This window comes from Myripristis murdjan, chromosome 17 (assembly GCF_902150065.1).
Source record: "Myripristis murdjan chromosome 17, fMyrMur1.1, whole genome shotgun sequence".
NCBI classification, from domain to species: Eukaryota; Metazoa; Chordata; class Actinopteri; order Holocentriformes; family Holocentridae; genus Myripristis; species Myripristis murdjan.
Genome location: NC_043996.1, coordinates 4920747 through 5035254, shown reverse-complemented (window position 1 = coordinate 5035254; position 114508 = coordinate 4920747). Strand labels below are relative to the sequence as shown.

General features: G+C 41.0%; 9 protein-coding genes and 1 long non-coding RNA gene across 14 annotated transcripts in view; 7 read left to right on the top strand and 3 right to left on the bottom strand.

Annotated features, from left to right (window-relative positions):
* ccl25a (chemokine (C-C motif) ligand 25a) overlaps positions 1-2328 on the top strand; it is a 2403-nt gene extending 75 nt beyond the window's left edge. Inside the window, exons 2-5 of the mRNA XM_030074232.1 lie at positions 517-602; positions 934-1051; positions 1213-1309; positions 1404-2328. Coding sequence (XP_029930092.1) covers positions 539-602; positions 934-1051; positions 1213-1309; positions 1404-1436 — 312 coding nt within the window. The 5' untranslated portion in view covers positions 517-538 and the 3' untranslated portion in view covers positions 1437-2328. The remainder of the gene's footprint in view (positions 1-516; positions 603-933; positions 1052-1212; positions 1310-1403) is intronic.
* Positions 2329-2476: 148 nt separating this feature from the next.
* On the top strand, positions 2477-2857 carry LOC115375003 (uncharacterized). The gene is made up of 2 exons (XR_003929690.1): positions 2477-2674; positions 2715-2857. It is a non-coding gene; the product is annotated as an uncharacterized LOC115375003 (long non-coding RNA).
* A 6840-nt stretch (positions 2858-9697) lies between these two features.
* On the bottom strand, positions 9698-14417 carry LOC115375196 (serine/threonine-protein kinase NIM1-like). Its single transcript, XM_030074576.1, has 4 exons — positions 14071-14417; positions 13591-13944; positions 11892-12160; positions 9698-11343 (listed from the first exon to the last, which is right to left on the bottom strand). The coding sequence occupies exons 1-4, from the start codon at positions 14135-14137 to the stop codon at positions 10588-10590; spliced, it is 1446 nt and encodes a 481-aa protein (XP_029930436.1). The 5' UTR covers positions 14138-14417; the 3' UTR covers positions 9698-10587.
* A 3980-nt stretch (positions 14418-18397) lies between these two features.
* pnhd (pinhead) lies at positions 18398-22032 on the top strand. The gene is made up of 5 exons (XM_030073933.1): positions 18398-18559; positions 18883-19159; positions 19867-20048; positions 20996-21054; positions 21870-22032. The coding sequence occupies exons 1-5, from the start codon at positions 18398-18400 to the stop codon at positions 22018-22020; spliced, it is 831 nt and encodes a 276-aa protein (XP_029929793.1). The 3' UTR covers positions 22021-22032.
* Positions 22033-24227: 2195 nt separating this feature from the next.
* Positions 24228-26391, top strand: admp (anti-dorsalizing morphogenic protein). The gene is made up of 5 exons (XM_030073932.1): positions 24228-24531; positions 24636-24772; positions 24890-25012; positions 25129-25318; positions 25967-26391. Exons 1-5 carry the CDS (start codon positions 24228-24230, stop codon positions 26389-26391), a joined length of 1179 nt encoding a protein of 392 aa, XP_029929792.1.
* A 5795-nt stretch (positions 26392-32186) lies between these two features.
* Positions 32187-39783, top strand: cib3 (calcium and integrin binding family member 3). Of its 2 annotated transcripts, XM_030074873.1 has the most exons (6): positions 32187-32237; positions 32803-32837; positions 33337-33448; positions 33940-34087; positions 39383-39578; positions 39762-39783. In XM_030074873.1, the coding sequence occupies exons 1-6, from the start codon at positions 32187-32189 to the stop codon at positions 39781-39783; spliced, it is 564 nt and encodes a 187-aa protein (XP_029930733.1). The 2 variants fall into 2 exon arrangements, with proteins under 2 accessions (XP_029930733.1, XP_029930734.1); XM_030074874.1 differs by lacking the exons at positions 32803-32837; positions 33337-33448.
* Positions 39784-40573: 790 nt separating this feature from the next.
* On the bottom strand, positions 40574-45542 carry LOC115374685 (ras-related protein Rab-8A). Its single transcript, XM_030073735.1, has 8 exons — positions 45372-45542; positions 44719-44779; positions 44511-44571; positions 44317-44394; positions 44118-44207; positions 43609-43674; positions 43465-43515; positions 40574-43190 (listed from the first exon to the last, which is right to left on the bottom strand). The coding sequence occupies exons 1-8, from the start codon at positions 45493-45495 to the stop codon at positions 43101-43103; spliced, it is 621 nt and encodes a 206-aa protein (XP_029929595.1). The 5' UTR covers positions 45496-45542; the 3' UTR covers positions 40574-43100.
* Positions 45543-46679: 1137 nt separating this feature from the next.
* tpm4b (tropomyosin 4b) lies at positions 46680-55994 on the bottom strand. Of its 4 annotated transcripts, none has more exons than XM_030073731.1 (9): positions 55630-55992; positions 53880-54005; positions 49983-50116; positions 49324-49441; positions 49154-49224; positions 48326-48401; positions 48025-48087; positions 47636-47705; positions 46680-46983 (listed from the first exon to the last, which is right to left on the bottom strand). In XM_030073731.1, the coding sequence occupies exons 1-9, from the start codon at positions 55741-55743 to the stop codon at positions 46901-46903; spliced, it is 855 nt and encodes a 284-aa protein (XP_029929591.1). In that variant the 5' UTR covers positions 55744-55992; the 3' UTR covers positions 46680-46900. The 4 variants fall into 4 exon arrangements, with proteins under 4 accessions (XP_029929591.1, XP_029929593.1, XP_029929594.1 ...); XM_030073732.1 differs by lacking the exon at positions 46680-46983 and adding an exon at positions 47242-47417 and having other exon boundaries at positions 55630-55994; XM_030073733.1 differs by lacking the exons at positions 53880-54005; positions 55630-55992 and adding an exon at positions 51618-51926.
* Positions 55995-63279: 7285 nt separating this feature from the next.
* LOC115375695 (lipoprotein lipase) lies at positions 63280-69513 on the top strand. Its single transcript, XM_030075184.1, has 10 exons — positions 63280-63466; positions 63709-63884; positions 64671-64850; positions 65098-65209; positions 65380-65613; positions 66487-66729; positions 66875-66995; positions 67218-67391; positions 67498-67605; positions 67714-69513. The coding sequence occupies exons 1-10, from the start codon at positions 63370-63372 to the stop codon at positions 67778-67780; spliced, it is 1512 nt and encodes a 503-aa protein (XP_029931044.1). The 5' UTR covers positions 63280-63369; the 3' UTR covers positions 67781-69513.
* An 8001-nt stretch (positions 69514-77514) lies between these two features.
* ap1m1 (adaptor related protein complex 1 subunit mu 1) lies at positions 77515-90331 on the top strand. Its single transcript, XM_030074651.1, has 12 exons — positions 77515-77710; positions 79279-79435; positions 79547-79614; positions 79725-79855; positions 80644-80791; positions 81050-81176; positions 81488-81630; positions 82182-82253; positions 82633-82791; positions 83577-83702; positions 88975-89050; positions 89439-90331. Exons 1-12 carry the CDS (start codon positions 77669-77671, stop codon positions 89459-89461), a joined length of 1272 nt encoding a protein of 423 aa, XP_029930511.1. The 5' UTR covers positions 77515-77668; the 3' UTR covers positions 89462-90331.
* Positions 90332-114508: the final 24177 nt, after the last annotated feature.

Below are 114508 nucleotides of genomic sequence, written 5' to 3'. Positions count from 1 at the left end.
TATAAACACTTAAAGACTGCTATTGCCTGACATTTTATTAACAAGTTGTATATTTGGGCTGTAATTTCCGTTATTAAATAAAATCATAGTCTTGCGTCGAATCAAATCAAATCAATTGCATCAGTATCACTGAGCTCAAACTTAAGGCGAAAGCACAAAAATGGAATTTTGCTGATTCTTTGATCAATGAATCTAAAAATCATTCAAAAAGTCATCCACATCAGAAATAATTTCTTTAAAATGTTTTTAACTTACAATCAAATTATTTGACAAGTGCACAATAATTTGTGGATTTTCATTTTTCAAAAAGTGTGCATAATTTAAAAAAGTTTACAGCTTTTACATACAGAGAGTAAACCATCCTCACAAAAAGGCAGACCTTGTAGAATGTCTATCCAAGGTTCAAGGTCTGAGGCATGAAGGCAGGTGGTGTGGGAGTACTGGTTGCAAAGTAATCTCAGACTGATAAGGTTTATGGCCACAGTAAATAACACAGATCCTTACATCCTCTTGCAGAGCTACTTCTACAGACGGAGCCATGAGGTGCAACTTGCTGTTCTTCCTGCTCCTCCTTGCCTGCCTCTGTCTCACACTGGCACAAGGTGAGTGAAAAACTAGAGTGACTTGGTGTGAGTGCCATGTAGTCGGTGGCATGCAGAGCCGAGCTGCAGACACAAGGCGCAGCTAAAAAATGAGGTCAGCGTGGCTGCTAAATTGCCCAAGAACCTGTGTGGGAAGGTGTTTGAGGAATTTGTATTTGACTCATTGTTTGCACTTGTCAGCATTCGCTCAGTTGCTTTTTAAAGAGCTGATTTTGACTGAAGAGGCCTGTGGCTACATATTCTTTTTTCATAAAAGTCAGATTATTTCCACATAAGTCTGATAATATCTCTTGGATGCTGTAGACACCTGTGCATGATTTCTGGTCCTCAGGTTCCTATGAGGACTGCTGTCTCAAGTATGTCAAGGGGCTGAGCAAAGGTGTATCCAGAATGGCGGTGAAGTACAGATGGCAGGAGACGGACGGCGGCTGCAACATCGCTGCTGTAGTGTACGTGCACATGCAAAAAGACAATGAGAAACATCCTGATAGAAAAGTCCCTGGACTCTTAATGTTACTCTCAGTACCTAACTATAGATAGATAGATACATACATACATAGACCATTATTTCATTAAAATCAAATGTCTTTTCTTTTTAATTGTCCTCTAGGTTCACCATGAGGAGGGGCCGTGTGTTCTGTGGTGACCCCGCACAACAGTGGGTCAGAGACCTGATGAAAAATATTGACAAAAAACACACCAGAAAGGTGATTACTGAAGAGAGTCCATTCCCTGAAGGCTTGAAAGTGAATGAAAAGGTGTAACATGATGTTAAACCAAATGCTCTTTTCTTTTCCATAGACAATTCACCGACGAAGGCCCAAGAAAGTCTGATCCAGGCCGTCTGCTGCAGAAGCCCCACTCTCCTCCACCCTTCGCAGAGCCTTATTGTAAATGAGTAACATGTTTTATGGTGCCTCGCTGGTTGGTGATAGAGGAAGCTGGCCAAGAAGACCTCTTTGGCATTGCTTTTGCTTTCACTTCTGCATTGGGTGTAAAGGTGAAAGCCTGGCCTATTCTGTCAGGACTCCCCGTAGCTTGAGCCCCACTTTCTGGTGCAGGGTGCGACTGCCGTAACTAATGATGCTGTCAGGTTAGCACTCACTGTAGGTGCATTCAATAACACGCCTGCTCCCATGATGATGTGTGTGATGAACTTTCATTTTGAAGACAGTAGAAATACAATACAACTCAACCCCGTGTGCAGATTTGCCTAATTTAATCAGTGGTGATGGAGTGTAAGTGGAGTGTAAGTATGTGTATAAAGAAAGGTACAGGAATGTTTTTTTTTTTTTTTTTTTTTTACATTGCTTGTCACTAAACAAATATTGTTGGATATAAAATGACCTTCTGAATTCATAAGCCAAACTGTATGTCTCTCTTGTTATATATTTTGTGCATAGGTTTCATATGTTTCCCCCACTGGGATAAACTTCCTTTACCTTTCTCTCAGTGTCATTTAAAATTTGGTCTTTACTTGTGTAGGATTATGTTGTGTCTTTTTTTTTCTTGGCCATTTAGAAGTGTATGTGTATGTCATTTTATTCTTCATCTTTACTGAAAATTTCATGAGCAAAGAGAAAAAGAGGACACCCCATTCCACTCTTAAATTTGTTTAGCTTCTATATAAGAAAGTCCTTTTTTCTATAAGGATACAATCAGGAATTCATTTGAGCAATCACTTTGTGAGTTTAACCATATAAGCTATTAAAAGGTTTGACTTGTATATGTGAAGCTGTCTTTCTGGAATTTGCCTAGCCTGTCATAAAAAAAAAAAAAAAAAAAAAAAAAAATATATATATATATATATATATATATATATATATATATATATATATATATATATATATATATATATATATGCAATAGTTTTTTTTTGTTGTTGTTGTTGTTTTTAACTGTATTGTTTAGCAATACAGTTTAGACAGAGGACATAGAATTTTTTTTACAGGAAACATGTATAACTCATATTTAGATTTCATGTTTGCCCTCTTACCCAACACTTGGACAATAAATTTTAGAATAAAAAAAATAATAAAGCACAATGTCAACAAAGCCAGACGAGTGATGATGTCGCATCGAGAGAAAGCAACAAATTAACTTACAACCAAGATCTTTACTTTGTACCACAGCCATAAAATGTCGGAGTGCGGTTTTGTCTCTTGTTTTGTCTTCTTTATGATGCTGCTATAGCTCTGTTTTCTCCTTCAGATTTTGATGCAATCACTATCAAATAAACATCTTGTATGCTGTGACCATTTTGTCCTCCTTTACAAGTTCAAAGACAGCACAATGCTATGCAACACATTGCTTCATTTTACAACCCTTTTGAATTCATTACCAGTTTTTACAACAGTTCAGTGCAATAATAAACCAACACAACCACTCATGATATGACCACAGCAAAAACAATGTTACACCGGCATGTGCAGCAAAAGTGTTAAAGAACAACATTTCATTTTAGGGATTATATCAGTTGTCAGAATCATATTACAGTGCTGGGAAAGTACAAAATGACATGATTTTTAGTAATAATCAGATGCAGTTACACAAACAGTGCCATGAAAATATGCTGCTGGTAGAGGTGCAAAGGTAGGTCAAACCTGGTCTTATCTCCGATAACGCATCACTTTTGAAAGAAACTGGAAACGAATATGAATGAAAATGTGAATATTTAAATGCACATTCCCTTATTTTCATGAAGAGCCCCCCTATTTTGAGGCAAACAATACAACACATTACTACTTTGGTTTTGGACTCAAGAACAGAGTTTAGGTTATGAAATGAAAATGAAAAGAAACAAACTAACAACTAAAAACAGCAAACAACAGGCATAAATGAAAGTAAAAATTGTAAAGGAAAGTCTTATATATAGATATAAAAGTATGTTTTGAGAGGAGATTCAACACATGGCAGGGACTCGGCAAGCATAATATTGGGAAGGTCATTCTAAATTCTTGGAGCCTGAACAGTAAATCTGATTACCAATCATCCAATCGCCCAACCATCCTTAGTCTTAATTCAAAACTTTGAAATAGTTGATAAAATCAGTTGACCCAGATACCCCTAATACTCAAATTGGGGTCAAACAGACACCCAGATTTTCTGCTGCCATTGTGAAGCTGAAGTTTAAAAGAGCTGGGAGAGCACTGAGCTGGGGTGGGAAATTGCTGAGAGAGAAAAACACTAGAGTTGAGCTTCTGCTGACATCCAATTTGTAATGTCAAAAAGGCAGTTGATGTTTGAGGATAACTTATTCAATTCATTGATGCCAAAGATATGATCTGGTATCAACGGCCGACCCGGTGTCACATCAAAACGTGTCAGAGCTATGTTGGTCCTCAGTGCAAAACATTCAGTCATTCATTCATTTTCAAACCGCTAATCCTCATAAGGGTCGTGGGGGGTGCTGGAGCCTATCCCAGCGCTCACTGGGTGGAAGGCAGGGGAAACACCCTGGACAGGATGCCAGTCCATCACAGGGCAGACAGACAAACAAGCACATTCACACACACATTCACAACTAGGGGGAATTTAGTATCTCCAATTCACCTGAGCTGCCTTTGGACTGTGGAAGGAAACCGGAGCTCTGAGCAGAAACCCACACAGAAACGAACCCAGGACCTTCTTGGTGTGAGGTGACAGTGCTAACCACTGCACTACCATGCTGCCCTTGTGCAAAACATATCAGTGTCAAAATAACAGCTCTAAAATTGTGGCATGTCTATGTGTTTTTTTGGCCTATTCTTGGGCTGCGTATACATCACATCACATGGTTAAGGTAAGGGAAAGGTCATGGCTGACACTAGCAAGCTCACGATAGCTTCTACAAGGGAAACAAAGAAGTTGTAATTAGGTTTAGGCAGCAAAACTACTTGTTTAAGGTTACAGAAACGTCACGGCTGACATGAACACGCTAACACTGGCAATGTCAAACAGCAGTAAACGAACACTGGTGCTGCTTCTCCCTGGACTCAACCTTGTGAAGAAGAGAGAGAAAGTCCTGTTGATGGAGCCTGCCTGGTGCAGACTTTGTCGGTGTTAATACTACACCACAGTACTTCATTCTCCTGTGAACATGTGATTTTCACATCTAGACAAGGCAAAACATGACACCTTTTGATATGGGACTGGACTGCAGCGGCAAAGCAATGGTAGCAGACACCATGCTGACAAATAATGTGGCCAGGTGAGAGAACAGGGAGAGTAAAATTAACTAACGTAGGGCCTTGCCACAACTAAATGGAGACAGAGAAGAGACAAAATCATCTGTAGACGTGATCGGGGGAACAACATGAGTGTTGCGCTCACCACTGTTCATCAATATGTTATTTGTTAAAAGTTGAAGGGGCGTCTCTGTAAGGTGTTAGTGCAAACCTTTGGAAGCCGGAAGTCCTTTTGAAGCCAGTTCTCTTGAATTGGTGGAAACACGTTTGAAATTACTAAGGAAGGATGGGTCTGAGCACGTTTTTTGGGGGGGTAGAGAAACATGCAAATTTGCACACAGACAGTGATTTAAAGACTTATTCCCTGTGATGTCATGCTAATAAGAAAACCTGTGGTTCATTCGAATTATAGACTTGTAAGGTTAGGCCGTAAAACTGTAAAATTTAAAGCTATAGAGCTAAACAAAATGATCTGAAAAACCTTGGGATGAGATTATGAAGGGATTATTTTATGTTTCTGCACTGCTTAGCCAGCATCTTTGATAAGCAAAACTCTCAACAGCAGCGCCATCTAGTGCTGGGTGGACTAACTGCTACGTTTGCATCGATAGTTCAAGGAGCACGTTTGCTCTCATCCGATGAGGTTGGAAAAATCCAATACATACAGTATATGTACGGGACGCAGAGGTTTTCTACCTGGAAGTGATTGGAAACAAACATTGTGATTTGGTCTATAATTGTGAGTTGACTAGGGTTAACAACATCACACACCTCTAGAAGATATTTAGTTGGGATAATATCAAGCAGGCCTGAGGACAGCTTCATGCGGGAAATAATGCTGAAAACTGACATGGTATCAAGGGCAGGACAGAACACATCAGTGAGGAGGCTTTGTTCTTTCTTCCTGAACTTAAAAATCATCTCATGGTCCACTGCAGAAGAGGACGAGGCCCAAGAAGTGTCTGGATTCACAAGGTGATCCATGGCAGAAAATAAAGGTTGGGCGCTATGTTTATCAGAGTAGATGAGATCCGAGAAATAACTTGTCCTGGCAGTGGGACCTGAGTTTGCGAGGGGCCCTGGTGTCCACACAGCCTCCATCTGAATCCAGACCATTTAGTACATATATACTGTGTTCTACTGACCTATTCATTTAATTATGGGCACATTTTTGCACGTAGTATATAATGTATACGGTATGTTTTTCTTCAAATTCTCATTTTTGCCATCATATTTACTGCAGATCAGTTTAAGTGTTGGTGAAATATTTCATTTCGTATTTAATGTTTTATTTAATGGAGTTTTGTCTTGAATAGATTTTTCATTCATGGTTTCTTAATCTCAGCACTGTTACTGCTGATCATATTCTGAAATTGTCAGATGGGTATGTTTTTGCTGTATTCTCATTTATTTTATTTATCTCAGTTTTTTGCTGGTAAATATTTTTACTTAATTGTGAAGACAAGCTTGCACGCTCATCCAACCTAGGTTGGGTGTAGATGCAGGACAAAAATTTCTGGCCACGCCCACTGCCACGCCTCCTCTTTGGCACTTAGAAAAAGTGAATCAGAAATGCCTTCTCACATGGCTGACCTTTGCAGAAGGTTTTGTACAAACAAACTCATTCATAATTTGACAAACCTGCTGATAGACACTGGAAATGGGATGAGACATAAACCCTTGTTGAACTCCCTGGTGGAGGGTAATGCAGAACTAAACAAATGAGATTTGTTTTTGACAAAGGTAACACCTACAGGATTTCAGATGGGATATTTTGATTAAAATTAAAACAGAAATCACCACCATCTGTATAAAAGACACACCTGGAAATTTCAGGAATCTATGAAGGTGATGTGTTGATTTACATCCTAAAGTTCAGCAATACCTGATCTGACGTTATCTGACGTTATCCTGGATTTTCTCATAAGCCTATTGTGCGCTTTGTTTTTTGTTACTCTTTCATCTTCCTGGGATTTTGCACTACCTGCTAGTACATGCAGGAGATAAAATCTCACTGTGAGTCATACGGTATGTTTGACCAAAGCTGCCAGTGGAGATTGATGACTTGCACACATCGGTGCAGTCTTCATCTTGCATGAACACGAAGCCTCACGGTTTGGAGAGAGAGGGTGAGTGCAGTTAGTCTTGAGGGAAATGCATTTCATGTTGGTGCATTGCATTCACGAGTCGTAATCTGTTATTTCTTGATGTGGTGATGTTGTTGTGGTTAAATAGCAATTACATGGGAAAATCAGACATTGTGGGTACATTAGCTATATCATGTTACATTAGTTGGTCTTTTTTTGCGTAATTCTTAATGGAAACATCTCAACATGGATCTGATTCCAGTGTTTCGCATATATCCTGATGAATTGCAGGGAAATGTGTGCAAAATGATGCACAAGACATTTAAATATTTTCTTTTTGATATAATTGTGCAGTCAAAAAATGGCATCTTGGGTATGAATATTTCACTCAATTTAAGCATGATTTAGCTTCATGGAAGTGCTGTGACCAGCAGATATAGAATATGCATGTGACATTGCACAATATTTGAATGTAACTTTTATAAATTTCAAAAAAGTGTGTTTTCTAACATTTAAGATACTTAATGAAAATTTTAAGTCCCTTCTTTCATTGATTAAACTCCTAAAAAAATCATCTCTGTTCATCAATATTACATCCAGTACCAGTCAAAATTTTGGACACACCCTCTCATTCAGTGGTTTTTCTTTATTTTTATTATTAAAACATGTTCTGGTTTGTTTAACGTTGTTTTCTACATAATTCCACGTGTTCTTTCATAGTTTTGTTGTCTTTGGTATTAATCTACAGTACAGTGTAAAAAATACATGTATTTATAAGTTTCTCTATGAAAAAACAGCCCTTTGTGCCTTAAAGGGCTTAGATATAATTCTACACCTCGCTCTCATTAAGTATGTGTGGCTCTATGAATAAGCAAATAGTCGCTGCCCACCACCCTGCCAGTGGCTCGTAACTTGTATTGTATTTGATAATCTATCCATGTAAAACGATGCTTTTCTCAGCGACTCTCTTAGTTACACTAATATTATTCATGTGAAAGAGCCATTTCAAATTGGTCTTGCTGAAAATAAAACATCATTATCAGGGCTGAGTCCTTACCACAGGGGGCCTGGGTTTGAATCTGAGCCCAGGCCCTTTATATATGGCCAGTATCAAATAGAACAGAAATGCCAAGCAAATAATATTAAAACCAGGAAATCCCTAAGCGACACTCTGAAATCTGTATCATAGTTGATAATCTAAACATGTAAAAAAAAAAAAAAAAAAAAAAAAAATATATATATATATATATATATATATATATATATATATTTAGCAAATATATATATATATATATATACATATATATTTAGCAAATATATATTTAGCAAATCTCTTTACACTAATATTGTTCATGTGATGCAGCCACTTTGAGGCGGTCTAGCACCAACCAGGTTTTTTTTTTTTTTTTAATAAATAAAACCTAGCTGGTACTAATGAGCTCCATCAGTTGATGTGATTGGCTGTTAGCTGGCCCAGGGTTTGTTTGAATCTCAGATGTTAGGGGTGTACACAGACACCTCTAGGTCTAGTCAGTGTAGTCAAGGTTAGACATTTAGGAGACATAATCGTAAGAAAAACACATTTCAGAGTGGCGCCTGTAAAGGAAAATCAGACAGCAAGGAGTTCAAGTTGTTTTATGTAACCACTAATTGTTGCTGCTAATAAAAAAAAGACACTTAAAAGTAGGTCAATCAGCAGTGAAAAGTAGAGCAAATTCTGCTCACGTGGTGAAACTAATTGTTAAATGCTAAATTAGCCAGAAGCAATGATGACTGATGACACATCAGCTACATAATCACTATTAAGAAGTTAATGGAATCATAATACTGATGGACATCCCAAACTGCTGTTGGCTGTGAAAGACAGGAATGCACTGCCTTCAGACAACAAAACATCGGGTTACAGCCCGACTGTTTGGAGGCTTCATTTATTTGTGTTATCACAGCAACACTGACAAGAGTGCTATGCTCCTTGCTCTTGCATGCTGGGACAGAAATAACGGCTGGCAAAGCGGCAATCATACCTTTCTCTTTCAAGGGGAATGCCATGCAAAGACAGTATGACACCACACTGCCGAAATATAATGAATTACAGGAAAAGGGGATGTGTTAGAGCGCACGTCTAGATAGTGAGATAGTTTAACAAATGAGTTTATGACAGCCGATGGGAAGCATTTCAAAACAGCAAAGGCAGAGGGCACTCTTTGTTTGATGTGATGAATTGTAACTTTCAGAACTGAAAGTGACATTGGAACTCTTGCTTGCAGCTATCTCGTGCAGAGCAGGAGCCAAATATTGACAGGAATCCTGGAATTGCACATCATGCCTCCCAGTCTGACTGTGTGATGCCAGAACTGTAGGGCACATGAGGAAAAAGACAGAGGAGGCAGTCGTTAAACGGCTGTAACTGCAATCATTTAAAATCAAATAATGAAGTTTTCTAACTTCTAAGTTGGAGAAAACAAAAGGAAAAAGTTGATACCTATACCTATGCTCTTCATTTTTATAACTGGAAAATTAACCTGTGGTTCCAGGACCAAAGATTCATCAATTCATAGTAGTTGATAAAAAAAAAGATTCATCAATTCATTTCTGACTAAATACATTATGAAGATGTGAGAGACACAGTTAAATGTTGCGATTACTTGTTTGTCATGATTTTTTTTTTTTCATTAAAAGCCAATGTTGTATTGACTTATAATGATAAATGCTACATTTTATTAATGTTATTTTACATGAAATACATGTTATTTTTTCATGGGTAAAAATTTCCTTTTTTCTCCATATTTTTTGCAATAAATATGAGAAGACTTGATTTTAGTTTTGATTTTAGTGTTTTTAATGAAACATGAATAAGACATTTCTGGTACATGTATACTTCACCTGAATTGTACACTGCTGAATTTTCTTTAGCAAAAGCAGTGAGGAAAACATTGTCTGCATTGGAATTACACTGAATAACTCAATAACATAACAGAACATATGGCCAAACAATGTAAAAATCCCTTAATAACACTTTTATTTACATGTTTCTAAGCTAAGAGTGCTTGGTAGTCCACATTTATTGAAATGTATCACAGTGATATGTGTTTATAAAAACAAGATCTAGAGAGGGGAAAAAAAAGGATAAAAGAAAAACCAGAGAAATACTAGAATATTTTTTGTAATGCCATGTGCTTAATTTCCAATAAATCCGGGTATTGTCAATGTTGGAAACAGCAAATATTGTGACATTAACTTCCTGTGCGCTGTGCTGAGAAGGAGGACAAGCTCTACTGTCTCTTATTTTCATGTGATTGACTGATATTTCACTGTTAGCGAGCGACTAAATCCCTGATGTGGTTTTGTTGAAGGATATCAGGCCTTCTCCACCTCTGTGTCCTTCACCTTCCTTTGTGTTGCTTTACTAAAAGAAAAAATGTTGGCTCATTGTCATCCCTCATAAAAATGTCTGTTGCGGCAAGATGATTTAAATGTGACTCACACTGTAAATTTAAAATTCAACAATAAAGACGTTATATTGGTGAGGAGAATCGCCCCAAGCCTAGTCATAGGTCTACTTTCATCCCACGCATCTTGCAGTACCACGAGTGCAGCCCTGCAGTCTGAGCTGCTCCACTGGAACTCAAACACCTGGCCATGTTCTATTTATCAAGCTGTGCAGGAACATAGCACCACAATCCACAAAGTCAGCTTACAACCTTAATGAACTGCTAATGAGTGCTTCACCATCTACATGATGATACACACCACAGACTGATTCTGGTGTTTCAGGCTGACTGACCCTGTTCTTGGTCTCCATCTGCTCTGGGACCGTTTGGGGCTCATGCTGCTGTAGCTCACAGCTTCCACCCACTTCCTCTTTTGGATGCGGTGTAAGAGTATCCTGTAGGCGCCTGTGATGGGGCTTTTCAGGTCAGGGCAGTGGTTGAGCAGATGGATCTTGGTGATGCCCAGGTCCTCCAATGCTGCTTTGACATCCAGCTCGTCCGAGCTGAGGACACAGGTGGGCTCGGCCAGGTGGCCCGGTGTGAGGCTAAAAGCGGGGTAGGGCTGTGGGCACTCGATGCCCCTCATCCAGTCGCTTGCAATGATCTGGGCCACACTGAGGCGATCGGCCGGCAGCTGCCTCAGGATGCCTTTAATGATCTGCTGACATGTCATGGGCACATAGGAGGGGATGACATAGGAGCCCCGCAGGATGCAGCCCTTAAGCTTGCTCGTGTTAGTGCCGTTGAACGGCATGGTGGCAGTCACCATGAAGAAAAGCAAGACACCCAGTGCCCAGACATCAGCACAGTGGCCAACGTAGCCCTTCTCACTGAACAGCTCAGGGGCTGCATAAGGGGGAGAGCCACAGAATGTGTTGAGGAAGTCGCTGGGACGGCACGTTGTGCTGAACCCAAAGTCACCCACTTTAATGCAGTAGGTGTTAGTGTAGAAGATGTTCTCGGCCTTCAGGTCCCTGTGGACAATATGCTTATCATGCTGGGAAGAGAGAGATGACATACAGGGTTTAGCCAGGTTAACTTTCATTTGTTTCACTTGGAAATAAATTCAGAATAAAGCACTTTAATCAGCTCTCCTGCTGATGTTCTACTCCAAAGTGCAGTGTACAATATCACTAAGATGCCAAGGATTTAACCACCTTTTTCAGGGTACCATGTCCTTTTAAAAAATAAATAAATCAATTAATAAATAAAAATCTTTATTATTTATATATTTATTTTCTCCTTTTATCTATTCATGTAGTTATTTATCTGATGGCCATGGTTTGTAATTGTTTTGCAGAATAAGCTTTTACATGCAAAACAAAGAATAAGCTCATACAATATAGTTCCTTAATAGAGGTTAGATAGCTACTAGCCAACAGTAAATGATGAATTTGGAATAATTAGACCTTCACAAATACTTTTACTATTTACATTTAGGTACATTTTGCTGTTACTACACTTCTACTATTTTAAAAGGAGCATTAATGCAACTGCCACTTCTGCTGCAGTAAATGATCTGAGGACTTTTCAATGCTTTATTACCATATATTGGACAGCAGACAGGACCTGGGCAAAAATGAGCTTGCTCTCTAGGTCTGACAGGCGCCCCCTGGTGGTGATACGGGAGAACAGCTCTCCTCCACTGGCATACTCCATCACCAGGTAGAGCCGCTTGAAGGTCTCCACCACCTCATACAGCCGCACTATGTTGGGGTGGGCCATCTTCTCCATGCATGCGATCTCCGAGGCAAAGAGCACATGCGAGTGCTTGTCCGCACGCATCTTATCCAGGATTTTCACTGCCACTCTCTCTGCCGGTTGCAATATATGAGAGAGAGGAAGGTGGACATGGGCAAAGACAGTGAGGTGAGATTGTAGACATATGAAATGTGCTCTGAGCCTTTTCTTCATTTTTCTTTATTCCTGGGGTCTTTAGTTATTTTAATTCCTGTCATCTTGCTCTGTCTCCATCTTATATTAATCCCTCTTCCTATATAGAAGCTCCGCTTATCAGCACTGTCTCAAGGCAAACTGGATGGATTAGACTACAGTTGGCTGATGAGATTAGCTGCTGTCTTCTGACATCTGGAACGACCTACATTGGTCTCCACTGGACTTACATTGGATACATGGCAAGGAAGGATCTGGCCAGTGAGCTGCTTCCAGTGTCCGTCAAATGAGGCTGAGTGTCTCGATAATCATAAACTACTAATAAATCAGTTAGTCCATGTTATTGAATAATCCCCACTCAGGAACACACCCCTGAGTCAGCTGCAATATGGGTTATAAAGAGGGCATGATAAAAGGCCTTTAGTATAAATCAGTTAGATAAAATTGTAAATGTATCACCACCGTCATGCATTATGTAAACACATTCGAGAAACAGAAACAGAAATTGCATAAGATTAAACATCTATCTAAATATTCTGATTAAATACAAAAGGCCTTTGTTCGCACACAGCTGTAAAACAGAAGTTCCTGTAACAGTGTGGTTTACGGTCGCAGTTATCCTGGAACATTGTTATAGCCTTAAAACAATCCTAGCTGTAAGATCATATGCACTACAAATGCATCCTTTGTTTTAGGAATTTCACAATTTCATTTAGACAGATAGATAGATAGATAGATAGATAGATTTACTTTATTGATCCCAAACTGGGAAATTCTTATGAATGTGTCTATATCTATATCTATATCTATATATATCTATATATAGATATAGATATATATAGATATCTATATCTATATAGATATAGATATAGATATATATATGTGTGTGTGTGTGTGTGTGTAATACACACACGTATTATATACATATACAGTAAAAAAAAACATCTAACAAACATCTAACAATATGAAATGTACAGATGGTATATGAAATATGCAGATGGTTCAGTTTCACAATTATTACATTTTTATAAAGCATATTGACACAGCATCATCATAATAAATCTGATAACAATTCATTGATAACAATACAATTTCATGTTTTGCACTACATAGTTGCATAGTTTGCATAGTTTAACATATGTGGAAAAAACTAGGGGAAAAAAAGTAGTTGTTGCATGGGTAAAAATTAATGGGGCTCCTAATAAAGTTTTTCTTAAAATTTTTTAGTTTTTTTGTATTTTCCACCCCTTATTTGAAGCAAAACTAGCCAGTCCTTGAATTCAGCCAAACACATGACACCTTCTTGCCTTTCATACTCACACTCAAAGGGATAAATGATCAAATATCTCACCTTTGGTCAGGTCATGGATGCCCAGCCGGACCTGGGAGAAGTTGCCCGAGCCAATCTCCCCCCTAAGCTCGTACAGCGCCACCCTGCGTCCAAATGTCAGATCATCCATCACCCTCTCTGAATGTGTCAGGTCGTACAGGGCCTTCTCCAGGGCAGTCCACTGCTTCACCTCCTCCTCCTCCATGTTCCTGTTCATGTTGGTGTTTGTGTTCATGTTCATGTTCATGTTCATGTCTGGCTGGTTCTCCTTTTTCTCCTCTCTTGTCTTCTTCATATCACTGCCCCCCACCTTTGGCAACATCAGGGTCAAGATCTCTCCTTGACATGGTGCTATCTTCTGCTGAGCCTCTTTCCCTGGGAAGCAGACAGAGAAACAGAAAGAGCTAGATTATTAGAAGGAAAAAGTTGGTTTCTGCAACACAAAAGAAATTTCTACGCAAGTGCTTGCAAAAAAACAGCATAAAACTGTGCTCTACTCACCTAACACCTTTCCTTTTGTGCTCTTCTTATTCCTCTCTGTGTCGATATTTCTGTTGCTAAAATACATGATGGCTGCCTTTGAAATAGAGAAGAAAATGCTCTGCTTTCCTTTGTAATCTGAAAGGTTTTAGAAGACACTATCGCCAGGAAAAACAACGTCCACAGATCAAAGATTTGAAAAAGTATGGAGCGACTTGATGTGAATTCAAAAACATCTGCATGCATTAGCAAATGCTCTTAAAACAATGCCACCAAACAAGGAACCTCTGTCAACACTTTCCTTTAAGTTCTTCTGTCTGCGTTACAGCTGGACTTGTTGGCTTCTCCTGCAGGTTAGCCGGTCACAGTGCAACTGTCCCTTTTCTGTATCCCGCCGTCTTGTCCCAGTCTTGCTTGTGGTGTATAATCCAGCACGTGTGCCGCTGAATCAAGTCCTGTAATCCCTGTGTGCTGGACTCCTCCCATGCAGACAGACAATAGACCGGCTTTACAGAGGCCTGTTTAACCCCTAGACATTAACCTATCACCCGCCACAGGCACCTGAAACAGACACTGATGGGATTACCTCTGCAGTCTAGTGTAATGTAACCATCGTTTATGGTATGGGGTCAATCGCAGGGGATGAGACAAGGTCACTAAACTGGCTTGTCTGAACTTGGTCACCTATGGCCAAATCTTTTAGATCTTTTAGATATGTTTTGATATACTTCTAATTGCTGTCTCCAGTTTATGTACCAAATCACCAAACACTTTAAAAAGAGGCAGAGATATTACACCAGTGAAAGCTGCATTAATACTACAAATTCCCTTCATTTTCTATCAGTGTGCAAAGTGAAACATCAAATGGTATTTCACCCTCACTAAAGCGACCAAAGGCTACAGAAAAGAAACTCTGAAGCCCCCGCAGGGAGGTAGGAGACCATGCAGCTGCAGAGTGGCTTCTTGACCCAGACGCTGACCATCACACGAGACAGACTCCAGGCCAGACTGTCCAAATGGACATCCTGTCCATCGGTCTGTCACGGCATGTTCATGCCGCATGTGACTCATGCTAATCCTATCAGCACCTGAGTGATTACTGCACGTGCTGTGCTAGTAGTGGGATGGCAGGGGAGCAGCTTTTGAATGGGATAAGAGGATGCACAGTTTCAAACAGGTAAGTTTGCACAAGGGAAATGATTGTTTGAAAAAGTACTTTTTTATATAATTGAGGGGAAAAAAAGAGTTTGTGCTATAAAATTAGCTCCCGGCTATGAAAAGCCTGATCTGTGATCCAAACAGGGAAAGGGGAAGGCCCGTCTCTGAAAATCATAACATTGCATTTGGAGACATAAAAAATCATTCTCCATTTAGTTGCCTATGCTTTTGATAAGAGACCTAACAGTGAAGAAAATGTTTAATCTATTAGGGGTAAAATGTCTGTGGTTTTGTAAGAGCTGCAGTAAAACAATCCTATTTTCTGAGTTAAGAGGGTCATGAAATTTCCAAGAAGCTTATTATAAAAGTTTTCCAGCAAAAACCTTTCCATGTGTGTGACTATACACACTGTTATAACCCAGAAAATGGATTGCGACTTTAAAGTCTTTCCTTCACCAGTAATTTACTGATGCTGACAGAAGACGCTCTATTTCGAAACATATTCCAGGAGAATTATCGCAGGAGAGTGTTATCGCAGAAAGGATTATTGATTATGATCATTACATATTTAACAGTAAAACTGTTGGTGTTAATTTAGCTCTGAGAGTGTTTAAGTCAACATCGCCAGTGTTTGTTTGACTCAATTAGACAAGCATTTCAAAATGCTATGCAGGTGGTGAAATAGTGGGTAAAATATTATGCCTATCAATTTATATCTGTTAATGTGAGTAATCTATCAATCTAATAAAACCTGCTTGGTGATTCTCAAACTCTATAATGTCAATAATTTAAAATATTATCTACTATAATCTGTAATTTATCTAAAATCTAAAATATTATCAATGTTTTAAGTATCTTGGAGTACCGAGACAACAAATAAATATACAAATAAAATGTATTATCACTGTCATTATTATTATTATTATAACATGCAGTACCTTATCTAACTGGGTGACAAGCTACAATTATTTACTGTGGGTGCAGATGCACAGAATGATAAAGACTGGTTCGTTTTAAGATAAAGAAAACGTTGTAATATATATGACATGTAAGATTCTTGTTTTCATTTTGTCAGGGTGTTTATGGCTGGATACATCTTGATAATTAAATCAAGTATTTGTTAACACTGAATCTGGGCTGTAACCCGGATTATGATAGAATTTCAATAGGATTCGCTGTAACACGATGAAAGGGGGCAACAATTGAAACTGCGGTAAGGTGTCAGCTTAATCAAGGTGTCTGAGAGCTGATGGTTATCTGGATGATGATCCGTTGATCCCGGTGCAAATGAGAGGATCACATCAGCACATCAAAGGAGAGCTAATGCCAAATGAAGATATGACTGGTACAATTTTACTACACAAAATTGCAAAAACCTCTCTCCAGTGAATCAAATAGCAGTTTTGAAAAGAGTAACCAAAACTCAAGTTAAGGAAATGCAGTTGCCCTGTTTTGGTGTAGATTTCATTCACTGAAAACACAGGCACAGACAGCCTTTCTGTCAGTGGATGCTATTTTGTTTACAGTCTCAAATTAACCTCAGAAATTAAATGTTAGGTTCCTGGCAAACATTTTAATGTACGGTATTCTAATTCTTGCTCCTTTTCCTCTCCTTCAAGAGAGGGAGGAAACTTTGTGAGATTTGAGGAGCAGCTCTGAGAGGCCTCGCCATTTGGTGTCATGTTGAATAAACACAAAGGTGCTGCTGTCTCCTCGACAGGAGACTCAGGGCCCCACGCTGATCCTGTTTATGTGTTTAGGCCAGGTTTTGTTTCAAGTCGGAGGTGCTAAACACCTTCCCCCTGAGATAAAAGATGATTAATGCCTTTGAATGAGCGTGGCTTAATGGCTCAAGGCTACTTAAGCACTTCATTAAGGGTGAGCTTGGGCCCGGTCGACACACTCGAGCCACTGGGTCCCCTCACAGCCGAAACAGACAAGAGGTGAAAACTCAATACTTTGGAGGCTGCCTTTGAAGTGGTCCCTGCCCGCAAGAACACCATCCCACAAGGCATTCAGCATGGAAATTTGATTAGTTCTCACTTTTTAGATCCCACACCACTTTGAGACCTTGTTCTGTGGTGACATTTGGGGCTGAAGCTCGATCCCGTATAAATATCAGAGGCATCGGTGAGCAGAAGGACACTCAGGATCTGGCAGCTGAGCAGCAAATATCTATAGCCATGGATGTACCCCGGCCAGGCCTACTCCTCCTTCTGTGTGCCCTCCATCTAACTTGTAAGTACCGCTTGCTTGGCTCTTTGCCTTCCTCTACACTCTATGTAATTATGTATGTCAGTGGTTTTTAATATAACTAGACCTTTCTGCAATCAGCTCAAGTGTACTACTTAAGTCCTTGTGAAATGTCTGGTAAACACGGGTATTAGCACAGGGTGTGTTTTTTATTTCTCTTCCAGAGCAAAAAAGAATCCACTTTGTTATATTCACAGTGTTCACAGTTTTTATACGGGCTGTTAAGATTGTCTTGAATGAAATAATCATTATTCTTTTCTTTCTGTCTGTAAATATTCCCTAAGAATAAATTTTAATAATTACCGTAGACTGAAAGTAAACTATGCACAATTCGGAATCTTTGCTTAAGACATTGTAATAATGTGATCTGATGCATCTTTCAGTGGTTTTATGAGAATAATCAGCATCTAATTTTTATTAACCTTGGGGGAAAAAAAACATTAAAACACCTGTTCATTCTCTACCAGACTAGTAAAAAGACTAATATTATATGATTTTGATCAGCACTACTGTCAGTTTGAAAGTCAGCGGAGGTACTGATGTGTTTGCTCTGTTTTCTAGTGCCTGGAGTGTTGAGCAAACATGTCGACCACAGAAACCTGTTTGCACAGAGAGCCTGCTGCAGAAGACAGAGCCACTTTGTTTACATTGGCCAAGGTAAAGCATCGTGGAAGGGCTGTAGCCCTCATAATACACTGAAATTAAATCGCTTTAGTAAGCAGTTCATTCCCTTGCATGATCAGGATAACCAGTCTTACATCTTTACATGTGTGAGGTGGTTATTTACTATCATACAGATAGATAGATAGATAGATAGACAGATAGGTGTGTGTGTGTGTGTGTGTGTGTGATGATAAGAAACAAAGCATGAATTTTCTTCTGTAGAATCATCAGTAGTATTATTATTATTTGGGTTGGAAAGCTCGGTGTAATAGAGATGCATATTTTGCTGTCCTCAGATATCTCTGGCAGTCCTGTCAGTGTGGATGTGGGAATGTGCAGGTCGCACTGTGGGGGGGCACCCAGGACATCTAATGAAGCGGGACAGCAGGAATACTCCAAACATGCATCCATGCTGGAATTTCTCAGGAGCAAAAAAGTAGGTGGCTGCGGGAGTTTCCTACATCACCACAAGGGCGCACTGTAACTTTATTATTGTCTGACAAGGCCTAAAAAAAACATGCCAGTTTAATTATCGTAGCGTCATTACTCAGTGTGGCAATGTTATACTTATGTTTCATGTTTATTATTGTTTTATATTGAGAGATATTAGGCCTCCGAGATGCAGTCTACATACTTTACCTGAATCAAAGCAATAAAACTCGGATTAACGCAATATCTAGGTCTTAATCTACCCATTTGCGACAGAAACATGTTGTGACATGTCTAACTCCAACAACTGAATTCCTCTCTTTATAAAAGATGAGGATGCGCAGACCCGCCGCCTCAGAGGGCTCGGACACGCTGGGCCAGCTCCCCTCCTGCGGCCTCAACCAGGTGTGCGAGCCGACCGGGATGCGGGTGGAGCGGGTGCTGCTGTTCGAGGGGCCCCGGGAGGTGGAGGTCATCCAGGAGTGCCACTGCGACACCAAGCTGACCCAGTGCATCCGCGTCCCGGCGCTCAGGACCTACTTCTTCGACACGCCGTACGAGACGGTCATCGACGTGGGAGGATGCTCCAGGTCCAAGGGCTCCCCAGGTGTGTGGCAGACCTGCCCCCAAATTCCCACCTCCGACCCCCCAGACACAACAACAGGAAGTGGTTTAGTCACTCCAACAGAGAGTAGTAACACGCTAACTAATAGCACATGGGGAAATAAAATACTGAGTTCATGTTTTACAGAAAACAGGAGAAAAGACAAGAAAAACTGACAAAAACAAGCTTTTCAGTTGACCGGTTTTCTTATAGAACTTTATTGCAACCAGTGAAAAATATTGAAAACTGCGTGTCTTTCCTGATTCATAACATTCAGATAAATAAATAACTTGATATAGCTAGCAAGCTAGATAGATAAGTAAGTTAGTAAAATGGTTGCATTGGAAAGTAGTGAAATTATGTGACTTGATTTTGCCCCTGTTTTAAACCTCAACACTAGACAGAATGACTTATATTCTTTTAATTTTTTCAGTGCATATTCACATGGCCTTTCCCCTTCATTTATTGAAAAAATATCTCCTTGATAACTTTGCAGCACCATACAGATTCATGAAGATGGAGATCTTATTGTGGCTTTACAAAAAGTTAAAACGCCTGTTGTCATTTACTGTAGGCCTACTATATAGTCTGTATTCCATCCATATTCACAATAGATGTAATTCAGGCTACATAATCTAAGGGCTTTTTGTTTATGTGAGTGTGCTAGATGGAGAATGGCTCTAACATTTTGATTCATCCATCACTCCCAGAGGGATTCTCCTGTGTGCCCACGAAGTTTGACTCGGCTCTGGTGGAAACTCCTAACAAAGTGGACCTGATCCAGACTGTGGCGACATGTGAGCTGAAGGAAAGCTGCTACAGGGTCCCATATGTGGAGTATTACTACGAAATAGTCAACCATGCTGACGGAATTAAAGAGGAGAAACTCAAAGTAGGTGGATACTCTAAAGAAACATGATGCACAAACATGGATTCTTGTTTTTTTGTTTTTTTTAATTACTGAGAAAGAAGAAAAAATATTTTATCGTCCCACATTTTTCCAGGACTGAGCCCAGTCCCTGAACATGAATTCCACATTATATTTAAAACTGAGGTTATCTCTTCTTTTGATTAGCGCAGAATAATTAGGGCTAGAGGACTAATCATTTGTGATGCTGGTTTCACACTCTCTTTTGTGATTAAGGAGGAAGCTGGGGAGTCTGGCTAGGCGTCAGACACAGTAATTAAGTATCATTATTCATCACACTGTGGAAGACGCCACTTAATCAACTTAATCCACCAGCCAGTGGCTGGCACCGCACACCCTGGTGTTAAAGACTTTAGGATATGTCACCATTTACACCAATACGCATGATAGGCTGGGACATTTTTAGCAAGAGTTCAAGTTATTTTTTCCCAGGAAAATAACACCAAATATAAGAATGAAATAGTCTTCTGGGCTCTTTGCACCACAGCAAATGAAGTGAAAATGATGCCTTTGTATCCACAACAGAAAAGACCATTCAGCACCCTCTGCACACATACGCACACACACATACACACACAGTTTGAAGCACTTTACAAAGATTTGCAGCCTTCTCAATACTATAAAGATAGTCATAATGTATGACTTTATGTAGCATTAGTAACATTTGTAATTATAAATGACTAGACTGAGCAGGTTTCAGCTGAATTCCTTGAGTCTGTTGTCTGCCACACTCACACTAAAGGCGTGAGGAGCGAGCAAACACAAATGGCCCTTGCAGGTGTCGAATCAAAGCAGTTAGCATGCTGAATAGCTGATGCCCTCCTCCTCCTCCCCCGACTCCTAAACTGGGACAATATTTGTGGCCAGCCGTGAGCTGATTGCCCTCTCTCTGTGTTGCTAATTTTCCACAGGAAATAGATGTGGGCAGATGTTTGGGAGGGTGCACTACAGGAAACCGATGCCTTCTCAGGTAAGCACGAACACAGCTGCTAGCCCCCCCGCACACCCACTTTCACATACACACACACGCCTCCCCTCTCATAACAACAGCCTGTGAGCTCTAACACCTCCTGCACCCAGCATGTTGGCCTCACAGGTCTGACTCCTGCACCAAATGTCTCTTTCATGCATTTTAGTTTGGGACCTGAATTCAGATCAGCCATTCATTTATCTGAATCACACTGCATGCATGAAAAAGTACAACAAATGAAAACATGGTTGTGGTGGTGGTGGTTGTGTGGTTGTGGGCAGTTAATGCATGTGCTGTGGTTTATTTACCTTCAGTAATTATTATACCTGGTATAAAGCACATTTGTACATCAGCAGCTTGGCAATCAGGGTCAAAGGGCAACTAATTATAACTATACAGTGATTTGTCCTTTTTGACATGTAGAATAGCAACTTCCAAACAGACACAATATGGTATAAAGAGAAAAAAGATCTCATGACATAGTCTGAAGTAACAAAGACACAGGTTGGTTTCACATTATGTAGCTCAGCCATTATGCAGCCTAATGGTGTTGGACTTACAGGAGAACCATCATGATTTAGATTCCTCTCCCAATTGGGAATGTTGAAGAAGTAACAGTAAAGGTTTTATTTGAAACCTGCAAATAATTGCACAAAGGTTGTCCTCTGTAAAACCATCCTTAGTCCTATGAGTACATGTGTGTTATGTGGGAAACACAGCAAGGGATTGTTTCCCGTCGTACTGCACACAACCATGAATTCATTTTAAACTTTTTTTTTTTTTTTTTTTTTGTCATTTTTAATTTTCTACTCCAGGAGTCCCTCTGATCCTGACATTTGTCATCTGTGGGCCGAAGGACCCTCCACCTCCTGTGTTCCTCAGGGCTATGAGAGCCACACATTCCTCAACCAGCACGGCCAGATACGCACTGTTCTCTCCATCACCTCCTGTGCTTGCCAAAACTGAACATTGCGCCCCCCACTGGACAACACACAAACGTTCAGTTCCCCAGAACTACATTTGAAGCTCAAAATCTTTGATCCACAGTGGTGGCAGCCCCACCACACATTATCAAGTATTGTGCAACTGTTTGCTCCCTTAATGTATTGTATTATATGTAATATATGTAAAAAAATATATAATTTTGTAAATAAAATTTATCCCACAACAATTAATGAGGACTTGTCATTTACACATTTGATAAAACGGTAAAACAACGGATTTAGTAAAGATATCCTGGGATGAGCACAGTCACTTAAAAAAATACCCTTTACAGAAATAAATGTAAAATAAAAATAATCTACGCTTGCTCTCTGTGGATTTACTCTCAGACATTGACAAGAAAGTAGGAAAAGGAAAGGAAAGTATAAAATCTATTAAATCTAAAATCAATTTTCAATCAATATCAAGGTCTAAAAATTAAGGCTGACCAATTAGTCAAAATATTGTTGAGACTGCAATTTGGCCTAGTAAATGTGACAAAATATTGCTGTAAATAAAGTATTATGGTGCTACAGAGACACCCTGGCCAGCAAATTGTATTTTGCAGATGTGAGAGAATATGTTTGGTACAGACCCCAATTAAATTTTCAATGAAAATTAAACATATGATACAAAAATGACCATTCCTCACAAAATCCTCTCACAAGCACAATCTGTAAAGTTAATCTTGGTATGATTTTTTTTTTTTTTTTTTTTTTTTTTTTAAACCATATCGTTCATATCTACTGACAGTTTACAAGTCCAGGGCTGAGCTGCCATTTGAAGAGAGGCTGTAATAGAGCTACATGAATAGTCTACCGATTTTGCAATTGTCCCTTTGAAAAAACACACGTGCAAGCGCTGGTAGTTAATAGCTCCTTATTTTGATATCAGCGTGTGAAACAACAATTTGTGTTCTTTCATGCTTCAGGAGAAGAGAATTTATGACTTGCTTCCAAGGTGTAATGTGTGGGGAAAAGCCGTTTGATGTCTTGACTTAGATGTTGACTGTTCTGGGGAGGGGAATCAGTTCTTTAATTCTTACCAGAGGCCTGCTCTGTCATTTGGCCGCGCGTAATTGTGCGTAAAGATGAAAGGCACCAAATGGCGCGCGACGGCGGTTCTCCACTTCAGTGCAAAGACCACTTGGACTTTGATTCATTCATGCAAATACTGAGGTTTTAAAGCGTTTATAACGCTTTGAAACCAGATTATATGTTCAAAATTTGGCAGAAAACGATAAAACTATTTTATGTATACTGTACCATTGATATTTTGCATGGAGAGATACAGTGAACACACATGTGCAGATTTCCATTATTCAAATACTTTACGCCCCCCTTTTTTTTTTTTTTTTTTTTTTGGCCTTTAATAAATCTTTATCTTATAAAATTCACAGTGTACTTATGTATCAAACTGTGTCAAGAGCTGATCATAGGGTCATTTTACAGCATTTTAATTCAAGCTTTCCTCAGCAGGTATAGAGAATTTTTGTTTATATTTGAAGATATTTGCCTCTGGCATAGTTACCCTTTTAGCTGCTTTATCTTTCAACTTTTTAAAATCTAAAATGACCCAGTCAGTGATTACCCAGCTGTACGTGGATAAGCGGCTATGTAAATCTTAAGAAGTGTAACCAGCGGCACCCTCCTGTTTATTGAAGTAATTGGTTCCCCCGTAAGATACTATCCCCATTATTCTAAATTGATGGATTCATTGAGAAGCAGTTAACCTCCTATGGTGAGTGCACTTCCTCAACAGATCAGCTCACAGTTGATTCTGTCCACTGTCTCCACGTTTAGCTGACGCATAAATTACAGATAGGACAAAAAATAAGATTCATAATCATGCAATCGTTGGACAATAAACAGCGAGCTGCTTCAGGTGGATAATTCAGTTTATTTGAGCCTTTTATTGCCAGACAGGACCAGAATGGGTTTGAATTAAATCTACAATCGGGGTTCACACCTTGTTAACGACGCCATTAGCCTCCCTTTACATTCGCTGATGGGTGATTTACATTTGCGACCAAATAGCATCTTTATTGCTGTTTACCAAGGCCTTGGAGACATTGTAAACTGAACGGGAGCATTTGATATAAAAAGCGGAGCTTCCAGGCGTCTGCAGTCACTTCAACTCCAAGTTGCTGGCTGTGAGGTTTGGGAACCAGGGGACTACAAGCTGCGCGCATCATGTCTGAGATTTGGCTTTTTGTCATCAGCTTTGCCACTTTGCTGTGCGCCACCGCCGCTCGGCCTCCACATAACTATCTGGAGAACCACTTCACCGCAGAGAACGAGTCGGAGGAGGTTCGTTCCGCAGCTATCAAAAGACTTCTGGAGGTTTTTGGGATGGAGGACCCCCCTCTCACCCGGGGCCACAAGCAGCCGCCTCAGTACATGCTCGATCTGTACAACACGGTGGCTGATGTAAACGGCGTGACCAAGGACCCCTATCTGCTGGAGGGGAACACTGTCCGCAGCTTCTTTGACAAATGTAAGATCAGTTTGTGCGTAAAACTTCTCTCGCTGTTGGATGTTCAATACGGTAAAAAATAGACGCGTTTGTTCTGGTTTCTAATAATGCAATTTCCTTTTCAGTGCGCAGTGAGCAGGTTGAGTTCAGGTTCAATCTGTCCACGGTCGCCAGGAGTGAGAAGGTGCTCACTGCAGAGCTGCATCTCTTCAAGCTGAGGCCTCAAGCATCAGTGTCATTCAACAGACATCACTTCTGCCAGGTATATAAATATTAATTACATTCAAGTCTAATGTCATTCATCATCTCTGCAGGACAAGTATTCAAATAAAATGATCCTTGAGATGTGAGCATGTTACTAATTTTGTATTCACTTCAGGTCAGTGTTTATCAGCTGCTAGACAGCAGCAAGCTCAACATCACCCAGGAGAAGAAGCTGCTGTCTTCTCGGCTCATCCCCATCCACTCCACTGGCTGGGAGGTGTTCACCATCACACAAGCAGTAAGTATCCATTGCTCTTTCAGGTCTGCATTAACCACTGTAGGAAAAAAACTTAATGCTTACTGAATGCAATGTGTGTTTGAACTGACAAATGTGAACTTTTGTTTTTCGTAAAGGTCCGCGCCTGGATGGCAGATGAAGGAAGTAACCTGGGGCTTCAGGTGGTGGTTCGGACCCTGGGGGGAAGCCAGATGGATATGAAGCTGGTCCGCTTTGCTTCAGGACGCAGTCATCATCAGAGCAAGCAGCCCATGCTGGTGCTCTTCACTGATGACGGACGCCGCTCTGCCACTCTTGAGAGCAAAGGTAGGACTAACTGTGTTGCTGTTTTGCCACTGTAGCCATTGGCATAAAGCCACATCATGAGGGGCCCAAGTGGAGGGCTTTTTATTGTGCTGCTGCCTATAACAAGGGACAGGGATTTGCCAGCCTTTGCACAGGAATTGACACAGCACCATCACTCCATCCATGACATGGAGAATATCTACCTGTACCCCTGAGTTATTGACTGATCAGTTATTGGACACCTTCTTTGTTGAAATTCTGGATTTGAGAAAGATATTAGAGGGGAACTTGTGTTCACAATCTGTCAAAGGGGGGCAATCTTATACAGTTGCAGAATCATATTTTTGAAAAAAGTTTTTTATTTCTTCAGTTCTGTATATTCCAGGCAAATCCTGTTTCAGTACTGAAAGATTATATACACATAGATATAGATAGATAGATAGGAAAATAAATAAATAAATAAATAAATGTTCACTTCATTTAGAAAAAGGCATACCTATTTGCCTTGCTGTGTCAGCCTTATAGTCTTATAAACTGTATACAGTGCTAATTACTGTAGGAACTTTACATTAAGGGAGGTTTCTCTAAGTCCAGATGTAGCTGTATTTATGCTCCCAGCTCTATTAAAATAGAGTATGTTTGCTAAAAACTTCTTCTGTCCTCCACCAGATCCAAATGATACCCCGGCCTCTCCCAGCCTGCCTCAGGTCCCCATGGCAGGTGGTGCCTCCCGCAGCGCCCGTTCCCTGGACTACAGCGATGAAGATGGTGTGTCATTGCCCTGCCAGCGCCTGCCCCTCTATGTGGACTTTGAGGAGATCGGCTGGTCGGGCTGGATCGTGTCTCCACGGGGTTACAACGCCTACCACTGTAAGGGCTCCTGCCCCTTCCCCCTCGGTCAGAACATGAGGCCAACCAACCACGCCACTGTCCAGTCCATCATCAACGCCCTGAAGCTGACCAAAGGCATCGAAACGCCATGCTGTGTGCCCGACAAGCTCTTCTCCATCAATCTGCTCTACTTTGACGACGATGAAAACGTGGTGTTGAAGCAGTACGACGACATGGTTGCAGGAAGCTGCGGCTGCCAATGAGAACAGCGAGCCACCGGTGTCTATGTGTGCAACCTAAATATCATCAGCCTCGTTCTCGTGCATAGATACCAAGCAGCCTTATGCTATGAGAGTCTCACGCATGGCATTGTAATATATGTAAATAGCATAAATTATATAATATATGGCAGTGAAGGAAGTGATATCCTGTGTAAATGTGTATATGTTTTCTGCAGTGAACTATTATAAAATTACAATAAATTTTGGAAGAAATATTGGAGTGAATTTATTAAGAGTTGTAACATTGTTGCAAAGTTTTTGGAATATTGAGTCATCAAAACAATACATTAGGCATAAAAAGCTTATAATAAACAAGTGAATGAATGAGTATCATAAGGAATTATCTCAACAAGTCCTATAAATAAGATTTGATATTTCATGCCGAGTCTGCAGTGCTATTCCATTTTAAGCTCTACCTGAAGTTGACTGGGTCTAATGTTTTTAAATGCTTTCTCACTTTTACAGCCACATGCGTGTTGTAGGCAGCTTTACTGAATTGTGTGAGGTAACCTTACTAAGAAAGGCTTTTATTAGCTTTGCGTGTAATTTTAGTGCGTCAACTGACTCTCTTCTTTAAAAATAGCCTCACTCTTTGTCCTTGTATAGCATGTATAATGTAGAATTTGTTGCTGTCATCCTCTGTACCAGCGCCACCAAGACAAATTCCTGAACCTTTATCCTACTTGTCAAATAAACTGATTCTGACCATGATTTGGATCCTGGTAGAGTAAATGGCAAGCATGCACCTTTGTACCACGAGCTTCAAGGTCTCAGGTCATTTTCCTCACCCAGGCGATTCTGTGCTGCAGCTCACATCTGGAGAGATGCTGCTCCACGGCCACACCAATAAGGTCGTCAAACACAGATGCTGGTCCTGGAACGATCCCTATTAACAAACAGACAAGAGGTCTTGGGAGCATGCCAGCATGACTGACCAAAGTCCACACAAATTTCAAGTTTTCTGTAAATTCAAGCTTCCGGAAGTTTGAATTTACAGTTACAATGACATAGCCTTGCTGCCTAATGCCCGCACCTCCTGCATCGTATTTGAACAGACATGTACTTTGCGGTGAGATGAAACCAGCTTGCTGCTTTGAGGACAAAGAGAATTCTGTATATTCAGTCAGTTTTGAGACATATTCATTTTCAGAATGATATATGCCCAACAATGGATAATCATTTTATAAATTGGCTATGCTTTCCATGTGCATTCAAGAACAAAGAGCATAAGCCTATGTTTTAGGACAAGCCAGCGTGCATAAAAATGGTACTGCTAAGACGATTAGAATGCATCATCTACTGTGTGGCAAACCTGCACTTTACTAACCCAAACTAAACTAAACTTAAAATGATTATTTATGATTTATGATTATTATTATAATTATTTTTTGGAACATACTGACTTATAAGTCAAACCACTGCAAACACTGATTTTTTTAATGAAGTGTAACGGCTTACACTCTGTGATGAAGAAAAACGTCAACTGAGAGACAAATAGATTTTGCACTTAGTGTCTTCGGGCTGTCTCGTCGTTGTGTGTGATCAGCAGTGTCATCAGCAGATTTGACAGTGCTGCTGGAGGTGTGAACAGTCATGTGTTCAGTGGAAAGTGATGTGTAGCCAAAAGGATAAATCGTAAAACCTGTGCAGCTCAGGACATGCAGAGAACAGAGGCGTTTTGTGCTCTTGATTGCTCCACCTCATTCTGAAGACGTGACGCTATGCGGCACAGTTGTGATTATGTGGCTGTTTGTTCTTGCACAAGTATTTGTAGGCTGAACTATTAAATCTAAAGGTTATGTGGTGTCACTGCACTGATAAATGCAATTCAAATTGTCGATTCTTATAAATACCTTGGCAGTACATTTGACTCACAGCTCAAATTCAACACTGAGCTTACAGTCAAACGGGGTCAACAGAGAATTCATTTAATGAGGAAGCTACATTCTTTTAATGTCTGTGAGACCATTTTGTGTAATTTTTTTATCATTCTTTTATTGAAAGCCTTTTAAGTTAAACACAATTGCTAAAGTGTGTTGGCACCAAGCAGATGAATTTGGGCACAGTCTGGGAGGAACAAGCCACTTCAGAGGGCAAAAACGATAATCAGCCAACCAGACCACATTCTGTCGACTGAGTTTTTACTGCTGCCTTCCGGTCGTCGCTATAATGTGCCCAACAGTAGGACAAATCGCTACGCAAAGTCTTTTATCCCTTCTGCTATCAAGCTTTTAAACACAGACCCTACTCATTTTAGATGAAACTGTTATATCGTAGAGGATTATCTATTTATCGGTCATATTTATTCATGGGATTTTATTTATTGGATTTTACTACTGATTCTATTGATTTTTTCTGAGCACTGATTTTATTATGTAAATGATTATTATGTGCCCATGTGCTTTATTGTTTCCTTGACTCTGATGGTTGTATGGGATGCATGTGGAAAAGCTGCAAATGAATTGCCCTGTTGGGATAAATAAAGTTTTCTGAGCTGAAATGAACTGAACTGAATTTATCAACTCCATGCAATTCGGCTAGCTATCTTAACTTAGCTTAGCTTAGTTTAGCTTATAGTGTTGTTTAGTTTCGCTCAGTTTAACTTAGCGTAGCTTAGTGAAGTTTAGTTTGGTTTAGTAAATAGACATGGCCGCCCCCAAATCATTTCTGATTCCTAGAGAGATGATAACAGCTAAAATTAAATAATGTGGTTTCATTCAATTGATAAATGATGTGCTTTAGTGTTTGGTTAGTGTAGTTTAGCTGAGCTGAGCTGAGCTTAGTGTTGTTTAGTTTAGCTTAGGTTAGCTTTTGCTTTGTGTATTTTAGTTTAGCTTAGCTTAGTTTAACTTACCTTAGCTTAGTTTAACTTAGCTTACCTTAGTATTGTTGAGTTTAGCTTTGGTTTGGTTTAGTAAATAGACATGGCTTCCCCCAGATTTCTAATTTGAAGAGAGATGAAAACAACCATGGCCTAACATTAAATAATGTGGTTTCATTTAACTGATAAAGCGCTTTAGTGTTTTGTAGTGTAGCTTAGCTTTGCACATGTTAAAAGGCATGTTTTTGTGAGGCAGATGCCCCACTGGGCCTGTGGGGGGCAGCAGAGGGAGGGTGATCGATGTTGTCACAAAACTGAAACTGGTACAGCGTTCTGGCCTGCTGGTGGCGCTAGAGAGAGGGTCATGGAGTTGTCATCATTTTATGGCAATACTGAAGTAGTTTTTGAGACATTAAAATACATGTTGAAAATGGCAGTTGAACCAGCACATGAGCAGTAATAATCAGTTGATCCTGTTCACTTTACATTAGCTTCCTGCTCTGAGCAGATGAAAACACTCTGAGCCCATGAGAAGGGCCTGCCCTCAGCACCAGACCATGTCTGGGTGTCCCACTGACGCCACCAGGAGGGGGCAGGCTGTGCTGATGAATTTCTCTTGAGAGAAACTGTTTTGTACTGGATAGAAGGTAGGGGCAAATGTTAATAATGAAGCCATCTGACCATAACACTGTGTAAAGATAAAAAGAAAACATAGCAAATGAAGATCTTACCTGCTGGAAAGAAGCTTCAACCAAATTTGAGAGCAACATGTTTCTAAAATTAAAATAAATAAATAAATAAAAATTAAAACAGATGAGGTGTTTGTCTTTTCCTCAGACTGATAATTGTTTTCTTGAACATACTATTGAAAAAGTTAACTAATCAACACTGTGCAAGGTCTTTGAAAGCAATGGATAAGCAGCTGATCAGATCCAGGCATCCACAGTCTGTGCAGCACCCACATTACCACCAGAGGACACTGAGGCACCCCTGCTGTTTTTACTGGCTGGGTAAGGGCAACCACTGTGATGCCAGTGAAGACAGCGATATAGGAGGTTACCATATAATAACTTATGGCCTGGAGTTTGTAATGCATAAATGTAACCCTATTTGAATGTAATTTGTAAATCATTTAAAACTGGCATTTGTGATCATTTGAATAGTGTCTGTACTGGAGAGATATCCTCACTTACTCTGTAGGCTAATATTGTATGATATATTATAGATAGATAGATAGATAGATAGATAGATAGATAGATAGATAGATATTATCTATACATGTTTAGCAAATGAAATCTAAATTGAAACTGAAATAAAGTTTGAAAACTACATAATTTAAAAACTATTTAAAAACTCCAAACTATAATAACCCCAGGTCCTATAAAACACACTGGGTAGAGGATAGCGCTAACACTGCAGGCCCTAACTTCTACAGGCACCGTAGAAAAAAAAAGAAAGACAGAAAGAAAAAGTGCCGCATTGATACTGTGCATTTCCAGATGGGTCTAACATGTAACCAGACTGGAGATAATGAGAGGAAGCACCCCACATCTGCAGTACGCTGATCAGTATTTCTCCAGGAAAGTGAAAGTATTTAATGTCCCTGGCTGCCATAGATTGAAGTGCAGAGCAAAGCCCAGGGTAGCCCCTTGGAAAAATATAAAAACAAACCCACATATCTGTGTTTATGAAAATATATAGCCAGTTTGTCCAGAGTAACTACTGAATTCAGTATATCAATACAAAGTACTGCTCAAGAACATATGAAAGGAAAAGTAACATTAAATAAATACTGCTACTTTACAAAAGAGGGACTTTCAACAGATTGAGATAGACATACCGTATATGTAAATACAGAGATGAAAATACACAGACATAGTAAAGATGTAGAAATTCACATATATTTAGTTATGAGCATATGCATAGAAAAGCACATAGATGTAAACAAATACAAATCTTATTCATATATAGAAATTAACACATAAAGACAAATTCATGGTGTTCAAAATAGTGTTTTGACCTCATAATGAGGTCATTCATGCTCCCCAGAGGATGAAACCCATAATCTTTGGTGACCTCTTGACCTTTCCTGTGGTGCTACTCTCAAACCAAATTTCTATTGTTTTTATTTCCATTGTTCTTCTAGGCTACACATTGATGCAAAATTCTGCAAATAATTCTCTTTTACTGTGAAAGACAGTAACATAGTAGATTATTGCAGCCACTTCTTCACTGTTAGAAAAAGTATGAAATAGTTCCTGTGTGGCAGGTTAATAGAGAGGATTTTTTTCCCTTCTCAGGAAATGAATACATTGTTGATCTTTAAAGATGCTAGGAAAAAATGTTTTGCTGTGGCGACTTCATCATTTGTCTGTAAGCCATTGTGGATGCTCATTCTAAGCACAATTATGTGGGTAAAAGAGTAGGAATGCATGAATTTCAGTTTTGAATGCCATCAAAATCTATATGGTTGCTTGGAAGTCATGATTGTCAATACTGGTTGTTGTGCATGTGCTGGTGTTGACGCCATTTACACATAACAGAATTACATACTGACCATTCTACCAATCAAGTTCTTTGCTAAAACAAAGCCTGTTTCCCATCAAAAAGTCTATTTGCCCACTACAAAACCCTGGCTCTGAAGAGTGTAACCTGAGACGCGAGCGAGGCGTTGGCCATAGAGTGGCACTAAGGGGGTTGATACCACTTGGCATGATGCTGGACGACAGCCCTTGTTCATTGTCAAGGGACCTGCTATTCACATTGGAGAAAACGATGAAATGCTGCCATTATAATGGGAACCAAAGGGCTCTGTGGCAGCCCGACACCTGATCTCCTCTTTGGCTCTGGCCTCCTTTTGTCCCAGCATTTCATATCTGACATATCCACAGGCCTTCAAAAGCACTTGATGCTGGAGCAGCTATGGACTTGAGGCTTGGTGTTGGCGCGCTCAGACATGGGGAATAAACAAACCGTATTTACGGCACAGCAGCTAGATGCCTATCAGGTCGGTGTAACTCCCTTTTAACTTTCACTTTAATTCAAAATTGGCATGCTGGCTGAGACAAACTGCTTCACTCGTTTTATGGTGTGCCACATAAGACAACCTAAATAGTGAATGTGGAAGAGGTAAACTACACAATAGAGGTACTGTACACTTGTCAAACTTATCCTCTTGACTAATCTGTTTGCCAAGAAAATAGAGTACATCCAGGTGCTTGTGATGAAAGAGATCTCTGCTTCAGGGTCGAATCAAACAACTCACAGCCTGGTGGTGTTTATTGATTTATTATCTTTATCTGGCACTCTCTCATATGAAGATTAGTGCGTCATTGAAAGTTGCTTCTCTAGAGGTTTTCCAATGAACAGCTCAGGCAAGTGCAATTGCAAGAGCACTTACACAAAAGGACTATGCATTTATTTTCATTTAATCTGTAAAAAAGGGTAGGATAGTGTGTTTACTTATAAACTAATAATCTCATAACTTGCACAGTCCGAACAACTATCTTGTTTTATGTTATGTATTGTTTTATGTCACATTGTTTCCATGATCTGACTTTCTGTATTTGCAGGACTGTACATATTTTACAAGAAAAGAAATTCTGAGGTGAGCTTATTTTTGCAGTAAAATCAGAGTAAATCATTATCATTTATCAGTACTTGTATTATCCCTTAATTGTTTTTTCTCCTCAATTATTGATATAATCTAACACCCTGACCTGAATCTTCTTTTGTTCTTCACTGTACCATACCATATGTAATTCTAAACTAGAGTACCGAGGGGAACAAACAGACTGTGGGGTCGGCTACCGTTGACATCAAATGCTAGTTAGATCAATGGCTTGCTTTTCGACGTATACTTTTTTCTTTCTTTCTTTCTTTTTTCTTTTTTCTTTTTTTTTTTAGAAAATTCCTGGCTGCAGTTCGCCTAATTTTCCCCATCTATAAAGAAGATTTCCTGCAATTTGACCCGAGCTGGAAAAGCAGCTATATTCTAATGGAGGGTTTAGGGGTCATTTAACCACTGACTGTCATTAGATAATATTATAGAAGACGTCTTGTAATTCAATACTGAAAGTAAATTTTTTAAACCTTTCCTAACATAGGCTGTTCTACCGCTATCGGGATTTGGCTCCGCAGCTTGTTCCTCTTGACTACACCAACCAGCCAGATGTGAAGTTACCATATGAGCTGATTGGCAGCATGCCAGAGCTGAAGGTAGACCCACTGGCCCACACAAGCCCTGCAGACTCACTCTCCCCGTGTTGCCAATCCATAATTAATGGCCAACTAATCGACAGAAGTCTTTGAAAGGTTATATGTTACCCGACTCCTTCAAAATTGAAGAAAGCTGATGGGTTCCATAGGGCCCACTTGGTAGGATTGGGTCAATTATGTGCCTCTTTGCACAGTGACAGCAAGGTAAACACATTCTGACATCCAGTGAGACGGGGAGAGTTATGCCTGCTTCATCTAATTGTTCATTATTACAAATTACTACACTTTGATGCTTTATTTGGAACTCTATAAAGTGATGATTTGAATAATAATAAGTCCTCACACAGAAAAAAGTACAGCAGCGTAAAGCACTCAGTCTCTAGGTATACCACTGCCCGTTTATAGATCCTTATGATTAACTGCAGGCAGTTGTTTACTGAGGTCACATTTTAGCAGATTATCACAGGGGTGGTGGTTTCCCTGCTGTCCAGGACAACCCATTTCGCCAGAGGATTGCTGAGGTTTTCTCTGAGGATGGAGAGGGAAACATGACACTGGACGACTTCCTGGACATGTTTTCAGTCCTGAGTGAGATGGCTCCACGTGACCTAAAGGCCTACTACGCTTTTAAAATCTATGGTAAATCATCTTCACATCAGAGCGTACCTTGAGTGGTATAACCATAGTAAATATCAAAGATTAACAACTCACATTATCATGTAAATAATAGGCCGGTGCCAAAATGGGACCTCAGGCTGTAATGTGCACCAAGACCATGTAACCTCTCATACAAACGAGTTGACAAATGCCACCAGTAAATGATTATTAGGTTCCCAAATAAAAATACAATGAGTCACCCATATTAATTTATACTACTGCATCGTGGAAATCTTGTATTTTACAAAATGCAGTACAAATTAGACAAGCAAAGCTATATAAAAATATAGATAGATAGATAGATAGATAGATAGATAGATATGCCACTCCATGTGTCACCATTCCATGCTGCCTCCTTTATCCCAGAGCTTCCCTTCCCCTGCCACATGGCCCACTTCCACCATCTCTGATCTGACCCATCTTACCACAGAGAGTTGGCCTCAACTACTCATGAAACCTCAGTTCTCTATAGCTGATTAAACACGGTAAACAGATTAGGTATGCTCCCTTCCAGACAGTTTTTTTCCCCCAGAAACCCTCGCCAAGAAAGCTTTTACCTCAAGGTATTCCCAAAGCTTTTGCATGAATGAACATATCAAAGTTGGATCTCATAAAGTACATAGCAGTGATAGGGTTATGTTGATCATTTTGTTTAAGCTTCATTCAATGTCAGTGATCCTTCTACCATGTCAAGCTACACTGCCAACAATCCTCTGACAGCAGGTCAGTCCATGTAACCACAGGGGGCACGGTGAGGGGTTATAGAGCTTTAAGCATGAAGGACAATGCATGGACTCTCATAAATCATTAACCAGCCCATTATGGTGAAGAACTGCTTATCAAAGCCTAGTTTGTGCTCAGCACCAGTGCCCCCCTAATTAAATCATGCTGACAGATGAAGATGTTGTATACCAATAGCCATGGTCATGGACCATGGAAGGTTTCCATACATTATTCAGACCTACAGTATAGGAAAGGAAAGAGCAAGGAAGGTGACTTTCAAGGTAAGTAAAGAACGTAGCAGTTATGCAAGTAGATATGTTGTTAAGGCTTTACATTCCAAACTTTGTTGCCATAGAGACCTCATTCAATGTGTAATTGTTAAGAGGCACATAAGTGGGGGACACGTGTGTGAGAGGGCAAGATGAAGTGTTCATATATTGTGTCATATTAGGTACTTTTTCAGGTGTACAGTACAAGGAAATCTCAGCTTACTCTATGGCACAAGGCCCAAACGCCCATATACATTGAGAGGTACAAGTCCCCCCCAATGTTCAGGCACTCCAAAAATGCCCCCCCCCCCCAAAAAAAAAAAATATTGCTGGACTATATTAGCAATTCAATGTTCAGGCATTCCCAAAATGTCTGCCCCCCCCCCCCCCCAATGCTGAAATGGTGGTTTTGGCTCTGCTATGGCAGATACCATATTGATACAAGTTTAAGCTGTGACCAAAGTTTATGCATGGGGAATTATTGGATATTATGTTCACTTATATTTCATTTTCATTTCTGGAGTTATCTGCTCATGACACAGAGAGAATATTTGCAAAAGACCGAGGACAGTTTTGCGCTACCTGACTCTATTATCAGTCTCTTACATACCTGAAGGTGTGTTTGTCTTGGATTTGAATGTGCCCTATCCTTAGTTCCTCTCAGTTCAGAGGGACTGAGTACTGATGGCTTGTAATGGCTCATATACAAAAGGGAAGTGCGCCGGCTTAGACAGAGCACTTTTTGTATGTGTGCTCTCTTCATGCATGAATGAAGACATCTAGTGAATCTGACACTGAACCAGAGTGAAGACTGGATTTGCTCTCCCACACTGTGTAATTGAGAGTAATAAAGGATAAGATGTAGCAAAGATGGGTTATTTTTTCCCCAGGGCTCTGACATGTCCAAATCAAACTGACACAACGTACTGTTAGTCTCTCTTGACACTGATGGGGTCTGTAAATACAGCCAAAGTCAAAGATTTGTCACTCATTATTAAACTTTAGAAGGAAGAAATACTCTTCCAAGACATGGAAGAGTATTCCAGAGGTCATTTCCCAGCACAGAAAGCTTTTTATGTTCACACTCAGGAACAAACCCAAAGGTTTCAGATGGCTTGTGAAAGCAAAGCTATATAAAAAAGCAGATGGACTCTTCCCCAAATAGGAAAAGAGGGAATAATGCTCTTACTGGTTGTGAGGATTGTTGGCTTGAAATAACCCACAATGTGGGGAGATGAGATGAGGGCTTAAATTTTCAAGGGCATGATGTAACTCCAGGGTGAGATAAAAGTAACAAAAGTTCCTATTTTTAATAAGAATTTTAATATTTAAGAGGCAGTACATTACTTTGGAGATCCTGCTGCTATCCTTGAGTGAAAGTGGAGAGGACAAGGTTTGAGGAAAGTTTGGAAGTTCTTGTGGGAAGTGAAGGGAAAAAGCCCAGTCCCCAGTCCCCATGCTGTCAAAATAGATCCCAAGAGTGTAATTGTAAAGGATCATCTTCATCATGGTGGAATTAGATTCCATATTCTCCTTTTTCCTCTTCTCCTCCCTCTGGGTCAGGGTTTTGATCACTTCCTAGCGTGTGACACTTCTGGACTTCTCCACTTCTGGACTTCTGGACTCTCTGGACTTCTGGACCTCTCCAAAATCCAAAGACACCCCCCTCTGCACTCTTGGCCATGATGTCACCAGGTCACCTAGCCCAGCCACCTAAATATCTTCTTTTTCTCCTCCTAGGTCCTTGTGCTCCTTGTGGTTTGCCTTGAATCATTTGCATCTGCTTTGCTTTGAAAAGTGATGTCGTTCTCCAAAAGCTGAACCTGCAGGTCCAGTATGGTTGCCTCACTTTTGGTTGCAGCCTGGCTGCTCAGGGCCTCCTCTCTGTGGAGTATTTTGCACAGTTCCTCCATTTTATGGCAAAGGGCTTGATTCACCTCAAAGGCCTTGGGCTTGATGGCCTGGAATTCTTTGCAGCTGAAATTAGAGCTCTGAAAAAATTTTCTCCATTACCTGGGTCTGCAAACAGAGAACCTCCTCACCCTTAACCCTATAAAGCCTCAACTATGAAAGAATTGGCAGAAAATTCAATTTTTTTGAAAATGAACCCTTTATTTAGTCCTATAACAAAATATATTTTTTTAAAAAATTCGTTATTAAAAAATATGTTATTACACGACCTTTCTGGTGTATAATATATGATATGTACTTGAAGTGCCAATGGTATAGTCCAGGGTGAACAGGGGAAGTGTTCAATGGTATACAACAGTATTTTGGTCAAGTATTGATTAAACTGAAAGCGAAAAACGGAATTGAAAATATGTATCATATATGATACAAATGGCTTTATAGGGTTAAAGGACTTGACACCCTGCTCTAGATCATGATGCACTCTTTTCAGCAGGAGCTCTGGGATAGTTTTCTCTGCAGCCTGGGCAGACCAGGAGTACTTGCACAAGCCCTTCTCCACCTGAGGCACTGAGATTGCTGGCCAGGAGTGTCACCTTGACCTGCAGCTGGAGATCATGTTCTTTGATGGTCCTCTCTGGAGCCTGTGGAGACCTTTTCTGGTGGCAGAAAGTCTTCTCCTGCCTTTCACAGGCATTCATCAGGAGATTCAGGAGATTCAGAACATTTTGAGCAGCCTGACACCCAGGCCTTGCTGCACAGGCCTTGATCTTGAACCTGCTGCTCTACATCATTCTGGATTGTGTGCAACTTGAGCTGCAACACTGATGACTAAATTGTGCCGTGAGAAAACTCTGGTTTCTTAGGTTATCCTTAGGGCCACAACAGAAAAATACGTACTCAATTACTAGTTTATGTAGGAGACAGACTGCTGCGACACAAAGCTGCGTCCTCATGGACACAGTGACATTGAAGTAAATGTAGAAGCACTCGCCCCTGTGGAAAACAGGTCCCATTCTTGTGGCTTTGCAATGAATGTCAGCTTTGTCCTCGAGGTAATGGGACTTGACGATAATCATGCATGGTGAATCATCCTTTTTAAGCTTTAGCTGCAGGCTTCTGTAAACTAGGTCTGATGTGGGAGTATGTCACAGAGACATAAAAACATTTAGGAGAGCCTGCAATAAAATTCTGCGTTTACAACTTCATTTGTTCAAGTGTTACAAACCTGGTGTGCAGCACAGTCCAGATGGCATTTTTGTTTAGTCTGGGTTTCAGACTAAATAAAAATGTTTCACTGTCACTTGATGGTGCTTTTTCAGAGGCTTTGCCATCCTTAGAAGAATAAAGTCCTAGGGGAAACAAAGAATCCCTTTAATGTTTTGGCATGAATTTGGTTATTTATATTTAGAACTTGCACAGTGTAACTGTCAGCAGCTTCAATCAGCTAAACCTTTCACTGATTCTTGGGAATTTGGATAAATCATGTCCCACTATGAAAAATGCTATTTCTGTTGGAAATTTACAACATTTTAATGAATAAAAAGAATCAAGAGTATAATCAGGGGGTCCTTTGCACATTTGTAAGGTTCTTTTATAGGTTTGTTTTTAATTTTTATTAATTTATGGATTATATGCTGGCCCATGGGTTACAAAACCAGTTGTCCTCGGATAGGAGATAATCATTTCAACTTGATTAAAACAACAAAAAGTAAGCATTTTTCAGACTGATGTACAGTCTGAAAAATCCTTATAACAGTGCTCAGGATTGTTATTTTTTGTACCAAATAGTTAAATAAAGTTGTTAAGCAAGAAGCCATTGACTTGAGTGGTATAAATTTTGGAAATGTATGTTGTAATGAGGCCACTGTCACCACCGTCAGATTAGTGTCACCACCGTCAGAGGCAGTTATATTTGTTTTAAATGAATATGCTTACAATATGTTTCTTTGGTGCTGTTGAGTTATTAAAGTAATAGTCTTTTTTAATACAAAAATCTGTTTTTCAAATAAAAAAAAAAAAAACATTACGGTGACGGTGTTGACAAAAACAAAGTAGCCTAATAACTGGAAAAACGCCTATTTCATGAAAAAAATGCAAAATGAGGAGGTTGCACCGGTACATTGCTGAACAGCCAAGATCTTAGCCTATAATGATATACCTTCAGATTTTGTAATTTAACTCACTTTTTTTTTTTTTTTTTCAAAATTAAAACCTGTTTTATCCAAATTCCCAAGAATCAGCGCTTTATCAGCTGAAACCTAATAGATAAATTGTTCATTGTATCCCAAAATAATGGCCTTCACTGAGCCTCATTTACTCAACAACTTTACAAAACTTCCAACAGCTCACCTACTTCCTTTTCACTTCTTTTAAGATTTCAACAACGATGACTTTATCTGCAAGTCGGACTTGGAGAAGACGCTGAACAAACTGACCCGTAACGAGCTGACCGAGGACGAGGTGAGGATGGTGTGTGAGAAGGTGATGGACGAGGCTGACCTGGACAACGATGGCCGCCTGTCACTGGAGGATTTCCAGCACATGATTGTTCGAGCTCCAGACTTCCTCAGGTGGGCATGATTCAACATCTGTCATGGGACATAATGGAGGGTAAACCCAGCTATATACTGTACATACTACATATTTTGTTTCCTAAAATATTTGAGTCATATATTTGTGGTTGCCGCTCAGTGATCATTTACCTATATAACTGCACAAAAAAATCAATCATTTATGCTGTTTTCTGTCCACAGCACCTTCCACATAAGGATATAACAATGTGAAGCAATGCTGCACATTTCATTTCAGTGGCACTCAAGAAAGGACTGTTACCACTTAGGAGTGACCAGAAAGTGAGGGGACATTGATGTCATCATTGAAACCCACTGAAATCATGGCCCTTGTCATGGAAACACCAACATCTGCTTATTTAGATGTTACTCTATTCTGTAAAAACTGTTATCAAAAACATTTCAACTTCATTTTTATATTTTGCATACAACCGAGTATTACAGTAAACTACCAGTTTAACACAAAGAACAATGTAATTACATTGTGAGGGGTGTTGGACCAAGCATTGTGGCACAATCAGCTTAACATGAGATTTTCCCCCATTTTATTATGCAGCACTTAAAATAATTCTAATCCTTGTTTGGCAACAGGTCTGTCATCAGATGAAAGCATCAACCAATCTATCAGGACAAGGCTCATTAGCTGTGACCGTCAACAGTAGATCTGTGTTTGTGTCCAAGAGATTCAGTTACACCAGGCTATAAAAGAAACATCTGCCAGAATATTCCAGTGGGTCATAGTGGGCCAATGGAGGGAGAGGCAGTTGTGTCATGACAGCAGTCATGCCCCATTGTGGCCGCATGGCATCAGCTGACAGTGAAGTCTCCTCTATCACCCTGGCCATATTCACAATCAGTCACCAAAGACAGCGAAATGAAATATTACAACACAAATTGTTTTTTTAAGAACCTTATTTTATTAAATCAAAAGTACACATATCTACAAACTGTAGATCCATTTTCATATAGGTTTAGAAAGTACAGTACAATTAAAGTAGATCTCTTTTGTAATGTGATATTTACAACATTTTTTCTTTTTCAATTTTTTTTTTTTTTTCAAATTTTCTCCCGGTGTACTTCACAATCAATGGAATGAAACTGATTGTAAAAAAAAGTAATGTAAATGATGTGAAAGGTGACCTTAAAAAATGAAATGTAATAAAAAAAAAAGGGGGGTGTGCATTCCCACCGAAGTCTGGTTCCTATGTTTCTATTTGATTTAAAGCTATCACTGGAATAAAAAAAAAAAAAAAAGCAGTACATCTGAATGTCTCAATTACTCTTACTAAACAGTCTTCATCAACCAAAATTTAACCTGCACTGGTGTACCAATGCACAAATTTACTACAAATGGAGCATGTCCTGTTTTTGGCTCAGCAAACAAAAATAACACCCACACATTCAGTTGTATGGGTCCATACAGATGTCTGGAAGTGACATTACACAAAAAACAGGTCCAAGTTTCACAATGCATAGCTCAATTATGAGAAAGAACTGAGTATTCGCCATTAAGACAAATGGTTGTGATGATCATGAGGTCCCAACAGACATCAAAAGGTGCAGGCAGGCAAAAACAGGATCCCCATTTGATCTAATCTTTCAGAATAGCAACACATGAAGGAAAGAAAAATGAAGAAGAATGCAAACAGATTAAGACTCGGCATCCATGTTAAATATCAGCAGAGGGTAGTTATGTCACACAGGTCTAAGTACCTTGTATGCATTTTTTAAAAATACTGTTTAAAATTTGAGTTTGGGTGGCAACATACATTTTAAACAGTGCCACAGGTGCCACCTAGCTGTCAAACAAGTGACTGACCACATTGAAACCTGCATTAATAGAATGTAAAATAACACCAGTGAAACCTTTTGGAAACACTGGTCAAACCCGTCTTGACTTTATAAGCCAAGAAAATTCCACATTTTATGTAAACTACAATTTGGCAGGGATGTAGCACAGAACCAAAAGCTTGAAAATTCTTGTTTTAGTGGCTAATCAAATTGCAGGCATTTTTCTCAGTGAACTAACAGCAGGACAGTGGAACCCCAGCAGTGAAACAGCAAGAGAGAGCAAGTCATTTCTAAAGAGGTGAAGTAAAATTTAGGGATTATCTAGATACGCCCATTATATCTACCATTACCTTGATCGCACAGATCAGAAATATTTTTTTTTTTCTTCCAAAAGTAAAATGTTTGTATTGTGGTATTGCGAAACTAGCACTTGGCACAGACTACACACAAAACACAAGTTATTGGTAAAGTGCAAGGAGAATTGCATGGATACGAGGGGAGGCTTGCTCACACAGCGACATGTCAGCAAGAAGCCTCGGAGTGAACAAAATTTCAATTGCTGCTAATGTTACCAGAAACGTCATATAGCTTAAACATGCAACAGAGCTGCTACAAGGATGCAACTTGTATCTCCATTCAGGTTAGCTTAAGGGCAAGGCAACACTTGACATTGAGTATATTAATGTAAGGAAAATAATTTGTATTATACCGTGAGTACTTCTCAAAATGTCCTAATAATGCTCTTACAAAGGGCTGACCAATCAATGTGAGCACAAACAATTATGCTGGCACATGTATGTACAAATATTATTGTGCACTTACAATACTGTCACTTAGTCTTATGAAATTAAGAATGTTCTGCAGAATGACCGTCTTTAGGCTGCAGAAATAATCTAAATAGACAAATGAATCATAGTCCCACATTGTATGCTGCCAATCTGCCTCTAAGCACTTGAAAATTATTACAAAAAGTTTAAGTGTCAATTAGACTAGTGGTCAGGGGAAGATGAAAGAGGCATTTTAATCACATTAAATGATTGTCAAGGACTACAAGCAAACCAAAGAGCAGCACCCAAACAGATGCATGTTCAAACCGACTCTTTGATCCTGACTGCCTTACTCCTTCTATGATCCTGAACTGCCATTTCCTGAAATAAAAATCCAAGTGTGCCCATACTTCACACATGCAGCAGCTCTGTTTCACTGAATATCAAGCCAGTCAATCTCTGGTTAACAGTTACCACAATGTTGGGCAAGAGCACTAACAAAAATAGATCTAAATATCACATCTGTAGTCCAATCCCAAAATCTTGAGATTAATTCAACGACTTCTCCATGTAAATGAGGCTCCACTTTTGACAGTTGTGCTACCGTGTTGAGTGAAGAATGGACGTGTGGTGTAAAGAGACCAAAACTGGAAGGAAGAGGCTGTCTTTGCATGATATGTAATGTTTGGACAATGACCATGGTAGAGTCCTCCTCCGGTCAAGTAGTCTCACCCATGGAGATGCTACATCTCCTTAAGCTGGAAGAGATGCACCACCGGAAGCCTTCAGGAGAGGAAGGGAGGAGGGGAAGCCCTCCGCTTGCTGGGAGTATGATGGTTTGTGTGAACTGGGAGAATGGGCCCAGAACAGGGAGAGAGGGGGAGGGAAGGGAAAGGAAGTGCTAGGAGCGAGCACAGTCCAGTTATGTCCAGCCTGCTGGCAGCCAGGGGTCGAAGGCCTTTCCTCAGAGTAGGCTACAGCGGAAGAAGCTGCTCTTTTTCTGTGGCTCTGAGATCTTAACTCCATGACTACTCCCCTGCGGCGTGTTGCCCTCCTGGAGCAAAAAGACACCAAAAAACATTTTCAACTGTTTGCTCAATTACTACTTTCAGCTGGTTTAGCTGCTTTCTTTACATTAAATCTTCATCTTATTGTCCACAAGCGGTGAGCCACCGACTGTTTCTTGTCAAAAGTTAAGAATTCAGTAACTGAGTGTTTCACGCTATGACATGTAAACATGAAAAATATCAGGAAACATCATTATAATTCACAACAAGTAAAACACTGGTAGAACACCTATATTAACAAAGAAATAAAGTTATGCTCACCAATTTTGTATCCATTTTCGATTTGATGTCTCTAGCAAGTGTCAAAAACGCCTATGAACAAAAACACACATATGATACACATTGTTACATTTTTGTTACATATTCTCAGCATTTCATATCTCTCAGAAAAAGAACTGCTCTTACATTTTCCACGTTGATGTTTGCTTTTGCGCTGGTCTCCATGAACTTGATTCCATACTCTAATGCGAGCTGAAAGCAAATGGCAAAATTATGATTACATTTCTGCAAATATTTTGTCACCTTTTCACCATGCTGGTGTCCTACTAGGCCTTTCAAACATATTTTACACCAACAAGCCCATCAACTCTCCCATCAAAACCAACAAACATATACTTTTGAGATAATGGATTATGATTACTAAAGACTTTCGCAGTTTCTGTATGCTATATCTTAGTGATGACTGAAAAAAGGTTTGTAAAATCCTCTGGAGAAGAATGTAATCTTTAGACTAGACACGTTATGATAATGATGCTAATGAACAAAGATTCAACTAATGTGAAGTATCTTCAATACATACCCTACTAAATAAATACAGTGGATTACATATTTTTCTGCTCTTTATCTGTTGGAGCCTATTACATGGGCTATAATTTTGACAGCTAATTCAGCTTCAACTAGAACAGTCTCGTCACCTTCTCTCCCCTCTCTTTGGACACCTGCCGCTTGTCATTGATGTCACACTTGTTCCCGAGGACCATCTTCTCCACATCAGCTGACGCGTGCTAGAATCAGAGAAAACAGGAGACAAAGAAGGCTGGCTGAGGCTCTCTCCCAAGGATTTGATGCAGTACCAAGCATGTTACCAGATTAATTGGGGGAAAACTGCTATACCTCCTCTATATTCCTTATCCAGTTCTTGATATTGTCAAATGACTTCTCGTTGGTGATGTCGTAGACAAGCATGATGCCCTGTACACAAGAGCAAATTAAACTCGAGTTTAGTTATTGAGGCTGTGAACGAGCCGGAGCTATCCTCAAAAGCACATTTATGCAATACTTGACCCCTGAGAGATGGAGACACCCACCATGGCTCCTCTGTAGTAGGCTGTTGTGATTGTTCGGAAGCGCTCCTGGCCAGCTGTGTCCCTAAAAAACCATTCAAAGCTGACATCAGTGAGCAGCTCCACTCAACACTGTAACATTACAGTATCCACACTAAGCTGGGCAATTACTGACATTGTAGTATCATCATCACGGTGCTGAGGTGCACCGGGGAAATCCAAATAAACGTACCATATTTGTAGCTTTATCTTCTTGCCGTCTAGCTCTATTGTCCTTATCTTGAAATCAATGCCTGGAGGGGATAAAGCAGGATCATCATACATGTTAATCACGGCTAACGTTAGCTTGCTAATTTGGGATAGCTGACACCCAGTGGCTGACAGTGCTGTCAAACAGAACGGGAAACTCCAGAGGGTGGGGATGAGCACTTAGCCAGCAACTTATCAAGGCAGATTACAACCCAGCGAATTCAGGCACACAGCTCATTAAAATGGATATCACTATCCGGCTATAACACTAATGACTTTGCGGTTCCATACCAGAATGTAGACTGCACCTCACGAGCTAGCGTTATCTGGCTAACCGCTAGCGCCAAGGAACCGGTAGATTAGCTGCTTGTGACACCAAATGTATTTATTAACCACCACCTTCATGCAATTCACGTCACATGACAGCTTCTACTCGATCCTCTCACACATAAGCGCCAAATATACCGGCGAATAAAATGCGCAACCTACACTTATACATAAAAGGAAATACTAGCAGCTGTTAAGACAGCGTAACGTTAGCTCCGATTCCAGCACATAGACGGGGCCGAAGAGGCAGTCGATCGACGTTTTGTAAACACAGACACAAAGACACGGCGTACAACAAGAAAGCCATACCTATTGTTGAAATAAACGTCGAGTTGAACGCATCTTCTGAAAACCTGAACAGCACACAGGTCTTCCCGACACCCGAGTCCCCGATTAGCAGTAATTTAAACAAATAATCGTACGTCTTCGCCATACTTGATATTACTGCGGAAATCCCGCCCGGCGAAGCGGCGAACTGAAAGTACAGTAATGGCGACCTCTATTGGCCACGACTCGCACTTGCTAGCCGTGTGTCCCGGCGTTTTGCGTGGAATTAAAAAAGGCAAACCGTTATTCAGTATGTTACAAGGGAGTCTTTTTTTTCCAAAATAATGTACTTATTTTACTCATTCGCTACTCTAATGTGACAATAAGTCGTCAGTGTTCTCATTACGTTACCGTTACGTTTCCGGATGTATCTCCTGCGGGTTTCCTTGCAAAAATTAAAGTAGCGTGCTTGTGCTTACTTCCACCCAGTTTTTAAGAGTGCAGCCATAAAAGTTATGATTGAAACTAAAATAGTAATTTGCCATCAAACTCATTTGAAAAGTGTCATAAAACTCCTGTATTCACTAACACTTTACTATCAAGGGGTTAGCAGAGTACCACACGTTTCTATTATGTGGTTGGAGTTCATTTTCTAAACACACTGATAGGCCCCAGTGCAATGTATGGAATGTGTGACGTTAAAGGGGAATGACACCTACTTTTTTTTTTTTTTTTTTTTTAAATCACGTCACTGCCGTGCTCTAGGATAGTTCTGTCACTTGCTGTGCTACTTTCCTAGAGTTAGAAAGTGGGGAAAATGATGATTGAATTAGTTACAACACTGGGATGTAGAATGTGGCACTTCTCCATGATGGGGCACCCCCTGTGTTGACCCATACGATTTTTACACCACACTGACATTTCAAGGTTTTTCCATACCTGTTAGAGGTACTAGAATAGTGTTTTGACATAACTCATATCTAGCACTCCAAAGTCAAGTCTCCAGTCGTTGTTGCTCACTGAAGCAGCAATTTTATATCACAGTGACATGACAGTTTCTTTCTTTTTGTCTCTGAACTTCATCAGCACTGACTGATCTGTAGAGCCCTCCACATTTACCTAAGGCCTGTCGGGCAAGAGTAGGCTGACATCACATGAGCTTGAACACATATACAAATATATAGTTATCTATATCTATATATCTCTAGCTCTATATAGATAGATAGATAGATAGATAGATAGATAGATAGATAGATACACATTCATGCTTGTGCGCACACACAAATAATGTTATCATCATCAACATCATCATCACCATCATCGTCATCATCAGCTTTATTTGTGCTCAGATTTTTTTTTTTCGTCTACAACACATTTTACAGCACCAAAACTGATTACCACTCATTTGGACCCAAATACCACCAAAACATAAATATAAAAAAGGGAATGCATGTTTCCACAACCAGGAATAAGACTGAAATCTTGGTTACAGAAAATGGATGGAATGTAGAAAATACGGTTAAAAAAAAAAAAAAAAAGTTTTTTGTCGGTTTCTCATTCCTCTCGACATTTTACAAGCTACTCAGCTCCTGCAGTGTTTGGTCCAGGACTTGATGCATGCCCATGTTTTCCTCTTTTGCAGATGATAGGTTTTCTGTAATTTAAAAAAGGGCAGATATAAAGTGCAACAGCAGCCAAGTCAAAGGACACATCCATCGACTCATAAAGTCATTGTTTATTGCAAAGAGATACATACTACATGTACAGTATTGTGCGTTTATTGCTACCATACCTTCATCAATCATATTAATATGTTCCTTAAATGTGAATGATAGAAGTAAATGAAAGTCACAGAAGACAGGGTGAAATAGAAATGCCTTTATTGAGCTTAAGTTTAATGGAAAAGGAGTGGGGAGAAGCAGGAGAACAGGGAGAAAAAAAGAAGCAAAGGGTTTCCAAACATGAGGGGAGAGAAAGTCATAACACTGTCAGCTAAATGCAAAGTTTACAAGGAGGTCATATCATTGAGGGCGTGATCCAGCTCCTCGCTGATAGCCTTGTATTTCAGCTTCTGAGTGTACAGTTCATCTGCAGGTCAGAGGTCAGGCAGGGCAGAGAGGGGCCAGTGGAGCAGGTGCAAAGGAAAATGCAGCGTGGAACAGGAAAAGCAGAGGGAAACCAGGGAGAGAGAGAGGAAGAACATTAAGAGAAGTAAAAAAAAAAAAATTTAGTAAGGAAACAAAGTGCAGTAGATCTCTGCAGGGTGGAAAAGAAAGGTGAAATGCTGAAAACCAGTGAAAACGTACCTTCTAAGTCGTCTATGGTCTTTTCCAGCTTAGCCACTGTCCTCTCGGCGAATTCAGCACGGGTTTCCGCCTTTGGAAAAACAATACCCATGTAAGTGAACATCAACCTTGTCTCCTAAAAAATATGTTCTCATATAACTAAACTCCATTCTCAATTACACTTTGTATTTTTCCCTAATCTTAACCAAGTGATCTTTGTGCCTAAACCTAACCCTAACCTTTCCCTGACCTTAACCAAGAGGTTTTAGCTCTTAAAACTAACCCGTAAACATAATTAATTCAGTTTAGTGGTGTGCCAACATCATTTTCAGGAGACAGGGTTGGTGATCATTCGTTTAGATGCAGCTTGCATTCCTTTGCGCAGAGAACTTGAGCAGACATGCACACACCTCTTTGAGTCTGTCATTCAGCCCCTTGATCTCCTCCTCGTATTTGTCTTCTTTTTCAGAGTACTGCAGGGACAGAGGAATAGACGAAGGAAATCATTTGATGAACTATCAAACTGTGCCATAATGTTCTACAGAAAAAAAGAGTATAGGAACGCAGTGCTTATATTGTGCTTATAATGATGGTGTAAATCACTGGTATACAGTTAAAATGTAGACTCATCTATCAGAAGAATGGAGAATAAGCACTGAATCTAATGATTAAGTCTTCAGCCAGACTCACTGATGTACATTTTCAACTTGCCTTATCATTTTGAGCCTCTAGAGACTTGAGATTGTTGGTGACATTCTTCAGCTCCTCCTCCAGGTCACCACACTTACTGTAAGAACGGAGAGATACAGGTATTCAGTGATTATTACCTGATGTTATATAGGTTATGAGCTATTAGAATAAGAAATAATGTTGGTTACAGTTAATTTACTAGCCCATTATTCATAGGGACCTGCACCTTAAAGTTTTTAGATAGTGTGTATTAAAAGCACTGGGAGTACTTTCGGTTAGGAATAAAAATCTTCCTGTTTGTAGTCAAAAAGTAAAAGTTTTGACATTAACAGAAGGAATTTATAATTTTAAAGGTTTGTGTATCTTTCAAACATGTAAAGTGGGCACCAATGTAAAATACAGATGTGTTTCACAATTACAATGTAAAATTATGAAATGTAAAATATTTAAGGATTACAATTTAGAGTAACATTTCTTTTTTCTTTCTTTTGTAATGGTGATATTCTGGGTTATTTTATGGATATGGAAAAATAAGCCTTGCCCCCAGCCTAGTCCTTCTTGTGTGAAATCTACTGTGTGAAATGGACTGGTGTAAACATGTGACAATGTTTTATGAGTCGCATATTTGCACAAATTGTTCAGTTTTGTTCCTTATAATGTATGACCGAAATAAACCACATTCATTCATTCATTCATTCAGGTTTAAAATATCTATAGCAAATGAGATAATGACAGATTGAGAGCCATAAAGTCATTTGTCACTGTGGCAACAAGTTACTGACGCCCTCGCACAGATACAATCATACTCACGTCACACACAGACACACTATTCAATGTATTTTTGCTCACAGTTCGGAAATTTCTGCCCTCTCCTCCGCTCTCTCCAGCTCACCCTCGAGGATCACCAGCTTACGGGCCACCTGACGAAGGAGAAACACCACATCACAGGTCAAGAGACGGCTGACGCACAAAAGCGACAACAGATCATGACTTCTTCATTCATCATCTGGAAGCGGCACCTCTTCATATTTGCGGTCAGCGTCCTCAGCGATGTTTTTGGCCTCTTTGAGCTGCATCTCCTGGATCTCCATCTTCTCCTCATCCTTCATCGCTCTGTTCTCGATCACCTTCATGCCTCTGAAGGAGATGCACAGCATTAGCTTTTAGCCGTTAGCTCAACACTACAACCTGAGGAAGATGCCGCATCGAAGAAATGAATCCAGGAACTGACAATACAAGACGCAATGAGATCATGATATACAAGTCTAAGGCGTAAATTGCGGCATTTCTATAGCTATCACAACTGGGTAGCATTCACATTTAACTCGATCCAGTCATATTACAAATTGAAACTATATTTCACTTACTAATCATAGATCCTTCTTTGTAGATAATTAATTTACAGACTGGTCATAACAATCTATTTGGAGGAAAATCCACTTCTTCAGCTGACTGACAAGAATTGAAGCCTTTCATGCTGCTTTTATTGGTAATATAACTCAAAGCAAACTCTTCCACTGCATGTTTCCCAGTGTTAATGACCGCTCAGCTTTCTTTCAAGTGTCGACTGGAGCTGCCTCCCTCCTCACAGGGCTCACGAGACACTGGGGCACTTGGTTAAAAGTATCTCAGAGTGTGAAATTGACTGTGACGGGGCGTGCGAGGCCTTAACTCTCACCTCTCGCTCTCATCTGCAGCCTTCTCGGCCTCCTCCAGCTTCTGCAGGGCCGTGGCCAGTCTCTCCTGGGCTCTGTCCAACTCCTCCTCCACCAGCTGGATCCTGCGGTTCAAAGACGCCACATCGCCTTCAGCCTATAGGAGCACAGGCAGAGGTCAGAGGTCAGAGGTCAGTCAGGAAATGTGCTGTTGCCCCCAAAAGACAAAGAAGCCCAAAGCTGCAAGTTCAAAACTGGCTGCATTTCAGCAAAATCGAACGGCGATTTTTGGATCTATTTAAAGTTAGGATGTCTTCAGTAAGGTGTCGCTCTCGTTGACAGCGAAGACCTTTTGACCGAGAGCAGATGGCCGTGTAAAACTCGCCGATGTAAAAGTACTCGATGACTGACAAAAGCTTCAACACTGATATGTCCTAAGTACTACAGCTGTTCTGAGCATGGAAGATAAACAGCCTGTCTGTTTGGGGGATAACAGAGTGCCACCTCTCTGTCTGTTTCCTGTGACTGTGATAGCACACACAGCCATGCCTGCTCTCTCTTCCTGTGCAGGCCCAAGAACAGGGACGAGAGCTCCATGTTTCACAAATGTGTTTAATGCTATTCATTCAAGCCCTTTTTTTTTTTTTTTTGACAAAAGCCTATTTAGTGACTGATCAAAGAGGAATGCGTTAAGTCTAAAACAGCCATGCAAGTTAGAAAAAAAAAAAAAACTAATTTGAAGGTCTGGTTAATGCCAGGGTAACGACAAGCAGGCCTGATACACAGACCAAGCCTTAATTGGGATTCTCCTAAGGGCGTTACACACCCTTAAGAAAAACATCCACAGTAATCCTTTAACAAAAGTGCCAGTCTGGATAGGAATATTGCTGGCATACACACACCCACAGACACACATCCATCTCCATATACTGTTTTTTTTCTGCCTCCAGTCTATAGCATTCTCACTAGTTTGAACTCAGTTTGTTTTTGCCCCTTTTGTCATTATTGTTGATCTTAATCTTACTTTGTGTAACCTGTCTGTTTACGTGTCCCTGTGCTTGTCTTCACTTGTATTGTAATCAAGTTACCGCACAATAATAATGAAAAAAAAAAAAAAAAAGGGAATATTATTGAAACACCATATAAGACTCTACAGCTTCTCACAGGAATATTAATATGCTATTAGAGGGGATAGAAAAAAAAGCCATAAAGTGGACTGGGTCATCACTGAGCACCACAGACACACATTAACTTGGAATATTCTAGTAATAACTAACTAGCACAGTGAGGATAACCCTGCAATACATCAAGTAACTACTGAACACCACAGCCACATTCTGTTCTATTCAATTCTACATCTTTTAACATTTCGCCTATTTCTGACCCCTTTTGATATATGCTTTATGGATATGACAGTGTTTAATAGTGCCATGTGAAAGCACATTTTCTATTCCACTCTGTTCTGTTCTAATCTGGCGGCTGAAGGAATGTTTCATAAGTTAGAGTGATTTTCCGCCAGGCACAGCCTACCTGCCCAGGCTTGCACCGAGAGTTTGCAGGCTGTGTGTTTTACCGTAAATACTCACTCCAGGTGTGTGAGCGTCAACTCAAACTGTTTAAACGCAACTCTGATCGGGATTAAATATGGATAATCTCACGTTTTCGCGGAGTCCTCGCTCCGTCTCCAGCTCCCTTGATATCGCTAAAGCGCGGTCCTCCGCATCATCCGCCTGTTGCTGAAGGGCCTGGATTTTCTTCTTCACCGCATCCATAATGTCCGATCTCTGATTGTATCTCCTGGTTTATAGACTAAAACGAGCCAGACGCCGGTGTTGGAAATGTTTTAGCACAAACCCGGACTTTGAGAGCGGTGAGCGCCCAGAAGTTGCAGCGTCTGTAGCTGTGTGGCGGAAAACGGTGCGAGGCAGGAAATCGAGGACGTGCAGCGGTGGGATGGGAAGAGGAGGAAGAATAGGGGTTGGGAGTTTTCAGGAAATTTATGGGCCTGGCCCGGCCAGATGACCTGCAGCTGGGAGGAATGTAAATAGTTTTTGGTCGCTGCAGGCAGGACCCGCGGCCATTGGGTGGCGACACATTTCTTCAGCTCTACCTTTCCTCCCTCCTCTTCCTCGCTTACACGAGGAGCTTTGGATCTTTCTATCTATGATTTTTTTTTTTTTTTTAACAAAGCCTGTGAGCTGATACTTATTCTTTCCTCTCTCTCTCTCTCTCTCTCTTTTTTTTTTTTTTTATTCTTCATTGCACACAAGCAGCCCGAGACATCAAAAGAGGAGGGAGTGACAGATAATAGGTCATCTGAGAGACAATCATTTTGTTATCTGACCTTTAACCTCTAGGGGACTTATCTGACATGCTGTCTCTGGGACTAGTTTACACTAGCACTGCTTTCATTTGGCTCTACAGGCAAAACCACTGTGAAAGCAAAGCGACCCCCTCGGTGTAAAACACATTTAAGTTCATCTCCTAAAATAAACATCCTGTGTGAAATATGACCAGCCAACTAAAAAAAAAAAAAAACATCCAAGGTACACTGTTCTGCTAAAAAAAAAAAAAAAAAAAAAAAAATTAAAAAGCCTTTATTCCTACATGGCTAAGCATGATTTAAAAGCCTGGCTGCTGACTGTTTCAGCTCCCAGAGTCTTTATCGGGGTGCAGAGGAGGATGACCTCTTTATGTATTTTGTACTTACTTTGAAAGTATTTTGAATGTATATATGTTTCAGTATGTTCTACAAGCTCTACAACAAAGCAAACTAAGCATTCACCATCAGTCATTGTATGTTTGCTGTTAGTTACATTTGAAAATAACCAATCAATTCAATTCTCTTCCAGATCTGAGCCACGCAGATCTGATTCTGCCTGTCTTTGACCTGAACCAAAGAGGTGTTCTTTAGAAGGTGCCTGATCATTTGCACCGATTGTACACGGATAAGGTATTTACTGTAAGGCCAAACAGAGGAGATTGTAATATCCCCACCGGAAAGGGCCAGAGCCCTGACTTCATTAGACACTGCAGTGTGGGGTTCGCTGTTTGCTTAAGCTGCATTCCTAGGATTCCTGGTCGGCTACAGGCCGGCCAAGTTTTGTCTGCGCTTGAGAAATAGGTCTGTTACAGAGCTGTGTGAGCCAGCAGGGATACTAAACAATATGGACTCGCAAATAGGAGTTAGTCATAAGTGAAGGATTTGTTTGGAATGTGCTTCAGAGCAGCCTAATTAGGTAATACTGAGTCGCGGCTGATGAGTATGTGCTGAGCAGCAGCTTGGAAGTGGCTATAACATGGACTTTGGTGTCAGTAGTTTGTGATTCATGTGTGTGTGTGTGTGTGTGTGTGTGTGTGTGTGTCTGTGTGTGTCTGTGTTTTAATGTGTACAGAGAACAGGGATTTGGCCTCAAGTGAATATCAGACACACAGGTCATCTCAATTATGTCCTCTCGATTGTTCCTGTTGTGGCTTGTTTCTGGTTTTCTATGGTTTATTTAACGGTGAGATGTTTTCATAAATAATAAAGTTATTTATGTCTTTTTTCTATTATTTTTTCAAATATTGTTTAAGTATTGTTTTTATAGTTCTGTGTCTGTTTTAATGCCTGTGCATCACTGTGCAACTTAGCTTAACTTAACTTTAACTTAAATAACAATCCAGGAATACGTGATTGTGAGAGTGATTAACCATCAAATTTACTTTTTTTTTCTGTTAATAAGTTTCAATGGGTTGGAACTCCTGTTGGAGCATTTTGAGAGAGTCTTCATCGCTAAAATGTGTTCGCCTATGGAGTGATCTGTAACTCGGTCCATCTGAAAGCCTGGATATTGATACTTTATAGGACCAAACCCCAGAAATTGCGGTGTTCCACTGTAATGTGGGTAATGTGTTTCAGATGGCTGTGGGGAACTCACATCTGCGGCCTTTTTCTCCGACAGTTCCAGTTTCTCCTGAGCATCCTTCAGGGCCTCCGAGAACTTGTCCAGCTCATCCTCTGTGGCCTTCATCTTCTTCAGCAGAGCGGCCAGCTCATCCTCCAGCTTCAAACAGACAAAACAAGGTAGTGAGTCAGGAGGGACGCATCAAGTAGGCATGGATGAAGCAGTGACAGACACATTTCAGGACTGTTTTAAAGGCGATGGAAGACTGCAATATCTGTAGTTTCATACATCATTGGAATAATACTTACTATAGTTAGGAGGTCTCATTTGTTGAAGCTTTTAGTTCACAGTCACTTAAGGAGACTTAGCCGATGTAAGTGTTCAGGTGCAGGGGCTTGATACATACTAACCCAGATTTTTTATTTGTTGCTGTTGGATTCTGTGCTTTATGCACTGTGTAATGGATATTGATATTTAGTCTAATGCCGTTAGTGTTGTATATTTTCAGTGCCTTCTGTCAGCTTCACCAAGCTCTGATATTCATCCCGTCTGAGCCAAGAATAGCAAAGAAAGCATCACTTAGCACTGCTTGAATCCCTGCCATGCGAGCAAACTAAAGAGCTCTGCATAATCATCTTGGATTTCATGGTGTCTCCTGATATCTAAGATTTGCTGCGGGTGCATATGTGCCATGGAAGTGACAACTGTCACTCCTTAAGCTCTCTCAGGGTATGATTAGTGCATTAGCCAAGTGAAAGAGGATTCCTTCCATTTGCTTTAATGTAGATCCTGGCTTTGTCTGCGCCTCACCAACTCTCTGCTCTCTGGCATTCCAGTCGTACCACCATCATGACGGCGCCTTCCAAGGCACAATAATTACTTTTATTTAGGCACCTCATATATCGTCTTACATCTCCAGATTCCGCTTTGCTCACATCAAGTGGTAAAAGTGCACTATCATTAAGTCAGCACTTGAAATACCGAGCTGTCTGAAGTTCATCATGATTTAGCCCTGCATCGCTAAATATGGGCATGTCAACCCTGGATGCCAAGTTGTGAACTTCTCTTTTGGCATGTTGCGGGGTCTATTTCAGATAAGGATGCTGGGTAATGCAGTACCCCAGAGTCCTGTAACTCTCACCAAAGTGAGGATCAGAGCAACAGCTGCTGGAGTTGGATTTGTATCCCTGCAGCACCACTCCTGGTAGCTCGAAGTAATCCCTCTGGCTCACTGTGCAGTCCTCAGGCTGCCGTTCAGTTTGCACGGTCGCAGCAGGCATCATCCACCTTCCCCTGCCCACCAGAACACTGGCCCCGGGGGTCCAGCTGCTATGTGCTTGTATTTCTGCTTGGAGCATTTGCTGCTTTGGGAAATACTTGACATTTTCTGACGGGGCCTCCCATATGTTTGCACAAGTGTTTCTTTAGATATCACACAATGTAACTTAGTGCTGAGCTAGAACAACTTTAACATATTAATGTAGATAAATAGTTCCATTATATTGCTTTTTCACAAAATAATCCTGGTTGAATTAATCCCATGTGCCTCATGTGATTATTTTACATATAAGAGTAGAATAGAACACCAGTGAGATAATTCCAAAAGAAAAGTTTTGAACTTTATTCAGAAGGGAACAACACAATGTCACTGTACATTTACTGTCTTTTGCTCCAGATTCAAAATGTCACCATAGTTTTGATATCATTTAGCACTGTAAGTTTAGTAATACCAGTGTTGTACATGAGCATCACTTAACCCTTAACCTTACCAGACATGTCTCACCTGCTTGCATTTATCCTCCGCTGCCTTCTTGTCAGACTCGGCCTGTTCTGCCCTGTCGATGGCATTCTCCTTGTCCAGCTTAAGCATCTGCATCTTCTTCTTGATGGCCTCCATGGTGTCGGTCGGGTTTGGCTTTCAAGCTTCAGAAAACGGGATTGTTTTTCGTTTGTTGAAGAAAAAGTTATCACAGATGTTGAGTGGAGGACCCTTCAGCTTCCCTTAGTGAGATCCCAAGGTTGACAAAGAGAGTCAGCCAGCAGATGGTGAGACGAGGAGAGGAGAGGAGAGGAGAGGAGAGGAGAGGCAGGAGTGAGTGAGCCAGAGGAAGGAGGATGCAGACTGAAGCTGGGCAGTCCTCTATGCGATTTAAACTTGACTGGAGGTTTGGAGACGGCCCCAGTCCCTAGTGACAGCCCTTTCCCACAATTTACCCCTTCCGCCACTCCCCAGCTTGGCTACCCCCAGAACTTACTGTACCCCCCCCTCCCTAATCTAAACTTCAGCTCTCAAAGGCTCTCGGAGGAATGGCTTGGTGTGGACGTATTGGCAACATTCAGCCTATCTCCTTATTTGGATTGTGGTTTCTTGTGCCCTTTTTTTTTTTTTTTTTTTTTTTTTTACAAGAAGGGAATAACAGATACAAAGAAGGAAAATGGCCCAAAGTGCAGACATCAAAAGGGCATTGTTCACCTTAACAAAGTCTTGATATGAATCACTGAACATGATTTCTTTTCCCTTTGGGCTGTATATCCATACACCTGTGATCTTACTGAGGAATGTTCAAATTGATGTTAATACCAGAGTTGGTTAGACAGAACATAGTTGTCATTCTACCACCGAATGAAAAAAGGCTGTATGGAAAATGATCCAGCCAAAGAATTTGGGGGAAAGAACCGGCTGCACATTCTCTACAGCAGGCAGCAGCTTTTAAAGTCGAGCTACAAAGACACAAACTGCAGCTCCTCGTCAGCTAAGATCCTCTTAATTACCGTTGGTTTGGAAAACCTTTTATTTTCGATCTGTTTTCTGTAATTTCTAAGGCACTCAGTATTATAATCATTGTTGTCTGAAGGGCATGTGTGGTGCTGAGATTGTTTCCAGGAAGTGGAGTTTATAATAGAGCTCATGAAATGTGAAGAAGACACAGCCGTGCATTTCCATACGAACGAGGAAAGAAAACAAGGCAACAAAAGCTGAACAAAGAGGGGAATAATACAAGACAGGACAAGGGAGGATATTGGAACAATTTCATTAAACGTTTCATTTAATTTTATTATCTTTAGAAATAGTCCTGGTTGAGTTTGGGTCACCGATAAAAGTGAAACTGTCTTGAGTTGCAGGATGTGTGTTTATATATATGCGTGTGTGTGTGTGTGTGTCACCACTGATGGCTCTGTTTGCTTGTTTGCCTCACTTCAGCTTGCAGCCAGCCCTGCCCTGGCTAAAAATAAAGACTACAAGTGAAGTGCGGCGAAAGAACAGTGAGGCCCAGAGATCAGCTTGACAGAATGAGTCTCTTGTTGTTAATGTTGCCTTCAGAGGAGAATTAGCAAATAGCCCAGAAAATACTCAACCAAACACACACGTCTGTCAGCATTACTGGAGGAATTCCCTCTGTTGATTTTGATCCTTTCTGCGTGCCTTGTTCTCCCCTGAACGAAGGTTGGCACTGCCCAGGAGCAATGAAGTGAAAGCAAACTGAGCCTCACCGTTTGTTTTTCTCAAAGGTTTTTCAAATGTGAGTTCATACGTGCATCCACACAGCGTTCGTGCAAATCTCCCTGCAAATATTAGAGCTAGGGTTTAAGAAAAAAAAAAAAAAACTTGTCTAACTGTGTATTCGTGCTCTGAATCAAGCTCACTCTGAGGAAATCTGCCAAATCTAATGTCAATAGACACATTTCCTACATCCTTTTTCGGCAGACGTTTACGAGCGGTGGCAGTAATTTGTTAGCTTTACAACCCCTGGCTTGGCTAAAAGCATACGACATAACCTGCAGTGATATGAGTGGCGACTGTAGTGAAGCTGTGCCTTATTTGGTGTGTCGACATGCCCTGGGCCGTGTTTTGTTATGAAAACACATTGTTCAGATACAAATCTGACACTCTAATATGTAAGATATTGATTTTGGAAGATTGAAAAAATATCTCCATTCATATAACATAAAAAAAAATCTCCTCAATTTGTGCGTTGAGCAGAAAAGGATTTGGACCCGTACCAGGAGAGGAGGAGAAGACAGGGAGTAAGAGTGGGAGAGAGAGGAGAAGGAGAAAGAGAGCGAGACGGAGAGAGAGAGAGAGAGAGAGAGAGAGAGAGGGAGGTGGTAAGCGAGAGAAATAGAGACGGAGTGAGTCAGTTGTGGAGTGAGAGAAATCAGAACCCTCCCACAGGAAACCAAGCTGAACTCCTCTTCACCTTGTATGGTAAAAACTCCCCCAAAAGCTACGGGATCGCCTTGGGAGCAGAGTCAAAGCACTGCTAAGTATAAATCACAAAGCTATGGGAATGGTAGAGCAGATCGGAGTGTGTATGCGTGCTATCACGAAGGCATACATGCTGCCGCCGGGATATCACGCTCACACAAACGCAGCAGTGAGATGAGTTCCGTGCGTGATGCCGAATGTTGCAATTCTTGGGGCTTATCTGATTCCCAGTCCAGAGCCGAGGAGCATAGATGTCACAATGCCACACACTTCCCTGCAATACTCTGTGGGTGGATATGACAGGGCATCGAACACTCCCCGACTTTGCTTTGGCGATACGTGCACATTCATCTAATCTCATGTGTAACACCTGTATGACGGAGTGATTCAAAGTGTACTCACTATAGCACAAGCTGATCTATCACAGGTGCAGTCCAACTCAACCACGGTAAACAAATCAACCCCTTTCGGCTGAGAGGCTTCTGTGCAAACACGTCGGCTCGTTGCACAATCGCATCCTGTGATTTTTCGGTGAAAACTGCCCCACGCGGTGTATTAAGTGGAAGTGTTGGAGGGCACTGGCAGTGTGTTATATTTGGCTCCGCAGCCCGGTCCAGTTGGATCTATGTGTTGTGGCAATGTCTAGACTCCCCACTATCAGCCAAGGGATCACGGCTCTGTCACTTTGATGAAGCGCAGTTGTCCCCACGAGCCCGGTGTTGAAAAGCTTTTTCACACTGTTGGGGTTCGTCTGTTCGTGACGAGAAGTCACCACCTTGGATTGTGCTGCTCAGACGCCACTTTCTTAACCAAGGGTTTCATGTGCACACTTCAGGGCTTGTCAGACGGCAATCCCCCCTAGGCTGATGTTCGCGTTGATACTCCTCACTGACGTAATCACCTGTTCATTCACATGGCACAAGTGGCACAAGTTGGCTCGCAATTCACTGTGTCACATTTACGTCAACGGAATACAGTGACTTGTACTGACATGAGAATTGAAAACTAACAAGTACTCTAGTTACTGCACTTCAGCAGAATGGTAGGTTAATGCTATTTTTAAAGGCTGTGCTACTTCAGTAATCCTGCCAGTAATTTTATATATCTGGTAATGCTACTTTTTCCTTGTGTGTGTGTTTTTTTTTTTAAATATCAAAGATGCATCAGTGCTTCTACTGATTTTTAGGACAAAAATGTAGTATTCCTTCCATAATTGACAAGATAATTTTCCATTATCCATTCTGCACAGGGGCTTGGTTAAATTCATTCAGTTTAAGCACAGAAAGATCAGATTTAGGAGATTACTTTGCTCTGTGGCTGATCTGTCAGAACTCTAAACAGATGGAAATGGTGCTCTCTTGTGGTAACAATCTTGGTTACATTCTTGTGGTAACGAGAGCCGTTTCTTCTTTCGTGCAAATACAACATCTAGCGTGGACTATAATAAATCGCTGTTGCCCCAAAGCAGGAAGGCTGAAATTCAGTCAAATAAACTCAAAAGTATGTCTCTGTTACCAAAAATGCAAAGTGTGCCAAAGACCCAAAATCAGCTCTAGAGGAAGAGTTGAAAAAAAAAAAAAAGGAATGGGTACATGTAACATGTTGACTGGAGTGATGATGGATTTATTATTCAGTCCCCAAAAATAAGAGTCCAGTTTCAAGAAATGATTTTAAAAAAATAATAATACACAATTTGTGAGGCACAGATCAACCGTCCCTCCTCAAAGCAGCAGGGGGGGCAACAGGATTAAAGACGGTGCTGTTGTCTGCCACGCCAAAGAGGGTGCAGAGGTTAGCAGCATTTGCGAGGCCTTGGGAGCATTTACTGTTCTGTTTGTGTTTGGAAATCCAGAAGAGTTCACTGAACACAAACCCAACTTTCAATATTCATATTTTCTTTTGTACTGCAGTGAACTTGCAAATAGTTTGTGCTGTGCTTAAAACATCAAGTTAAAAATATTAATGATACTACCTCATTTCCTTTATGGGCATTGTTCTATGCACTGGTGTATGAACCTATTGTACAGACCTGCAGAAAGAGGAAATTTTATCTCTCACAATTAAGAACCGTTTTTTTGTTTAAGGCCCAGGATAAAGCAGCTGATGAATTTTGGTCAAGTGTCTTTTGTGCTCACACTTAAAACCTCTCATCACTTCTGCTGGTGAGGACATGACCGTTTGGCTGGTGGAGCGGGGCAAAAATCTCTCAGGGAGCGGTGAGACGCACAGACTGAGTCTGTCATTAACTCTGCTCATTTAAAGTCAATCTGTCAATAAGGAGAGGAAATAGAGCAGAAGTAAAGACCATCTGCCTGCTCAGCAGTGAGGACACACTGGACCTGTCCTCGGACACCACATCAGGTAGGAGGTCTTCACTCTGACTTGTGTCTCAGCCATCAGGCTCATGGCTGCTCCCAGCAGGAAGACTTCAGCCACTGACTTTGCTTTTTTACTTTTCAGAGGTCAAAAAGACCAAGAAGAAAAGAGTCTGCTGCTTCCTCCATCAGCTGCCCAACAGTCCTCTGCTGCTTATGCCCCTTTCACATCTGATACCGACGGCATCAGGATGAAACACATCAGGCTTTCTCGCATTTATTACATGTCAGTGTCACATGGTTAGGTTTGGGCAACAAAACCTCTGGGTTAAAGTTAGGGAAAGGTTAAGTTTAGGCAACAACATGGAAACATGACTGGAAACTCAACTGTCTTGTGTGTGAAGGTTCTGTATCGGACTCTGAAGGGTGCCTTTGGTGTAAGATGCAGAAGGAGCATGACCAAGCTGTGGGATTTGATGACCTGGGAATGAGAGTGTGTTGCAGCCAGTGAGAGACTGAAATCCCCTCTGTCAAAAATAAATCCAGTGCTGCACTCCAGTCAGTCCTTATCACTCTACTTTTGTTTCATTTACTATTTTTTTTTTGTCATTCATGCATCGGTGATGATATGTGAGAAAACTTTGTAACTCTAATTTGATTGATTTGAGTTTTTTAGCGTCACTTGAATTACATGCTTGTCTTTGTGTTTAGAAGAAAATCTATGTACATGATCTATGTATAAGAAGTGACTCCATATAATAAGCATAACGATTTATTATAAAGAAAGGGTGGCACTTAAGTAAAGAGGTTATGACAGCGACTAGACATTCTCATTGGTGTGTAAGTGTATGTGAATGTTTATTTCAATGGCAATATTTTAATTCAATGTAATGTTTAATATTATTCAGATGTTGTGAGTACATCATCACAGTCTGCACAGTCTTAGATGTCTCCTTCCACCTCCTGAATGTAGTGAGACTAGAAACCTGTGTAGTCCTTGATGAAAAGTTAAACTGCTGCAAATTCTCCAATGGTGGGCTTTGAAGGAGAAACACACTGGGAAATCTACAGCAAAGTCACAATGGAACATACAGTATTCTTAGGTGTATAAGGAAAAAATATGTGTATTCTGGGCTCACAGCATTGTTGATACACACTGACTTACAGGGGTTTGAATTCAAACTCATTACAAAATACATTTGGTATGTTAATATAATTCATCCATTAAAATACAATGGAACGTCTTCCTGTATCTATATAAATATGAAACTAAAAATGTTTAATGAGGATGTTGTTAAAATTTGACATAGTACTTAAATTTAAAGTTATTGCAGTGATTCATTGCAAAGCCCATATACAGTCCATCAGACTAACATCAGAGTTAACAAATAAACCTCTAAGAATGCCTCTAAGTAACATGTTTCCCTTATTTGAATGAAAGGAGCTGAGGCTGAACTGGCCAGTTAGGTATCATTTTGTAACTATTCTGCCTCTCTTCAAACTCAGTCAAGAAATGCCAGTTTACAAAACAAAATTTACCATCATGAAGGACATTATTCTCATCCTGAGGCAAAGTTTATGTGGAAACAAAAGCCTGAAAACTAAATCATATGGGACTTTGCATTGTATGTGTTGACCTCTCGTATTTCTCATATATTCTCAAATATACAGCCCAAGTCTTTTAGAGAGGCAGTGACCTCTCAACCCCAAATTGCACCTTTGTGTACATTCCTGCAGAAGCTCCAGCGGTGTAATTGCCATGTATTTAAGATATATGATATAGCTCAGTCAGAAGGGCTGGAGGAATCTACACTGGCTGCTTCACATTATCCGCAACAGCACATTACACTTTACTGCACAAACACACACACAGATCACAGATGCAGTGTCTTTAGAGATAGATTGGTTTATTGTCCTCCGAGTGTAAATAGTTGAAAGATCCGAGAAGCTTCATATATTGTATACTTAATCTAATAAGTGCAAACAGTCTCCTCAGCAAGGTATATGGTCCTGAAGCAGTGATGACAACATAAACCCGTGGCTCTGGGTTTAATCCCTTGAAGCGACATGATTTATGTTTCCATGCCCTCTCCTTTACACCTGCCTGTTTATGCACTGCACGGTTTGCAACGGCACATCAAAGAGCGTCTCTGATCAGAAACATGGAGGCCACTATTTATTTCTGGACGTTGCATCAGGGGGAGGCAGCATCGGGGGAGGCAGCGGGATCTATGGCTTCATTGGCTGATTTAAAGCACAGAACAAAGGCGTCAGGGTCAACCCTAAAAGAAAACTTGGTGCGATGATGTAAAGTTTCCAGAAATTTTACAAGGCATCTTTCATAAACTGAACACAGCAGGCTATTCTGGGGCTACTGTCCATTGCATCAACACAGCCGCCGCATGCTCAATTTCTGGCCAGCATCTCCAGACAGAATGAAATGAATGTGAGAGGATGAAATGTGCTGCGGGGATTGTGCAATGAAATATATTCTGTTTTTTTTTTTTTTAATGTCCTCTTTCTTTACAGAGTATAAGATACATGATTGCTATTGCCTTCCTGAGTCACGTGGAACAAATTCAAGTTTGCCAATATACCAGAAATCAGTTCTGTTTATGAGAATATGCATTAGCACATTAACAGGACATCAAGTTATCTGCACCTGCAAAATACAAGAGGTGTAAGTAAGGTCAGCAGGTGCAGGACTTCACTGCAGCATGCAGCCATGTGATGTGTTGACATTGTCCCAGTGTGGGAGGGTTGGCCACGCCCCATTCACAGTTTTAGACCAATGGCAAAAGGTCTATAGTCGCACGTGGCGCTGCTTATACTATAAAACCAAAATTTGACACATTTCAAGTCATTCATTCATCATCAGCGCTTGGTTGTTAGAGGGACAATAGAATTCATTCTGGTGGTAATTTCTTGGCTGGGTTGGTGCGATCAACAGTTGAATTCCTCAACCAGGAATATTCTCTCAAACAATTCAAGCCATTGTACTATGCAGGGAAAAGCGATTACCTGGTTATTAATAATTGGCATTGCGATTATAAAATCATGTGAGGCTCTTTCTAACACCATTGAAGCCCCTTCTCTCAGTAAGTTGCATGCCATAGTGTTAAATTCTATCCACATGAATTATAACCTTACTTTGTCATATAGTGGTTTTGGTTGCAACGCGATGATTAATGGTGAAATTACATTCTGTATGCAATCTGGATAATTCAAGACTCTTGTATTAAAATGTCCAAAGCTGACATCCTATCAAAGTAAGTCTGATATTACATCCTAGCAGCAGTCACGCAGCAGCAGTGCCTCACTGGTCTCTGTTCACCTGCAGCAAGTCCCAGCGACGCGCCACTGGACTACAGTGCCATTGAAACCAAGTTCTCAGTGCGCAGCCCGGAGGAGCCGGAGGAGGACCTGTGCTACCTGGTGCCCGGGAGGCCGGAGACAGCCTCGGAGTGCGGCTTCAACCCGGCGCGCAAGACCATCGCTGTCATCCATGGCTGGGCGGTAAGCCTGCAAGCTGCTCTCACTCACACTCAGCTGAAAACACTTGGCAAATGTATGACATTTGCTCTGGCACTGAAAAACTGTCAGGGCTGCTGGACTATGGGAACCACTGCTGCCTATGATCAATTCTCAAAACTACTTTTTAAAATATACTTGCCTGTTGAGGTTTATTTTCTCAGTTAAGTGCTGGATTTAGTTCGCATTAGTTTTTAACCTCTGTCATATGCTTATATTCTATAATCCTTGTTTTACTGATTTTGCTGTTGATTTTACTTTTTTTTTTTTTTTACTGCTTTCTGATTGTGATTTGAGAAATACCTCATAAATAAAGATCATTATTATTGTTACTACTACTACCATTTTGATGATGATGTGACAATACAGTGATAATAATAATAATAATAATAATAATAGCCTAATAATGTATTAATATAATTCTATTGTCTGCAAGTGTGTTTTCTTTTTGCATTATGACTGTAATGTTTATGATGTGCTCATTGGGTCGACGCCTATTGCACTCCTGTCTTGTCAATTCTTCTCAAGATTTCCTCCATTTTTCCTAGTTCAGTTTTTTTTCCCCCCTGACGTATTCCTTTATGAGGACTAGGTCAGGGGGTGTTGTCCTGTTTTTTGTAAATATGTGGACATGTAAAAGTCCTTTACAACTGTCTGAATATACTTGAACTTGAACTTAATGATACCAATACTACTACTACTACCAATAATATAATTGGTACAATCGCAATGGTACTCACACCGAATTCTATGGTTTCTCTCCTGTTCTAGGTGGCAGGATTTTTCGACAGCTGGGTTTATAAGCTTGTTGCTGCTCTGTTTGAGCGGGAGCCCAATGCCAACATCATAGTGGTGGACTGGCTCGATCGGGCCCAGCACCACTATCCCAACTCAGCTGAGAACACCAGGCTAGCCGGCCAAGATGTGGCAAAGCTGATAAACTGGTTGGAGGTGAGAATCTTTGACCCATGAGGTCCCCAAGAAGATGTAAATACTATCTTGATTTGATTATCCTAGACATGTAGAGTCAATGTAAAGATTATTGTCTGTCATACCTCTTGCACTGTTCCATTACATTGTACGATACTGTGTCAGTATGATGTCAGTATGTCATTCCATAGGGGCACCAGGACAAATTCAAAGGTTGACATGTGTTGTATTGGTGAAGAAAGATTCTCATTTAAATTATTGCCTGTAGGCTGAACTGCAGTATGATCTGTCCAAACTTCACCTGCTGGGATACAGTCTGGGGGCCCATGTGGCAGGAGTTGCAGGCAACCTCACCAACAACAAAGTCAACAGGATAACAGGTGTGACCTCTTTGTATTACATAACAAAACATGGGCACATAGCATGACAAAGCGATTAGCAACACCACGGCTTGCATTTTTCACAGCACCAGTGTGAATCGCAGTCATACAGTAGCCATGCCGTTCTTCCCTCTCTTACTTCCTTGTTCTTCCTTTCTTCCTACCTGCAGGTCTGGATCCAGCTGGGCCTCACTTTGAGTACGCCAACGAGCTGCGCCGCCTGTCGCCTGACGATGCGACCTTTGTGGATGTTCTTCACACCAACACCAAAGGAAGCCCAGACTTCAGCATAGGCATTCAAAGACCTGTGGGCCATGTGGATATCTACCCCAACGGTGGCAATGAGCAACCCGGCTGTACTTTCCAGAATGCCATGAAGATGATTGCTACATTCGGCATCAACAGTATGTAATCTGTGATCACCTTAAGTTCAGTAACTGCAAATACTGCACAAAGCGACATTACTTTGAATACTTTTTTGGTGGTTTTAATAAACCCTGTTCAGGTCTACTGTTGATTCATTCTCTTTAACAAAGCTGTTTGCCTTTTTGATGATCCTAACCACTGATCAGTCACATAAACACCAAATGAAACACCAGTCACATAAACAAATTAAAAGTGCAACATGAGACATTTTTAAACATCAGTATGTCATTGCCAAATTGATTATGATACATTAGGATAAATACTATAAAAAAAATGGTATCTAATACCAGAGGTATTGCTGAAGTTAGTGTTTCTCAAAAGTAAGACGACATTTCTCATGAACTCAGTCACTTCTTGTTGCTTCTTTGGCCAAACTTTTTTTTTTTTTCCTGAAGATCTATTTTTTTTTTTTTTTTTTTTTTTGGAATAGACTTTTTCCCCCCCACAGACCTTTCACATGTTCCAGCATCTACCACCGTCAAAAACTGTCCCCTTTGCTCTACTTGCACTGGAAGAACAGCAACATCGTCCAGTTTTGCACGGTGAAGCAATCGAGCAGACTGCAGTGTAACAGTTTACAACCATTTTCATGGACCCAGGAGTATAGCATCGTGACCATAACGAGCATAATAATATATGAAACAATATTGGCTCTCAGTTTCCAGTATAGTAAAATACACGTTTAGTGCTTTTGACCAAGCAGCATCTCTTTCAACAGTGTTTCAAACTACTGGTCACATCATCATAGCTTCCACTCATTAACCCATCTCAGCCATAATTGTGTCTGATGTACCACGTAGAACAGATAAACATTGTTCAGCCCACAGTTGAGTGTGTGTCATCCTTTGCAGATGTGGATCAGATTGTGAAATGTGCCCATGAGCGGTCCGTGCACCTGTTCATCGATTCGCTGGTGAATCGGCAGCAGCAGAGCATGGCCTACCGCTGCAGCTCCAAAGACGCGTTCAACCGAGGCCTGTGTCTGAGCTGCCGCAAGAACCGCTGCAACAACCTGGGCTACGGCGTCAACAAGGTCCGCCGTGCCAGAAGTACCAAGATGTACCTCAAGACTGGAGCGCAGATGCCTTTCAAAGGTGTGCTTGTTGGATCACTCTGCATTCAGGCTGTGTAGCAGCTGAGGAAGGACGTACAGGGGCCGTCCAGAAGTGTACTGGACCATGATTTGATCTGTGTGATGTCTCTGATTGAAGACCTAAAGTGCTTTCTGTGTTTGTTCAGTGTTTCACTACCAGGTCAAGGCCCATTTCTTCAGCCAGAAGAACCTGATCCTCTCTCAGCAGCCTATCCTTGTGTCCCTCTATGGCACTCATGGGGAGAAAGAAAACATTCCTCTTATTTTGTAAGAGTCTTCACACACTCCTCATATAAACATAACATTTATTTATCACATGATATCATTGTGTGCAATCTGGTTATATTTTATTTCACATCAAAGTCCAGAAAGCTAGATTAAGAGGGATAGGAAACAGGCTTACTGAGCCTGCTTACACCGTATGAATAGTTCATCCTATCTCCTTTAAAACTGATCTGACCCTGTGCCCTGTTGCATCTGCACCCTCAGGCCCGAGCTCAACACCAACACCACAGTGTCCTTCCTGCTCACCACTGATGTAGACATCGGGGAGCTGCTGATGGTGAAAATGCTGTGGGAAAGCGATTCCTTCTTCTCTTACTTCCGTGACAATGATTTCATGATCCGTAGGATGCGTATCAAAGCCGGAGAGACACAAGCCAAGTGAGTGTCCCCTTTGGAGGATTCAACACGTAGATTGATTGTCTTTGGAAAAATGTGTGCGTGCAAGTTACTTAGTGATGTCTTTTAACACTGGCTTCATCTGCAGGGTAAGTTTCAGAGCTAAAGATGCAGAATTTGCCCACCTGGTTCAAGGAGGTGATGCTGTGACGTTTCTGAAATCCAAAGAGGATCAAAACAGTCGGCGGCGTGAAAGGTGAGAGAGGATGTGGGCCTTCTGCAGTAGTTCAGCTTGAACTAAATGAGTTTTTAGCCAAAATTCTGTTTCTACTTTTATTTATTTATTTATGCCCCCTTTTTACAGGTTACACAGGCGCAAGATGCATGGAAGTTTCTTCAAACAAGGCCAGAATGAAGCTGCCATTGCTTAGCCCTTGCCTCTGTCATTGTCATCAACAGCAGAGGAGAAGCACTGACAGTCTATAAGTCTCCTCTAGAAAACAATTCTGTATACTGCACTCCGAAAACACTTTAACACTGTTGAAAACAGCCATTAGTGATGTACCTTGCATTTCTGGGTCTATTTTGTTGTTTGGCAGTCAAATTTTCTAATTCACATGGATAATTGGCCAAGAAATTTCCAGCATAGATAACAGTGGAGCTTGATAGGTGAAAATTATTCACCTTTGTAAATAGCTACTGCAAACAGAGTCAAAGTACAAAGGTTTCTTTCTAGACTCACAATTTTACAACAAAGTTCAACCATCCATTTTACAATCAAAGACAGAAGAAAAAACAGCCCCACTAGAATATTTGTACAGAAGCTAATTACGACCTATAGTTACGTTTTAAAGTTAAGCGCCCTCTAGTGGTCATGTAAATAACAACGCTGTGGTCCGTGTAACTGTATGTTCAGACCAAACATGAAGCAAGTTTTGCCCGCGCCAAAATTGCATTCAAAGTCAATGCAAAGACGTAAATAGATACGAATTCGCGCTGGGCGACACGATTGCCAGAATTTTCCACATCGTAAATGATGCAAAATTCACATATTCGTATGACCTGAAATTTTTCAAGTCAAGCGAGAAATTCATGGCTATATATGTGCGAGTCCGCAATGCGAAAACTCACTTCGGGTTTGGTCTGAAAACACAGTTAGGAGACTGGTGAGGTTGTTGATGGGTCAGTCAACATTATCAACCCAGTTTGACTCCTGTCTCAAGTGGGGGCAGTGTTTCTTTTCAGGTAGCTAATGTTAGCAATCTAACATGAGCAACTGTAAGCAAATGTTTTGTAACCCAAATCCTGACCCTAACCATTAGGCTGCGACAAACCTTTCCCTAACCTTAGCAATAACCTACGCAATAACAATTCCTAACCTTAACCTTAAAGTTTTTGTAGTGGCTAGTGAGCAGACATTTGTTAGTGAACAATAGCTCGCTCAGGAAACTGTCCTTTGAGTTGTGTTAGAGACGCTCCTGTGGATTGCATGTGCTACTAATTTAGGAAACGCTCCTATTGGTTGAAACAAAGGACCGTGAAACAAATGACACATACAGCCGTATGTGTTGGAAGATTTGGAGAGGAATTGTGGGAAATTTAGGAAATCACTAGAGAGCCATGTTTAGGGAACGTGTGTACTCAAGATGCATTGAACATCACAAATGGATGATTTATAACAGTGTCAGATTTCCAAGGATGGATCTCTCTTGTAATATCAACATGACCTTTGCTGTCTCTTGTTGACAAGTCCAGAAACCTGCTGTGTGCTCTTTGGACCTCCACACATGATTACATAATCTGCTTGGAAGTGTGAGCTGTGTTTGAAAATCTCAGGTATTCAGCTGGAATAGTTTTATGTAGAAGTCGGTGATAAAGCACAAATTAGAACTGTTTTTCTTTGGAGTCATCCTCAGTAGCCTGCGGTATGTAATTCAACATTCCTATCACGGAACCAAATTCTTTAGTACAGATTTTTTTTTTTTGTCCTGTCTCAGTCTGTACTGAATATTTTACGATTATATTTGTTTGCACTTTTTGTTTCATTTACAGTAACAAAGAAATAATGTAAACCACACAAGATCATTTCAAGCAGTCAGCTTTAAGTATGTTTGAGTAGCAAAATGTTACATTTTAATGGTACAATACATTGTTGTTGGAATAATTTTGGAATCATGGTTCTCATCTCATCACAGTGGGGTCACTGTATCTTGATAGCTTTTTTTCAAGTATTACATGCATCAGTTAAAGAAAAGCCATTCATCTTCAGTGTAGAGCTGATATCATGTTGCTTGCACAAATCAACACCATATGGATGTTCATCTTTAAAAGATAATTATGTACTTTACATTGTATTTATTCATTATAACAGCTTTTTCCAATTACACTTATAAAACTCCTAATTTAACAAAAGTGTTACACTTGTAACTGTAACTATCTATTGTTTTAGTTTTCAGAGGTGCTTAACTTTTATACAACATATTCTATATATTATTTTTCTTGTCAGAGTTTGTTCCAAATAAATACCTTATATTTCTTTAGCTGAGTCCACTGAACATCTTTCTTCTACCTAGTATTTTTTTTTTAATTATTTATCTTACAGATATTTGTAGTTGTCAAAAGTCTCTTTTTATATTGTGTGTAGGCTAATTTAAATAATAATCCAGAATATTTTACTTTAATGCTAGGAGTTGCTATGTGAGTGTCGGTGTCACATTTTCCATTTGCTCATTTTAGAAAACATCTTTTTTTGTCCTTTTTTTGTCATTCAGTGACCGCTGTCATTATTTCTTTTGAATCACAACATAGAGTATATGTAAAACATCAATCCAAAGCTCACACCTTTAGCTGAATTTCCAGGTGATAAGTGAAGTGTATAGTAGCCCGTTTGCACATCATGAATCAAATTAGAGGGCCCAATATTTTAAGAGCTTAACCTTGCACCCTGCCTTTCACATCGGTGGGTTTGTCATTCTGCACTGCCGAGCTTTGTTCAAATCCACAGAACTGTATTTAAAATCCTAGGGGAGCTCTCCAAAGATCCCAAATATGTCCTGCTGACTTATAGGAAAATGTGTATAAAATGATTACACAAGACATCTAGATATTTTGTATTTGATGTAATTCTGCAGCCATAAAACAATGATATATTGAGTTTGTACACTGAATCAGATATAAGCTTCAGAGTAGCTTCAGCCAGCAGATACACGATATGTGACTTTGTTGCACAATATGGAAAAAATGTCTCTCACAAGTTTGAAGCTACTTTAAAAATATAAAGTGCAACACTCCACTCTCTCTTACCACTCAAGGTGCGCTTTAGGGTGGCTGTCACCCTCACCATTACTGAAACACTATATGTATACTTATGGAAGTGTCAAGCAGTTTTGGGAAAGACATCCATCATCTATCATGGCGTGTGAGTCAGTGCCTGGGTTTTATGGGAGGAACGGGAGAAACCACTTCATATCCTGTCAAGTCTGTCGTGTTTAAATGCACGCTTCCAAAACCTTGATTCATTTTAAAGTTATTGCTCCTCAGCCCACTCGGTCTTGCTAAGAATAAAACTATCAAGCTGCAGAGCCTGCCAAAACGTGAGGTGTTCACAAGTGTGACAGCTTGTAAATGTCACGGCCAGTTGTTACTGCCCTGTGAAACAGTGACACCCTCGCTGCAAAAACATCCACCTCCTTAAGCAAACATATTGCATATTTTTTTTCCTTAAAGCTAGAGTGAAGATACTGAATATGAAACTCAAGACATCATATGAAACTAGACAACCTAAGGAATCTATTGGTACCAGGTATATCACTGGTAATAGGTTCTGTGGGCTCCCATGGGTCTTGCAGATATGCCCACCTTCTGCTAATCCCATGCAGTTTGGGCCACAAACCCTCCAGTCCTCATGTGTTCTTGTGGCCTGTTGTAAAATGGTGTGTTTGTGCAGACTGGGGCCTAAACAGTGTTGGAGTTGCATCAGTTGGCTTTGACTGGAAAGCTGAGACTCTTGTGGATTCAATGAGCCACATTTGATTCACGTGTGATGATGTTAGCCCCCATAGCAGCCATTTCATTAGAGTGAGAGCATTTTTTGAAACTTGATGTCACTGTATAAAATGACCTATAGTGACCTCTAGGATAATCACAGCCTCATGAAACTTTACATCCACAAACTAAAGAACGAGGGCTTTCAGAGGATGTCTGGTTTTCCAGGTATATTGGCAATAAAAGGGGTTTCTGAGCAATTTCCAGACATAGGTGCTCACCATCCAATTGCCAAAAAATATATAATTCTTACAGGAATCTCCAAATATCAGAAGTTTTTGGCTCTTAATTAAAGCATGTTTTTTCTATGGTGTTCCTTGCTGTCCTAATGTGGTATTCTGAAGGGATTTTTGACAATGGTTTTAAAGCTTGATCAACGTGCACATTCTCCTGAAATGGGTGGTGCTAGGAGCAGATCCCCAGACACATTCACTGCAAAAAAATCACAACTTGCTCCCGCACTCACATTAAAGCTCTGCTGTTTATTGGGTCAACGTTTCGGTCTATCAACCTTCATCAGGACCAACATTTTGCAACTGTTGTGTGTCTTCCTTTTGAAACATCAGTACACCTATGCAATTAATTGATTGCAGGTGTTTACAATTATCAAAGGAAGTGACCTCATCACAACACTGGAAAAGGAAGAGAAGAAGAACTAGATACTAACTGTTTAGAATATTGAGTAAACAACAGTACACTCAAAACCACAATAGGAAAAAAAACTTGTGGCAAGAATAATAATCATCAAATATAGATGTTAACTCCACCAGCAGCCCATCATCTCTGAAAATTTTTTTCATTTTTGACAATGGTTGTCAATTCTCAAGAGGTCAAAATTATGTAAGAAATGGTATCAACATAAAAATTGCTACAATAACTTATGACACATAACGGAGCATGAGAGTGACTACCATATAGCTTCCATTATAATGTTCTAAACCCATATACACTTTCAGAATTTGAATAGGCAGCTAAAAACAAAAAAACAAGGTTTATTACAGATATATGACTATATTTGCTTGATACACAGTGCTGAGGTGCATCTTAAATCAGTCTTTAGGTTCCCACTTCTATGTGGCATCTACTGATGACATTTTATCCCCATGAAGATCCACTGCCCCCCCTAAAATGCGTCTGAAAAATGGGGGTGGACTGGAAAAGGTCAAAGGTATATTTTTCATAAAATAAGTGATCTGCCTTCTCTACTTGAACTTCTTACAAGACAGTTCAGCTGCATCAGAGGCTACATCTGATCACTTTGACCTAATGTGTTCAGTAGGTCAAAAGTAGGTCTGAAGAAAAAAAAAAAAACAACGAAATTAAAACTGAAAACAAAAAAACAAAAAAACACAGGACTCAGCCAAAACAAATGTACTTTGATTGTTTGCCCTTCCAGATATGTGCTGCTCACCTCGGTCACAAACTGTCACCAGCTTGAAGTGCACCACTTTGTAGTGTCGCTCCTGTTATAGTAGCAGTGAGTCTGTACACATGACGTCAAAAGCCATGTCAAGTCTTGTGATCTCACTTGCATACAAGGTCAGCACAGGGTCAAATCAGCATGAGACCGAGCTAGGTGCAAGTTACTGTGTTTGGGTTTATTCAGTTTTGTCAACCGGGGTTAAAATAAATCATGAGGAAAACTGTTGTGTACTTTGTGTTTTAACCCCAACAGGATTACAACAAGAATAAAGTGATGTTCAATAATCACAAATATGTCCATAACTCAGTTTTGGGGTGTTAAGCAAAACCCAGATAAAACATTATAAAATCAAGTTTGCTATGTAATTGTTACTGAATGTTTAATGTTTCAGCTTACAAACCATGTATAACATAATCAGTTTTACTCCATACATTGTGGACTCTGAATGACTTGAGAGTGAAAGAGTGCCGGCAAATCAGGTGGCTTGCAGGCTGCACCATGCACAACACAAACAGTGATCATGCAGCCATGTTGTCTTTATCTGAAGAACAGTGGCAGGATTAGTGGGTGCACATGGCCAAAGAATGAGCGGGCACCTAAAATGCCATGTGACCTGCTCCTGTTTAATCAGCCAATCACTTTGTCCCAGAGGATGGCTGGCACCCTCACAAAGAAATGTGCAGTTCTGTAACTCAGTGCAGTTTGCCTCATAGGAAAGATAAAATCTTGCAAGTTAGTCAAAGTGCATAGGGGAACATAGTAAGCACCTTATATTTCACCACAAGGTCCCTCTCTTCCCCTGACTTCTTTATGTAACGCACTGGTAGTCCACTATGGATATATACTTTAAAAGTGCTCTAAAGACTGCATCTCCTCTTGTTTGATCCAGTTTATTAACAGTTTGTCTGCTGTTTTGAGGAAAACAACCCATTAAAACATATGGAGCATATGTGCATCTTGGTAATACAAAACCTAATTATTTATTTTTAGACTTTGACATTTTGACTTTGATGCATTTCTATCATAAATCCCACTAGTTCTGGTGCTGGACACACTTGGCTACAATTCAGAGAGTCACACAATCACTTGACTAATATTCCCATTTGATACAAGACAGAATTTTACAGAACATTCTGCTTACCCAATGGCGGACTTGGCTACCAACAAAGAAACAGTGTTGGGAAGAAGTGACCCAAGCTGGCAGCAGTGCCTAGCATTGGGAAACAACCTGCAAGCAGTTACACCATCACTGAAAGTGCAGAGAGAGAGCTAAGAAAATGACCAGGACATGAGACATGACATGAGACTCAGACACACTCGACAGTGGTGCAATCACACCCTGAAACAGACACGAGCATCAATCAGATGAGCAGATAGGGACTTAGAGTGTAGAGGTGTCATCATCATGACACCACCAACCACCTTAAAGTTAATGGAAAAATGATGGGAAGACATAGTCCTTTGAATTTCAGTGAAACTTGACATTATGTTGTGTGGTTTCAACCAACTGACATGGATCAGAAACAAGTTTTATTCAAAGACAGTTTTGTAATAGGTGCTTTCATGATAAATTCAGCATGTGGATGCTATTCAAAACCTTTCTGGCCTTTGCTGATTAGAATATAGAGGTTATCTGCATTGAAGTACATCACTTCTCAGTACATACTAACATCTTCACTGTCTCTGTGGTACATTTGTCATAGAATGATTATAAGGTGACCATTCAGTGTACAGCAGTCTTTCTCAAAGTGCGGTCCACATGCCAATGGCGGCCCTCGGAAAGGTTTCTGGAGTTAATCTCTTAAACTTGATATACTGTCTTTCACAGACTGTAGCATGCTCAGTTTTACCATTGAAGGTACTGGTATCATACTACCAAGGGAATCCATTGGTACCAAGCATGTCACCTTTGCAGACGTGTACACCTTTTGCTAATCCCATGCAGTTTGGGGCAAAAACCATGAAGTTTTTGCAACCTAATACACAGTACTTTGCTTTTAAGAATGGTCAAGCTGCACCCTCTTGACTAAGCTGTCAAGTTAGGAATGGTTGCATGACACCTACACATCACAAGACAGATTTCATTATAATTGCAGATATGTTAGCCGGTTAGTGAGCCCTTACACAAAAAAATATTGTGTCAGTGAGAAATGCAGCAACACTTCGTAGTACTTCATGGGTCAGCTAAAGTGATGTGTGTGATCTACAAGCAGGTGAATGTAATATGCAAGGATTTTAACATAAATCAACAATATGATGCCAATCATAAATGTATGACAAGGTCACAGACAAGCAGTGCACAACTAAGCTTGAACAATTTCAGAGATCCTTAACCGCCCAGCAGCCAGTTTTCACAAATCTGTTGTGGCCTCATTCACTACAAATTGTGTTTATCTTACATTATTGGCTGCAAACCGTTTCCAAAGCAGAAACTGTAGACATGCGCCTTTGTCATTAGCGCATTTTCTCCTCCAGAAAGCACAACATACATTTCTCACATGATTCATAAGTGGCATGACTTTCCTGAATGAACCTCAATCTAAATAAAAGTTGGATCCTCAAATTGGGACTCAGTCATCAAAACTTTGAGAACCTCTGGTCTATAATATGTCTACCGTGCCTTTTCATACTACTACTACCTGTAAAATTACTACTACTACTGCTAATAACAATAATAATACCATTTCTACTACCACTATTTCCTAGTACTTGCTAGTACTTGGCTACTACTAATAATAATACCCCATGGAAAAGGCCTCCTGCTGGTTCTCCACTTGGAGGTCAGAGGTCGGAGTAGAGTCAGCTGAAAAGCATCAGCCTCAGAGCTGGTAGGGGTTCAGTGTCTTGTTTAAGGACACTTCAGCAGGTTGGATGTTTGCAGAAGCAAGGGCTTAGATCTGGCTCCTCCAGCTGACAGATCTTAACAAAAGCAAAACAGCATTGGAACTGATCTTGACTTATGTCTTGATGACAACAGCTGGAGCGCTGCAAGTGTAAAATTAGTGTCAAGCAGTTTTCCACTGGATTTGGTCCAAAGCCCAGAGCTGAGTGAAGCTGTTCTCGCAGTCTGCAGCGCGCGCTGAGAGCTGACCCTTGGAATGAATGTCCACTTGGCAAAAGCTGTCTTTTTTCACATACTCTTTGCACACATGCAAACACACACACACACATACACACATACACACACAGGCTAGATATCATTGATGTGGTAAGTTCTCCTAGTTTTAAAGGCTGCATTACAGTAAAGAGATGCAATTTTCTGAGCTTATTAGACTGTCCTAGGTGCTCCATGATCTGCCCCAACCTGTTTCCACATTACTAATGACTGTTCATTACAAACCTCTTCACATTATCAATATCAAGGTGTTTAGTCAAAGATATTGTCATATCTGATTTTGCCCATACCACCTAATTCAAGTCTTCTCAGTTTTCTACCATACAGTGTCAACATTACCTCATCAGTACCTGGTGCTAACTGTGAAGCCTGTATTACACTCTCAGGCCATATGTAAGTGGAAAAATATACCATCTCTTGTAAAAATGCTGTTGTGCACTCTCATTCCTTTCTCATAAATCCTTTGCATTGTTCCTTTATCCATGTCACCTGTGATGTGCATACAGAATAATCTGCAACACACTGAATTCGGGAAAATATTTATGTCATAATACACAATATGCGTTTTTATTTGTGTAATAGAGGATATAGGTGACCTAGATCTGGTTTTATCCACAGCTCACTCCCTCCAGCTTTCCTTCTGCCTGCCTTTGCAGAAGGTATACAGTATAAAGGGTAAGAGAGCGTGAGCCAGCAGTAGGAATAATGCATGGACCAGCCAGAAATAAACAATTGACGTCAATCCCATTTGTTATTTCAGACTAAGAATGGCATCTGAAACACCTACACAAGTCTGCATGGCGGTTCTGAGCGCATGCTGGCTGTAAACTGATTGGGGGGGAAATATTTGGGTTACTGCCTGTAGCAGGGGGTAATGTTTTCAATCCTTGTATGCACCTGAACTTCAAAGCTGATTCAAATTTGAGATGATATTCCATGTTCATCTCTGTCAAATGCTTTGTCTGTGCAAGACAACCACCCTTTTCTGCTTCAAAGTCACATATTGTCTTTCTTCAAACAGATAGTCAGTACCCTTATCATAGATGTCTCTTCAAAATCCATTGATTTATTTGTATTTTTTGAATTAGTTTACAATTTCCCACATAACATAGTCTTAGAGCAGCAGCATGGAGAGGATCAACAGTAATATGGCTTAGAGCTACAAATCCTGCGCTAAGATCTTCTATTCACATACTCCCCCTAGTGTTGACAATCACATATTCCTGAGATTACTTTTTTCAAGCCTCACATAATCTGGGAAGCAAGAGGGAATTCTTGCCCTACTTAACAAAGCGAGAACGAAAGCACGCATGCATTCGCTTATGCAGGCACGAACGCAAACACACACACACACACACACACACACACACACACACACACACACACACACACACACACACACACACACACACACACACACACACACACACACACACACCAGCAATCCTGGATTAAGACTAAGAAGTGGTCATATGGATAAGTGTGCACACCACCAAGCTACAATAACTTGAATGTTATATCCCTCTATGGAGTTCTAACTCCTCCCAGTCCACAGGGGGCGCTAGTTAGGTGGCTAGGTGTTGTAACTAAAAAAAGGGAAGGGTCTCCTTTCATTTCAGTATTGTCAGAGATGCTGACTGAAAGTGTGTTACTCGATTTTAGCCAATAACCGTAACCAGCTATCATTAGTAAAGTCTAAAAAGCGAGCTTTAATTAAGCTCGCTCCGTTAGGTCAAGATGTCTGCTAGTGCTGTGTACGTGTTGGATTTAAAAGGAAAGGTAAGATAACGGGACAGGCGCTAGGCTGCTATGCTAACGTTAGCTAGCAGGCTGCCTATTACATTCGTACTGACAGCTCATGATGTGGCTCGGCCTGTCGCAGGCTGGTTAACCGTGCCTTTCATGGACTGGCTGGCAGAGTTTTGACTTGTAATTTCAGACAGTACAGCCAAATAATGCCAGTTTCATGTCACGGTAAACTGCATAAACTAGCCAGCATGCACTAGATAAATATGGTAGAGTCACTAACAGGTGGTCAGCTGTTTTCTCTCGGAGAGGAGGGCAAATCCATCTTTTATTTGCAGAATGCAGCTTTTCCACCTTTTTAGATTGGGTTAAATCAGATTGACATGGGATTAGGCTGTTGTGCACTTTTTTTTTTTTTTTTTAGCAAGTTAGCCATGAAATACCCTTCTCTTGTATGGAAAGCTGCGCAAGCCAAGACTCATTCAAAGTAATGCAGATTATGACATGGTTTGGCAATTACCTCATAAAACTTTACATGCAGCCTTTTGCTCATTTTTAGATTCTCCCGGTAAGTTTACCGCAAAAGTAATTCATCAAGTTCATGTTTTTTTTTTTTTTTTTTTTTAAATCTTGTCATTTACAGAACTGGTGCAAGGTGCTCGCTACCGCCCACCACTGTTAGGTTTTGGTGGAAGAAATAGCTGGACTTGTTAAAATGAGGGGAGTGTAATCGAAATCGCTGCTTCTTGGTTTAGTGGCTCCATGACGGATTCATGAGTAGATTTATACACCTATTCTGCCATATTCTACAAGCTGAGCGAGATAAGCCAGTAAGCAAATCAGCATAAAGTGCAAGATTTTTCAATGGAATTCTGTGCCTTGTAGCATGAAACACATTGTGGCAAAGGGAAAGGGATCATACTGATGGAAGTGATGGAAATTATATAAAGATAGGTCTTTAAAAGAGACAGAACATAGTACTTTTTGAAAATATAGTTAATTATAGATAAAGTTAAATATAGTTTGTTTTTTTTTTTAATCTGTGTTGATACCTGTCCATATTGCTGATAGTCCCAAGCACTATGTAGCCCCAAGGTTTAAAAGGGCCCATCAGTCTATCAGTCTCCATATCCCATAGATGGGACTCCAAGTGGTAGAACAGTTACTATTACATTTATAATAAACTGTCAATCACCCACACTACAAATACAGATCCGCATGCTCTACTGTATAGATATCATTTAGTCTGCATAGAATACCTGTGGTTGCACACAATAGGTATGTGTTTGTTGACACTGTCAGCCAGTGTGAGCGTTGTTGGTGTAAACGCTGTAGTCTGTTTGAGTGAAGTTTGTTTGATTTAGATATCAGAGGACTGCTGTCTGTGCTGCTGACCACTGGTGACTATTTGTGTATGACAGATGGAGTGGAGAGGGTCAAAATGTATGTGCATTCATGCGGGGAGGGGCTCGACAAAAATATTTGCAGTGGGCTTATCACTATTATGTTATGTAACTGGTCCTGAGGATAACTGCAGCTGTTGCCAACACCATGTAGCAGATATTTGCTAGCTATTCAGCAATACCTGACGCCCCTCTCAGGTGCTGGTGTGCCGCAACTACCGCGGAGATGTGGACATGTCGGAGATTGAGCACTTCATGACCCTTCTGATGGACAAAGAGGAGGAGGGGACGCTCTCTCCAATCCTGGCCCACGGAGGAGTCCGCTTTATGTGGATCAAGCATAACAACCTCTACTGTATCCTTAATCATCTGTGCATGGAAGCAACTTGATGTTACTGTTTTTTGTCTGTGCTGCTTAGACATCATCTGCTCTTTTAGCCAAGATTCTTAACACACATCACCTCAGTGGTTGCAACATCCAAGAAAAATGCAAGCGTCTCTCTGGTTTTCTCCTTCTTGTACAAAATTGTCCAGGTATGATTCCTTGCTTATCAGTTCATGTCCTTATTAATAATAGTACCACAGCCATGTATTTAATTGATGGTGGACGGGCAGATTTATGAAATTATTTTTGTGCTCTTCAGGTTTTCTCAGAGTATTTTAAAGAACTGGAGGAAGAGAGCATTCGAGATAACTTTGTCATCATATATGAGTTGATGGATGAGCTGATGGACTTTGGCTACCCTCAAACCACTGACAGCAAGATTCTGCAAGAGTGAGTATCATCTATGACCATAGCCATGGTATTCATTAGAGTGGTCTATAATTATGATGGCATTTTGTGTAGTCTCTACTTACCAATATAGTTTGTGCATTTAAATAGCTCTTAGACTGACCACAGACTTTGAATATGTGTTGTTTGCCAAGCAACTGCTAAACTAGATTCTGTGATTAAGTTTGTTAGTATTGCTATGTTGCCAGTGTGTTGTCCTGTTATAGCTGTCAAAGAGGGCTCAGTTTAGGGCTGAACAATTAATATCAAGATATTATTAGAATCACAATGTAAAGCACAATGTAAATTGTGTGACGTAATACCATCACAAATGAAGTATTATGTGGTGCTACAAAGATGTCCTGGCCTACAAATTGTATTCTCCAGACCTAAGAAAAGATATTTATGTGGTACAAGGCACTTAAAAAGAAATCATTATCATAGGTATTTTTTTCAGTAAAAATAGTAGTAAATAGTTAAAGTCATAGTAAAAAACTTTATGATCCATATATATTTCCAGTAAAACTGTGAATCACATTGTTCATCCCTGACTCAGTCTCTCATCATTTAAGTTGTGCTTGCATGACTGTTGAAAGCGGACATGTAGCAACCCAGCTCTGGATTTCCCCTACTGTTCTCCAAGTGTAACTATAGGTCAGACAGAACTCTCTCAGAAGTCATGAGCGTCTCCAGCCCCCTTTGATGCTTCTTGGAAACCCGCCGTCCCAGACAGATCCTTTCCCTTTTTGCCTGATTCTGCCTCTCACATTTGTTTACATTTTGCCTCCCAGATACATCACCCAGGAGGGACACAAGCTGGACACCGGCGCCCCACGCCCCCCTGCCACAGTCACCAACGCCGTCTCCTGGAGGTCAGAGGGCATCAAGTACAGGAAGAACGAGGTCTTCCTGGACGTCATCGAGTCAGTCAACCTCCTGGTAGGAACTGCTCATTTTAGAAGCCCTGTGTTGCTCGAAGAATGCCTGCCAGAGTTTGTAAACTTCCTCCCTGCATGCGTCACCCCCCCCCAGTGAGGGTGTGAAGCTCGCTGGTCTTGCAATGTGGACAAATTCTGTCACTGAGTAGCTGACACTGTCTTTTACATTCTGCTCATATATTACTCTTGCTCTCTCTCCCTGTCACTATCCCTGTCACTATTACTAACCTTTAGCCTGCTAACTCTCTTTATTTTTCAGGTTAGTGCCAATGGTAATGTCCTTCGTAGTGAGATCGTTGGCTCCATTAAGATGCGAGTCTTCCTGTCTGGGATGCCTGAGTTGCGACTGGGTCTTAATGACAAGGTTCTGTTTGAAAACACTGGACGTGAGTTCTCTTACATGAATATCCAACCTGGATAAAACTGTTTACAATGTCTTCTTATATGGCAATGTTAAAAGGATGATTGGGTTAGAAATAAGTTGTCATTCATAGAAAATTATACAAAAATGACTTTCACACAGACGTTCAAGCGTCAGCTGTATTGAATCTGGTGTCCGTTGCACACTGAAAAAGCCCTAGAGATTATTTATAAGCACTTTTGGACCCCAGCGTGATTTATACCAGTAACACAATACAGATGCATTCCTCTTGTATTCCCGTCATCCTGAATTTTTCTGACCTGTTGTGCTCTGCAGGAGGGAAGAGTAAATCAGTAGAGCTGGAGGACGTCAAGTTCCACCAGTGTGTCCGTCTGTCTCGCTTTGAGAACGACCGCACCATCTCTTTCATTCCTCCTGATGGAGAGTTTGAGCTCATGTCTTACCGTCTCAACACTCATGTGAGTACTTGGTGGTTTACAGTGCGATGCCCTGGTGCAGAGCCAGTCTGAAATTTGCATGTGCCAACCACCAAACACTAGTAAAAATTTGTTTACAGTGAATAAATCATCTCAAAATCAATCATGGGTCATTGACCTCTCCAACCGGTGTTTCTCTTTGCCACCTTAGATCTCATCATTGATGTGTAAAATTAAATAGCAAGAGCAATCCTCAATGCAAAAGTTTCTCCTAGATTTCTTCCTGGCCATTCAACTCCTAGAAAATTTCTATTAAACACAAAAAAAAAAAAAAAAAAAAAAAAAAAAAGTCTTAGGCAGGGTGCAGGGTTGTTCACTGGCCCCACCAGCCTTTACAACTGTAGTGGAGGCACAGCTGTCTACCCAGATCTCCCACAGGTTTTGTTAATTGCAGTAATATATGTCATCCACTAGGGGGTGACTATGTCGTATCTAATCTTAACTGGAATGTCTGCTGAACTTAAAAAAATGCTGCCTGAAAACTGAGCCATTTGTGGATTAAAAAAACTGTAAGTCTGCTGCTTATGTTTCAGGTGAAGCCCTTGATCTGGATCGAGTCTGTCATTGAGAAGCACTCCCACAGTCGAATCGAGTACATGATCAAGGTTGGTCACCCCTTTGGCTTGTAGAGCAGATGTTTTTTTTAAAGATGTCATCATTGTTATAATCATTGAGTTTGTATAGAATTTTCTTTTAAGTTGGTCAGAGCACCAAATGGTTTGTGTTACCTATAGTTCATAACAGGTCCAGGTAAAATGTCAGCCCCTGCCAAATCTGAGTTGATTTTCAAAGAGTTTCCTGTGATTGTGTTAACTTTTAGGGTGTGTATCTTTCTGTCTTATGTGACAAACCCCAACTTTAGAGATTGATACCAGCACCGAGAGTTATTTTGAAATGATCTTAATTACGTAACACAAGTCTCGCTGAACATAAAGCTTTAGCGTGAGCTCTTGTTAAACTCGACCTGCTTGTTTCTTGTCTTAGGCTAAGAGTCAGTTCAAAAGGCGTTCCACTGCCAACAATGTAGAGATCCACATTCCTGTGCCAACGGACGCTGACTCACCCAAATTCAAGACCACAGTGGGCAGCGTGAAGTGGGTGCCAGAGAACAGCGAGATCGTCTGGTCAATCAAGTCCTTCCCTGTGAGCAGAAATCATGACTCATGAATATCGGGCCTATGGTTACAGACAGCTGCAAAGTCTAAGTTTGGCTTTTTAAGTAATACCTTAAGCTTTTTGAGTTGTAGTTTGCTCATGTTCTTCACCAGTCACTTGCCACATTGTGGGGAAAAATGGTTTGTGCATTTGTCTTTCACTTTAGAATTCAGTATGTTTGCATGCGTACAAAAAAATCAGAGTACTGACAGTTACCCGGTTATTGCAGGAAACTGGGTAACGCGTATATGTGCGCCACGATAACTCAAAACTCGATTACTCAGTTGCTGCAGTTGACCTTTAGCCGGCCTTTGTTTTCATCAGAGGTTAACATTGCCATACCATTATTAAGCATTCTTCCTCAATCATAAAGATCAAGTAGTTTTTACTCTCTTGGGCATTGTACAGTATGTATTTATTGTGCTTCAGTTGTGTCAGCTTCCTTATCAACTCTCTCCCCTTAAAGCCACTCAGAAATTGGTGTATGGATTTACATGGCACAGTAATTGAGCTGCCTTACCCCAATTATGGAGACTGGCTTTCTCATTTACATGGTACTTGTGAAATCTTATAATGCCACACGAGGGCGTATAACCCAATTGTTAAGGTGTATGTGAAAGCAGTAAATGCTAGTTTTTCTCTTTGAAGCCTTGGGCCATTGTTAAAGTCAAAAACTCAAGACTGTCTTGTTGTCACTTCTTATGAGTGTAACACTTTTTCTTAATGGATTTTTAGTTTTGTGTAACATGTATTTGTGCTGTGACTCTCGACAGGGTGGAAAGGAGTATTTGATGCGCGCACACTTTGGCCTGCCCAGTGTAGAGGCCGAGGACAAGGAGGGGAAGCCACCGATCAGTGTCAAGTTTGAGATCCCATACTTCACCACATCAGGCATCCAGGTCTGCCTCACACACATACACAACAGAAACGTGTCGAAATATATTTGAAAGTAATCCTTTAGATGGTTTGTTTAAACCTACTTGTAGCAACACAGGGAGATAAAATAGGATGGAACTTGATTGTTCATGGGGACACTGTATACACTCGAATGACAAATGTTACAGTGTTCTCATAAAAACAAGTTGTTGATCGCAGAAAAGATTACTACGATGACTTTCAAGTAGTCAAAATATTCTGTCCTTTGTGGCAAATGCGACCCATCTGGTAGCAATCGGAGCAGGTTCAAACAAATGCTCCAATTTATTTGCACATACTGTTTGATTGAAGTCGCATTCCCATGCATGCAAATCTTCAAAGTTGTTTGCAAAATTATATAGTCCAAATAATGTGTGGTTCTTAGTTGTTTTCCTGTCATCCTGAATTTAGAAGTCATGGTAACACTGTTGATCATCTGTCCTGCCTCCCCTTCAGTGACGGTGCTCTAGATTTGGCCAGAGGGGGCAGCATGGTAGCGGTGTGGGAGACCCTACTTGGGGAAAACAAAAACAGAACTGTTGAGTTTTTTTTTTTTTTTTTTTTTTAGGTAGAGAGAATTCCTGCTGTTGAACAAAACCTGCTCAACATCTTGGACTTGGCTCTCTCTCCCCACTTTTATGACAGTGATAGTAACTCTTGTCCTGTGATCGTCCCTCACACTCGTCGTGTGATTACATGTGCAGCACCGTGCAGCACCACAATAACAGTGCCATTTCCCCATGACTTTTTTTTCTCATGTAAGCAAACAGTGACAACCTGCAAAACTAGTTTATCTCATCAATTTGTTTCCTTAAAGTAAGTGGTGTTTTTAAACAGATGTAGTTTTTTTTTGTTGTTGTTGTTGTTTTTGCATGCTTCTGTTAGTATGATCTAAATCAGTGTGTCTTTTAAACCACATGTTTTACAACATTACGTGATGCCTCTGCCAGATGCAGTCAAGTTTCAGGAAGTGCTCTTCAGCTGGCTGGCAGTAGGTTGATACAGACAGTTTACCAGCTCCAACTTAAAGCTGCTGCTGAGCCTATTGATTTAACCCCATTCCCTGTCAGCTAGAGACATGCTTTCCATACTGTATGACAGTATCACACGCATATTCTGTATTTACTCATTCCAGTGCCTCACGATACCCGTAATAGCTTATTAGTTTATATTCAGAGAAATATTTCAACCTAAGATACCATTTTTAAGACTGCGCTGTTGCATCAAATTTAAGAAATCTAGTTGTGTGCATAGGTTCATACACATTTCCCCGTTTATTGATTCAGCATGACATATTTGGTTTCCTTGGAAACCTTGGGGTCTTGACCTGAATTGCAAATAAAGTTCTGTGGCTTTGAGCAGAGCGTGGTCACACAGCAGGTGTTTGTAATGATGGCTCCACCAACAGGACTGGCAGAGAGGAAGAGGTTCAGTGCTGCTGCTCTGGCCAGTGCCGCCACTCGCTGCCAGTTATCAGTATTTGTCTTCTAACCTAAACTTAGCTTTGCTGCAAACCATGTGTGCATAACCCCAAAGCAGTTTTTCACTCTGGTCGTGCAATTTGCCTTTCAGCATTCACACCTCTGCAGGTGTAGTCAGCCTCCCAGGGGTTTTATCTCTCACCACTGGCATTTATGAATGTTTTCCCCTCTAACTTTCAATAACAGTAATTACAAATAAGCAAGATTACTTGCTTATTTGTAATTACTTAGTTTCCAAGACGCATAATGAAATAATATGACACAGGGCTGTAGTATTCCTTGTTTGTAAACGTGTTAGATGAAATTAAGGAAGTGGTGAAGCTAAATTTGTTGGTTAGGTTAATTAATCCTCCAAAGTAAAACATCGCTTTAAAGATACCAAGAAACTTTTATCAACAAACTTTAAAACAGCTTAAAGTTTTTTCATTTCTCACAAGCGGGAAGCCGAGCTTGCTGCTGCTGCTAATCCACCAACATTAATTTCATAACTTATATTACCAGTTTCTGTATGACTTCCACTCGGAGATCACATTTTCCAGCAACTCCAGATTTCCTATGATCGTCAATAAACATTATTGAGTTGCATGGACATTATGCAGCCCACTCGGAAACATGAAGCACAAACCCAAACTTAATTGAAATATATGATATTTGTAATTGGGGCGGTTTTGGCCGTATAAGAATGTTTGTCATTTTCCAAGGTAATTGGCCAGCTGAAAGAAATCATCTCCTTTTTCCTTCCTTCCTTCAAATGTTTGCCAATCCTTAAACGAACAGATGCTCATAGGAGACCAAGAGCATTACGTCATGGTCCATGGACAGAAGCAGGTGTTGAATCACTTTGCATGTTGGTGGAATAAAGCCTGTCAACAAATATCTTAAAAGCTAAAATACTTAATATCTAAAAGGGATTGACATCACGTTATTGCAAAAATGATGGAAACGGATTTTAGAGGATTAGTTGCTTTCATTGGTGAATAATTAAAAGAAAGAGGACATATGGGTTATATTGACATAGGATGGAAGAAAAAGATAGGAAGTAAATTTTCCCAGCTGTCTGTAAAATAAAAAAAAAAAGCTAGTGCCCTCAATTGGTGAATGTCCATTATTTGGTGCCCAGAAGCTCACAAACACTTCTCTCGATGTGTCGCTGCAACCTTTGAGTGCACTTGCGGTCTCACAGGCGACAGCCACAGCGAGGCATATTCCCATCGAACCCCTGCCAGAACGCCAGTGGCCTTTTTTCCTTTATTACAGGGCAACGGCAGACAGGGTCCCAGCCACTAATGCGGCCAGCAACACCACTTTCTACGTGTGAGAAGAGGCTGCGAAGTTTAATTAGACGCATGCAAATATCAAAGCATGAGAAAGTTCCTCTTAACTCCACCACTAAATGTAGGGGTGCGCACATATGAAGCACGTGTGATGCAAGCAACTGCCTCTTGGACGTTTAACTAGAAGTGGCAGTGCTGAAGCTCGTCCGTGTGGCGATAAGAGGAAAGCTGCAATTCACAAGTTTAATATTCTCTTCCCTTAGGTGATTTTTGGGGGGGCCTAAATGAGTCGGCAGATGCTCTTTGGGCCTATAGCCTCTACCAAAACCCTGATAAAGCCAGACCACACATGTAGTCTGTACTTAGCAGGCTAGTACAACTCACGTCCTCATTTTCCCTTCTCAACTTACAAGCCATAATGATATTTTGCGGAGGTCGTCTTTTGATGCTGTTTTGCTGACTACAGACCCACGGTCAGGCCGACTGCATGTTTGGCCGCCGGCTTCCAGGAGAAGTGCTGCGCCGGCAGACTCGGTGATCCCGCGTCTATGTGTTTGTCGTCATGTGTCTGGTGGCCACGGCGCTCTCTCGCTGTGACCTCACCGTGTAGTGGAAGGTAATAACAAGGCGGCCGCAGCGAGGCCTCACCAGAGGCCGGCTGCCCGCTCGAGCCGCAAATTCCTGTCCCGTCTGTCCCGCTCCAGCTGGGAAACGGGCACCGTGGAGACAACGGCCGAGGAGTCAGCGCCGACCTTAAAATGGCCGCGCTCCCGTCCTCCGCTTACTGCGAACACGGTTCTGCATTTTTGCAAAATGAAAAGGATGGCGTGGATGTGCGCTCGCGTTCCTGTGTCTTTGCTTCTAAATGTGCGTTGAGCTTCCTCGCAGTTTCTCTCCAGCTCTTTCAACTTCACTTGCATGAAAGAGATGTCTGTTATTACTGTTGAAGCGCACAGAAGCATAACACACGCCTGTTATTATTTCTGAAGTGCACAGCAATTTGTACAACAAATGACAGATACTTATTCTAGATCATTTATTGCTGCCACAAGATGAAACGACCCACCACACTGAAGTCAATTGATTTGTGTGATAGAATTAATCAACATGAATTTCCTAGTATTTTTTTTTAGGTTTTATTAACAGATAATCGTGAGAAACTGACACTCTCACAAACAGTGTGTTACAGTTCCAAGAAGTTTGCAAAAAAAAAAAAAGTATCAGATGCAAACTATTAAATCCTCACCAATGAGAAAATGGAGGTGGAATCCTGTCCAGCAGTGTGAGGACGTATTTTTGGAGTGTTTTCTTGAATTTCTGCTGTGTGGTAACACCACTCTGGTGAAATATCAGTTAATGGCTTGTGAAAGTTGTATCTCAATTATGCTGACATGCATGTTTTTTTTTTTCTCTCTCTCTCTGGCTTTAAAAGAGTACACTTATGTAAATTAACAGTGTGTCCCTTGAAGGCAGAGGCATGGTGTTCTGTGAGCTGCTTCCCTCTTCTCACTGTGACTCATACTACTTCCTCATCAACAACACTACTCTTACTACAGCTCACAGCTCACCGCCGGCTTAGTGCTGCGTTCATCTGCACTTGATAGCTGCAGTTGCATTGCACAGAGCAGGAGACCTTCACGTGCCGTTTAACTTGTGTATGTGTTATAATTAACTCGCGCGGCTATGTGTTTTATTCCCATCTACAGATCCTTAAAAAAGTAAATAGTAGCCCTTAAATGTTGTTAAAACGTCTCACATTTGAACTTACAAGGTCTTAATTTCACCATTTCATTTATCCGTCTGTTTTTTGTGTTAAAAAGAGTTCTGCTGCATCAGTCAACATTTCTGATGTTATAAAACTGAAGTGCACTGCTGAACCTAAACTGCCTTTACAGTTAATGTACGTGTAACACTTAACCTGTAGATGAATCCAACTCACTTGATACTCAATGCCATACTTACTGTCTTAGGTTTTTGTACAAAAAAGGTAATGCTGATATTTATTACAGTGCCACCTTGCTGTGCAAGCTTAGTACAGGTACTATATTTTCTAGAAGTGTTTAGTTACAGAGATTCTTAGACTCCTACCCAAAACTGACCTGTTCACTGGAACATATATATAGTGCTTACCTTTATACTTACCTGCAAGATATGTTTGAATAAGAAAAGGCCATTTGTGGAAAAAAAAAAAAAATCAGCCTTAAGTTGTGTTAAATTGTCTTTAAAAGGTGTTAAACAACATTTAATTGTAACTCTGTGATGCCTGTAACTTGTATATGTTCTAAATTAGTTATTCAGTGTGGATGTTCACTAGATATTGATTAGCATCCCACATTCCTCTGTTATTCTTTGCAGTAGCTCAGATTTGCAAATAAATAGTCCACAGCAAATATTTTTGTAATTTGAGTTTACAAATTATTTCTTACCAATCATTAGCAAATGATTTAATGATGGGATTTATCTTTTTTTTTTCACTGACTTTTTGTGGTTTACCTTGACAGGTGCGCTACCTGAAGATCATCGAGAAGAGCGGGTACCAGGCCCTGCCGTGGGTGCGCTACATCACCCAAAACGGTGGTAGGTTAAGAGTTCACTGTCACTTGTGCCAGTGTTGGGCAACAGTTGGGCAATGCGGTGCAATGTGGTGGGAACTAAACTTGAACTGGGGTAGTTCTATGAAAAAGGGATACACTACAAGAACAAGAGGCAGTGTGGCAACGTCCTGTGAAATGTGAGAAAGTAAACTTTTTTTTCTGTCAAGCTTCCCTGATCTTCATGCTGAGATTACCAAGGTTGCACATGTTGGTCTTTTGCTAATGTTGCCACTAATTGCCAAACATCCTCATCTCATTTCCTTTGTGTACCATTCAATGGGTGGAAAGCATCAGCTGCCTCCCGTTGATTTCTCTCTGATTCGCTTCTTTTCTTCGTCCATTTGATTAAGTCTTGTCCATTTCCTCTTCAGATTACCAGCTCCGGACCCAGTAGGCGGGGCCTCAGCCTGCAGCAGGCAGGTGGAAACCACAGAGGGCGGAGTCCACTCACTAATGTGCTTTCAATGGCAGGTGTCAGTCACGTGACCAGAGGACCACTGTCAGTATCTACTTTTGTTTTTTTTTTTTGTTTTTTTTTTTTCTTATTTTTTGTATTTCTTCAAGTTCTGCTCATTTCCAATCAATGCACATATGACATGAAACCTTGGGTTGAGTGAGGTTTCAACAAATGATGATCTACTGCAGTTTTGGCTCCTAATATGAGCGGAAGAATAGTGTAGTCATGTTTACATCCAAACTATACAGTTCCACGTCGCACACAGTGCACTGTGCAACTGTCCTAATGGGTCAAACTGTTTGAAAGCAGGTGTTACAGCTGTCATTTCACCAGTTACTGTAATCACTTCCACATCGGTCAGTAACACAGTCACTCATCAATCTTAGAGTATGATTTATTTTTTATATGAAACAGTGTTTTCTTTTGTCATATTTCTTATTTGTCGATTATCTGTATATATTTGTGGTATGTTAATGAAAGACGTGTTAATTAGCTCTCTTGTAAATTAAAGCCAACGTTCTCTTTTGTATTACCACCTCTTTGATATCAGCCCGTGTATAATCTGTAGCCCCCAATGAAAGCCAGTGTAATTCCTCCGTGTTTGGCCATTACGCTTTTTTTTTTATTTCAGTTGCTTGGACTGCTTGACATTCGGCTTGCCAAAAATGTTTAGTATGCTCAGTTAAACCTGCACAGCAAACAGAATGCCAGATGAAAAATCCCTCTTTCCAACCCGCCACCTGTTTCCCCTCCCCTGTGTAACCACACTGTTTTAAACCATTAAATATCTATTTAGAGAAAATTGTTTAATGGGCTCCTCGTGTCATTTTATATCTGATGTCATTTGAGCGTGCCACTCACGCGGAGTAGAGCCGCCATCGCGTCATCGCCAAGCACCTGTCCCACAAGACGGCGTGGAATGCTGAACGGAGGGGAAAGCTGTGCAGAGAGAGGGTTTGCAGGATGGGGGGGGGGGTTTCCTGTATATCACGCCTGCGGTTGTAGCTATCCCTGGATGGTTCTTTCCACCCGGTCCTGGAGGTCTTTTCAACAGTGCCACTCTTAATATGCGAGGCCAGTGATATCATAGGGTATTTGGCGCCAGCACTCCGTAAACATGCAGGGGAGCTGGGAAGGATGTGACTCAAACTGTGGTCAACGGTCACACATATTCTAGAGAGCGCTGTAGGATTGGACCCAAACAGACCAGCTATTGTTCATGTCGGGCCCAACGGCCGCGGTCCCGCGTTAGGTCATTCTTTAAGTTTGTCCTGGTGAGGGGATTGTGACACACTTTCTTATGACTCAGTAAAAGCAGGTGCTGAAAATAGCATGTCCATGTCACCGTGACTTGAAATGCCAGACAGTGCGATAACATGTGCCCGTTTGATTCTATCTATTGGCACTGCATTGAGATGTATTTTTTTAAATTTTTTAACAAAGAGTCTGTCCCCAAGTAATTCATGAGAACACCTGTTTTGTCGATGCAGGTGTGTATTGTCTGGGAACAGAATATGATTCACTTTTACCGAAAAGGAATGCCTTGTTGTTCAGGTTTCAAAAGTTCAAGATGGCTATTGTCAAGTCCATGCAAGTTATTCAAGTGACGAGACTATTTGCAGCTGTCATTCACTTTTCTCTTCTCTAGTCACTCTACTTTTGTACGATGGCGTATTAGGGCCATTGTAGGAAGAAAAAAAATATGAAGCTGGGGGAAGGAGGATGATATTCCAAGAAAAAAAAAAAAACTCTGAATTTTCGAGATCCGACTGGTAAATTTACAAGAAAAAACTTGAAAATTCTGTGATTATAAACTCACAAATTTTATGAGAAAAAAAAAACCTGCAGCTGATGACCTCATCAGATTCTACTTTACAATGGGATTTAGCAAGAAGGAAATCCTGCTGATTTTAGCCCTGAATAACATATTGTTTTCTTCTGAATCGGCCCAAGTCACAGCAACGTCTCTTCAAAGTCCAGATGCTGAGGAGAAGATTGTGATTCGGGGCTCCAACCACCAGGATTTCATTCTGACTGAATCCCAGAGGAGACAAACTAGTTTTCACAGTTTTTTTCTCATGAATTTGTGATCTTTTTCTCATAAATTTACCACTTTAATCTCAGAGAATATCAAAAAAAGCTCAGAAATTCTGAGCTTTTTTCTTAGAATATACCCTCCATCACCACCACCTCATTTTTTTTTTCTTCCTACAATGACCAAAATGCACCAATTCCATTTCACGCTGCATTTTCCTTATATTTTCCTGAAACAAGCAATGCAATGATCAAATCAGTTTGCAAGTGCGCAAAATGATGGACAGAAACTCTTTGGAAATGTTCGAATGGCTGACTTTGCAGATTTGTGTTGTCTGAGCGGCTGTCCATGGAAGTGTGTCAGAGTGCGGTGTCTCCCTGTGAATACTTGTGTGAGTCTGTCAGCAGAGCAGCCGTATCCTCTGGTGATCTGAATATGACAGGTATGAGGCTGTGGGAACAGCACTCACTCACTCAGACAAGATTAGATCTGTCTTGTCTGCACTGATCTCCTCAGCTGTCTGGGCCTGGGAGAGCCACTGATTTTGGACCAGGCTCTACAATACACTTGCTTCATAAGAGACTTTTCCCTTGGGTTGCCTTTTCACACAGGGGCAAGTACAACTCCATCCAAACTCAGTCACAGACACCTCTGAGCGCACGTTATAAAATGCCCACAGCACCAACGCTGGTAGCACACACTTACTGGTCAACTTGAGCTCTCCCTCACTGGGGAGCAGCCTCTGTGATACTTGGCAGAGGATGTGAATATAGTATTTGGCACATGATGAGAGGGTCACATTCATGAAGCAAATTCAACTTCTGAGCAACCAGAGGAGGGCCCTGTCATATATTTCATGTTGTGAGATTGCTTACAGAAGGTCTGGTTGCAGCCTACGGCTCGCTGTGAGTATCCTCTCTTATGTTCACAAATATTTAAAACAAATATATGCTCTCTCTCTCTCTCTCGCTCTCTCTTTCATACACAAAATGAACTGTGGAGAGTTACTATCACATTTCTCAAGTCAAGACTAAAGACTTAATTTATATCAAAAGAATGTTTTGACTTGGTCTTTGATATCCATTATGTGATCATTTCAAAGAATGATGAAAAGGTCATTTATAGATCAGCTGATATATAAGTATGCTTATCTTTTAAATTGTAGCAATAAATTGAGCACACTAATTTTGTCATCAAAACCATTTACTCATTAGACTTTTTGGATCTGGTCCTAAATGTAATCATTTGCGTGCACAAGAGCTGTCAGTGAAACTCACAGGATCACAAGACCACCCGGCATTAGAGTAAAACAGAGTGGAGTAGATGCTTTGTTGTCCCTCAGAGGTGGTATTTGGTTGCCATGCCAATGTCACACCATTGTCGCTGATTTTCTGGAAGATACCTGACTGCAGTTTATTGTCCGTGGAAAATAACTATGGTTACTCAACAGCGCGATGAAGCAACAGATAGCGAGGTCTGACAGCGTGGCAGCCTCGCACACAGGTGTGTCATGAGGAACCCCGTGTTTATATCCACCCGGCGCCTAGCAACCGAGGGGAATCCTCGCGTGCCACATAAGAACTCTGCTCCCGCTGTGACGTCAGCCGGGTCGTTCCCCACGCAGGCATGCCGAATGCCCCGCAACCTACCTCTGAGAAGCCTTTCACCCTCACTTGTGAAAGACAAATAGTTGATGAGTCACGTTAGGACAGTAACCGGAGAACAGGTATTTCACTATAGGTGAAAGCACGGAATGTGAGATACAGCCGCCCCCCCACCGGAAACCTGAAATAGTTGTTACACCGGTAGAAAAACACTGGCAGGCTACGGCTCGGTGTGTGGCCAGTGCTGGCTTTACGGCAGGGTATTCCTCAAGCGGAGGAAAAGTTTCCATTCTCCAGCGTGTAGACATTAGAACAATATTGATTCAGAGAACATATAGCTGAGTGTTCAACTTAGCCGGCCTTGAGAGGCTGTTGTAATCCTCTGCTCCGTGCAGCCCACACACTGACGCTGACAATTAGACAATGTGCTGAGGTGGCACAGTGGAGTACGTGACAGCCGGTCATTCAGACAGTGCAGAGGAGCCATCACATCAGGCCTTTAGCGTGCAGTGTCACTGGGTCAAAGTGCACCGCCGGGTAAACATTTGGCACAGTTGCTATATTTACTTCCCACTAAAAAGTCCCAATGCAACTGATGTTTTGTTATGCGTTTGCCTTGGAAACCAACTCAGCTGAGGAGTTCAAAGTCTGAAAGCGCAGGAAGTACAGTAGAACACGTACAACACTGTCCATTGCATAACACACTGTAGACCACATTGCTGTGGACTAGTTGCTAGAGAGCTCACAGATGGGTTCATGCAGACTTACATCACTTACCTATGCATATTTCATCCTGGCTGCCTTGGCAACGTAAAGGGAAAATCCAACACAGTCATTCTATTCAATCAGTATTATGAACATGAACTGTTTTCCAAAGCTAGAAGCAGAGACTCACAATAAATGGAAAGCTGACTTCACAGATTTTTTTTTTTTTTTTGTTACCTTTTATATCCCAAGAAACCAAAGTGGCAGTTCTGAAAAGAAGACTGTGCCTACATTCCTGGAAAACCACCCTGGATACTGTCACGGTGTCCAAAATAACAAAGAAAAGAGCTTTGTTTGATTTGACAGTTAGTAAATGTATCCTCCTTGTGCTCTTATCCCACCAAAGAGTCGAGACAAGCGAGAGGGACTTCCACATGTGCCCCCGGTAGCTTTACTTTTCTGTATTTGCGTGTTTGTCTTTCCTCCGTGCTGTGGATTTACAGCGCCACAACATGCCCTGCAATGATGGAGGATTATGTGAAAATGCCATATCTGCTGCGCTTGTTTTGTACAACCTGAGGCAACCTCGAATAAAATATGGTGCTCATCTTGACAAGTGAGCAAAGACCCCCCCTAAACAAATAGCTGTGTATGAAAAGGAAGTCGACTTGTAAAACCCCATGTTGTCTTTTATCAAACGTATAAAAAGAGAAGAGGCACTTTATGCATTCCCATGCCGCTAAGCACGATATATCCGTTTTATGACAAACAAAAGGACGTCTTTCACTCTTTTGCTGCTCCTGAACAAAACCGTCAAAATAAACGTTGCTTCAGGCGGCGTAGAAATTGAGAAGTCTTTTCTTGTAACACAATAGAGGGGAAAATCCTTGTCTGTCTTCTTTGAGAGAGCGCAGGACACCTGGCTGTTAGATGTAAAGAGTTCAAAGAGTCGAGGATGGAAGAGCTTTCAGGACTCTTCAGTTCTTGTTCCATATCCCTATAAAGACAAGTGCACTGGGAGCACGGAGACACCTTGCACTCTGGGTAATGACAATTGCAGATCTATAGCAGTGCCAGACAGGGCAAACCTCTATTAGCCGTCCTATAAATGACTATTTTTTACCATTCATAAGTCTACTGAATTTACATCTGGAGATTATCCGGTTTGTAGCAGCTGAAATACACATCAGCGTGCTCATCAGAAACCTCCTAACTCATTTTGATTGTCCACCAGAGCGCCTTTTGGTTTTTCTCCCTGCTACTGAAAATATTTGTGTTTTCCTTCGCTCGCTGCTCTGGACATTTGATAGGCCTTGGACAGCGTCCGACATACTTTCTGCTGTCTTAATGCTGTCTCGCTGCACCAAATGATATTTTAGCACAAGTGCATGGCAACAGCAAAACAAAGAGGCACAAGATGAATTCTTTGGCCGACCACTTTTTGAATTACTGATCATGTAAAAACCCACTGTGGCTCCCAGATTGCAAACATCAGTCCTTGGAGCCTGCATGCAAACCGTTCCTCTAAATAGGCTTGTCTATTTCTGTTGGGCTGCGGGGGGAAACATGTGTTTGACATCAGTGTCACTCTCCAAACGGTTCACAGTGGGACTTCATTGTCCCCTTACAGCAGCTCCACTTCTGTGTTAGATTGATGGGTGACAATGGGTGAATTCAAAGAGAAATCGCGTTACAATCAATGGGTTCGCGTTTGAGGACAGTCTAACTCACTGCAGCGCGCGGTTTTGGATCCGACCTTATGTTTCATCCTGAATCTGTTTGGACGGCTGTTTATGCTAGTTCTTTGAATAGGGCTTTGGATAGACAGCAGCAACGTAAACACACACAGAAAGTACAGCTTGTCCCGTGCCACAACCAAACTATCCAAGACTTACAAGCCATGTACGACATGTTGGACATAAAAGGGTATGGTTCCCAGCAGTAGACTTAACAACTTTAAATCATGCAATTACTTCGGCAACTGTTAGAGATTGACATGACAGGGAAAGGTAGGGAAAGGTGCTGGCCAGTTCCCTCATGAAATTTTATGAATTGAGCACAATGTCTTAAATTACAAATAATGTAACATGGAACAGGCAGTGATTTCATGGCGGATAGGCTTGGTGTCCAACTCTATCGACCCAGCTTCAGGTATCCAGGTATCACACACAGGTATCCAGAGGAGGCGTGTGGTAGATTTTGATTTGATTTTGTTCTAGTCTCCATGTCTGTGCTGCAGGGACCCCATGCACCATGACTTATTTTTTAAAGGCAGCGGCATAAACCTCTGAGAAGACCTCAACATTTAGAGAAACTTCATCCACGTCTGTGGAGACACATGTATGTCCAAGAGCTACGATCGACTGCTTTGGGCTTCGTTGACGGGACTGAGGATCAGTCAGTTTGATGGTTTTAGTTTGTATTGTTCTCACTGACTGCCTGACTCACTGATGAAATGATGTGCTTATTTTTTGGCAGTTGCATCTAAACAGCCCCTACTTGCACCTTTAACTAAACTGTTTTCGCGGTCTTCTCCGAACCAGAGTTTCATTTGCCTAAATATAACTCCAACCGTCCCTGCAGCCTCGACCAAAGTTGTTTTGTTGGCCAGACTTAACCTTCTACTCAACACAAGTTGTTTTACTAACCTTTTTTTCCATGATGAGCACATAAGCAATGTCTAATTTGTGCCATTGTCACATAATTATTTTGTGGCGGGGCAATGTAATCTTCACATTATTCATGTAAACAACACGCAATCTGCGTTTCAGAGTTTGTGCTCGCCTCAGAAAATTGTGCGAGACCGCGTTGAACTGAATGTGACTGTGAAGTGGCGTGCGGCCGAGAAAGAGCAAGCTTAACAAATCAAACCCTTTAGGATACAAGCTCCACTAATGAGGGCAGGTGGTATCAAAGATGCTCGTCATAATCCTAAGAAGTTACTATTTCCCAATCATGGAGAAACCTTGTCTATTTACTCAATCAGCTCCAACAGCAGAGGGGGAATGAGAGGCCTGTGTGACACCAGCTCTCTCCCTCTATAATTTCCGTCCCCATTTTCCACCAAGACCACTCAATCTTGCAGCCATACGGTGGTTTGCTGCCATAACCATTCACAGCTGAGTAAAAATAAACCTTTGGGACAACATCCTCGGGACAGGGGGTTGAAGAGGCATTCAGCGCAACTCGTTGACTTTGTGCTGGTTATGATAACCTCCAGTGATTCATGCTATCTGCAGATGATTCCCCTCATATAATTTGCAAAGGGAGTATGGTCAGGGTGCAACATAAGGATATACAATATCATTCAGTTCAATTTCGGGGGTGAGGCAAAAATAGAAAATCAACCACATGAAGAGGCTCAGACCAGAAATAGCTTATTTGATGGGTATTTATTTTCAGCGGTGCAATGATGGGGTCTCTCCGGAGAGGTTTTAAAGACCCCCATTTAAGGGTGGAGGTAGGGTGGGTTAGCTTACTGCGTGTGCCTCTGCATAAAGCACAAAGTTGAAAGGGAAACTGAAATATCTACTTTGTCATTGAGATGTTTTTTTATTGTCACAGATGGGTGGAGAAAACGGCAAAAAATCTGACATCAGACAGCTTCTTCAGAGTCAAACACTCGGTTTTCTCTTGTTATTTGATTGACTCTTCATGTGTAAACCTCTGATGGGCTCAACAAACACAAACGGTTGGCTTGATTGTACAGCAGCTGATTTTGTCCTGTTCCTCCAAATAAATTCACCATTTTTACCAATCTAACATCATATCAGAAGGGATTGCTCAGTGCTCCAATCTATTATGGAGCTTTAGCAGGCCATATTATCAGACTAATACAAAATAAGAAAATCTCATGCTTTTAATAATTTGAGCATCACAAAAAAAAAATAAATAAATAAAAAAATAAATAAAATAAAAAAAATGCCTTGCTCCATCACCATTTTGAAACACAAATGTCAGTCTATGTAAGGACATTAGGGGAGAGTGGGGTAATTTGTGCCAAGGGGCAAGTAGTGCCACCCCTGTTATCTAGAAAACCATAGAAGAAGTTGGTCATGTGACCACATATTTTTGAAGAGGCATCCATTTCACTCATCCTGCAAAGAAGGGAGACACATGGCTTGAGAGGTAAGAACATTTCAGTTCAAAAAACATTTTTTTGCCCTCCAAAGTAAAATTTCTATGATCAAGGTTTTTTGATTGCTGTGTTTGAACAATTATAGAAAACTCTGAAAACAGTTCACACAGGTACACAACTATATGTGCATATTTTAGTTGGAGGCATTACTGTAATCCCCTTGCTTTAAAGGCACTTTAAGTAACAATTGGCACTATTTACCCCACTCTCCCCTATACATTATTGCTAAGATGTGGCAGTCTATGTTAGATGCTGTGTGAAAATGTGTTGCAACAACAATATGTTGAGGTGTTTATTAATGGCTAACCGATCAAGAGATGAGTGCTCCCTCTTTCTTTGGTCTCAGCAAAAGCAGCCTCTCTGTTAATCAGCCGATGTAGCAACTGCTGTTTATTAGGAGGCGTGGTTCACCCACTCCTCTGCGCACCGGTTAACTGGGAAGTGCGTAGCAATTACAAAGTGTGCATGAGGTGTGTATGGTATGAGGTGTGCAGACAGTGAGACGCAATCCCGGCCCACTCAAAGCAATTAAAAAGATTACTGTCTCCATACCTATTGTGATTAATTTATGACCTAGAGCGTATTGTAATAGTGAACATTTCACAATGGAAAATACGCAGGCATGTGGCTGCTCAAATACTTCCGTGTAAGCAATCTAGTAAGTCTAGAATCAGAAAAAAATATGCAGCTGTGTTGGGAGAGAATTAAATATCTTTAAATAAAATGTTGACTTCACACAAATGAGCCCTTTTAGATCGACACCAGTGCTCTTTTGAAACGATCCAGCGGCTTTTGACTTGGTTTCACGAGTCCCAAGTTACTCATCACTTTTGCAGAAATAACCAGAACTGAAAATGCAGGTTTTTTCGCATATTGTTCACAGCAACATGCAATGAAAAAGCAGAGAGAAGGGTGCAGAGAATGTAAAACGCAATGTATATGTGCTGTATTGTGGGGAAATGACCTGTAAATAAACAGTTTGGAAGGCAGAATGACACCTGATTGACTGATGGGTGAAAAAAGGCCTCTTAAAATAACCTTTTCAACCCAGGTTAATTGACTTCTTGGCTCTCAGCACTCACAAGTGCCTGAAAAGGCTCAGCTGCCATCTGTCAGCACACTAAAGCCGGGGTTGTAGTGCTGTGATCTCTATCTCACCATCGACACAGAGGGGCAATTTTCTCTCATGCCCACAGGAGATCATACGTTACGAGAGTGATAAACTGCAGCTCTGATTCAAAGACTGTGGCTCCGAGGATGTTAACAGGAAAGGAGATCTGCAAAACAGTATGTTTCCCTGTAAACATGTCAACAGCCGAGAAAGTTAAGCAGCTATTCCTAGCCCCAAGAAAAGATGTCAGGGTTTTGTGTTTCAGCAAACCAAGCGTATGCTGAAATGTAGCGCTTTAAAGCTCTGCAATGAGGTTTGAGCTGTGCGTCTGGCAAGAGCTGATTGTTTTTAGGTCATGTTTACCCGTTTACATTCACTTGCTATCATTAGTGAACATCAGCTAATGTTTTGTAATGTAAACCATGACCTTAACCAGGACGGGGTCTAAATGGGTCTAAATGTTCAAATACAACGTATTTTTGATTCAGAAACACCGACATTTCCATACGTTTGCTGGTTTGCTGAAACGTAAAATGGCAGCATTTTATCCTGGTGACTGGGTTGGCTATTCCTGTGGTAAATGTCACTGGAACAATGAGAAGTGCTTCCTTTCAACTTCATACTCTACCTATTGTTCTAGCGAGTATCCTCCAGGGATGTTACTCACAGTGAAGAGACAGGATATGAATAGCTTAGCCCTGCAGTTGCTACTGTAATTCTAACTACTGTAAAAAAAAAAAAAAAAAAAACAGCCAAACAATCCAGCTGCCCAGTGCACATCTACAGTAACTCACAGGACCGTGTTGAGTCTTGATGTGAGACAGTCAAGACTACGCAGGAAATCCTACCCACACAATCCTACCCTTGGCAGGACTATGTGGCCTTCTAAGTATGTGTACAGTGTGCAATCATTAAGGTGTGTGCACGATGGCATGCCACTCACGTAAATGGACACATGAAGAATGGCGTTTGAGCAACACCTCCTCTGTAAAAATCTCCTTCTTTAGAAGTCATCACAATCACAATCAGTGTTTAAATCTTTTCTGTGTAAATGTGTTGAAACGATGCAGAATGAGGCTGATCAGGCCGACCAGGATCAAGAAAAAATGCCTTTTGATTCAAGAAAAACTGATTAACATTGGAACTAATTGGGATTATCTTATCTCAATGGCAGATTTTTGCACTTGTTTTGAGATTTTTAAGATTCAGTATGAGGCGAAATGACTTGTTAAGATCAGAGCACACGGTAATATAAAATGTTTGAACATTGTAGCTGATTATGTATTGTATTTATTATATATATATCACCTCTTTGTCCATTTATGTTTCCTCTCTAAAAGCAATTACAAGCAGCTTGCATGCCTGCATCTCTCTCTTTGTTTCCTCTGTTTGCCTCTCTCCTCATTCTACTTTCCTCCTCTCTGCTCTCTCTCTGTCTTTCTCTCCTTCTTCCTCTCTCTCTCTCCTCTCTCTTCCACATACACACCTGACAGGAGAAGTGAAGACTGAGGTGAGGGGCAACAAGAGGCAACAGTGTCCCTCAGGGCTGAAGCCCCTCTCCTTTGATCCTCCACATCAGATATGATCATCGACGGTACCCCACTACCCCCCTTTTCTCCCTCAGACCTTGACTGGCAGCTCCCAAACTCAGGCTGCACTAATCTCAGTGATCTTTATCTCCACACTTCAAAAAAAGAGAGAGAAGAAAACCCTTTGCAGAATCTGAAAGGAGCAAAAAGACCTGTTAGGTGTCAAAGTTCAATCTCTGCACCTGAGCCCTAATGAGGAGTTTCACTACCACTGTGGGATGAAACAAACTCAGCCCTGCCACCTGTTTGAGTCCCACAAGGGCTTCTTCCTTTTCTTCTTCTTTTTTTCTTTCTTTCTTTCTTTTTTTTTTTTTTAGAGGGTGAGCCAGAGTTCCCCATTTGTGTAAGCTCATAGCTTTTAAACAGATGCTAGTCCCACTGTAGCCAAACCAGCCTCACTTTTAGTGTTGACCCATGTGGTGGTTCTATTTAGCTTCTTACAGACCCCATTAAATTTACCCGAATGACTGGAGCCAAATATATCAAGCAATTTGAGTTTATATGCCGTTGATTTTAGTGAGTCACTTTTAGGTTTACCAGCGTGCACAGGTTGGTCTGAAGAAAATCCTCCGGCAGATATATTTTGAGGATGACTTAAACTCGGAGGTGTTTAACTTGCTTTATTCCCACAGGAGGTGCGCTGCGGTGTTTGAATAGAGTTATATTGTTAGACTCGAGGCGGCATGTGTGGGAAAGTGTTCAAGCATCTGCTCCCTCCGTATGAAACACTGTATGTTGACTCACACCGCTGCAGAAATGCACGGCATCCACTCCCCTTTCGCATCTGACATGAAGTGAGTGACAGATATGTTTCAGCGGTGGTGTAGAATTAGCAGAGTAGGCGGGTGGCAGAGGAAGGCATTTGTCAAATGCGTTGATTGTCCCTGTCCAATTTGGCACAACATCCCCATAAACCATCAGTGCACTCATCCCCACTCCCTCCTAATCATCTATTACCCTCCTACATGGACACAAAAAAATATACTTCCCATTTCCCTCCGAGAATGGTTAGCTGCGATGGTTTTATAATGGCTTACACGTTGAAATGTCCTCCTGTATTTTATAGGAAGAAGGAAAAATAATAACAGCAACATTCCAGTGGGGCTGTAATTTTCTTCCGGCGGGTAAAAGTTGTCCATTATGGTCAGGGTCAAGGAACACATGCAACCCCGTCATCAGGGCCGCGTGGTCGGCCACATCAGAACCACCCGTCACGACCAGTGGAAAGGCCCTGTCTCTTAGCACAACACACAGCCAATCACCAGGCAGAGGCCCCAGCGCCTCGGCACATTTGCCCCCCCTAACCACGCCGCGCTCTAATTTAAGCACACATATTCCATTGAAATTACAGTATACATACCCTTCCCTGCAATTTGCATGATTTGCACGCTGATGGGGTGAACTTAAACAATGCTGATACAGTACAAAGCCGCTGAATATTCAGGAAGCTTCTCTCTCTTTGTTTTGCTTGAAAGTAAGGCACTGAGCGGCTCAAGACGGACTGACTGACACTCTAAATAAATGTGTTAGTCATCAGAAATAACTGTTCTAATTCAGTGGTGAGATGTAAGGGGCATTGTGTTATTACAGGGCTCACGAAACGATAAAATCCACTCATTCACAAAATTCATTTGGCCTTTGTTGAACGCCACATGAGCTGGATTTTTCTGAACAAGAGATGCGAGGTGTTCGGCCAAAAGTCACACCACTTGTGCTGCAGAAGTTATCCCATCCAGATGTGCAGCAGAGGCAAAAAGTAATGAGCTGCAACTGCAAAACCAAAGTTTTATGGCGCTGATTTGTTTTTTTCAACTTGTCCATCTGCATCAGGGACATTTTTAGATATGCTTATGCCTTGTAAATGTGGAGTTTCAGCTTGCCACAACATCTTAATTTTCCAGCAGTTGTGTACTGATATGCAAAGAATCGGTTTCAAGCCTGGTGTGTATGTGTGTGTGTGTGTGTGTGTGTGTGTGTGTGTTACACACGAAGGTGGAACCCTTCTCTCAGCTCTGCTTATCAAATTTGGCAAACGTGCAAAATTAAGAAAAAGATGCCAAAGATGATAAAAAGTGTTATCCTGTCTGCACTGCAGTGGTTGATAGTCTGCATAAACAATATTACAGTAATTATGACAGCACCATGTGTAACTTGTTTTACATTTTCTAGTTATTCTAATACACTGACTCTAGTGTGACTACTCATTCAGCCTTCTTTCAACATCACACTCTGGTGCACAGATGCAACATGTCTTGAGATCTGCCTCCCCAACAAAAATGTTTCTATCAATCAGAAGGGGAAAAATGTTGTTTGTCCTGGGTTTAAACTTCTGGTCATGCAAGAGTACAACTCTTTTATCTAAAGTATGAGTGTTTTGGCTCGTGACGGATGTTGCCCGACTGCATCAACGCTCCTATCCAAGAGTGGAAATTTACAAGTGTTGTGGGAATGCGAGCCCCCCCCCCCTTGCGCAAAACCCATCTTTACACCGACTTGAGCCTCGCGAGTTGTTGTTGGACCCGAAGTCATTCAGCTTGTATCTTCCCTCCAAGGCGTTGACAGTGAACAGCATCAGGTGGAACTCTCTCACAAGGGCTGCCTCTGTGTGCGATAGACGCAATGAAAGACATGACAGACAATCTGACACACACACCTCACCTGGGAATGCCTCGAAAAACACACACCGCCGGGCCCTTGCGGTGCATCCTGGGACACATGGTAGTAGTGATGACTCACCGGGGCATGCTGGGAACCTGCAGGGTGAAATATTGTTTTGGTGTGTCTGCATTTTGATTAGACACTATCGGGCCCAGACATCAATGCTGATGACATCTGGCGTTATTTTTAGGGGATTATCTGTCATGCCTTTCGTTTCTATACCCGAAGTTAACTAATGCTACTAAGCAGAAGATTCCACGAGTCTGTGCAGCACAATGCTCTTCCGTTACCATTGACAGGCTCCCACGGCAACAGCGCCTGCTGTGCATGAGCAGCTGGCAGGTGTCTAATGCGGGGGTGTATTTTACCAGGTCTGATCACCAAGGAGACAGCGATGTTTAAGATAATAATGCAAACACGACTTCATAACAACATTTGTCTCAAAACACAATGTAATATATTTATTCTGGGCAGATTTCAATGCGTCAAACAGATTTTCAAGAAACAAACTAGTGGCGCTGGTCCAGCCTCAGCGCGTCGCACATGGATGTCACGTTTACAGTCCAAGGGCGGCTTTGTTCAGCGGCGGCCGTGGTTCATTCATTTACTCAGGTGTGTCGAACGCGCCACAATACTACGCTATCGCACAGTAAGTGCTTTTGAATAGGAATTTGTTCATTGTCACATAAGATGGAGAGCCGGGGGTGGGGGGTGGGGGGGCCCTTGGCATTTGAAAAGGCCATATTTGAGGGCCTCCTCGGTGAGTGTTTACCTTCAAGGACAAATGAAGCCATTGAGTCCCTGCGAGCTGTGAATGAGCTCCTTCTGCACACACGGGCTTTTTTGAACACACTTCAAAACAACCTCAGCAAACCCAGGGACACATTCCACAGCCGTTTAATGTGAGGGCAAATAGGCAGCCACTTCAATAAAATACCTCTCGGATGGAATTGCATAAGTCAAAAAGCAAGTGGTGCCCGCGCCGGGGTGAAACTGCGGGGAAATCAACGGTTGAAGGCCTACCTGAGGCTTTTAAGGGGGTATTTTAAGAGGGGGGATTTATCGTGTTGACAGGTTTATAGCACAGGACATACATGCAGCTGGTATGTACAGGTACAAAAACATGTTTGAGGCACTGCTGACGCCGTCGCTTCGCTCGGGCAAGACGCCGATATCCGTGTCACCACCTCGATGTCGAATCCATTCATCAAATCATCGTGTCGTCCGCACGGAGGAGCCGCGGCTGACAAGTGTTTGCGTGAGCCGGTGCATTCTTCCGAAACCCTCCGCATCTCTATTTTTACATGCCATCGTTTTGAGGTTGAATATACAATAACAAGTCGAGCCTTGTGAAGGCCATCCTATTTTAATTATATTGTACCAGAGCTCCCCCCCACCCCATCGCCCTCCCCTTTCCGCAACCCCTTCCCTTCACAAACACACAAAAAAGGCATCGCATTACACACTAACATCCTCGCTCCCCGCACCATGTAATTATACAATCTGCAGAAAACATTTATTTTTAGGGTCAGTAAATGTTTGACTTCTGCCTATCCGTATGAAGTCGAGAGAGCAGGCAGGGGGGATTTCACCATAAAATTTTTTAACAGCTCGAGCCTCGTCGTCCAGTTTAGGGATTTTATTATCTGTAGGCGTTTACTCAGGCAGCTGAAAACGTTTCCAGCTCCAACATCATCCGAGACAGAAACTTGGAGCACACAGTGTTCTCAGTGTTACAGGTGGAATGTAGCTAGTTACAACTTCAGTGTCCATTTTCCGGGTGACACCACTACAACGTGACTACACGCACACACGCAGCTCTGACTCGTCTGGAGCGCTGGTCTGGGCTTTGAAGGGACATTTTGGAGTCTGTGACTTTTACTGACCTCAAGAAATTGCGACAACATCCAGAGGCACAGCTTATGGTGGCCTGTGAAGGACAGAAATCCAAAGCTTAGATTTTCACACTGGAGTGATTTACACTGCAAAAAGTCAAAATCTTACCAAGATTATTTGTCTTATTTCAAGTCAAAATGTCTTATTTCTAGTCAAAATATCTCATTACACTTAAAATAAGACATGATCAGCTCAGAAATAACTTGTTTTTAGACAATTTTCACTTGTTTTAAGTGAAAATTTACTTGAAACAAGAAACAAATTCTGCCAATGGAACAAGCAAATTTTTACTAGTGACACAAGTGAACAAGTAAAAATTTGCTTGTTCCATTGGCAGAATTTGTTTCTTGTTTCAAGCAAATTTTAACTTGTTTCAAGTAAATTTTCACTTGAAACAAGTGAAAATTGTCTAAAAACAAGTTACTTCTGAGCTGATCATGTCTTATTTTAAGTGTAATGAGATATTTTGACTAGAAATAAGACATTTTTACTTGAAATAAGACAAATAATCTTGGTAAGATTTTGACTTTTTGCAGTGTAGCTATTTACTTAGAGCAGTTTTTGTTGTTGTTGTTGTTGTTTTTGTTTTTTTGGGGAACAAAATTGTGACCTCACTTCTAGCGCCATCCTCCGTCTTAGAGCTGTTTAAAAAAAAAAAGGAGAAAGTTGACTGGCAGCCTCTTCAATGATCATGACAGATCAGGGGCAGCACTCAGATAAAGTACTCTTGCATTGCAGCGGCTTGAAACGTCAGTGGGTGGAGAGTTTCTGTTCCAAAACAGAGAACGGGCCAGAGAACGAATTTCGAAAACCAGAAAATCTCAGCTCCTCGCCAAGTAATCAGTGAGTCACTGATACTGATCAACCTTTGCAGATATGCTCTGGTCGTTTTGTACATCGGGACAGTAAAATAAACTACACTTTTAAACTGGATAATTTCTTATCATATTTACATTTACGTTGTCTTTTCCAGAGTGCTAAAGATTTGTGACCCTTTGGTCTTTTCTAGCCGATTCTCCGGATTTGTTGATGTACAGCAGAGAGGAAAGAAGTTTATTCATTAATTAGCAAGTTATTTATTTTCAGAACCATGTAAGAAAGTGCACAAATTCCTAAGTCCTCTTTGCTGTATTGTACAGCTGTTCTGCTGATAGTAACAAAACAAGACTGTGCAGGGTTTGGCCCATTATTTATTACTCATCACCAAGTTCATCAAAGTGGTATGTTAATGTCAAACGGGACAAAGAGCAACAAGGGATGATTTGTGCCCTGACTTGTCTGTTTGACAACTTGTCCATCACACACTCGTCCCCTGGTAGGATCACAGTGACCAATGTAACTGTTAAGTAATTAGCACATGTCCCATCTGAGACGTTCATGTGACCAGGGCCCGAGTCAGATCCATGCTTCTGTTTTGTTCCTCGCCTAGCTCAGGACTTTTATTTTCCAGGATCACCCAAGGCGAGTTGGGTAGCGTTGAAAGAGCTGCTCCTTATCTGTGGTGAGAATAAATAAAACATTTGCTGTACACTTTATTGAAGTTGGTGAAGTGCCAATGTTTAATCTAATCTAAGGCAGGAGGAGATTGACTCCCTGCCAAAGAGTTTTACAACACAGCAGGAATATGTTTTGTAAGCCTTCTCGTTTGCCGTATCTTATCTCTCGCTGTCTATAGGGTATCCGATTGTCAGAGACATTTGTTGGAAAGAGCTCAAGCTGTATTTCACCGAGGTTGTGCCTTGCCTTTCACAGAAATTTCAGACAGCATTGTTTATACCACAGTATATCTAACAGTACATAGCACCAAGCATGTTGTAGATATTTTATTCCCTATAAATATTTCATAATTTCCATTAGAAAATATTTGCAGTGTATTGTGGTGAAAAAAAAAAACCCTGAAATTCAGTCTTTCTAAAGGATAGAAGATATATCACATCATCTTATAAACCAGGAAGCTACAGTTTTAGTTTTTCAGATGGTGTCTCTAATCATTTTTGGACCTAATCTCTTAATTTCATTATAAATCCAGGATGAAAAAGGAAAGAAATGAGCTTAACTTGCTGGATAAACTCCTTTCACATAAACCAAAATCACGACTTGGCCAAATTCCTTTATCACTGGTGAACAGTGATTTTGGCTGGCAACAATAGATGGCACACCAGTGGTTGCGGTTACGGTGACTCATGCTCAGAAATCAAGCTGCCTGCACGTATTTCACCACTCAGGCCGTCTCACACAGTGTAATGCACGGGCATGCAGAGTACATTTCTACAAAACAAAGAGAATTATCTGTGCTGTCATTTAATGTAGTCATGATTAATGCCACGGCCAAAAAAGAGGAAGAACAACTTCAGGGTGTTCAGAAAGCTGCAGAGAATATTTTTAACGAAAGCTAAAAGATAGGAACACACTCCATCTCATCCATGTCAGTGTTTGTGGCATGTCTGAGTCAGTATCGCATCTTACCGTAAATCGCCTCCGCAAACTTGTATTGAAGCACTTTCACTGATTCATCTTTGATTCATCTTTGGCTTTTTGCCTGCCTGGTGCTTATATATTTGTTCCATTCATTCACTCATTCATTCTGTAGAGCTGTTTTATTGACCTTAGTCTTGTGTTCATTTTTATTTTTCTTGGTTGTGAGTTCTACGCTACATAAATACAAATTATTATCATGTTCTTGAAAGATACTCACCAAAATGTAACCTGTGGAGGCTATTTTTATCCGTTTTTATCCAGGCAATTTTTATTTTTTTATATTTTAGATGGTATGTTTCATTTGATTTTAATTTATTTTCATTTATTTACTTTGACATTCATTTGTCTGTCTCTTAAAACTTTTTTTTTTTTATGTCGTCTTAGATTTTATGTAAAGCACTTTGAACTTCCTTGTTACAGTTTTAATAAATGCGGTCCCAGTAGGAATAAGACTCCTAACCATGGCAGGGTTAGCACCATGCTCGATCCAATGAGCTGCTCGCACAAACCTCCAACCCATATGACAACACGGGTTGTTAGCTCGCTGGCCACTGAAATAACGTGGTTAAGGTTAGGAAAAGGTTATTGTTGAGGTTAGGGAAAGGTTTGTTGTGAGGGCAGATTCTGCCTGTAAAGCAGCTGAGTCACAGAGGCGACTCTTACAGGGGAAGGGAAGCACTGGGAGTCCTGGTGTAGGCCAAGCAACGGAAAGCCTGACCTTATTTCAGGCCCTACAGGATGTTGATCAACCGCATCAGACAGAGGTCTACCTTGGAAATGGCTCTGATGAAGCAAGTTGCTGTAACACTTGCTGTAATACCAATAGAGGCTTTCCTGTGCTAGACGTGCCTCGGCGTCGCAGGACTTCACCAGAATAAAACTCTGTGGTGCAAACAGAGTGCTTCACTGGTATTGGACAACACAGAGAAATACTTTGGGATATGTTGCATCAAAAGGCCTACCCTGGAAAAGCCCCCAAATTTTGTTCCCTTTTGCCCTAATGCCTTGGTAACACGATGATTTCACAAAAAAAAGGTTTGCATCTATTTGTATCTTATACCTGTCGACTCCTATTGTCATTCTCAATGAGTGCAGCGACTGAGGGACCTCAGGGCAATGGCCTCAGTACGTGTGTGTGTGTGTGTGTGTGTGTGTGTGTGTGTGTGTGTGTGTGTGTGTGTGTGTTGGGGGGAGGGGTACTTTACCCGAGATGCTATCAGATGACAGAGTATTTACCTCCATTGGTGTCTGTAATTAAAGAGTTTGCCTTTACTAAGAGCTGCGGCCACTAATCACTCCAGCAGCTGTTATTTCCCATCAGCCCTTCGCAGATTCACGTTTCCTTTAGCAAAGATAGTAGAGGAAAAAATAGACATTTATAGCAACTCTGACACTGTACCCCCTGTATTTCACTCAACTACAGATTGGTGGACTTTATGAGAGCAGAATCTCTTATTGATCAGTGAGGTGCCGACTGATTTAACGGGGCAAAGAGTAGAATCAAACCTCATTGCTTTGTAATCTGGAATAGAATATGCCACTCAAAGATAAAACCCTCCTCAGAGAACATTCCTTTACTGCTAATTGGCCGATGGGTCTTTCATTTTACTCTAATGTGTTTTGAATAGTACCGGGACTTTGAAATAGGACACCACCCACCGCGCAAAGCTGCAGCCTACGGGAGCAGCGCAGAGCCTGAAGCAGGGCAGCGAGAAGCCCCGGCTGTGTAAAACAGGCAGATTATCTTCAGGGCTGCCTAAAAACTCTGCAATCACCGCTTGTCACCACAGAGGGGGGGGTTAAGCTGGGCTGCTGGGACAGGGTCAGCCAAACACACACACATTTTAAGGTCACTGTGTGCCTCAGACATATTCTACCTCCTGTTCCCATTCAACCCATAACTCATAACTCAAGTTTTATTTTTCCCTGCAAGACTTGTGAGGCAAACTAGTGTCTGTTTGTTGCTGGGTAAGAATACTAGGAAACACTTTATCATAACCAACATCAATAAACTGTAAATTGATAGTTAAATAAACTTTAGTTATTAACAAAAAATGAAAGTCTTATAATGTTGACTAATTATTAGTAATGTTATACACATACACACATAATAATAATAATAATAATAATGACATTTTTTGGGGCTAAATTTTGCTAGCTAACATTCATTTACTAATATTAGTGAGGTGAACTAATACTAGCTAACATTTGGTAACCTTAACTCTGACTGTTTCTTAACCATATAACCACCTTTCCCTAACTGCGAATTTCCTGTGGGATGAATAAAGTATCTATCTATCTATCTATCTATCTATCTATCTATCTAACCATAACAATAACCTTTCCCTAACCTTAACAATAACCTTTCCCTAACATTAACCAAGTATTTTAAGTGGCTAGTGTGCTAGCTCGCTTGCTAGCGTGCTATATTAGCTCCCGTTAGCCTGTTACTGCACTATGATAAATTAACATAAATTATAGCCCTACTTGTATTAAAACATTCTTAATTAACATCTCATTGTCTGTTAACAGTAAAATAACAATTAACTAAAGTTTAATCATTAATTATGGTTATTCTATTTTTTATTATTTATTTATTGGCCAAATATTGCTACAGGAATGAACCCTCCAGCTTCTAATGTTGTAAACGGAGAATAAACAAATTAGAGGCAGTATTAGGCATGTGGTTCAGTGTCCCCATGTCCCCTTCGCTGTCTTGGGGTGTTTTCCCTCAAGTCCTCATTTGAATGACCAAGTAAATGTTGCTGCCTTCAGTGCCAACTGAAAGCAAGCGGTGTTTGCAGATGTTACTCACTGACCCAGACACAGCACTTCCTGGGGCCCGCCAGGGGAATTGCCCTCCAAGGACAAAAGTGACTCAGCAACTGTATTTGTGTAATCTCATTTTTGATTTATTTATTTATTTTAGCCGAGGAATCAACGCTGACAAATGGTAGAATGAAACTCCCCATCTAAAACTAAATGCTGCAAAAACAGTTTCAAATTTGAATACATTTCTCTCCACATTGTATGACAGCGTCACTGCCAAGATGCCAAGATGGCTGCAGCGTTACATTAAATAGAAACTACCCTGATGTCTTGTGCGTCATTTTCTAAAATATTCTGTGATTCAGCGGGACCTACGTGGTATCTTTGGAAACTTTGGGCTCTCCACTAGAATTTAAAATAAAGTTCTGTGGGTTTGAACAAAACTCTGCTGCACAGCATGCATTAATGATGACAGACCTATGAATGGACTGGGAGGATTAGATTAAAAAGTGAAAAAATAATCCCACTTCCTGTGCAGATTCACGTCTTTCAGGAATTTTCCGGGGAACAAACATGAATATGCGGAACCAAGGCAGAATAAGGCAGATCAGCCCACCAGGATCAAGGAAATGACACCGAATAGCATTGGAAACAAGTGGAACTACCTCAGCCCACTTGAATTTTAAGAAAAGTTTTGAGAAAAACAAGATTTTAATTTAATTTACTGGACAGTATTTTCTTTTCTCTCTTGTCGTCAGCTTTGATTAGAAATGTAATACCCTCAGTAAGCCGCTGAGTGAGAAGCAGTTATAATATGATGAAACATAACCCCCGTCATGATGGGGATAACAATACGTGCTGTGCAACAAGGACAGTTATGAATCCTGGATTTTGTAACGTGATATCACTGAGCTGAAGAACAGGCCGTGTGATGTCATTTCCTCTGGGTGTTCTCTGGTTGTTTTGGCATGTTTGGGGGAGGATTTTCCTACAGCATGAGCTTCCCTCAGTTGTTCCTCTTCTGATTTGCATCCTCCTGCCGTTCATGCCATCCGTGCTTCATGCCACTCTGTCCTTTGAAGTCCTCTCTTGTAAATGATGCAAACTGCATGCATGCCGTTGCTCCAGTGTGGCGCATGTGTACGCACCACTGTTGGTGCCATAACACAAAATATAGAGCTTAACAAAGGATAGGTTTCCTGCTGTCCTCATTCCCATGTAACACAATGCAGGCAGACAATAGAGCCGGGCTCATTTACTATCATTATCCTGCAGGATTTTCTCCGAGTCTCAGTTACATGAGCACCACTGAGGCCATCGCACGTCCCTCCAGTGCCTCATATCACAGGGTTTATCTGCATGGACGGCAGTTTAAGGTTGCATATGAGGGGTTTTATTTCAAAATGCTATACATTTTTCCCCACTGGGACAAAAAAATGATGCCCAAAAAAATCTGTCAATATTGTAAAACAAAACAAAACAGATGACTGTGTTGTTGAGCACTGCACCGTCTACTGAGCAGGTTTCATGTGTTTCATTTTATAGTCAATGCTCTGGGCCCTGCAGCTAACCTGTAACCTGCTGTAACAGTTTGCTGGTTGGTCCACCAGCGGAAACCGTGTCAGTGTCATGTTTTGCCTCTCCTAGACGTTAAAAGTACACATTTGTATGACATAGCCCGTGTTTTGAAGACCCAATGAACAGGACTGTGCCTCGGGACCCCCAGTTTCGAGTCGAAGCGAGACCAGTGTAGCTTGCAAACCTTCGCCTGCTCATCTCAACCATGACCTTTCCCCGATCTTAAGTAGTTTTGGTGCCTAAACCTAACTACCACTTCTTCATTTCCCACGTAAAGCTGGCATTACTTTGCTGATGTCAGCCATGACCTTCCACTAACCTTAACCATGTTGTTTTGTTGTCTAAAGTTAGCTAATGTCATGTGATGTGATTGCAGGCCAATTGAAAAAAATACCCCCCCTCCCAAAAGCAGAGGTATGTCACAATTTCAGAGCTGTTATTGTAGGACTAATATGTTTTGTGTTGTGAGCCAATGTGGCTATTACACATTTTGCCGACTTAACGTGTGAATATAGGCAACTCCGCTAAAAATAAGCATTGTAGCATAGTACTTGTGAACAGAAAAGGAGAAATTACAAAATAAGCGCCCCAGATTCTTGTCGTCTGCTTGGCAAAGTTGTTATTATCTTGTGTGTGGAGGCAGAGGCTGTAAGAGGCCCGGCTGGCCCGGCGCTCTGCTGACAGACAGTAAAATACTCTCTGATCTGATAGCAAGCCAGCCTTTGATTAGTTCAGCAAAACAATGGCTCTGCAGAGTGTGTGAGGGACAATATTAACGTAAAAAAAAAAAAAAAAAGAAAGAAAGAAAGAAAGGCAGAGGGAGAATGGGAGCGCAGACCATGATTTGAAGGCTTAATTACAGCATCCTGCACAATGTGGAGTCCAAACACAATGACATTCCGTGTGTGTGTTTGTGTGTGTGTGTTAATGTGTGTGTGTGTGAGAGAGAGAGGAAGACACAGAGAGACAGCCAGAGAGAGAGAGAGAGAGAAAAAGAGAGTGTAGGAAGTACAGTTCTCCATCCAGCAAATGATGAAGGAAGTCAGCAAAAACAAAAATAGAAAGATTTTTAGTTTTGATACAGTTTGGATAGATAGATAGATAGATAGATAGATAGATAGATAGATAGATGCTTGTGTATGTTTTGGTCTATTTTTCTCAGATTATTAAGGTGCTCTGAGACTGTTGTTAACTTACTGCAAAAAAAAAAAAAGAAAAAGAAAAAAAAGGTAATAATAAAATAAAATAGTAAAAAGCAGTGCTCCTGCTGCATCCCCTCTGCTGCTGTCAGGTGGGCTCCATTCAGCAGGTCAACAGGACCTCACAGGAGCTGCTGCCCATACAGCTGATTCCCCGGCACTCAGCAAGACAATACCAGAGGCCCCTCACAATGCAGGGCTCCGCTAACAATGCGGGGACTAAAGTGACAATGAATGCAGAACTCCCGATGAGGCAGGACAGAGCGGCGCAGACGTCTGGGCTGGGGATTTGGCTGGACGGAGGCCTCGGGCCATCGCAGCTGACTGCAGGCAACCTGAGCCGAGGAGGGGAGGAGGGGCTGCACGTCTTAAGAGGCTGAATGAAATACAGCTGGGCCCAGCGCTTCTCGGTGTGTTTCGCTTTTCTCGCTCCATGTTATTGTATGGTGGTGTATTTTTATTAGGTTTCTCTCTTGATTTACCATTTTGCACCGATGTTCAATAATCAGGGAGGAATCCATCATCACAAAGGCCAACAATGGCCTCCATTGACCAGAATGCAATGCAGCCACAAGACTCTCAAGACACTTTTTTTTATCTGTCCACCAGTACGTTTCACCTGCAGCTGAAAAAGCAACAAGTTCAGGTTCATTCTCCGCTGGCTGCTGATTTGCATTCATTTTTGAAGAACAGAGCGCCTTTAAAATGTACTTTGAAATTCCATGTTAATAGAAAAAACATGACTCAACTTGACGGTGAGATAAGCCCTGCTTCAGCGTTTAGCCCTGTCAACAAGCAGAAAATCTCTTGAGCGTAATTCAAAACAGAGAATGAAACAATAACAACTGTGAAAAAAAAAAAACAAGGTGGTATTACAACATCCAGCGTCTCTGGCCTTGATTTTTTCAAGCCAATCCATTTGCCCACCCCAAACAGAGGATTTAAACTGCGATTGTTTAATCACTTCAAAGAGCTGATAATATAGATATGATAGCCGGAGGGATGGAGGAGGAAAATTGTGCCTGTGTGTGTGTGTGTGTGTGTGTGTGTGTGTGCGCGCGTGAGCATGCACGCGTCCACGTATGTGTGTTTTTGCAACACATCATGTAAATATTTGCCATCTCTAACCAAATGAGCGTGCTGATGTGGATTTAAAAGCTAACATTACGGTGGATGAAATAATGAGCCTGTGGTTACGGGGAGCTGGAGCGCAACACGCTTGGA

Excerpts from the sequence above, each read along its gene's own strand:
- ap1m1 (XM_030074651.1), top strand. The coding sequence starts at position 77,669 with ATGTCTGCTAGTGCTGTGTACGTGTTGGATTTAAAAGGAAAG. Across the intron at positions 79,856-80,643 it reads GACAGCAAGATTCTGCAAGA|ATACATCACCCAGGAGGGAC; the intron begins GTGAGTATCATC and ends TTTGCCTCCCAG. Across the intron at positions 80,792-81,049 it reads TCGAGTCAGTCAACCTCCTG|GTTAGTGCCAATGGTAATGT; the intron begins GTAGGAACTGCT and ends TTTATTTTTCAG.
- cib3 (XM_030074873.1), top strand. The coding sequence starts at position 32,187 with ATGGGGAATAAACAAACCGTATTTACGGCACAGCAGCTAGATGCCTAT. Across the intron at positions 32,238-32,802 it reads AGCAGCTAGATGCCTATCAG|GACTGTACATATTTTACAAG; the intron begins GTCGGTGTAACT and ends CTGTATTTGCAG. Across the intron at positions 34,088-39,382 it reads CTACGCTTTTAAAATCTATG|ATTTCAACAACGATGACTTT; the intron begins GTAAATCATCTT and ends ACTTCTTTTAAG.
- LOC115375695 (XM_030075184.1), top strand. The coding sequence starts at position 63,370 with ATGCAGGGAAAAGCGATTACCTGGTTATTAATAATTGGCATTGCGATT. Across the intron at positions 63,467-63,708 it reads CATTGAAGCCCCTTCTCTCA|CAAGTCCCAGCGACGCGCCA; the intron begins GTAAGTTGCATG and ends GTTCACCTGCAG. Across the intron at positions 63,885-64,670 it reads CTGTCATCCATGGCTGGGCG|GTGGCAGGATTTTTCGACAG; the intron begins GTAAGCCTGCAA and ends CTCCTGTTCTAG.
- admp (XM_030073932.1), top strand. The coding sequence starts at position 24,228 with ATGTCTGAGATTTGGCTTTTTGTCATCAGCTTTGCCACTTTGCTGTGC. Across the intron at positions 24,773-24,889 it reads ACAGACATCACTTCTGCCAG|GTCAGTGTTTATCAGCTGCT; the intron begins GTATATAAATAT and ends TATTCACTTCAG. Across the intron at positions 25,013-25,128 it reads TGTTCACCATCACACAAGCA|GTCCGCGCCTGGATGGCAGA; the intron begins GTAAGTATCCAT and ends TTTTTCGTAAAG.
- pnhd (XM_030073933.1), top strand. The coding sequence starts at position 18,398 with ATGCATATTTTGCTGTCCTCAGATATCTCTGGCAGTCCTGTCAGTGTG. Across the intron at positions 20,049-20,995 it reads TTAAAGAGGAGAAACTCAAA|GAAATAGATGTGGGCAGATG; the intron begins GTAGGTGGATAC and ends AATTTTCCACAG. Across the intron at positions 21,055-21,869 it reads GGAAACCGATGCCTTCTCAG|GAGTCCCTCTGATCCTGACA; the intron begins GTAAGCACGAAC and ends TTTCTACTCCAG.
- LOC115375196 (XM_030074576.1), bottom strand. The coding sequence starts at position 14,137 with ATGTATTTTAGCAACAGAAATATCGACACAGAGAGGAATAAGAAGAGC. Across the intron at positions 13,945-14,070 it reads CACAAAAGGAAAGGTGTTAG|GGAAAGAGGCTCAGCAGAAG; the intron begins GTGAGTAGAGCA and ends TCTGCTTCCCAG. Across the intron at positions 12,161-13,590 it reads CATCCATGACCTGACCAAAG|AGAGAGTGGCAGTGAAAATC; the intron begins GTGAGATATTTG and ends TGCAACCGGCAG.
- LOC115374685 (XM_030073735.1), bottom strand. The coding sequence starts at position 45,495 with ATGGCGAAGACGTACGATTATTTGTTTAAATTACTGCTAATCGGGGAC. Across the intron at positions 44,395-44,510 it reads CCTACTACAGAGGAGCCATG|GGCATCATGCTTGTCTACGA; the intron begins GTGGGTGTCTCC and ends TCTTGTGTACAG. Across the intron at positions 44,208-44,316 it reads GGATAAGGAATATAGAGGAG|CACGCGTCAGCTGATGTGGA; the intron begins GTATAGCAGTTT and ends CTCTGATTCTAG.
- tpm4b (XM_030073732.1), bottom strand. The coding sequence starts at position 55,743 with ATGGAGGCCATCAAGAAGAAGATGCAGATGCTTAAGCTGGACAAGGAG. Across the intron at positions 54,006-55,629 it reads CGGAGGATAAATGCAAGCAG|CTGGAGGATGAGCTGGCCGC; the intron begins GTGAGACATGTC and ends GTCTGTTTGAAG. Across the intron at positions 49,225-49,323 it reads CTGACCGCAAATATGAAGAG|GTGGCCCGTAAGCTGGTGAT; the intron begins GTGCCGCTTCCA and ends CTCCTTCGTCAG.